The sequence below is a fragment of the Amblyraja radiata genome, chromosome X, assembly GCF_010909765.2.
Source record: "Amblyraja radiata isolate CabotCenter1 chromosome X, sAmbRad1.1.pri, whole genome shotgun sequence".
In the NCBI taxonomy this organism is placed as follows: Eukaryota; Metazoa; Chordata; class Chondrichthyes; order Rajiformes; family Rajidae; genus Amblyraja; species Amblyraja radiata.
In genome coordinates, this window is record NC_045999.1 from 1,544,549 (window position 1) to 1,681,671 (window position 137,123).

A 137,123-nucleotide genomic window follows, 5' to 3' on the forward strand; every position below is an offset into this window, starting at 1 on the left:
GTATTGTCCCCCCCCCCCCCCCCCCCCCCCCCCCCCCGCTGAAGAAAGGTCTCGACCCGAAACATCATGTTGTCCATTCCCTTCAGAAAGGCTGCCTGACCTGCTGAGTTCCTCCAGTACGTTGGGCTCTACGCAAGATTCCAGTATCTGCAGTATCTTTGTCGCCATTTTATCTTTGTTTATCGTGGCTTGGGTAAGGGATATCGGGCACCTCATTCTACAGACCATCGCGGAGTGTTAGTGTGCAGTTTGTATCACTCCGAGCCTCAAACACAAATTGATTAAGGGACTCAAGGAGTATGGGGTTAGTGCAAGGAAGTGGTGCTGAGAGAACGGATCAGCTGTTGTCTTGTAGAATGCTTGGAAACAAGAACCAGGGGCCAAATGGCCTCCAGTACGTTCCAGTGCTAAATGTGTTACAGATGCCATAACTAGTAGGTTCTAGACAGGCAGGGTTCAATTATTCTTGGACCAAATGTCTGTTGATACCTTCAGAAGCCACTGGTAAACTGCAGAGTGTGGAGAAGGTTTACGAGTGTGTTGCCAGGACTTGTCTGAGTTACAGGGAGAGGTGCGGGCAGGCTAGGACTTTATTTCTTGGAGGGCAGGATGAGACTTGATCTTATAGTGGTGTATAAGATAGAGGGGAATAGGTAGGGTGGATACATAGAGCATGTTACTCAGAGTAAGGGAATCAATAACCAGAAGACATTGGTTTAAGTTGAGAGGGGCAAGATTTAATGGGAACCTGATGGGGAAACTTTTTCTACACATAGGGTGGCGGGTGTATGGAACGAGCTGCCAGAGGAGGTAGTTGAGGCTGGGACTATAAACCTGGGGCTCACCTGGTTTAAGCTCTGCTCCAGAAGACTTAGCATGTGGACCAGACTGGTCTTTGCAAGTGGCACCAATAGGTAGCGACTCTTGCCTGGGTCTCAGTCGACTATTTCTGTGCATTTTCTACTAGTTTTTTTAGTTTAGAGATACAGCACGGAAACAGGCCCTTCGGCCTACCGGGTCCGCGCCAACCAGCGACCCCCGCACACTAACACTACCCTACACCCACTAGGGACAATTTTTACATTTACACCAAGCCAATTAACCAACAAACCTGCACGTCTTTGTAGTGTGGGAGGAAACCGAAGATCTCGGAGAAAACCCACGTGGGTCACGGGGAGAACGTACAAACTCTGTACAGACAGCGCCCGTAGTCGGATCGAACCCGGGTCTCCGGCGCTGCATTCGCTACAAGGCAGCAACTCTACCGCTATCCCTTAATAACAAGCCATAGATCCATTGAAGGTAGACAAAAGTGCTGGAGAAACTCAGCGGGTGAGGCAGCATCTATGGAGCGAAGGAAATAGGCAACGTTTCGGGTCAAGACCCGTCTTTAGACTCAAATCTGAAACGTCGCCTATTTCCTTCGCTCCATAGATACTGCCTCACCCGCTGAGTTTCTCCAGCATTTTTGTCTACCGTAGATCCGTTGAAGATATTTGGGCAGGTGGGAGAGTTTTGGAGCGATATGGGGAAAACGTGGGCAGGTGGGACTATTGTAGATGGGACATTTAGGTTGGCATGGGGCACCTGGGCCGAAGGGCCTGTTTCCGTGCTGCCTGACTCAACGATGGAACCCAAACAAGATGACAGAGAAAATGGTATCTTTTAAGATTAGCGAGGACGAGAAAAATGCAGTCAACCCACCTGAAGGAGTGGTGGGACCAGTTCAACTGGAATTCCACCAGTCTTTGTCAGCCTCATTGCTTGAGGGCCTCAAGGAGAAAAGGCAGAGAGAAAAGCGTCATGATACCACGAAACACGACACCTCCCATTGTCACATAAGGAACCTGTTACTATATCACCAAAAATCATAACCGATGTGGATCAGAAGGAGCAGGTACCAGACGGGGAGATAACCTGCCCCAGCTAACAATCCCGAAGTACTTCTTCAATCAACGTTCGAATTTGAGAAAGGATTAAGTATCGAAAGTTTATTTCAACGAGAGGTAATTCTGTGGTTATTTTCTATATTATTCTATCAGGCTAAAAGTCTTTTTGATGGTTATCTGTTTATAAATTTTGATATGCATACATGTGGCGAAGATCAGAATTGAATACCTGTTTAATTATCTGCATGGTATTTTTTAATTTGGGTATGTGTGGTCAGTGGAAAATGATTGTCAGAATTTAAGGGGTCCTAAAAGCAAATCTGTGTTCATTTAATTTATTGATATGAATGATTTGTGAACCAGTTTACTGTGTTGTTGTATTTATATGTTCAATATAATGGATCCCTATTGTGAAACTATTGCAGCCTTGAAACGCAAGGTATCTAGGTATAGAATATAAGAAAGAACAACTCCCAAATGAACTAAAGCAGGTCATAGCAATAAATTATCTTTGATCTGAGATGAAAAGGAATTTTGTTGTGAAGAAAATTAAGTTGAATTTCTAATGCAGTAATAACTTTTAAAAATTCAGGTCTATAACACCTGTTACAAATGCAGCCGAACATTCCCATTGAAGGGAGATTCAGTGCAGGTGTGAATTTCAATTCACAAACTTGTGATTGTAGTCTCGATCATCAAAAGCCAGCGCCGTCCACGGCATTTATGAGGAAAACTGTAATAGGTTATTTGGGAGTTACAGAAAATGCTGGAGTAACTCAGTGGGTCAGACAGTATCCCTGGAGAACATGGATAGGTGACGACATCTCGGGTCGGGGACCCTTCTGCAGACTGGCGGGGTGGGGGGTGGGGGAGGAACAGGACACCAGGTACTGTAGTAACTCAGTGTGAGATTTCGCAGTGGAGCAGAAATCCAAGGAGCTGAACTTAGTGTCTTTCTCAGCAATTGTAGATTCTGGTTTACAAAAAAATAGGACACAAAGTACTGAATCAGTCTGAAGAAGGGTCCCGACGCGAAACATCACCAATCCATGTTCTCCAGGGATGCTGCCTGACCTGCTGAGTTACTCCAGTATTTTGCATCTTTCCTTGGTAAAACAGCAACTACAGTTGCTTGTTTCTCCACATATTACAGTATTTGCCACAGAAATATCAGTGGAGTAAGGGTGTCGACCCGAGATGTCGCCTATCCGTTCTCCGCAGATGCTGCCTGACCCGCTGAGTTACTCCAGCATTCTGTGCCATTTAAAGTTTCACACATTCCCCTTTTCTTATCTCCCTAGAAGCATCATCTACTCAAAGTGTTAACCCTATTTCAATAGACAATAGACAATAGGAGCAGGAGTAGGAGCAGGAGTAGGTCATTCGGCCGTTCGAGCCAGCACCGCCATTCAATGTGATCATGGCTGATCATCCCCAATCAGTACCCGTTCCTGCCTTCTCCCCATATCCCCTGACTCCGCTATCTTCAAGAGCCCTATCTAGCTCTCTCTTGAAAGTATCCAGAGAACCTGCCTCCACCGCCCTCTGAGACAGAGAATTCCACAGACTCACAACTCTCTGTGAGAAAAAGTGTTTCCTTGTCTCTGTTCTAAATGGCTTACCCCTTATTCTTAAACTGTGGCCCCCGGTTCTGGACTCCCCCAACATCAGGAACATGTTTCCTGCCTCTAGCGTGTCCAAACCCTTATATGTTTCAATAAGATACCCTCTCATCCTTCTAAACTCCAGAGTGTACAAGCCCAGCCGCTCCATTCTCTCAGCATATGACAGTCCCGCCATCCCGGGAACTAACCTTGTAAACCTACGCTGCACTCCCTCAATAGCAAGAATGTCTTTCCTCAAATTAGGGGACCAAACCTGCACTCAATACTCCTTCCCCTCAGATGCTGGCTGACCTTCTAAGTATCTCCAGAACTATTCTAACTAAATTTGCGGCGTCTGCAATATTTTTGATTTGAGATGGTACAAAAATCACATGACAAAATTGGAATCAAGCCTTCCTTGCTCCCCAGACACTGTTTAAAGTTAAGGAGCCTCTGTGCCAACAGACCCTATTTCCGATGGTGTTCTGTATTAAATCAGTATGATCCACATCTTGGCCAGTTCTTACGTTTTGGGGCTAGGGGAAAGTTGACATTTCCCCCCAAGAAAACCACACTGAATTATCTGTCCATTCCATCAAGCTGCAATAAAAATCTTTAAATGTTGGATTTGGGATGTTAGCTACAGGGAGAGGTCAGGCAAACCTGGATTATTTTCTCTCAAACACCAGACGTTCAGGGTGGACTAATAGAAGTATGTAAAATCACGAGAGGCAGAGATCGGCTCGCAGTCAGAAACTGTTTCCCAGGGTGGAAATAGCAGACACTAGAGGGCACCAGGTGGGAGGGACAAAGTTTAAAGTGAGATGTGCGGGGAACCTTTTTTTTTACACAGAGGGTGGTGGGTGCCTGGAACGTGCTGCCAAGGGTGGTGGTGGTGGATGCAGATACGATAGTGGCGTTTAAGAGATTTTTGGATCGGCACATGGAAATGCAGGGAATGGTGGATGTGGATTGTGTGTAGACAGATAAGAATTGGCGTTGGCATCATGTTCGGCACAGACATTCAGATTCAGATTCAACTTTCATTGTCATTGTCCGTGTACAGTACAGAGACAACGAAATGCATTTAGCATCTCCCTGGAAGAGCGACATAGCATATGATTTGAATAAATATTTACATTAGCATATATACAGACATAGTGTTTTTCCTGTGGGAGGAGTGTCCGGGGGGGGGGGGGGGGGGGGGGTGATTGGCAGTCACCGAGGTACGTTGTTGAGTAGAGTGACAGCCGCCGGGAAGAAGCTGTTCCTGGACCTGCTGGTCCGGCAACGGAGAGACCTGTAGCGCCTCCCGTAGGAGGGTAAATAGTCCATGGTTGGGGTGAGAGCAGTCCTTGGCGATGCTGAGCGCCCTCCGCAGACAACGCTTGCTTTGGACAGACTCAATGGAGGGGAGCGAGGAACCGGTGATGCGTTGGGCAATTTTCACCACCCTCTGCAATGCCTTCCGGTCGGAGACAGAGCAGTTGCCATACCATACTGTGATGCAGTTGGTAAGGATGCTCTCGATGGTGCAGCGGTAGAAGTTCACCAGGATCGTGGGCCGAAGGGCCTGTTCCTGTGCTGTACTCTTCTGTGTTCTATCTTCTAAACACAGAAATATTTGATAATTCCAGCATTTGTTTTTTTTTCAATCAAACCACAAGTTGGTTTTACATTAGTTTCTTCCCAGCTGTTATCAGGCAACTGAACCATCCTACCACAACCAGAGAGCAGTATCTACCTCTTTGGTGACCCTCGGACTATCCCTGATCGGACTTTGCTGGCTTTACCTTGCACTAAATGTTATTCCCTTACACTGTGTATCGATACACTGTAGACGGCTCGATTGTAATCATGTTTTGCCTTTCTGCTGACTGGTTAGCACGCAACAAAAAGCTTTTCACTGTACCTCGGTACACGTGACAATAAATCCCGTGGGTTTTCTCCGAGATCTTCAGTTTCCCCCCCACACTCCAGAAACATAGAAACATAGAAAATAGGTGCAGAAGGAGGCCATTCGGCCCTACAAGCCAGCACCGCCATTCATTGTGATCATGGCTGATCGTCCCCGATCAATAACCCGTGCCTGCCTTCGCCCCATATCCCTTGACTCCACCAGCCCCTAGAGCTCTATCTAACTCTCTCTTAAATACATCCAGTGATTTGGCCTCCACTGCCCTCTGTGGCAGGGAATTCCACAAAATCACAACTCTCTGGGTGAAAAAGTATTTTCTCACCTCAGTCTTAAATGGCCTCCCCTTTATTCTAAGACTGTGGCCCCTGGTACTGGACTCGCCCAACATTGGGAACATTTTTCCTGCATCTAGCTTGTCCAGTCCTTATATAATTTTATATGCTTCTATAAGACTCCCCCTCATCCTTCTAAACTCCAGTGAATACAAGCCTAGTCTTTCCAACCTTTCCTCATATGACAGTCCCGCCATCCCAGGAATCAATCTCGTGAACCTACGCTGCACTGCCTCAATCACAAGGATGTCCTTCCTCAAATTAGGAGACCAAAACTGTACACAATACTCCAGATGTGGCCTCACCAGAGCCCTATACAACTGCAGAAGAACCTCTTTACTCCTGTACTGAAATCCTCTTGTTAAGAAGGCCAGGTCTGTATGTTAAATGGCTTGGTATAATTGTAAATTGTCCCTAGTGTGCGTAGGATAGTGTTAGTGTGCGGGGATCGCTGGTCAGTGCAGACCCGGTGGGCCGAAGGGCCTGTTTCTACACTGTCTCTCCAAACAGTTTTCATGCCCTCCAATATTAAGCATTGAAGAGAAATCAATGCTCAAGGCAGCAAAGCAGGAGGCATTTCTTCAGTCAGAGGGCGGTGAATCTGTGGAATTCATCGCCACAGACGGCTGTGGAGGCCAAGTCAATGGATATTTTTATGGTGGAGATTGTTCTTGATTAGTAAAGGTTTTCAAGATTCAAGAGAGTTTATTGTCGTGTGTCCCAAATTCTTGCTTTGCTTCAGCACAACAGAACATAGTAGGCATGAATACAGAATATAATGGGAGAAGGCAGGGGAGAGGGAAAGATAGATCAGCCATGATTGGATGACGGAGTAGACTTGATGGGCCGAATGGACTAATTCTGCTCCTGGAACGTATGACCTTATGAACAAAGGGAGCAACCATCAAGTGGAACCCCATCAATAGGCCATGAAGATGGGAATTACCACAAGGTGTAGCACACCCTTCCCCTGCATAGCAGGAGGGAATACAGTTGAGAAAGACCACCACCTATTTCTTCCCATCCCCTCCCACCTCCCCACAATGTTCCTCCCTTTGCCCTCACAACCTGTAACTCCTCAAACCTGTCTCACACCTATGGTTCTTATCTCTGACCTTTGTTCCAACCACCTGCCCCTCAAAAAATATCCTGCTGCGCTAATGCAAATATTTAGTGGTCAGTGCTCTCAAATGTAATTGTCGCTAAGGTGTAATTGATATGTTGATGAGCATTCCTGTTGTTGCTGCATGCTTACGATTGAAGGTAGACACAAAAAGCTGGTGTAACTCAGCGGGACAGGCAGCATCTCTGGAGGGAAGGAATGGGTGACGTTTCAGGTCGAGAGCATTCTTCAGACTGAGAGTCAGATGAGAGGGAGTCAGAGAGATAGGAGAGGTTTAGAAAAAAAAATAGGTGCAGGAGCAGGCCATTCAGCCCTTCGAGCCTGCACTGCCGTTCAATGTGATCATGGCTGAGTATCCTATGATCAACTCAGTATCCTGTACCTGCCTTCTCTCCATACCCCCTGATCCCTTTAGCCACAAGGGCCACATCTAACTCCCTCTTAAATATAGCCAATGAACTGTGGCCTCAACTACCTTCTGTGGCAGAGAATTCCACAGATTCACCACTCTCTGTGTGAAAAAAGTTTTTCTCATCTCGGTCCTTATCCTTAAACTGTGACCCCTTGTTCTGGACTTCCCCAACATCGGGAACAATCTTCCTACATCTAACCTGTCCAACCCCTTAAGAATTTTGTACGTTTCTATAAGATCCCCCCTCAATCTTCTAAATTTTAGTTTATGGGCCAAACATGCACAAGGTGGAACTAGTGTAGATGAGCATCTTGGTTAGCATGAGCATGTTGGGCCGAAGGGCCTGTTTCCATGCTGTGTGAGTCCATCAATCAAAAGATAAATTATCAAATGCTAAGAAACTGGAGAGAGATTGAATTGCAAATGCTGGAATTCTCAGCAAAACACAAAATACTGGAGGAACTCAACAGATCAGGGAATGGACAGACAACGTTTGGGTCGGGACTTTTCTTCAGCCTGATCGTGCCAGTTGTAAACAGACACTAGACACAAAATGCTGGAAAGAATTCAGCGGGTGAGGCAGCATCTATGGAGAAAAGCAGTAGGCGACGTTTCGGGTTGAGTAACAGGCATGTATACGAGTGCTTCAAAATTGAAAATAAGATTGGTTAGCATGGGCATGTTGGGCCGAAGGGCCTATTTCCATGCTGTGTGACTGTATGACTCCATCAATCAAAAGATAAATGATCAAATGCTAATAAGATTGTTTCTTTGCTTTTTTTCAGAATCTCGCTGAGTTACAGCGTGACTACGCCATGGGGCACCCTCATTATCTCTTGTTACTGTTAATTATAGGTACGTGAAACATTCTACACATCTCAGTAAATGTGCACGAAAGTCTATTAGACTTACCCTGCGGGTTATAATGAAACTAATGTAAGCTGATTGGGATAGAAACTGGGGTCTCATATAAGGATGATATAAAGGGAGCAAGTGGAAGAGTTGCTACATCACAGCGCCTGAGACCCACATTCAATTCTGACCTCGGGTGCTATCTGTAGGGTGTTTGCATGTTTTCTCCCGTGGCTTTCCTCCAGGTCCTATGGTTTCCTCCCACACCCCAAAGACGCTCGGGTTTGTAGGTTAACTGGCGTCAGTTAAATTGCCCCCTTGTATGTTGGGAGTGGGTGGGAGAGTGCGATAACATGGAACTAGTGCGATGGTCGGCGTGAACTCGATGGGCTGAAGGGTCTGTTTCCATGCTGTATCTCTAAACTGAACGACACTAAACTAAACCAATTCCCTGCAAATAGCTGGTCCAAACCTACTATATTCTGCACTCTTTCCATGTGCTCTCCCTAATGGATGAGTTTGGCCTGATTGTATATTAATGCAGTATGATCTGATTTGATTGGTAGCAAACATCAACAAAGCTTTTCATTGCACCTCAGTTCACGTGACATTAATAAATCTCACCAAATCTAATGGGCTGGGACGCGGGAATTGGGTGGTATCTTCATGTGTTGGAGGGAACTGCAGGCGATGGTTTAAACCGAAGATAGACACAAAATGCTGGAGTAACTCAGCGGGACAGGCAGCATCATCTCTGGAGAGAAGGAATGGGTGACGTTTCGGGTCGAGACCCTTCTTCAGACTGAAAGGAAATCCATTGTGCTTCATTCCCAAATCCCCCCCCCCCCCCCACTGTCCCCTTACGGACCCCAATATGACCTCTCTTCCACCGACAATGGATGTGGAGAGCTTCCACAGCCCGACAAGTCGACCACCCGCCTACACTCATCTTACTTTATTTAATCTCTAACATTTCCATTCGCTACACCATGGCTTCAGCCATTCACTTCCACAATTTAAAGTGGCCAATTAATTGACCAACTTGCACGGATTTGGATGTGGGGGTGAGGGGAGAGGGGGGGGGGGGGGGGAGAACGTGCAAACTCCACAGAGACAGCGGCCGAGGTCAAGATTGGACCCAGTCTACATGTATACTAAGGCAGTGATTTTCCTCACTATTCCACCATGCCAACTTTGTCCGTTAAGGGCACACCCGGTTTGGTAATGTCCTTCTTAATGGATGGGCATTTACATCATAAGCTCCTTACAAAAACCTTCCTCTGTTCAATCCCTACCATCAACCCAGCCAGTTGCTGATATAATCCAAATTCCTCACAATATTATGGTGTCTGCGCAGTCATTTAAGAGTGCAGGAGTAGTCGCGCAAAGCCACAAATATCCCACCAGAACCCATCCAACATGAGGGACACAAACTCCTGCCTACATCTGCACAGTTTTAGAGAAAACAGGCCCTTCGGCCCACCGAGTCTGTACCAGCCAGCGATCACCGCACACCAACACTATACTACACACACTAAGGGACAATTTACATTTACACCAAGCCAATTAACCTACAAACCTGTACGTCTTTGGAGTGTGGGAGGAAACCGAAGATCTCGGCGAAAACCCACGCTGGTCACGGGGATAAGGTACAAACTCTTCACAAATACTTCCCGAATTTGGGATCGAACCTGGCTCTCCGGCGCTGTAAAGGCTGTAAGGCAGCAACTCTACCGTTGCGCCACCGTGCCGGAAACAAGTGTCTAATGTAACTGCACCAAAGGCAGATATGCCAAAGAAACAGAGTTGCAGTAATGCAAGCCTGGTACCCAAGCTTTAAGGGGCTGTCCCACTGTACGAGCTAATTCAAGAGCTCACCTGAGTTTAAACTAAAAATTAAACTCGTGGGGGTAAGCACGTAGAATGTACGTAGCGGATATGTCGGAGCTCGGGACGTCTCTTAGCGGCTTGTAACGCTAACGGCAGGTACTCGGGAAACGCGGTAAGACTCGTGAAGATTTCTCAACACGTTGAAAAATGTCCACGAGAGCCCCGAGTACCGACGAGCGGCCATTACCATAAATCTCCGAGTTCGCATCAGAGGAAACTCAGGAGAACTCTTGAATTAGCTCGTACGGTGGGACAGCCCCTTAATGTGTGGCATACTGCTGGAGTCCAGAGTCCCAGTAGCACCTGAATAATACTCAGATATCTGTCTCAAAAGGAGATGAAGGTACGGAAACTGAACCTCAGGACACAAATAGAGGAGAAGTTGTGGGTCTTGGGATGATGCAAGCATTAATGTCAGAGGGAAGATTAAAATTAACTTCCAACAAGACAAAAATTACAATACTAATGTTGTTTTCTTCAATCAACATTGCACCAGCAGGTTCCACCACACTACAGGCAGCAGCACAAAATAATACATCTGGAGCAACAACAACTGATACAACAGAATCACCAACTACACCTGGACCAACAACAACTGATACAACAGAATCACCAACTACACCTGCACCAACAACAACTAATACAACAGAATCACCAACTACACCTGGATCAACAACTACAGGTGTAACTGCATCAGCAACTACACCTGGACCAACAACGACACCTGGACCAACAACTACAGGTGTAATTGAATCACCAACTACACCTGGGCCAACAACTACAGTTGTAACTGAAGCACCAACTACACCTGGACCAACAACTGCCAGTACAACAGAATCACCAACTACACCTGAACCAACAACTACAGGTGTACCAGAATCACCAACTACACCTGAAACAACAACCACAGGTACAACTACATCATCAACTACACCTGAACCAACAACAACTGTTACAACTGAATCACCAACTACACCTGGACCAACAACTACAGGTGTAACTGAATCACCAACTACACCTGGACCAACAACTGCCAGTACAACAGAATCACCAACTACACCTGAACCAACAACTACAGGTGTAACTGAATCACCAACTACACCTGAACCAACAACTACAGGTGTAACTGAATCACCAACTACACCTGGACCAACAACTGCCAGTACAACAGAATCACCAACTACACCTGAACCAACAACTACAGTTGTAACTGAATCACCAACTACACCTGAAACAACAACCACAGGTACAACTACGTCACAAACTACACATGGACTAACATCTACAGGTGTAACTGAACCACCAACTACACCTGGACCAACTACAGGTGTAACTGAATCACCAACTACACCTGAACCAACAACTACAGGTGTAACTGAATCACCAACTACACCTGGACCAACAACCTCCAGTACGACTGAATCAACTACAACCGCACAAACTCCGGGGGTAGTTAATGTCCAGCTCTCTTTCAGTATTGGTGGTGAATTTGATCCAAGATTAAGTAATCGAAATTCTCAAGAATTCCAATCCTTGGCTACCGATGTTATTAGAGGGGTAAGTTCCCTTATTCTCTGTTGATCTATTTATTAATCTCTCGTTGATCCTATTTCTTTTTATGAAATGATACGTTAGAACTGGTGATGGGGGATTTCAATATGCAGGTAGACTGGGAAAATCAGGTTGGTTCAAGACCCCAAGAGAGAGAGTTTGTAGAATGCCTCCGAGATGGATTCTTAGAGCAGCTTGTAATGGAGCCGACCAGAGAAAAGGCAATTCTAGATTTAGTGTTGTCCATTGAACCAGATTTGATAATAGAACTAGAGGTAAAGGAAATGCTTGGAGGTAGTGATCATAATATGATTAGTTTTAATCTGCAATTTGAGAAGGAGAAGGTTAAATCGGAAGTGTCAGTGATGCAGTTGAACAAAGGGGTCTATGAAGGCATGAGAGGGGAGCTGGCCAAGGTAGACTGGAAAGGGATCCTAGCAGGAATGACAGTGGAACAGGAATGGCAGGAATTTCTGGGCATAATGCGGAAGACGCAGGATCGTTTCATTCCAAAAAGGAAGAAAGATTCTAAGGGGAGTAGGAGGCAACTGTGGCTGACAAGTGAAGTTAGAGATAGAATAAAACTAAAAGAAAATATGTATAACACAGCAAAGAGTAGCCGGAAGCCAGAGGATTGGGAAACTTTCATAGGGCAACAGAAGGAAACAAAACGGGCAATACGGGCTGAATAGATGAAGTACGAGGGGAAGCTGGCCAGGAATATAAAGAAGGACAGTAAAAGCTTCTTTAGATATGTTAAGGGGAAAAGAATAGAAAAGTCAAATGTGGGTCCCATGTAGGCAGACACGGGTGAAATTATTATGGGGAATAAGGAAATGGCGGAAGAGTTCACTAAGGAAGACACAAACAATCTCCCAGAAGTACTGGAGGACAGAGGATCTAAGGGAGTAGAGGAACTGAAATAAAATTTCATTAGGCGTGAAATAGTATTGGGTAGGCTAATGGGACTGAAGGATGATAAATCCCCTGGGCCTGATTGTATGCATCCCAGGGTCCTCAGGGAGGTGGCTCTAGAAATAGTGGATGCATTGGTGATCATTTTCCCATGTTCATTAGATTCAGGATCAGTTCCTGTGGATTGGAGGATAGCTAATGTTATCCCACTTTTCAAGAACGGAGCGAGAGAGAAAACAGGGAATTATAGACCAGTTAGCCTGACTTCGGTGGGGGGAAAGATCCTGAAGTCAATTATTAAAGAGGTAATAATGGGGTATTTGGATAGCAGTAAAAGGATTAGTCCAAGTCAGCATGGATTTATGAAAGGAAAATCATGCTTGACTAATCTTCTGGAATTTTTTGAGGATGTGACAAGTAAAATGGATGAAGGGGAGACAGTGGATATGGTGTATCTAGACTTTCAGAAAGCCTTTGATAAGGTCCTGCATGGGAGACTGGTGACTAAAATTAGAGCACATGGTATTGGGGGTAGGGTGTTGACATGGATAAAAAATTGGTTGTCAGACAGAAAGCAAAGAGTAGGAGTGAACGGGTCCTTTTCAGATTGGCAGGCAGTGGCGAGTGGAGTGCCGCAAGGCTTGGTGTTGGGGCCGCAACTATTTACCATACCTTCCCTGCCCTGTTCCATGAGTCTGATACTTGTATAGGACTGAGCAAATGCTACAGTGATGAATGACACAAAGTGCAGGAGTAACACAGCAGGGCAGGCAGTCTCTCCAAAAGATATGACGAGGTGATGTTTCAGATCGGGACCCTTCTTTGGACTGATTGTCCCCACCCAAAATATCACCGATTCACATTCTGTACAAAATGGTGAGAATGCTGTCCATAGCTTCCCTGCGGGGTAGGAACACATTGGGTAAGACTCGGTGGTCAGAAGGCATGATGATATATAACATTATAAGATATTAGAATATTCACGGTCGAAGCAATGGAAGTGGCAGGGAAGTCAAGTCACATGTCTCTTTAATTCTCCTCCCTGCTCCCAATCTGATTTGCTTGCCCTTTGACAAAAGTTCAGTTTATTGTCACGTGTACCGAGGTACAGTGAAAAGCTTTTGTTGTGTGCTAACCAGTCAGCAGAAAGGCAATACATGATGGTCGGTGATATGGCCACTCAAAATGTTAGTGTGGTTAACATTTCATAGTTTTGCTGTTTATTTATTAAACGATTTCAAATTAATCTTCATATATGTATTTATTTTACAGCTTGAAATGGTGTTTGGAGGAGCCCCAAATTTTCGTCGAGCAGTTGTCAATAGTTTCAGGTAAGGAATAAACAGTTTGTATCTCTTGACCGTGGGCAGTCAATTAACTTAATATATTTTAACCTCCTCCTAAAGGGGATGCGAATAGAAAAAAATCTGGTCCACTGCATGGAACCGACTAATGACTGGAGTCCTGCCGTTAGAGCACAGAGGTTGATAAGAGAAAATATGCCCCAGAACAGAGTACAACAGAGGAACAGGACTTTCAGTCTGAAGAAGGGTCTCGACCAGAAACGTCACCCATTCCTTCTCTCCAGAGATGCTGCCTGTCCCGCTGAGTTACTCCCGCTTTTTGTGTCTATCTTCGGTTTAAGTTCCTTCCTACACACTAGAACAGGCCATTTTGCCCACTATGTTGTCCATCCTGGTATTCTGCTCTGGTATTTTATTTAATTCACATGTTTAATCGATAATGTTTCATTATTAATGTTTAATGTTTTATGTGTCATTCCTAACTGTTGTCACTTGCGGGCGGAGCACCAAGGCAAATTCCTTGTATGTGAATACTTGGCCAATAAACCTATTCATTCATTCATCCCAGTAAACCCAATTATCCCCTCATGGTATCCAGGGCCAGATTTAGATGAAGAGAGGCCCTAAGCTGTTCCACTTGAGAGCCCCCCCCCCCCAATTCCCCAACCCCACGACTAGAGGAAGATGGTCCACCTGATTGACACCGATTTGCAGCCGAGCGTGGCCAATGAGATAAGGGTCTGGAAAGCTGTGCTTTATTTATTTATTTATTGATTGCCACAGCTAGTGTCGAGTTATTGGCTTAACACACTATTATTCTGAAATGGAGGGCAAGGAAAATTACTGAAGGGTTGTTTAGAGACTACAGTGTGTTGTGACAGCATATGTCAGAAAGGCCTATGACAGTGTCAAAAGTATTATACACCTTGCAGGGCTCTCACTTAATTTTTTTTCTCTGTTGTCAGCCGGGCAACCTTGGCAGCTTTTTAAGTTGCCAAATGACAGTTTAGGTGGTCATTTAAGACGGTTTGCATGACGCGTGCGATAATGTGCTTGGCCAAAGTGCGTAGTAACCAATCGGAATTATGCTCAATGAAGCATTCACATATTATTTCTGCTTCAAATAAAGCCACAAACTAAACATATTCACCAATCAAGACATGATATATGCCACAATGACATGCAGCAAAATTATAATACAGTATCTCAACTCTTTTTACACGTTGCAATGAATGCAGTTTCTATTATTTCTTTCCACTTCGAAACAAAAATGTGGTTGGAATATTCAGCGTGTGATCAGCCTCGGTGAGACCAAGCGCAGGCTTGGCGATCACTTCACACAACACCTCCATTCAGTTTGCAATAACCAACCTGATCTCCCGGTGACTCAACACTTCAACTCCCCTTCCCATTCCGAATCCGACCTTTCTATCCTGGGCCTCCTCCTTGGCCAGAGTGAGGCCCACCGCATATTGGAGGAGCAGCACCTCATATTTGCTTGGGTAGTTTACACCCCAGCACTATGCACATTGGCTTCTCTAATTTCAGGTAGCCCCTTGCTTTCTCCCTCCTACCCCTCCCATTCCCAGCTCTCGCACAGCCCATGGTCTCCGCCTCTTCCTTTCTTTTTCATGTCACCCCCCCTTGCCACACTTGTCGTTTTAATTAAGTTCAAGACTATGGGGCTGTACATTGGCCATAAAGTTGCTGCCAAAAGTGCCAGAGACCCGGAATTGATCCTGAATATGGGTGCTGTCTGTATGGAGTTTGCTCCTTTTCCCTTTGATCACATGGGTTTTCTCCGGGTGCTCTTGTTTCCTTCCACATTCCAAAGGTATGCAGGAACCTATTTCAGACCCAACCCAAAACGTAATATTTTCCTTTTGTTCAGAGATTCTGTCTGACCTGTTGAGTTACTCCAGCTTTTTGTGTCTATCTTCAGTTTAAACCAACATCTGCAGTTCCTTCCTACACACACGATACTATACGATAGAACTTTATTAATCCCAGGAGGAAAATTGTGTGTGTGTGTGTGGGTATATATATTATACACACACACACACATATATATTTATATAGTTATATATTCATATATAAATATACACCGTTTTGTTTTCTCGTTTATAGCATTGTTTACAGAGTACTATGTTTACATATTCTGTTGTGCTGCTGCAAGTAAGGATTTCATTGTTCTAACTGGGACATGAGAGAATAAAACACTCTTGACTCACTCCGCTAATGTGTGGGATAGAACTAGTGTACGGGTGATCAGTGGTCGGCATGGACTCGGTGGGCTGAAGAGCCTGTTTCCACGCTGAATCTTTAAATTAAACTAAAGACACTAAAACCAGAGGGAGTCTAAAGAAGGGTCTCTACCCGAAACGTCACCCAATTTCTTCTATCCAGAGTTGCTGGCTGCTCCATGGAGTTCCCCCGCACAATTAAAGCATGGAATATTCTTCACCCTACCATAGGTACCAACCAGATGCAACTACATTTAAGGTACCTCTTTTTCCCCCCAAGAACCCTTTTTTGATTAAGTCCGTCAAGAGTCAAGAGAGTTTTATTGTCATGTGTCCCAGATAGGGCAATGAAATTCTTGCTTGCTGCAGCATAACAGAATATGTGAACATAATACAGAACAGGAGATAAAAGTTCAGTGTGTTTATATACTATAGGCCATATATATACACAATAAATAAACAGATAAAATGCAATAGGCTGTTATTGTTCAGCCCTCTACCACCTCCAGTTTAAATTCCATTTAGAATATTTATGGAGCACCAGGAAACCAGAAGCAAGAGTTACTCCAGGGAGTTACTAGATCCAGGGTCAGGGAGTGATTCTGCGTTGATTTGCAGCGCTGGCGGCGAGGCAGCGAGCGGACAGCAATGGCGGGCAAATCTCCCACTATTCAAAGCGAGGGAGAAAGTGCCCAGCACCGACCAGTTGCCGGGTTAGTGCGCATGCGCAGGACGGCCGATGATGTGAGGGCCGTGGTTGTGCGCATGTGCAGGGGGGGGGGAGGTGCAGGCCGCAGCAACGCGCATGTGCAAGGCGGCCGATGATGTGCGGGCCGTGGTTGTGCGCATGTGCGGGGGGGGGGGAGGTGCAGGCCGCAGCAACGCGCATGTGCAAGGCGGCCTGCCGTGCCGTGCAGTGCCGGCGGATGAGGAGCGAGCGGAGAGCGGAGACCCGGCGGCCCGGACACGGATAGCGGGGGGAGATGGAGACAGAGAGATATATAGAGAGAGGGGGGCTCGCCCAGAGTTGAACGGCAGGTGTCCTGCCTTGACCGGAGGCCCCCCCTAGATTTCGAGGCCCTAGGCTTCGGCCTATGAAGCCTAGTGGTAAATCCAGCTCTGCGAGGCCCCCCTAGACCTCGAGGCCCTAAACTGAACGTAAATCCGGCCCAGGCCCTGCGGTGCTGGCTCGAATGGCCGAATGGCCTCCTCCTGCACCTATTTCCTATGTTTCTAAGTTTCTATGTTTCTATGTGTCCTTTGAACTTTTGGCTTAAGATGGTTCTGGAACTGGATTTAGAAACAATGAACTGCAGATGCTGGTTAATACATAATAGCGTACAAGGTGCTGGAGTAACTCAACAGCATCTCTGGAGAACATGGATGGGTGATGTTTTGGGATGAGACCCTTCTACAGACTCTAAAGAAGGGTCTCGACCCAAAACATCACCCATATTTTTTCTCCACTTTTACTCCCAGCATTTTGTGTCTATCTTAGGGAAGGTTTAGAGGGATTTAGGCCCAACGCAGGCAAATGTGACTAGCCTAATTGGCCATCTTGGTCAGCATGGGCGGGTTGGGCCGAAGGGCCTGTTTCTGTGCTGTATGTCTATGGCCATCTATTACTAGTTCAATACTTGTTCCAAACTCCTGTCTAACCATCTGGAGTGACAGAGGAACTGAAGGAAATCCACATTTGGCAGGAATTGGTGTTGGGTAGACTGATGGGACTGAAGGCTGATAAATACCCAGGGCCTGAAGGTTTGTATCCCAGTGTACTTAAGGAAGTGGCTCTAGAAATTGTGGATGCATTGGTGATAATTTTCCAATGTTCTATAGATTCAGGATCAGTTCCTGTGGATTGGAGGGTAGCTAGTGTTATCCCACTTTTTAAGAAAGGCGGGAGAGAGAAAACAGGGAATTATAGACCAGTTAGCCTGACATTGGTGGTGGGGAAGATGCTGGAGTCAATTATAAAAGATGAGATAGCCGAACATTTGGATAGCAGTAACAGGATCGGTCCGAATCAGGATGGATTTACGAAGGGGAAATCATGCTTGACTAATCTTCTGGAATTTTTTGAAGATGTAACTAGGAAAATGGACAAGGGAGAGCCAGTGGATGTAGTGTACCTGGACTTTCAGAAAGCATTTGATAAGGTCCCACATAGGAGATTAGTGGGCAAAATTAGGGCACATGGTATTGGGGGTAGAGTGCTGACATGGATAGAAAATTGGTTGGCAGACAGGAAGCAAAGAGTAGGAGTGAACGGGTCCTTTTCAGAATGGCAGGCAGTGGCGAGTGGAGTGCCGCAAGGCTCGGTGTTGGGGCCGCAACTATTTACCATATATATTAATGATTTGGAAGAGTGAATTAGTAGCAACACTAGCAAGTTTGCGGAAGACACAAAGCTGGGTGGCAGTGTGAACTGTGAAGAGGATGCTATGAGAATGCAGGGTGACTTGGACAAGTTGGGGGAGTGGGCAGATGCCTGGCAGATGAAGTTTAATGCGGATAAATTTGAGGTTATCCACTCTGGTAGCAAAAACAGGACGGCAGATTACTATCTAAATGGCGTCAAGTTGGGAAAAGGGGAAGTACAACGGGATCTGGGGGTCCTTGTACCTCAGTCTATGTCATAGCTCTCAGAATGTGATATGAACTAAACTGGATATTATCAGGTGAATTTATCTCTTCTAGGAATGGATCCATTATCACAAATTGCACCCTAGAGTACGAAAACACCGCCACACCGCCCACTGAGTCCGCAGTGGTGAGCCTATTGGCGGATAATTTAGACAACGGCACAGATTTTGGAAACGCCACACTTATTCGATCGTCCATCAGTTCTGGTGGTAAGTGTTATAAATCATGCTGCAACTTTCACAACGCAAGAGCTACCTGATTGATTGTTGCAAAGACTGATGTACGTGGATAGGACAGGTGCGGAGGGATATGGACCAAACACAGGCAGGTGGGACTAGAGTAAATGAGGCATGTTGGCTGGTGTGGGCAAGTTGTGCCGAAGGGCCTGTTTCAACACTGTATCACTCTCTGACTAACTAGCAGGTTGAAGTTGGCTGATCAATGTTATTCATAATGGTGAAAGGGTCCGAAATAAAGATTCCATCGAGGAAATTTCTCCCACATTCCCCCTTAATGCTAATAATGTTCTCACCCTGTGAATGAATTAAAAATATCTTGCATTGTAATACGTTTAAGAAAGAACTGCAGATGCTGGTAAAATCAAAGGTAGACACAAAATGCTGGAGAAACTCAGCGGGTGAGGCAGCATCTGTGGAGAGAAGGAATTGGCAACGTTTCGGATCGAGACCCTTCTATTTTTGATGTTCTGTTATAGTAAGTCACAGGGTGATGGAGAGATTTAGTGCAGCCCACAGGCCCTTCGGCCCACAGAGTCCATGCTGACCAGCGATCACCCGCTCACACTAGCTCTATGGAGAGAGAGGGAAAGCAAGGGGTACTTGAAGTTGGAGAAGTCAATGTTCATACCGCCGGGGTGTAAGCTGCCCAAGCGAAATATGAGATGCTCTTCCTCCAATTTGCGCTGGGATGGAGGAGGCCCAGGACAGAAAGGCCAGTGTGGCAATGGGTGGGGGAGTTAAAGTGCTTCGTCGAAATGGCGTCCAAAAGATAAGTATCAGAATAATGAGGAAAATTAACATGACAAAATGGAGGGAATGCTGTCCATAGATTCCCTGGGGGATAGGAACACAGTGGGTCAGGCTCAGTAGTCGGAAGGCATAATTACACATATATATATGTGTATACGATATTAGAATATACTTAAAAATATAATGATATTAAGCTGCTTTACTAGATATTTATTTATCTATTTTATCTTCTCCAGGTACCACTTTGAACGATTTGGAGTCTACAACCACAGGTGTAACTGAATCACCAACTACACCTGGACCAACAACCACAGGTGTAACTGAATCACCAACTACACCTGGACCAACAACTACAGGTGTAACTGAATCACCAACTACACCTGAATTAACAACCACAGGTACAACAGAATCACCAACTACACCTGAACTGCCAACTTCCAGTACGACTGAATCACCAACTACACCTGGACCAACAACTACAGGTGTAACTGAATCACCAACTACACCTGGACCAACAACTACAGGTGTAACTGAATCACCAACTACACCTGAATTAACAACCACAGGTACAACAGAATCACCAACTACACCTGAACTGCCAACTTCCAGTACGACTGAATCACCAACTACACCTGGACCAACAACTACAGGTGTAACTGAATCACCAACTACACCTGGACCAACAACCACAGGTGTAACTGAATCACCAACTACACCTGAAACAACAACCACAGGTACAACTACGTCACAAACTACACCTGGACCAACAACTACAGGTGTAACTGAATCACCAACTACACCTGAATTAACAACCACAGGTACAACAGAATCACCAACTACACCTGGACCAACAACTACAGGTGTAACTGAATCACCAACTACACCTGAAACAACAACCACAGGTGTAACTGAATCACCAACTACACCTGGACCAACAACCTCCAGTACGACTGAATCAACTACAACCGCACAAACTCCGGGGGTAGTTAATGTCCCGCTCTCTTTCAGTATTGATGGTGAATTTAATCCAAGTTTAAGTAATCGAAATTCTCCCGCATTCCAATCCTTGGCTGCGGATATTATTAGAGGGGTAAGTTCCCTTATTCTCTGTTGATCTATTTATTAATCTCTCGTTGATCCTATTTCTTTTTATGAAATGATACGTTAGAACTGGTGATGGGGGATTTCAATAGACTGGGAAAATCAGGTTGGTTCAGGACCCCAAGAAAGAGAGTTTGTAGAATGCCTCCGAGATGGATTCTTAGAGCAGCTTGTAATGGAGTCGATCAGAGAAAAGGCAATTCTGGATTTAGTGTTGTCCAATGAACCAGATTTGATAATAGAACTAGAGGTAAAGGAACCGCTTGGAGGTAGTGATCATAATATGATTAGTTTTAATCTGCAATTTGAGAAGGAGAAGGTTAAATCGGAAGTGTCAATGATGCAGTTGAACAAAGGGGACTATGAAGGCATGAGAGAGGAGCTGGCCAAGGTAGACTGGAAAGGGATCCTAGCAGGAATGACAGTGGAACAGGAATGGCAGGAATTTCTGGGCATAATCCGGAAGACGCAGGGTTGTTTCATTCCAAAAAGGAAGAAAGATTCTAAGGGGAGTAGGAGGCAACCGTGGCTGACAAGTGAAGTTAGAGATAGAATAAAACTAAAAGAAAATATGTCTAACACAGCAAAGAGTAGCCGGAAGCCAGGGGATTGGGAAACTTTCATAGGGCAACAGAAGGAAACAAAACGGGCAATACGGGCTGAATAGATGAAGTACGAGGGGAAGCTGGCCAGGAATATAAAGAAGGACAGTAAAAGCTTCTTTAGATATGTTAAGGGGAAAAGAATAGAAAAGTCAAATGTGGGTCCCATGTAGGCAGACACGGGTGAAATTATTATGGGGAACAAGGAAATGGCGGAAGAGTTCACTAAGGAAGACACAAACAATCTCCCAGAAGTACTGGAGGACAGAGGATCTAAGGGAGTAGAGGAACTGAAATGAAATTTCATTAGGCGTGAAATAGTATTGGGTAGGCTAATGGGACTGAAGGATGATAAATCCCCTGGGCCTGATGGTCTGCATCCCAGGGTCCTCAGGGAGGTGGCTCTAGAAATAGTGGATGCATTGGTGATCATTTTCCCATGTTCATTAGATTCAGGATCAGTTCCTTTGGATTGGAGGATAGCTAATGTTATCCCACTTTTCAAGAACGGAGCGAGAGAGAAAACGGGGAATTACAGACCAGTTAGCCTGACTTCGGTGGGGGGAAAGATGCTGGTCAATTATTAAAGAGGTAATAATGGGGTATTTGGATAGCAGTAAAAGGATTAGTCCAAGTCAACATGGATTTATGAAAGGAAAATCATGCTTGGCTAATCTTCTGGAATCTTTTGAGGATGTGACAAGTAAAATGGATGAAGGGGAGACAGTGGATATGGTGTATCTAGACTTTCAGAAAGCCTTTGATAATGTCCTGCACGGGAGACTGGTGACTAAAATTAGAGCACATGGTATTGGGGGTAGGGTGTTGACATGGATAAAATATTGGTTGTCAGACAGAAAGCAAAGAGTAGGAGTGAACGGGTCCTTTTCAGATTGGCAGGCAGTGGCGAGTGGAGTGCCGCAAGGCTTGGTGTTGGTGCCGCAACTATTTACCATACCTTCCCTGCCCTGTTCCATGAGTCTGATACTTGTATAGGACTGAGCAAATGCTACAGTGATGAATGACACAAAGTGCAGGAGTAACACAGCAGGGCAGGCAGTCTCTCCAAAAGATATGACGAGGTGATGTTTCAGATCGGGACCCTTCTTTGGACTGATTGTCCCCACCCAAAATATCACCGATTCACATTCTGTACAAAATGGTAAGAATGCTGTCCATAGCTTCCCTGCGGGGTAGGAACACATTGTGGAAGGCACATTGGGGAAGGCATCATAATATATAAAATTATAAGATATTAGAATATTCACGGTTGAAGCAATGGAAGTGGCAGGGAAGTCAAGTCACATGTCTCTTTAATTCTCCTCCCTGCTCCCAATCTGATTTGCTTGCCCTTTGACAAAAGTTCAGTTTATTGTCACGTGTACCGAGGTACAGTGAAAAGCTTTTGTTGTGTGCTAACCAGTCAGCAGAAAGGCAATACATGATGGTCGGTGATATGGCCACTCAAAATGTTAGTGTGGTTAACATTTCATAGTTTTGCTGTTTATTTATTAAACAATTTCAAATTAATCTTCATATATGTATTTATTTTAAAGCTTGAAATGGTGTTTGGAGGAACCCCAAATTTTCGTCGAGCAGTTGTCAATAGTTTCAGGTAAGGAATAAACAGTTTGTATCTCTTGACCGTGGGCAGTCAATTAACTTAATATATTTTAACCTCCTCCTAAAGGGGGTGCGAATAGAAAAAAATCTGGTCCACTGCATGGAACCGACTAATGACTGGAGACAATGACTAGTGACTGTACATTGGCCATAAAGTTGCTGCCAAAAGTGCCAGAGATCCGGAATTGATCCTGAATATGGGTGCTGTCTGTATGGAGTTTGCTCCTTTTCCCTTTGATCACATGGGTTTTCTCCGGGTGCTCTTGTTTCCTTCCACATTCCAAAGGTATGCAGGAACCTATTTCAGACCCAACCCAAAACGTTATATTTTCCTTTTGTCCAGAGATTCTGTCTGACCTGTTGAGTTACTCCAGCTTTTTGTGCCTATCTTCAGTTTAAACCAGCATCTGCAGTTCCTTCCTACACACACGATACTATACGATAGAACTTTATTAATCCCAGGAGGAAAATTGTGTGTGTGGGAATATATATTATACACACACACACACACACACATATATATTTATATAGTTATATATTCATATATAAATATACACCGTTTTGTTTTCTCGTTTATAACATTGTTTACAGAGTACTATGTTTACATATTCTGTTGTGCTGCTGCAAGTAAGGATTTCATTGTTCTAACTGGGACATGAGAGAATAAAACACTCTTGACTCTTGACTTACTCCGCTAATGTGTGGGAAAGAACTAGTGTACGGGTGATCAGTGGTCGGCGTGGACTCGGTGGGCTGAAGAGCCTGTTTCCATGCTGAATCTTTAAATTAAACTAAAGACACTAAAACCAGAGGGAGTCTAAAGAAGGGTCTCTACCCGAAACGTCACCCAATTTCTTCTATCCAGAGTTGCTGGCTGCTCCATGGAGTTCCCCCGCACAATTAAAGCATGGAATATTCTTCACCCTACCATAGGTACCAACCAGACGCAACTAAATTTAAGGTACCTCTTTTTCCCCCCAAGAACCCTTTTTTGATTAAGTCCAAGTCAAGAATCAAGAGAGTTTTATTGTCATGTGTCCCAGATAGGACATTGAAATTCTTGCTTGCTGCAGCATAACAGAATATGTGAACATAATACAGAACAGGAGATAAAAGTTCAGTGTGTTTACATACCATAGGCCATATATATACACAATAAATAAACAGATAAAATGCAATAGGCTGTTATTGTTCAGCCCTCTACCACCTCCAGTTTAAATTCCATTTAGAATATTTATGGAGCACCAGGAAACCAGAAGCAAGAGTTACTCCAGGGAGTTACTAGATCCAGGGTTAGGGAGTGATTCTGCGTTGATTTGCAGCGCTGGCGGCGAGGCAGCGAGCGGACAGCAATGGCGGGCAAATCTCCCACTATTCAAAGCGAGGGAGAAAGTGCCCAGCGCCGACCAGTTGCCGGGTTAGTGCGCATGCGCAGGGCGGCCGATGATGTGAGGGCCGTGGTTGTGCGCATGTGCACGGGGGGGGAGGTGCAGGCTGCAGCAACGCGCATGTGCAAGGCGGCCGATGATGTGCGGGCCGTGGTTGTGCGCATGTGCAGGGGGGGGAGGTGCAGGCCGCAGCAACGCGCATGTGCAAGGCGGCCTGCCGTGCAGTGCCGGCGGATGAGGAGCGAGCGGAGAGCGGAGACCCGGCGGCCCGGACACGGATAGCGGGGGGAGATGGAGACATAGAGATATATAGAGAGAGGGGGGCTCGCCCAGAGTTGAACGGCAGGTGTCCTGCCTTGACCGGAGGCCCCCCCTAGATTTCGAGGCCCTAGGCTTCGGCCTATGAAGCCTAGTGGTAAATCCAGCTCTGCGAGGCCCCCCTAGACCTCGAGGCCCTAAAATGAACGTAAATCCGGCCCAGGCCCTGCGGTGCTGGCTCGAATGGCCGAATGGCCTCCTCCTGCACCTATTTTCTATGTTTCTAAGTTTCTATGTTTCTATGTGTTCTTTGAACTTTTGGCTTAAGATGGTTCTGGAACTGGATTTAGAAACAAGGAACTGCAGATGCTGGTTAATACATAATAGCGTACAAAGTGCTGGAGTAACTCAACAGCATCTCTGGAGAACATGGATGGGTGATGTTTTGGGATGAGACCCTTCTACAGACTCTAAAGAAGGGTCTCGACCCAAAACATCACCCATCTTTTTCCTCCACTTTTACTCCCAGCATTTTGTGTCTATCTTAGGGAAGGTTTAGAGGGATATGGGCCCAACACAGGCAAATGTGACTAGCCTAATTGGCCATCTTGGTCAGCATGGGCGGGTTGGGCCGAAGGGCCTGTTTCTGTGCTGTATGTCTATGGCCATCTATTACTAGTTCAATACTTGTTCCAAACTCCTGTCTAACCATCTGGGGTGACAGAGGAACTGAAGGAAATCCACACTAGGCAGGAAATGGTGTTGGATAGACTGATGGGACTGAAGGCTGATAAATCCCCAGGGCCTGATGGCCTGCATCCCAGGGTACTTAAGGAAGTGGCTCTAGAAATTGTGGATGCATTGGTGATAATTTTTCAATGTTCTATAGATTCAGGATCAGTTCCTGTGGATTGGAGGGTAGCTAGTGTTATCCCACTTTTTAAGAAAGGCGGGAGAGAGAAAACAGGGAATTATAGACCAGTTAGCCTGACATTGGTGGTGGGGAAGATGCTGGAGTCACTTATAAAAGATGAGATAGCCGAACATTTGGATTGCAGTAACAGGATCGGTCCGAATCAGCATGGATTTACGAAGGGGAAATCATGCTTGACTAATCTTCTGGAATTTTTTGAAGATGTAACTAGGAAAACGGACAAGGGAGAGCCAGTGGATGTAGGGTACCTGGACTTTCAGAAAGCATTTGATAAGGTCCCACATAGGAGATTAGTGGGCAAAATTAGGGCACATGGTATTGGGGGTAGAGTGCTGACATGGATAGAAAATTGGTTGGCAGACAGGAAGCAAAGAGTAGGAGTGAACAGGTCCTTTTCAGAATGGCAGGCAGTGGCGAGTGGAGTGCCGCAAGGCTCGGTGTTGGGGCCGCAACTATTTACCATATATATTAATGATTTGGAAGAGTGAATTAGTAGCAACACTAGCAAGTTTGCGGAAGACACAAAGCTGGGTGGCAGTGTGAACTGTGAAGAGGATGCTATGAGAATGCAGGGTGACTTGGACAAGTTGGGGGAGTGGGCAGATGCCTGGCAGATGAAGTTTAATGCGGATAAATTTGAGGTTATCCACTCTGGTAGCAAAAACAGGAAGGCAGATTACTATCTAAATGGCGTCAAGTTGGGAAAAGGGGAAGTACAACGGGATCTGGGGGTCCTTGTACCTCAGTCTATGTCATAGCTCTCAGAATGTGATATGAACTAAACTGGATATTATCAGGTGAATTTATCTCTTCTAGGAATGGATCCATTATCACAAATTGCACCCTAGAGTACGAAAACACCACCACACCGCCCACTGAGTCCGCGGTGGTGAGCCTATTGGCGAATAATTTAGACAACGGCACAGATTTTGGAAACGCCACACTTATTCGATCGTCCATCAGTTCTGGTGGTAAGTGTTATAAATCATGCTGCAACTTTCACAACGCAAGAGCTACCTGATTGATTGTTGCAAAGACTGATGTACGTGGATAGGACAGCTGCGGAGGGATATGGACCAAACACAGGCAGGTGGGACTAGAGTAAATGGGGCATGTTGGCTGGTGTGGGCAAGTTGTGCCGAAGGGCCTGTTTCAACACTGTATCACTCTCTGACTAACTAGCAGGTTGAAGTTGGCTGATCAATGTTATTCATAATGGTGAAAGGGTCCGAAATAAAGATTCCATCGAGGAAATTTCTCCCACATTCCCCCTTAATGCTAATAATGTTCTCACCCTGTGAATGAATTAAAAATATCTTGCATTGTAATACGTTTAAGAAAGAACTGCAGATGCTGGTAAAATCAAAGGTAGACACAAAATGCTGGAGAAACTCAGCGGGTGAGGCAGCATCTGTGGAGAGAAGGAATTGGCAACGTTTCGGGTCGAGACCCTTCTATTTTTGATGTTCTGTTATAGTAAGTCACAGGGTGATGGAGAGATTTAGTGCAGCCCACAGGCCCTTCGGCCCACAGAGTCCATGCTGACCAGCGATCACCCGCTCACACTAGCTCTATGGAGAGAGAGGGAAAGCAAGGGGTACTTGAAGTTAGAGAAGTCAATGTTCATACCGCCGGGGTGTAAGCTGCCCAAGCGAAATATGAGATGCTCTTCCTCCAATTTGCGCTGGGATGGAGGAGGCCCAGGACAGAAAGGCCAGTGTGGCAATGGGTGGGGGAGTTAAAGTGCTTCGTCGAAATGGCGTCCAAAAGATAAGTATCAGAATAATGAGGAAAATTAACATGACAAAATGGAGGGAATGCTGTCCATAGATTCCCTGGGGGATACGAACACAGTGGGTCAGGCTCAGTAGTCGGAAGGCATAATTATATATATATATGTGTATACGATATTAGAATATACATAAAAATATAATGATATAATGATATTAAGCTGCTTTACTAGATATTTATTTATCTATTTTATCTTCTCCAGGTACCACTTTCAACGATTTGGAGTCTACAACTACAGGTGTAACTGAATCACCAACTACACCTGGACCAACAACCACAGGTGTAACTGAATCACCAACTACACCTGGACCAACAACTACAGGTGTAACTGAATCACCAACTACACCTGAATTAACAACCACAGGTACAACAGAATCACCAACTACACCTGAACTGCCAACTTCCAGTATGACTGAATCACCAACTACACCTGGACCAACAACTACAGGTGTAACTGAATCACCAACTACACCTGAAACAACAACTACAGGTGTAACTGAATCACCAACTATACCTGAAACAACAACCACAGGGACAACTACGTCACAAACTACACCTGGACCAACAACTACAGGTGTAACTGAATCACCAACTACACCTGGACCAACAAGTACAGGTGTAACTGAATCACCAACTACACCTGAAACAACAACTACAGGTACAACAGAATCACCAACTACACCTGAACTGCCAACTTCCAGTACGACTGAATCACCAACTACACCTGGACCAACAACTACAGGTGTAACTGAATCACCAACTACACCTGAAACAACAACCACAGGTACAACTATGTCACAAACTACACCTGGACCAACAACTACAGGTGTAACTGAATCACCAACTACACCTGGACCAACAACTACAGGTGTAACTGAATCACCAACTACACCTGGACCAACAACTACAGGTGTAACTGAATCACCAACTACACCTGGACCAACAACTACAGGTACAACTGAATCACCAACTACACCTGGACCAACAACTACAGGTACAACTGAATCACCAACAACACCTGAATCAACAACCACAGGTACAACAGAATCACCAACTACACCTGAACTGCCAACTTCCAGTACGACTGAACCACCAACTACACCTGGACCAACAACCTCCAGTACGACTGAATCAACTACAACCGCACAAACTCCGGGGGTAGTTAATGTCCCGCTCTCTTTCAGTATTGGTGGTGAATTTGATCCAAGTTTAAGTAATCGAAATTCTCCCGCATTCCAATCCTTGGCTACGGATATTATTAGAGGGGTAAGTTCCCTTATTCTCTGTTGATCTATTTATTAATCTCTCGTTGATCCTATTTCTTTTTATGAAATGATACGTTAGAACTGGTGATGGGGGATTTCAATATGCAGGTAGACTGGGAAAATCAGGTTGGTTCAGGACCCCAAGAAAGAGAGTTTGTAGAATGCCTCCAAGATGGATTCTTAGAGCAGCTTGTAATGGAGCCGACCAGAGAAAAGGCAATTCTAGATTTAGTGTTGTCCATTGAACCAGATTTGATAATAGAACTAGAGGTAAAGGAACCGCTTGGAGGTAGTGATCATAATATGATTAGTTTTAATCTGCAATTTGAGAAGGAGAAGGTTAAATCGGAAGTGTCAGTGATGCAGTTGAACAAAGGGGACTATGAAGGCATGAGAGAGGAGCTGGCCAATGTAGACTGGAAAGGGATCCTAGCAGGAATGACGGTGGAACAGGAATGGCAGGAATTTCTAGGCATAATCCGGAAGACGCAAGATCGTTTCATTCCAAAAAGGAAGAAAGATTCTAAGGGGAGTAGGAGGCAACCGTGGCTGACAAGTGAAGTTAGAGATAGAATAAAACTAAAAGAAAAGATGTCTAACACAGCAAAGAGTAGCCGGAAGCCAGAGGATTGGGAAACTTTCATAGGGCAACAGAAGGAAACAAAACGGGCAATACGGGCTGAAAAGATGAAGTACGAGTGGAAGCTGGCCAGGAATATAAAGAAGGACATTAAAAGCTGTTAAGAGAAAAAGAATAGCAGTCAAATGTGGGTCCCATGTAGGCTGACATGGGTGAAATTATTATGGGGAATAAGGAAATGGCAGAAGAGTTGAACAGGTACTTCGGATCTGTCTTCACTAAGGAAGACACATACAATCTCCCAGAAGTACTGGAGGACAGAGGATCTAAGGGGGTAGAGGAACTGAAAGAAATTTTCATTTGGCGTGATATAGTATTGGGTAGGCTAATGGGACTGAAGGATGATAAATCCCCTGGGCCTGATTGTATGCATCCCAGGGTCCTCAGGGAGGTGGCTCTAGAAATAGTGGATGCATTGGTGATCATTTTCCAATGTTCAATAGATTCAGGATCAGTTCCTGTGGATTAGAGGATAGCTAATGTTATCCCACTTTTCAAGAACGGAGCAAGAGAGAAAACGGGGAATTACAGACCAGTTAGCCTGACTTCGGTGGGGGGAAAGATGCTGGAGTCAATTGTTAAATAGGTAATAATGGGGTATTTGGATAGCAGTAAAAGGATTAGTCCAAGTCGGCTAAGATTTATGAAAGGAAAATCATGCTTGACTAATCTTCTGGAATTTTTTGAGGATGTGACAAGTAAAATGGATGAAGGGGTGCCAGTGGATATGGTGTATCTAGACTTTCAGAAAGCCTTTGATAAGGTCCTGCACGGGAGACTGGTGACTAAAATTAGAGCACATGGTATTGGGGGTAGGGTGTTGACATGGATAAAAAATTGGTTGGCAGACGGGAAGCAAGGAGTATGAGTGAACGGCTCCTTTTCAGAATGGCAGGCAGTGGCGAGTGGAGTGCCGCAAGGCTCGGTTTTGGGGCCGCAACTGTTTACCATATATATTAATTATTTGGAAGATGGAATTAGGAGCAACACTAGCAAGTTTGCAGATGACAGAAATCTGGGTGTCAGTGTGAACTGTGAAGAGGATATTAGGAGGTTGCAGGGTGACCTGGACAGGTTGAGTGAGTGGGCAGATGCGTGGCAGATGCAGTATAATATAGATAAATGTGAGGTTATCCACTTTGGCGGCAAAACCAAGGGGGCAGATTATTATCTCAATGGGGTTAGGTTAGGCAAGGGGGAGGTGCAGCGAGACCTGGGCGTCCTTGTACACCGGTCACTGAAAGTTGGCGTGCAGGTACAGGAGGCAGTGAAGAAAGCTAATGGAATGTTGGCCTTCATAACAAGAGGATTTCAGTATAGGAGTAAAGAGGTTCTTCTGCAGTTGTATAGGGCTCTGGTAAGACCACATGTGGACACAAATGGCCTACTCCTGCATCTATTTTCGATGTTTCTATGTAACTTTATTTATCCCAGGAGGTTAAATTGATCTGCCAACAGTTATAAAACCCACAAAATACATGAAACGTGAAATTAAAGTGATGAGTGGAAAGGATTGGGGATGGGGGAGGGGAGGGGGAAGGGGGGGGAGGGGGGGTGAATGGGAGTCAGTCTCAGTCTACCCCAAGACAGAAGGGGGAGGAGTTGTACAGTTTGATAGCCAAAGGGAAGAAAGATCTCCTGTGGAGTTCTGTGCTGCATCTTGGTGAACCAGTCTGGTGCTGAAGGTGCTCCTCAGGTTGACCAGTGAGTCTTGGAGGGGGGTGGAGGGAGCTGTATCCCATCCAGAATGAGCTGGCAGAGGAGGTCGTTGACAGGTTTTGGAGCGTTCTTTTCCTTTTTAAGGAATACTGCCTAAGTTTTACAGTAGATGTTCTTAATGGCATGTTTTAATTTATTGCTTTAAGTATAAGATTGGCACTTCAACAATAAAGTGCAGGATAACGTTACATCTCTGAATTGCTGAGGAGATTCGCTGAGTGGATTTTATTATCTTAAGCCACGTTGTCAGAGACAGAGCCATTTCAATCTTTCAAAAGAGAAATGCTCTGAAGACTCGGTGGTCAGAAGGCATGATGATATATAACATTATAAGATATTAGAATATTCACGGTCGAAGCAATGGAAGTGGCAGGGAAGTCAAGTCACATGTCTCTTTAATTCTCCTCCCTGCTCCCAATCTGATTTGCTTGCCCTTTGACAAAAGTTCAGTTTATTGTCACGTGTACCGAGGTACAGTGAAAAGCTTTTGTTGTGTGCTAACCAGTCAGCAGAAAGGCAATACATGATGGTCGGTGATATGGCCACTCAAAATGTTAGTGTGGTTAACATTTCATAGTTTTGCTGTTTATTTATTAAACAATTTCAAATTAATCTTCATATATGTATTTATTTTAAAGCTTGAAATGTTGTTTCGAGGAACCCCAAATTTTCGTCGAGCAGTTGTCAATAGTTTCAGGTAAGGACAAAACAGTTTGTATCTCTTGACCGTGGGCAGTCAATTAACTTAATATATTTTAACCTCCTCCTAAAGGGGGTGCGAATAGAAAAAAATCTGGTCCACTGCATGGAACCGACTAATGACTGGAGTCCTGCCGTTAGAGCACAGAGGTTGATAAGAGAAAATATGCCCCAGAACAGAGTACAACAGAGGAACAGGACTTTCAGTCTGAAGAAGGGTCTCGACCCGAAACGTCACCCATTCCTTCTCTCCAGAGATGCTGCCTGTCCCGCTGAGTTACTCCCGCTTTTTGTGTCTATCTTCGGTTTAAGTTCCTTCCTACACACTAGAACAGGCCATTTTGCCCACTATGTTGTCCATCCTGGTATTCTGCTCTGGTATTTTATTTAATTCACATGTTTAATCGATAATGTTTTATTATTAATGTTTAATGATTTATGTGTCATTCCTAACTGTCACTGTATGTCACCAAGGCAAATTCCTTGTATGTGAATACTTCGCCAATAAACTTATTCATTCATTCATCCTAGTAAACCCAATTATCTCCACATGGTATCTATCCATCTATTCCCAGCCTGTACATGTCTCTGTCTTAATGCCTCTAACATTGCTGTCGTATTTACTGTACTTCCACCACCGCCCATGTAGTATGTTCCAGGCACCCACCACTCTCTATGTAAAAATCCTGCTTTAAACTCCTCCACCCCCCCTTCTCATCTTAAAGCTCTGCCCTCTAGTATTTGTCATTACTGGGGGGAAATATATATTGTCGACCCTATCTACGCCTCTCAGAATTTTATAAACCTCTATCAGATCTCCCCTCGGCCTCTGATGCCCCACAGATAACAATCCAAGTGTGTCTAACCTCTTCTTATAGCTATTACTCCTTAATCCAGGCATTGTTCCATTTACAACCCAGCGGGATGAATATAGACAAAATGTGTAGGAAGGAGCTGGAGATACATAGACACAAGAAGCTGGAGTAACATGTTCCCAATGTTGGGCGAGTCCAGAACCAGGGGCCACAGTCTTAGAATAAAGGGGAGGTCATTTAAGACTGAGGTGAGAAAAAACTTTTTCACCCAGAGAGTTGTGAATTTATGGAATTCCCTGCCACAGAGGGCAGTGGAGGCCAAATCACTGGATGGATTTAAGAGAGAGGTAGATAGAGCTCTAGGGGCGAGTGGAGTCAAGGGATATGGGGAGAAGGCAGGCACGGGTTATTGGTAGGGGACGATCAGCCATGATCGCAATGAATGGCGGTGCTGGCTCGAATGGCCTCCTCTTGCACCTATTTTCTATGTTTCTATGTGTCCTTTGAACTTTTGGCTTAAGATGGTTCTGGATCTGGATTTAGAAACAAGGAACTGCAGATGCTGGTTAATACATAATAGCGTACAAAGTGCTGGAGTAACTCAACAGCATCTCTGGAGAACATGGATGGGTGATGTTTTGGGATGAGACCCTTCTACAGACTCTAAAGAAGGGTCTCGACCCAAAACATCACCCATCTTTTTCCTCCACTTTTACTCCAGCATTTTGTGTCTATCTTAGGGAAGGTTTAGAGGGATATGGGCCCAACGCAGGCAAATGTGACTAGCCTAATTGGCCATCTTGGTCAGCATGGGTGGGTTGGGCCGAAGGGCCTGTTTCTGTGCTGTATGTCTATGGCCATCTATTACTAGTTCAATACTTGTTCCAAACTCCTGTCTAACCATCTGGGGTGACAGAGGAATTGAAGGAAATCCACACTAGGCAGGAAATGGTGTTGGATAGACTGATGGGACTGAAGGCTGATAAATCCCCAGGGCCTGATGGCCTGCATCCCAGGGTACTTAAGGAAGTGGCTCTAGAAATTGTGGATGCATTGGTGATAATTTTTCAATGTTCTATAGACTCAGGATCAGTTCCTGTGGATTGGAGGGTAGCTAGTGTTATCCCACTTTTTAAGAAAGGCGGGAGAGAGAAAACAGGGAATTATAGACCAGTTAGCCTGACATTGGTGGTGGGGAAGTTGCTGGAGTCAATTATAAAAGATGAGATAGCCGAACATTTGGATAGCAGTAACAGGATCGGTCCAAATCAGCATGGATTTACGAAGGGGAAATCATGGTTGACTAATCTTCTGGAGTTTTTTGAAGATGTAACTAGGAAAATGGACAAGGGAGAGCCAGTGGATGTAGTGTACCTGGACTTTCAGAAAGCATTTGATAAGGTCCCACATAGGAGATTAGTGGGCAAAATTAGGGCACATGGTATTGGGGGTAGAGTGCTGACATGGATAGAAAATTGGTTGGCAGACAGGAAGCAAAGAGTAGGAGTGAACGGGTCCTTTTCAGAATGGCAGGCAGTGGCGAGTGGAGTGCCGCAAGGCTCGGTGTTGGGGCCGCAACTGTTTACCATATATATTAATGATTTGGAAGAGTGAATTAGTAGCAACACTAGCAAGTTTTGCAGATGACACAAAGCTGGGTGGTAGTGTGAACTGTGAAGAGGATGCTATGAGAATGCAGGGTGACTTGGACAAGTTGGGGGAGTGGGCAGATGCCTGGCAGATGAAGTTTAATGCGGATAAATTTGAGGTTATCCACTCTGGTAGCAAAAACAGGAAGGCAGATTACTATCTAAATGGCGTCAAGTTGGGAAAAGGGGAAGTACAACGGGATCTGGGGGTCCTTGTACCTCAGTCTATGTCATAGCTCTCAGAATGTGATATGAACTAAACTGGATATTATCAGGTGAATTTATCTCTTCTAGGAATGGATCCATTATCACAAATTGCACCCTACAGTACGAAAACACCACCACACCGCCCACTGAGTCCGAAGTGGTGAGACAATTGGCGGATAATTTAGACAACGGCACAGAGTTAGGAAACGTCACACTTATTCGATCGTCCATCAGTTCTGGTGGTAAGTGTTATAAATCATGCTGCAACTTTCACAACGCAAGAGCTACCTGATTGATTGTTGCAAAGACTGATGTACGTGGATAGGACAGGTGCGGAGGGATATGGACCAAACACAGGCAGGTGGGACTAGAGTAAAAGAGGCATGTATGCCGGTGTGGGCAAGTTGTGCCGAAGGGCCTGTTTCAACACTGTATCACTCTCTGACTAACTAGCAGGTTGAAGTTGGCTGATCAATGTTATTCATAATGGTGAAAGGGTCCGAAATAAAGATTCCATCGAGGAAATTTCTCCCACATTCCCCCTTAATGCTAATAATGTTCTCACCCTGTGAATGAATTAAAAATATCTTGCATTGTAATACGTTTAAGAAAGAACTGCAGATGCTGGTAAAATCAAAGGTAGACACAAAATGCTGGAGAAACTCAGCGGGTGAGGCAGTATCTGTGGAGAGAAGGAATTGGCAACGTTTCGGGTCGAGACCCTTCTATTTTTCATGTTCTGTTATAGTAAGTCACAGGGTGATGGAGAGATTTAGTTGAGCCCACAGGCCCTTCGGCCCACAGAGTCCATGCTGACCAGCGATCACCCGCTCACACTAGCTCTATGGAGAGAGAGGGAAAGCAAGGGGTACTTGAAGTTAGAGAAGTCAATGTTCATACATTTAGCTGCCCAAGCTAAATATGAGATGCTGTTCCTCCAATTTGCGCTCGGATGGAGGAGGCCCAGGACAGAAAGGCCAGTGTGGCAATGGGTGGGGGAGTTAAAGTGCTTCGTCGAAATGGCGTCCAAAAGATAATTATCAGAATAATGAGCAAAATTAACATGACAAAATGGAGGGAATGTTGTCCATAGATTCCCTGGGGGATAGGAACACAGTGGGTCAGGCTCAGTAGTCGGAAGACATAATAATATATATATGATATTAGAATATACATAAAAATATAATAATATTAAGCTGCTTTACTGGATATTTATTTATCTATTTTATCTTCTCCAGGTACCACTTTGAACGATTTGGAGTCTACAACTACAGGTGTAACTGAATCACCAACTACACCTGGACCAACAACTACAGGTGTAACTGAATCACCAACTACACCTGGACCAACAACTACAGGTGTAACTGAATCACCAACTACACCTGGACCAACAACTACAGGTGTAACTGAATCACCAACTACACCTGGACCAACAACTACAGGTGTAACTGAATCACCAACTACACCTGGACCAACAACTACAGGTGTAACTGAATCACCAACTACACCTGGACCAACAACTACAGGTACAACAGAATCACCAACTACACCTGAACTGCCAACTTCCAGTACGACTGAATCACCAACTACACCTGGACCAACAACTACAGGTGTAACTGAATCACCAACTACACCTGAAACAACAACCACAGGTACAACTACGTCACAAACTACACCTGGACCAACAACTACAGGTGTAACTGAATCACCAACTACACCTGGACCAACAACTACAGGTACAACTGAATCACCAACAACACCTGAATCAACAACCACAGGTACAACAGAATCACCAACTACACCTGAACTGCCAACTTCCAGTACGACTGAATCACCAACTACACCTGGACCAACAACTACAGGTGTAACTGAATCACCAACTACACCTGAAACAACAACCACAGGTACAACTACGTCACAAACTACACCTGGACCAACAACCACAGGTGTAACTGAATCACCAACTACACCTGAATTAACAACCACAGGTACAACAGAATCACAAACTACACCTGGACCAACAACTACAGGTGTAACTGAATCACCAACTACACCTGGACCAACAACTACAGGTGTAACTGAATCACCAACTACACCTGAAACAACAACCACAGGTGTAACTGAATCACAAACTACACCTGGACCAACAACTACAGGTGTAACTGAATCACCAACTACACCTGGACCAACAACCTCCAGTACGACTGAATCAACTACAACCGCACAAACTCCGGGGGCATTTAATGTCCCGCTCTCTTTCAGTATTGATGGTGAATTTAATCCAAGATTAAGTAATCGAAATTCTACCGAATTCCGATCCTTGGCTATGGATATTATTAGAGGGGTAAGTTCCCTTATTCTCTGTTGATCTATTTATTAATCTCTCGTCGATCCTATTTCTTTTTATGAAATGATACGTTAGAACTGGTGATGGGGGATTTCAATATGCAGGTAGACTGGGAAAATCAGGTTGGTTCAGGACCCCAAGAAAGAGAGTTTGTAGAATGCCTCCGAGATGGATTCTTAGAGCAGCTTGTAATGGAGCCGACCAGAGAAAAGGCAATTCTAGATTTAGTGTTGTCCATTGAACCAGATTTGATAATAGAACTAGAGGTAAAGGAACCGCTTGGAGGTAGTGATCATAATATGATTAGTTTTAATCTGCAATTTGAGAAGGAGAAGGTTAAATCGGAAGTGTCAGTGATGCAGTTGAACAAAGGGGACTATGAAGGCATGAGAGAGGAGCTGGCCAATGTAGACTGGAAAGGGATCCTAGCAGGAATGACGGTGGAACAGGAACGGCAGGAATTTCTAGGCATAATCCGGAAGACGCAAGATCGTTTCATTCCAAAAAGGAAGAAAGATTCTAAGGGGAGTAGGAGGCAACCGTGGCTGACAAGTGAAGTTAGAGATAGAATAAAACTAAAAGAAAAGATGTCTAACACAGCAAAGAGTAGCCGGAAGCCAGAGGATTGGGAAACTTTCATAGGGCAACAGAAGGAAACAAAACGGGCAATACGGGCTGAAAAGATGAAGTACGAGTGGAAACTGGCCAGGAATATAAAGAAGGACATTAAAAGCTGTTAAGAGAAAAAGAATAGCAGTCAAATGTGGGTCCCATGTAGGCTGACACGGGTGAAATTATTATGGGGAATAAGGAAATGGCAGAAGAGTTGAACAGGTACTTCGGATCTGTCTTCACTAAGGAAGACACATACAATCTCCCAGAAGTACTGGAGGACAGAGGATCTAAGGGGGTAGAGGAACTGAAAGAAATTTTCATTTGGCATGAAATAGTATTGGGTAGGCTAATGGGACTGAAGGATGATAAATCCCCTGGGCCTGATTGTATGCATCCCAGGGTCCTCAGGGAGGTGGCTCTAGAAATAGTGGATGCATTGGTGATCATTTTCCAATGTTCAATAGATTCAGGATCAGTTCCTGTGGATTAGAGGATAGCTAATGTTATCCCACTTTTCAAGAACGGAGCAAGAGAGAAAACGGGGAATTACAGACCAGTTAGCCTGACTTCGGTGGGGGGAAAGATGCTGGAGTCAATTGTTAAATAGGTAATAATGGGGTATTTGGATAGCAGTAAAAGGATTAGTCCAAGTCGGCTAAGATTTATGAAAGGAAAATCATGCTTGACTAATCTTCTGGAATTTTTTGAGGATGTGACAAGTAAAATGGATGAAGGGGTGCCAGTGGATATGGTGTATCTAGACTTTCAGAAAGCCTTTGATAAGGTCCTGCACGGGAGACTGGTGACTAAAATTAGAGCACATGGTATTGGGGGTAGGGTGTTGACATGGATAAAAAATTGGTTGGTAGACGGGAAGCAAGGAGTATGAGTGAACGGCTCCTTTTCAGAATGGCAGGCAGTGGCGAGTGGAGTGCCGCAAGGCTCGGTTTTGGGGCCGCAACTGTTTACCATATATATTAATTATTTGGAAGATGGAATTAGGAGCAACACTAGCAAGTTTGCAGATGACAGAAATCTGGGTGTCAGTGTGAACTGTGAAGAGGATATTAGGAGGTTGCAGGGTGACCTGGACAGGTTGAGTGAGTGGGCAGATGCGTGGCAGATGCAGTATAATATAGATAAATGTGAGGTTATCCACTTTGGCGGCAAAACCAAGGGGGCAGATTATTATCTCAATGGGGTTAGGTTAGGCAAGGGGGAGGTGCAGCAAGACCTGGGTGTCCTTGTACACCGGTCACTGAAAGTTGGCGTGCAGGTACAGGAGGCAGTGAAGAAAGCTAATGGAATGTTGGCCTTCATAACAAGAGGATTTCAGTATAGGAGTAAAGAGGTTCTTCTGCAGTTGTATAGGGCTCTGGTAAGACCACATGTGGACACAAATGGCCTACTCCTGCATCTATTTTCAATGTTTCTATGTAACTTTATTTATCCCAGGAGGTTAAATTGATCTGCCAACAGTTATAAAACCCACAAAATACATGAAACGTGAAATTAAAGTGATGAGTGGAAAGGATTGGGGATGGGGGAGGGGAGGGGGAAGGGGGGGTGAATGGGAGTCAGTCTCAGTCTACCCCACGACAGAAGGGGGAGGAGTTGTACAGTTTGATAGCCAAAGGGAAGAAAGATCTCCTGTGGAGTTCTGTGCTGCATCTTGGTGAACCAGTCTGGGGCTGAAGGTGCTCCTCAGGTTGACCAGTGAGTCTTGGAGGGGGGTGGAGGGAGCTGTATCCCATCCAGAATGAGCTGGCAGAGGAGGTCGTTGACAGGTTTTGGAGCGTTCTTTTCCTTTTTAAGGAATACTGCCTAAGTTTTACAGTAGATGTTCTTAATGGCATGTTTTAATTTAGTGCTTTAAGTATAAGATTGGCACTTCAACAATAAAGTGCAGGATAACGTTACATCTCTGAATTGCTGAGGAGATTCGCTGAGTGGATTTTATTATCTTAAGCCACGTTGTCAGAGACAGAGCCATTTCAATCTTTCAAAAGAGAAATGCTCTGAAGACTCGGTGGTCAGAAGGCATGATGATATATAACATTATAAGATATTAGAATATTCACGGTCGAAGCAATGGAAGTGGCAGGGAAGTCAAGTCACATGTCTCTTTAATTCTCCTCCCTGCTCCCAATCTGATTTGCTTGCCCTTTGACAAAAGTTCAGTTTATTGTCACGTGTACCGAGGTACAGTGAAAAGCTTTTGTTGTGTGCTAACCAGTCAGCAGAAAGGCAATACATGATGGTCGGTGATATGGCCACTCAAAATGTTAGTGTGGTTAACATTTCATAGTTTTGCTGTTTATTTATTAAACAATTTCAAATTAATCTTCATATATGTATTTATTTTAAAGCTTGAAATGTTGTTTCGAGGAACCCCAAATTTTCGTCGAGCAGTTGTCAATAGTTTCAGGTAAGGACAAAACAGTTTGTATCTCTTGACCGTGGGCAGTCAATTAACTTAATATATTTTAACCTCCTCCTAAAGGGGGTGCGAATAGAAAAAAATCTGGTCCACTGCATGGAACCGACTAATGACTGGAGTCCTGCCGTTAGAGCACAGAGGTTGATAAGAGAAAATATGCCCCAGAACAGAGTACAACAGAGGAACAGGACTTTCAGTCTGAAGAAGGGTCTCGACCCGAAACGTCACCCATTCCTTCTCTCCAGAGATGCTGCCTGTCCCGCTGAGTTACTCCCGCTTTTTGTGTCTATCTTCGGTTTAAGTTCCTTCCTACACACTAGAACAGGCCATTTTGCCCACTATGTTGTCCATCCTGGTATTCTGCTCTGGTATTTTATTTAATTCACATGTTTAATCGATAATGTTTTATTATTAATGTTTAATGATTTATGTGTCATTCCTAACTGTCACTGTATGTCACCAAGGCAAATTCCTTGTATGTGAATACTTCGCCAATAAACTTATTCATTCATTCATCCTAGTAAACCCAATTATCTCCACATGGTATCTATCCATCTATTCCCAGCCTGTACATGTCTCTGTCTTAATGCCTCTAACATTGCTGTCGTATTTACTGTACTTCCACCACCGCCCATGTAGTATGTTCCAGGCACCCACCACTCTCTATGTAAAAATCCTGCTTTAAACTCCTCCACCCCCCCTTCTCATCTTAAAGCTCTGCCCTCTAGTATTTGTCATTACTGGGGGGAAATATATATTGTCGACCCTATCTACGCCTCTCAGAATTTTATAAACCTCTATCAGATCTCCCCTCGGCCTCTGATGCCCCACAGATAACAATCCAAGTGTGTCTAACCTCTTCTTATAGCTATTACTCCTTAATCCAGGCATTGTTCCATTTACAACCCAGCGGGATGAATATAGACAAAATGTGTAGGAAGGAGCTGGAGATACATAGACACAAGAAGCTGGAGTAACATGTTCCCAATGTTGGGCGAGTCCAGAACCAGGGGCCACAGTCTTAGAATAAAGGGGAGGTCATTTAAGACTGAGGTGAGAAAAAACTTTTTCACCCAGAGAGTTGTGAATTTATGGAATTCCCTGCCACAGAGGGCAGTGGAGGCCAAATCACTGGATGGATTTAAGAGAGAGGTAGATAGAGCTCTAGGGGCGAGTGGAGTCAAGGGATATGGGGAGAAGGCAGGCACGGGTTATTGGTAGGGGACGATCAGCCATGATCGCAATGAATGGCGGTGCTGGCTCGAATGGCCTCCTCTTGCACCTATTTTCTATGTTTCTATGTGTCCTGTGAACGTTTGGCTTAAGATGGTTCTGGATCTGGATTTAGAAACAAGGAACTGCAGATGCTGGTTAATACATAATAGCGTACAAAGTGCTGGAGTAACTCAACAGCATCTCTGGAGAACATGGATGGGTGATGTTTTGGGATGAGACCCTTCTACAGACTCTAAAGAAGGGTCTCGACCCAAAACATCACCCATCTTTTTCCTCCACTTTTACTCCAGCATTTTGTGTCTATCTTAGGGAAGGTTTAGAGGGATATGGGCCCAACGCAGGCAAATGTGACTAGCCTAATTGGCCATCTTGGTCAGCATGGGTGGGTTGGGCCGAAGGGCCTGTTTCTGTGCTGTATGTCTGTGGCCATCTATTACTAGTTCAATACTTGTTCCAAACTCCTGTCTAACCATCTGGGGTGACAGAGGAATTGAAGGAAATCCACACTAGGCAGGAAATGGTGTTGGATAGACTGATGGGACTGAAGGCTGATAAATCCCCAGGGCCTGATGGCCTGCATCCCAGGGTACTTAAGGAAGTGGCTCTAGAAATTGTGGATGCATTGGTGATAATTTTTCAATGTTCTATAGACTCAGGATCAGTTCCTGTGGATTGGAGGGTAGCTAGTGTTATCCCACTTTTTAAGAAAGGCGGGAGAGAGAAAACAGGGAATTATAGACCAGTTAGCCTGACATTGGTGGTGGGGAAGATGCTGGAGTCAATTATAAAAGATGAGATAGCCGAACATTTGGATAGCAGTAACAGGATCGGTCCAAATCAGCATGGATTTACGAAGGGGAAATCATGGTTGACTAATCTTCTGGAGTTTTTTGAAGATGTAACTAGGAAAATGGACAAGGGAGAGCCAGTGGATGTAGTGTACCTGGACTTTCAGAAAGCATTTGATAAGGTCCCACATAGGAGATTAGTGGGCAAAATTAGGGCACATGGTATTGGGGGTAGAGTGCTGACATGGATAGAAAATTGGTTGGCAGACAGGAAGCAAAGAGTAGGAGTGAACGGGTCCTTTTCAGAATGGCAGGCAGTGGCAAGTGGAGTGCCGCAAGGCTCGGTGTTGGGGCCGCAACTGTTTACCATATATATTAATGATTTGGAAGAGTGAATTAGTAGCAACACTAGCAAGTTTTGCAGATGACACAAAGCTGGGTGGTAGTGTGAACTGTGAAGAGGATGCTATGAGAATGCAGGGTGACTTGGACAAGTTGGGGGAGTGGGCAGATGCCTGGCAGATGAAGTTTAATGCGGATAAATTTGAGGTTATCCACTCTGGTAGCAAAAACAGGAAGGCAGATTACTATCTAAATGGCGTCAAGTTGGGAAAAGGGGAAGTACAATGGGATCTGGGGGTCCTTGTACCTCAGTCTATGTCATAGCTCTCAGAATGTGATATGAACTAAACTGGATATTATCAGGTGAATTTATCTCTTCTAGGAATGGATCCATTATCACAAATTGCACCCTAGAGTTTGTAAACACCACCACACCGCCCACTGAGTCCGAAGTGGTGAGACAATTGGTGAATAATTTAGACAACGGCACAGAGTTAGGAAACGTCACACTTTTTCCAACAACCATCCGTTCTGGTGGTAAGTGTTATAAATCATGCTGCAACTTTCACAACGCAAGAGCTACCTGATTGATTGTTGCAAAGACTGATGTATGTGGATAGGACAGGTGTGGAGGGATATGGACCAAACACAGGCAGGTGGGACTAGAGTAAATGGGGCATGTTGGCCGGTGTGGGCAAGTTGGGCCGAAGGGCCTGTTTCAACACTATCACTCTCTGACTAACTAGCAGGTTGAAGTTGGCTGATCAATGTTATTCATAATGGTGAAAGGGTCCGAAATAAAGATTCCATCGAGGAAATTTCTCCCACATTCCCCCTTAATGCTAATAATGTTCTCACCCTGTGAATGAATTAAAAATATCTTGCATTGTAATACGTTTAAGAAAGAACTGCAGATGCTGGTAAAATCAAAGGTAGACACAAAATGCTGGAGAAACTCAGCGGGTGAGGCAGTATCTGTGGAGAGAAGGAATTGGCAACGTTTCGGGTCGAGACCCTTCTATTTTTGATGTTCTGTTATAGTAAGTCACAGGGTGATGGAGAGATTTAGTGCAGCCCACAGGCCCTTCGGCCCACAGAGTCCATGCTGACCAGCGATCACCCGCTCACACTAGCTCTATGGAGAGAGAGGGAAAGCAAGGGGTACTTGAAGTTAGAGAAGTCAATGTTCATACATTTAGCTGCCCAAGCTAAATATGAGATGCTGTTCCTCCAATTTGCGCTCGGATGGAGGAGGCCCAGGACAGAAAGGCCAGTGTGGCAATGGGTGGGGGAGTTAAAATGCTTCGTCGAAATGGCGTCCAAAAGATAATTATCAGAATAATGAGCAAAATTAACATGACAAAATGGAGGGAATGTTGTCCATAGATTCCCTGGGGGATAGGAACACAGTGGGTCAGGCTCAGTAGTCGGAAGACATAATAATATATATATATGATATTAGAATATACATAAAAATATAATAATATTAAGCTGCTTTACTGGATATTTATTTATCTATTTTATCTTCTCCAGGTACCACTTTGAACGATTTGGAGTCTACAACTACAGGTGTAACTGAATCACCAACTACACCTGGACCAACAACTACAGGTGTAACTGAATCACCAACTACACCTGGACCAACAACTACAGGTGTAACTGAATCACCAACTACACCTGGACCAACAACTACAGGTGTAACTGAATCACCAACTACACCTGGACCAACAACTACAGGTGTAACTGAATCACCAACTACACCTGGACCAACAACTACAGGTGTAACTGAATCACCAACTACACCTGGACCAACAACTACAGGTACAACAGAATCACCAACTACACCTGAACTGCCAACTTCCAGTACGACTGAATCACCAACTACACCTGGACCAACAACTACAGGTGTAACTGAATCACCAACTACACCTGAAACAACAACCACAGGTACAACTACGTCACAAACTACACCTGGACCAACAACTACAGGTGTAACTGAATCACCAACTACACCTGGACCAACAACTACAGGTGTAACTGAATCACCAACTACACCTGGACCAACAACTACAGGTGTAACTGAATCACCAACTACACCTGGACCAACAACTACAGGTACAACTGAATCACCAACTACACCTGGACCAACAACTACAGGTACAACTGAATCACCAACTACACCTGGACCAACAACTACAGGTACAACTGAATCACCAACAACACCTGAATCAACAACCACAGGTACAACAGAATCACCAACTACACCTGAACTGCCAACTTCCAGTACGACTGAATCACCAACTACACCTGGACCAACAACTACAGGTGTAACTGAATCACCAACTACACCTGAAACAACAACCACAGGTACAACTACGTCACAAACTACACCTGGACCAACAACTACAGGTGTAACTGAATCACCAACTACACCTGAAACAACAACCACAGGTACAACTACGTCACAAACTACACCTGGACCAACAACTACAGGTGTAACTGAATCACCAACTACACCTGAAACAACAACCACAGGTACAACTACGTCACAAACTACACCTGGACCAACAACCACAGGTGTAACTGAATCACCAACTACACCTGGACCAACAACTACAGGTGTAACTGAATCACCAACTACACCTGGACCAACAACTACAGGTGTAACTGAATCACCAACTACACCTGGACCAACAACTACAGGTGTAACTGAATCACAAACTACACCTGGACCAACAACTACAGGTGTAACTGAATCACCAACTACACCTGAAACAACAACCACAGGTACAACTACGTCACAAACTACACCTGGACCAACAACCACAGGTGTAACTGAATCACCAACTACACCTGGACCAACAACTACAGGTGTAACTGAATCACCAACTACACCTGAATCAACAACCACAGGTACAACCGAATCACAAACTACACCTGGACCAACAACTACAGGTGTAACTGAATCACCAACTACACCTGAAACAACAACCACAGGTGTAACTGAATCACAAACTACACCTGGACCAACAACTACAGGTGTAACTGAATCACCAACTACACCTGGACCAACAACCTCCAGTACGACTGAATCAACTACAACCGCACAAACTCCGGGGGCATTTAATGTCCCGCTCTCTTTCAGTATTGATGGTGAATTTAATCCAAGATTAAGTAATCGAAATTCTACCGAATTCCGATCCTTGGCTATGGATATTATTAGAGGGGTAAGTTCCCTTATTCTCTGTTGATCTATTTATTAATCTCTCGTTGATCCTATTTCTTTTTATGAAATGATACGTTAGAACTGGTGATGGGGGATTTCAATATGCAGGTAGACTGGGAAAATCAGGTTGGTTCAGGACCCCAAGAAAGAGAGTTTGTAGAATGCCTCCGAGATGGATTCTTAGAGCAGCTTGTAATGGAGCCGACCAGAGAAAAGGCAATTCTAGATTTAGTGTTGTCCATTGAACCAGATTTGATAATAGAACTAGAGGTAAAGGAACCGCTTGGAGGTAGTGATCATAATATGATTAGTTTTAATCTGCAATTTGAGAAGGAGAAGGTTAAATCGGAAGTGTCAGTGATGCAGTTGAACAAAGGGGACTATGAAGGCATGAGAGAGGAGCTGGCCAATGTAGACTGGAAAGGGATCCTAGCAGGAATGACGGTGGAACAGGAACGGCAGGAATTTCTAGGCATAATCCGGAAGACGCAAGATCGTTTCATTCCAAAAAGGAAGAAAGATTCTAAGGGGAGTAGGAGGCAACCGTGGCTGACAAGTGAAGTTAGAGATAGAATAAAACTAAAAGAAAAGATGTCTAACACAGCAAAGAGTAGCCGGAAGCCAGAGGATTGGGAAACTTTCATAGGGCAACAGAAGGAAACAAAACGGGCAATACGGGCTGAAAAGATGAAGTACGAGTGGAAGCTGGCCAGGAATATAAAGAAGGACATTAAAAGCTGTTAAGAGAAAAAGAATAGCAGTCAAATGTGGGTCCCATGTAGGCTGACACGGGTGAAATTATTATGGGGAATAAGGAAATGGCAGAAGAGTTGAACAGGTACTTCGGATCTGTCTTCACTAAGGAAGACACATACAATCTCCCAGAAGTACTGGAGGACAGAGGATCTAAGGGGGTAGAGGAACTGAAAGAAATTTTCATTTGGCGTGAAATAGTATTGGGTAGGCTAATGGGACTGAAGGATGATAAATCCCCTGGGCCTGATTGTATGCATCCCAGGGTCCTCAGGGAGGTGGCTCTAGAAATAGTGGATGCATTGGTGATCATTTTCCAATGTTCAATAGATTCAGGATCAGTTCCTGTGGATTAGAGGATAGCTAATGTTATCCCACTTTTCAAGAACGGAGCAAGAGAGAAAACGGGGAATTACAGACTTCGGTGGGGGGAAAGATGCTGGAGTCAATTGTTAAATAGGTAATAATGGGGTATTTGGATAGCAGTAAAAGGATTAGTCCAAGTCGGCTAAGATTTATGAAAGGAAAATCATGCTTGACTAATCTTCTGGAATTTTTTGAGGATGTGACAAGTAAAATGGATGAAGGGGTGCCAGTGGATATGGTGTATCTAGACTTTCAGAAAGCTTTTGATAAGGTCCTGCACGGGAGACTGGTGACTAACATTAGAGCACATGGTATTGGGGGTAGGGTGTTGACATGGATAAAAAATTGGTTGGCAGACGGGAAGCAAGGAGTATGAGTGAACGGCTCCTTTTCAGAATGGCAGGCAGTGGCGAGTGGAGTGCCGCAAGGCTCGGTGTTGGGGCCGCAACTGTTTACCATATATATTAATTATTTGGAAGAGGGAATTAGGAGCAACACTAGCAAGTTTGCAGATGACAGAAATCTGGGTGTCAGTGTGAACTGTGAAGAGGATGTTAGGAGGTTGCAGGGTGACCTGGACAGGTTGAGTGAGTGGGCAGATGCGTGGCAGATGCAGTATAATATAGATAAATGTGAGGTTATCCACTTTGGCGGCAAAACCAAGGGGGCAGATTATTATCTCAATGGGGTTAGGTTAGGCAAGGGGGAGGTGCAGCAAGACCTGGGCGTCCTTGTACACCGGTCACTGAAAGTTGGCGTGCAGGCACAGGAGGCAGTGAAGAAAGCTAATGGAATGTTGGCCTTCATAACAAGAGGATTTCAGTATAGGAGTAAAGAGGTTCTTCTGCAGTTGTATAGGGCTCTGGTAAGACCACATGTGGACACAAATGGCCTACTCCTGCATCTATTTTCGATGTTTCTATGTAACTTTATTTATCCCAGGAGGTTAAATTGATCTGCCAACAGTTATAAAACCCACAAAATACATGAAACGTGAAATTAAAGTGATGAGTGGAAAGGATTGGGGAGGGGGGGGGGGGGGGGGAGGGGGGGGTGAATGGGAGTCAGTCTCAGTCTACCCCACGACAGAAGGGGGAGGAGTTGTACAGTTTGATAGCCAAAGGGAAGAAAGATCTCCTGTGGAGTTCTGTGCTGCATCTTGGTGAACCAGTCTGGTGCTGAAGGTGCTCCTCAGGTTGACCAGTGAGTCTTGGAGGGGGGTGGAGGGAGCTGTATCCCATCCAGAATGAGCTGGCAGAGGAGGTCGTTGACAGGTTTTGGAGCGTTCTTTTCCTTTTTAAGGAATACTGTCTAAGTTTTACAGTAGATGTTCTTAATGGCATGTTTTAATTTAGTGCTTTAAGTATAAGATTGGCACTTCAACAATAAAGTGCAGGATAACGTTACATCTCTGAATCGCTGAGGAGATTCGCTGAGTAGATTTTATTATCTTAAGCCACGTTGTCAGAGACAGAGCCATTTCAATCTTTCAAAAGAGAAATGCTCTGAAGACTCGGTGGTCAGAAGGCATGATGATATATAACATTATAAGATATTAGAATATTCACGGTCGAAGCAATGGAAGTGACGGGGAAGTCAAGTCACATGTCTCTTTAATTCTCCTCCCTGCTCCCAATCTGATTTGCTTGCCCTTTGACAAAAGTTCAGTTTATTGTCACGTGTACCGAGGTACAGTGAAAAGCTTTTATTGTGTGCTAACCAGTCAGCAGAAAGGCAATACATGATGGTCGGTGATATGGCCACTCAAAATGTTAGTGTGGTTAACATTTCATAGTTTTGCTGTTTATTTATTAAACGATTTCAAATTAATCTTCATATATGTATTTATTTTACAGCTTAATAGTGTGTTTAGAAGAACCCCAAATTTTAATGGAGCATCTGTCATTCGTTTCAGGTAAGAAATAAACAGTTTGTATCTCTTGACCGTGGGCAGTCAATTAACTTAATATAATTTAACCTCCTCCTAAAGGGGGCGCTAATAGAAAAAAATCTGGTCCACTGCATGGAACCGACTAATGACTGGAGTCCTGCCGTTAGAGCACAGAGGTTGATAAGAGAAAATATGCCCCAGAACAGAGTACAACATAGGAACAGGACTTTCAGTCTGAAGAAGGGTCTCGACCCGAAACGTCACCCATTCCTTCTCTCCAGAGATGCTGCCTGTCCCGCTGAGTTACTCCCGCTTTTTGTGTCTATCTTCGGTTTAACTTCCTTCCTACACACTAGAACAGGCCATTTTGCCCACTATGTTGTCCATCCTGGTATTCTGCTCTGGTATTTTATTTAATTCACATGTTTAATCGATAATGTTTTATTATTAATGTTTAATGATTTATGTGTCATTCCTAACTGTAACTGTATGTCACCAAGGCAAATTCCTTGTATGTGAATACTTCGCCAACAAACTTATTCATTCATTCATCCTAGTAAACCCAATTATCTCCACATGGTATCTATCCATCTATTCCCAGCCTGTACATGTCTCTGTCTTAATGCCTCTAACATTGCTGTCATATTTACTGTACTTCCACCACCGCCCATGTAGTATGTTCCAGGCACCCACCACTCTCTATGTAAAAATCCTGCTTTAAACTCCTCCACCCCCCCTTCTCATCTTAAAGCTCTGCCCTCTAGTATTTGTCATTACTGGGGGGAAATATATATTGTCGACCCTATCTACGCCTCTCAGAATTTTATAAACCTCTGTCAGATCTCCCCTCGGCCTCTGCTGCCCCACAGATAACAATCCAAGTGTGTCTAACCTCTTCTTATAGCTATTACTCCTTAATCCAGGCATTGTTCCATTTACAACCCAGCGGGATGAATATAGACAAAATGTGTAGGAAGGAGCTGGAGATACATAGACACAAGAAGCTGGAGTAACATGTTCCCAATGTTGGGCGAGTCCAGAACCAGGGGCCACAGTCTTAGAATAAAGGGGAGGTCATTTAAGACTGAGGTGAGAAAAAACTTTTTCACCCAGAGAGTTGTGAATTTATGGAATTCCCTGCCACAGAGGGCAGTGGAGGCCAAATCACTGGATGGATTTAAGAGAGAGGTAGATAGAGCTCTAGGGGCTAGTGGAGTCAAGGGATATGGGGAGAAGGCAGGCACGGGTTATTGGTAGGGGACGATCAGCCATGATCGCAATGAATGGCGGTGCTGGCTCGAATGGCCTCCTCTTGCACCTATTTTCTATGTTTCTATGTGTCCTTTGAACTTTTGGCTTAAGATGGTTCTGGATCTGGATTTAGAAACAAGGAACTGCAGATGCTGGTTAATACATAATAGCGTACAAAGTGCTGGAGTAACTCAACAGCATCTCTGGAGAACATGGATGGGTGATGTTTTGGGATGAGACCCTTCTACAGACTCTAAAGAAGGGTCTCGACCCAAAACATCACCCATCTTTTTCCTCCACTTTTACTCCAGCATTTTGTGTCTATCTTAGGGAAGGTTTAGAGGGATATGGGCCCAACGCAGGCAAATGTGACTAGCCTAATTGGCCATCTTGGTCAGCATGGGTGGGTTGGGCCGAAGGGCCTGTTTCTGTGCTGTATGTCTATGGTCATCTATTACTAGTTCAATACTTGTTCCAAACTCCTGTCTAACCATCTGGGGTGACAGAGGAATTGAAGGAAATCCACACTAGGCAGGAAATGGTGTTGGATAGACTGATGGGACTGAAGGCTGATAAATCCCCAGGGCCTGATGGCCTGCATCCCAGGGTACTTAAGGAAGTGGCTCTAGAAATTGTGGATGCATTGGTGATAATTTTTCAATGTTCTATAGACTCAGGATCAGTTCCTGTGGATTGGAGGGTAGCTAGTGTTATCCCACTTTTTAAGAAAGGCGGGAGAGAGAAAACAGGGAATTATAGACCAGTTAGCCTGACATTGGTGGTGGGGAAGATGCTGGAGTCAATTATAAAAGATGAGATAGCCGAACATTTGGATAGCAGTAACAGGATCGGTCCAAATCAGCATGGATTTACGAAGGGGAAATCATGGTTGACTAATCTTCTGGAGTTTTTTGAAGATGTAACTAGGAAAATGGACAAGGGAGAGCCAGTGGATGTAGTGTACCTGGACTTTCAGAAAGCATTTGATAAGGTCCCACATAGGAGATTAGTGGGCAAAATTAGGGCACATGGTATTGGGGGTAGAGTGCTGACATGGATAGAAAATTGGTTGGCAGACAGGAAGCAAAGAGTAGGAGTGAACGGGTCCTTTTCAGAATGGCAGGCAGTGGCAAGTGGAGTGCCGCAAGGCTCGGTGTTGGGGCCGCAACTGTTTACCATATATATTAATGATTTGGAAGAGTGAATTAGTAGCAACACTAGCAAGTTTTGCAGATGACACAAAGCTGGGTGGTAGTGTGAACTGTGAAGAGGATGCTATGAGAATGCAGGGTGACTTGGACAAGTTGGGGGAGTGGGCAGATGCCTGGCAGATGAAGTTTAATGCGGATAAATTTGAGGTTATCCACTCTGGTAGCAAAAAACAGGAAGGCAGATTACTATCTAAATGGCGTCAAGTTGGGAAAAGGGGAAGTACAATGGGATCTGGGGGTCCTTGTACCTCAGTCTATGTCATAGCTCTCAGAATGTGATATGAACTAAACTGGATATTATCAGGTGAATTTATCTCTTCTAGGAATGGATCCATTATCACAAATTGCACCCTAGAGTTTGTAAACACCACCACACCGCCCACTGAGTCCGAAGTGGTGAGACAATTGGTGAATAATTTAGACAACGGCACAGAGTTAGGAAACGTCACACTTTTTCCAACAACCATCCGTTCTGGTGGTAAGTGTTATAAATCATGCTGCAACTTTCACAACGCAAGAGCTACCTGATTGATTGTTGCAAAGACTGATGTATGTGGATAGGACAGGTGTGGAGGGATATGGACCAAACACAGGCAGGTGGGACTAGAGTAAATGGGGCATGTTGGCCGGTGTGGGCAAGTTGGGCCGAAGGGCCTGTTTCAACACTATCACTCTCTGACTAACTAGCAGGTTGAAGTTGGCTGATCAATGTTATTCATAATGGTGAAAGGGTCCGAAATAAAGATTCCATCGAGGAAATTTCTCCCACATTCCCCCTTAATGCTAATAATGTTCTCACCCTGTGAATGAATTAAAAATATCTTGCATTGTAATACGTTTAAGAAAGAACTGCAGATGCTGGTAAAATCAAAGGTAGACACAAAATGCTGGAGAAACTCAGCGGGTGAGGCAGTATCTGTGGAGAGAAGGAATTGGCAACGTTTCGGGTCGAGACCCTTCTATTTTTGATGTTCTGTTATAGTAAGTCACAGGGTGATGGAGAGATTTAGTGCAGCCCACAGGCCCTTCGGCCCACAGAGTCCATGCTGACCAGCGATCACCCGCTCACACTAGCTCTATGGAGAGAGAGGGAAAGCAAGGGGTACTTGAAGTTAGAGAAGTCAATGTTCATACATTTAGCTGCCCAAGCTAAATATGAGATGCTGTTCCTCCAATTTGCGCTCGGATGGAGGAGGCCCAGGACAGAAAGGCCAGTGTGGCAATGGGTGGGGGAGTTAAAATGCTTCGTCGAAATGGCGTCCAAAAGATAATTATCAGAATAATGAGCAAAATTAACATGACAAAATGGAGGGAATGTTGTCCATAGATTCCCTGGGGGATAGGAACACAGTGGGTCAGGCTCAGTAGTCGGAAGACATAATAATATATATATGATATTAGAATATACATAAAAATATAATAATATTAAGCTGCTTTACTGGATATTTATTTATCTATTTTATCTTCTCCAGGTACCACTTTGAACGATTTGGAGTCTACAACTACAGGTGTAACTGAATCACCAACTACACCTGGACCAACAACTACAGGTGTAACTGAATCACCAACTACACCTGGACCAACAACTACAGGTGTAACTGAATCACCAACTACACCTGGACCAACAACTACAGGTGTAACTGAATCACCAACTACACCTGGACCAACAACTACAGGTGTAACTGAATCACCAACTACACCTGGACCAACAACTACAGGTGTAACTGAATCACCAACTACACCTGGACCAACAACTACAGGTACAACAGAATCACCAACTACACCTGAACTGCCAACTTCCAGTACGACTGAATCACCAACTACACCTGGACCAACAACTACAGGTGTAACTGAATCACCAACTACACCTGAAACAACAACCACAGGTACAACTACGTCACAAACTACACCTGGACCAACAACTACAGGTGTAACTGAATCACCAACTACACCTGGACCAACAACTACAGGTGTAACTGAATCACCAACTACACCTGGACCAACAACTACAGGTGTAACTGAATCACCAACTACACCTGGACCAACAACTACAGGTACAACTGAATCACCAACTACACCTGGACCAACAACTACAGGTACAACTGAATCACCAACTACACCTGGACCAACAACTACAGGTACAACTGAATCACCAACAACACCTGAATCAACAACCACAGGTACAACAGAATCACCAACTACACCTGAACTGCCAACTTCCAGTACGACTGAATCACCAACTACACCTGGACCAACAACTACAGGTGTAACTGAATCACCAACTACACCTGAAACAACAACCACAGGTACAACTACGTCACAAACTACACCTGGACCAACAACCACAGGTGTAACTGAATCACCAACTACACCTGGACCAACAACTACAGGTGTAACTGAATCACCAACTACACCTGAATTAACAACCACAGGTACAACAGAATCACAAACTACACCTGGACCAACAACTACAGGTGTAACTGAATCACCAACTACACCTGAAACAACAACCACAGGTGTAACTGAATCACAAACTACACCTGGACCAACAACTACAGGTGTAACTGAATCACCAACTACACCTGGACCAACAACCTCCAGTACGACTGAATCAACTACAACCGCACAAACTCCGGGGGCATTTAATGTCCCGCTCTCTTTCAGTATTGATGGTGAATTTAATCCAAGATTAAGTAATCGAAATTCTACCGAATTCCGATCCTTGGCTATGGATATTATTAGAGGGGTAAGTTCCCTTATTCTCTGTTGATCTATTTATTAATCTCTCGTTGATCCTATTTCTTTTTATGAAATGATACGTTAGAACTGGTGATGGGGGATTTCAATATGCAGGTAGACTGGGAAAATCAGGTTGGTTCAGGACCCCAAGAAAGAGAGTTTGTAGAATGCCTCCGAGATGGATTCTTAGAGCAGCTTGTAATGGAGCCGACCAGAGAAAAGGCAATTCTAGATTTAGTGTTGTCCATTGAACCAGATTTGATAATAGAACTAGAGGTAAAGGAACCGCTTGGAGGTAGTGATCATAATATGATTAGTTTTAATCTGCAATTTGAGAAGGAGAAGGTTAAATCGGAAGTGTCAGTGATGCAGTTGAACAAAGGGGACTATGAAGGCATGAGAGAGGAGCTGGCCAATGTAGACTGGAAAGGGATCCTAGCAGGAATGACGGTGGAACAGGAACGGCAGGAATTTCTAGGCATAATCCGGAAGACGCAAGATCGTTTCATTCCAAAAAGGAAGAAAGATTCTAAGGGGAGTAGGAGGCAACCGTGGCTGACAAGTGAAGTTAGAGATAGAATAAAACTAAAAGAAAAGATGTCTAACACAGCAAAGAGTAGCCGGAAGCCAGAGGATTGGGAAACTTTCATAGGGCAACAGAAGGAAACAAAACGGGCAATACGGGCTGAAAAGATGAAGTACGAGTGGAAGCTGGCCAGGAATATAAAGAAGGACATTAAAAGCTGTTAAGAGAAAAAGAATAGCAGTCAAATGTGGGTCCCATGTAGGCTGACACGGGTGAAATTATTATGGGGAATAAGGAAATGGCAGAAGAGTTGAACAGGTACTTCGGATCTGTCTTCACTAAGGAAGACACATACAATCTCCCAGAAGTACTGGAGGACAGAGGATCTAAGGGGGTAGAGGAACTGAAAGAAATTTTCATTTGGCGTGAAATAGTATTGGGTAGGCTAATGGGACTGAAGGATGATAAATCCCCTGGGCCTGATTGTATGCATCCCAGGGTCCTCAGGGAGGTGGCTCTAGAAATAGTGGATGCATTGGTGATCATTTTCCAATGTTCAATAGATTCAGGATCAGTTCCTGTGGATTAGAGGATAGCTAATGTTATCCCACTTTTCAAGAACGGAGCAAGAGAGAAAACGGGGAATTACAGACCAGTTAGCCTGACTTCGGTGGGGGGAAAGATGCTGGAGTCAATTGTTAAATAGGTAATAATGGGGTATTTGGATAGCAGTAAAAGGATTAGTCCAAGTCGGCTAAGATTTATGAAAGGAAAATCATGCTTGACTAATCTTCTGGAATTTTTTGAGGATGTGACAAGTAAAATGGATGAAGGGGTGCCAGTGGATATGGTGTATCTAGACTTTCAGAAAGCTTTTGATAAGGTCCTGCACGGGAGACTGGTGACTAACATTAGAGCACATGGTATTGGGGGTAGGGTGTTGACATGGATAAAAAATTGGTTGGCAGACGGGAAGCAAGGAGTATGAGTGAACGGCTCCTTTTCAGAATGGCAGGCAGTGGCGAGTGGAGTGCCGCAAGGCTCGGTGTTGGGGCCGCAACTGTTTACCATATATATTAATTATTTGGAAGAGGGAATTAGGAGCAACACTAGCAAGTTTGTAGATGACAGAAATCTGGGTGTCAGTGTGAACTGTGAAGAGGATGTTAGGAGGTTGCAGGGTGACCTGGACAGGTTGAGTGAGTGGGCAGATGCGTGGCAGATGCAGTATAATATAGATAAATGTGAGGTTATCCACTTTGGCGGCAAAACCAAGGGGGCAGATTATTATCTCAATGGGGTTAGGTTAGGCAAGGGGGAGGTGCAGCAAGACCTGGGCGTCCTTGTACACCGGTCACTGAAAGTTGGCGTGCAGGCACAGGAGGCAGTGAAGAAAGCTAATGGAATGTTGGCCTTCATAACAAGAGGATTTCAGTATAGGAGTAAAGAGGTTCTTCTGCAGTTGTATAGGGCTCTGGTAAGACCACATGTGGACACAAATGGCCTACTCCTGCATCTATTTTCGATGTTTCTATGTAACTTTATTTATCCCAGGAGGTTAAATTGATCTGCCAACAGTTATAAAACCCACAAAATACATGAAACGTGAAATTAAAGTGATGAGTGGAAAGGATTGGGGATGGGGGAGGGGAGGGGGAAGGGGGGGTGAATGGGAGTCAGTCTCAGTCTACCCCACGACAGAAGGGGGAGGAGTTGTACAGTTTGATAGCCAAAGGGAAGAAAGATCTCCTGTGGAGTTCTGTGCTGCATCTTGGTGAACCAGTCTGGTGCTGAAGGTGCTCCTCAGGTTGACCAGTGAGTCTTGGAGGGGGGTGGAGGGAGCTGTATCCCATCCAGAATGAGCTGGCAGAGGAGGTCGTTGACAGGTTTTGGAGCGTTCTTTTCCTTTTTAAGGAATACTGTCTAAGTTTTACAGTAGATGTTCTTAATGGCATGTTTTAATTTAGTGCTTTAAGTATAAGATTGGCACTTCAACAATAAAGTGCAGGATAACGTTACATCTCTGAATCGCTGAGGAGATTCGCTGAGTAGATTTTATTATCTTAAGCCACGTTGTCAGAGACAGAGCCATTTCAATCTTTCAAAAGAGAAATGCTCTGAAGACTCGGTGGTCAGAAGGCATGATGATATATAACATTATAAGATATTAGAATATTCACGGTCGAAGCAATGGAAGTGACGGGGAAGTCAAGTCACATGTCTCTTTAATTCTCCTCCCTGCTCCCAATCTGATTTGCTTGCCCTTTGACAAAAGTTCAGTTTATTGTCACGTGTACCGAGGTACAGTGAAAAGCTTTTATTGTGTGCTAACCAGTCAGCAGAAAGGCAATACATGATGGTCGGTGATATGGCCACTCAAAATGTTAGTGTGGTTAACATTTCATAGTTTTGCTGTTTATTTATTAAACGATTTCAAATTAATCTTCATATATGTATTTATTTTACAGCTTAATAGTGTGTTTAGAAGAACCCCAAATTTTAATGGAGCATCTGTCATTCGTTTCAGGTAAGAAATAAACAGTTTGTATCTCTTGACCGTGGGCAGTCAATTAACTTAATATAATTTAACCTCCTCCTAAAGGGGGCGCTAATAGAAAAAAATCTGGTCCACTGCATGGAACCGACTAATGACTGGAGTCCTGCCGTTAGAGCACAGAGGTTGATAAGAGAAAATATGCCCCAGAACAGAGTACAACATAGGAACAGGACTTTCAGTCTGAAGAAGGGTCTCGACCCGAAACGTCACCCATTCCTTCTCTCCAGAGATGCTGCCTGTCCCGCTGAGTTACTCCCGCTTTTTGTGTCTATCTTCGGTTTAACTTCCTTCCTACACACTAGAACAGGCCATTTTGCCCACTATGTTGTCCATCCTGGTATTCTGCTCTGGTATTTTATTTAATTCACATGTTTAATCGATAATGTTTTATTATTAATGTTTAATGATTTATGTGTCATTCCTAACTGTAACTGTATGTCACCAAGGCAAATTCCTTGTATGTGAATACTTCGCCAATAAACTTATTCATTCATTCATCCTAGTAAACCCAATTATCTCCACATGGTATCTATCCATCTATTCCCAGCCTGTACATGTCTCTGTCTTAATGCCTCTAACATTGCTGTCGTATTTACTGTACTTCCACCACCACCCATGTGGTATGTTCCAGGCACCCACCACTCTCTATGTAAAAATCCTGCTTTAAACTCCTCCACCCCCCGTTCTCATCTTAAAGCTCTGCCCTCTAGTATTTGTCATTACTGGGGGGAAATATATATTGTCGACCCTATCTACGCCTCTCAGAATTTTATAAACCTCTGTCAGATCTCCCCTCGGCCTCTGCTGCCCCACAGATAACAATCCAAGTGTGTCTAACCTCTTCTTATAGCTATTACTCCTTAATCCAGGCATTGTTCCATTTACAACCCAGCGGGATGAATATAGACAAAATGTGTAGGAAGGAGCTGGAGATACATAGACACAAGAAGCTGGAGTAACATGTTCCCAATGTTGGGCGAGTCCAGAACCAGGGGCCACAGTCTTAGAATAAAGGGGAGGTCATTTAAGACTGAGGTGAGAAAAAACTTTTTCACCCAGAGAGTTGTGAATTTATGGAATTCCCTGCCACAGAGGGCAGTGGAGGCCAAATCACTGGATGGATTTAAGAGAGAGGTTGATAGAGCTCTAGGGGCGAGTGGAGTCAAGGGATATGGGGAGAAGGCAGGCACGGGTTATTGGTAGGGGACGATCAGCCATGATCGCAATGAATGGCGGTGCTGGCTCGAATGGCCGAATGGCCTTCTCTTGCACCTATTTTCTATGTTTCTATGTGTCCTTTGAACTTTTGGCTTAAGATGGTTCTGGATCTGGATTTAGAAACAAGGAACTGCAGATGCTGGTTAATACATAATAGCGTACAAAGTGCTGGAGTAACTCAACAGCATCTCTGGAGAACATGGATGGGTGATGTTTTGGGATGAGACCCTTCTACAGACTCTAAAGAAGGGTCTCGACCCAAAACATCACCCATCTTTTTTCTCCACTTTTACTCCAGCATTTTGTGTCTATCTTAGGGAAGGTTTAGAGGGATATGGGCCCAACGCAGGCAAATGTGACTAGCCTAATTGGCCATCTTGGTCAGCATGGGTGGGTTGGGCCGAAGGGCCTGTTTCTGTGCTGTATGTCTATGGTCATCTATTACTAGTTCAATACTTGTTCCAAACTCCTGTCTAACCATCTGGGGTGACAGAGGAATTGAAGGAAATCCACATTAGGCAGGAAATGGTGTTGGATAGACTGATGGGACTGAAGGCTGATAAATCCCCAGGGCCTGATGGCCTGCATCCCAGGGTACTTAAGGAAGTGGCTCTAGAAATTGTGGATGCATTGATGATAATTTTTCAATGTTCTATAGACTCAGGATCAGTTCCTGTGGATTGGAGGGTAGCTAGTGTTATCCCACTTTTTAAGAAAGGCGGGAGAGAGAAAACAGGGAATTATAGACCAGTTAGCCTGACATTGGTGGTGGGGAAGATGCTGGAGTCAATTATAAAAGATGAGATAGCCGAACATTTGGATAGCAGTAACAGGATCGGTCCGAATCAGCATGGATTTACGAAGGGGAAATCATGGTTGACTAATCTTCTGGAATTTTTTGAAGATGTAACTAGGAAAATGGACAAGGGAGAGCCAATGGATGTAGTGTACCTGGACTTTCAGAAAGCATTTGATAAGGTCCCACATAGGAGATTAGTGGGCAAAATTAGGGCACATGGTATTGGGGGTAGAGTGCTGACATGGATAGAAAATTGGTTGGCAGACAGGAAGCAAAGAGTAGGAGTGAACGGGTCCTTTTCAGAATGGCAGGCAGTGGCGAGTGGAGTGCCGCAAGGCTCGGTGTTGGGGCCGCAACTGTTTACCATATATATTAATGATTTGGAAGAGTGAATTAGTAGCAACACTAGCAAGTTTTGCAGATGACACAAAGCTGGGTGGCAGTGTGAACTGTGAAGAGGATGCTATGAGAATGCAGGGTGACTTGGACAAGTTGGGGGAGTGGGCAGATGCCTGGCAGATGAAGTTTAATGCGGATAAATTTGAGGTTATCCACTCTGGTAGCAAAAACAGGAAGGCAGATTACTATCTAAATGGCGTCAAGTTGGGAAAAGGGGAAGTACAACGGGATCTGGGGGTCCTTGTACCTCAGTCTATGTCATTGCTCTCAGAATGTGATATGAACTAAACTGGATATTATCAGGTGAATTTATCTCTTCTAGGAATGGATCCATTATCACAAATTGCACCCTACAGTACGAAAACACCACCACACCGCTCACTGAGTCCGCGGTGGTGATCCTATTGGCGAATAATTTAGAAAACGGCACAGAGTTAGGAAACGTCACACTTATTCGATCGTCCATCCGTTCTGGTGGTAAGTGTTATAAATCATGCTGCAACTTTCACAACGCAAGAGCTACCTGATTGATTGTTGCAAAGACTGATGCACGTGGATAGGACAGGTGCGTAGGGATATGGACCAAACACAGGCAGGTGGGACTAGAGTAAATGGGGCATGTTGGCTGGTGTGGGCAAGTTGGGCCGAAGGGCCTGTTTCAACACTGTATCACTCTCTGACTAACTAGCAGGTTGAAGTTGGCTGATCAATGTTATTCATAATGGTGAAAGGGTCCGAAATAAAGATTCCATCGAGGAAATTTCTCCCACATTCCCCCTTAATGCTAATAATGTTCTCACCCTGTGAATGAATTAAAAATATCTTGCATTGGACTACGTTTAAGAAAGAACTGCAGATGCTGGTAAAATCAAAGGTAGACACAAAATGCTGGAGAAACCCAGCGGGTGAGGCAGCATCTGTGGAGAGAAGGAATTGGCAACGTTTCGGGTCGAGACCCTTCTATTTTTGATGTTCTGTTATAGTAAGTCACAGGGTGATGGAGAGATTTAGTGCAGCCCACAGGCCCTTCGGCCCACAGAGTCCATACTGACCAGGGAGTTAAAGTGCTTCGTCGAAATGGCGTCCAAAAGATAAGTATCAGAATAATGAGCAAAATTAACATGACAAAATGGAGGGAATGTTGTCCATAGATTTCCTAGGGGATAGGAACACAGTGGGTCAGGCTCAGTAGTCGGAAAGGCATAATTATATATATATATGATATTAGAATATACATAAAAATATAATAATATTAAGCTGCTTTACTAGATATTTATTTTATCTTCTCCAGGTACCACTTTGAACAATTTGGAGTCTACAACTACAGGTGTAACTGAATCACCAACAACTGCTGGGCCAACAACTACAGGTACAACTACGTCACAAAATACACCTGGACCAACAACTACAGATGTAACTGAATCACCAACTACACCTGGACCAACAACTACAGGTGTAACTGAATCACCAACTACACCTGGACCAACAACTACAGGTACGACTGAATCACCAACTACACCTGGACCAACAACCACAGGTGTAACTGAATCACCAACTACACCTGGACCAACAACTACAGGTGTAACTGAATCACCAACTACACCTGGACCAACAACTACAGGTACGACTGAATCACCAACTACACCTGGACCAACAACCACAGGTGTAACTGAATCACCAACTACACCTGGACCAACAACTACAGGTGTAACTGAATCACCAACTACACCTGGACCAACAACTACAGGTGTAACTGAATCACCAACTACACCTGGACCAACAACTACAGGTACGACTGAATCACCAACTACACCTGGACCAACAACTACAGGTGTAACTGAATCACCAACTACACCTGGACCATCAGCTGCAGGTGTAACTGAATCACCAACTACACCTGGACCAACAACTACAGGTACGACTGAATCACCAACTACACCTGGACCAACAACTACAGGTGTAACTGAATCACCAACTACACCTGGACCAACAACTACAGGTACGACTGAATCACCAACTACACCTGGACCAACAACCACAGGTGTAACTGAATCACCAACTACACCTGGACCAACAACTACAGGTGTAACTGAATCACCAACTACACCTGGACCAACAACTACAGGTACGACTGAATCACCAACTACACCTGGACCAACAACTACAGGTACAACTGAATCACCAACTACACCTGGACCAACAACTACAGGTGTAACTGAATCACCAACTACACCTGGACCAACAACTACAGGTGTAACTGAATCACCAACTACACCTGGACCAACAACTACAGGTGTAACTGAATCACCAACTACACCTGAAACAACAACTACAAGTGTAACTGAATCACCAACTACACCTGGACCAACAACTACAGGTGTAACTGAATCACCAACTACACCTGGACCAATAACCTCCAGTACGACTGAATCAACTACAACCGCACAAACTCCGGGTGGAAATAATGTCCCGCTCTCTTTCAGCACTGTTGGTAATTTTACAGCAAGTTTAAGAAATCGAAGTTCTCGCGAATTCCGATCCTTGTCTTCCGATATTATTAGAGGGGTAAGTTCCCTTATTCTCTGTTGATCTATTTATTAATCTCTCGTTGATCCTATTTCTTTTTATGAAATGATACGTTAGAACTGGTGATGGGGGATTTCAATATGCAGGTAGACTGGGAAAATCAGGTTGGTTCAGGACCCCAAGAAAGAGAGTTTGTAGAATGCCTCCGAGATGGATTCTTAGAGCAGCTTGTAATGGAGCCGACCAGAGAAAAGGCAATTCTAGATTTAGTGTTGTCCATTGAACCAGATTTGATAATAGAACTAGAGGCAAAGGAACCGTTTGGAGGTAGTGATCATAATATGATTAGTTTTAATCTGCAATTTGAGAAGGAGAAGGTTAAATCGGAAGTGTCAGTGATGCAGTTGAACAAAGGGGACTATGAAGGCATGAGAGAGGAGCTGGCCAAGGTAGACTGGAAAGGGATCCTAGCAGGAATGACGGTGGAACAGCAATGGCAGGAATTTCTGGACATAATCTGGAAGACGCAGGATCGTTTCATTCCAAAAAGGAAGAAAGATTCTAAGGGGAGTAGGAGGCAACCGTGGCTGACAAGTGAAGTTAGAGATAGAATAAAACTAAAAGAAAAGATGTATAACACAGCAAAGAGTAGCCGGAAGCCAGAGGATTGGGAAACTTTCATAGGGCAACAGAAGGAAACAAAACGGGCAATACGGGCTGAAAAGATGAAGTACGAGGGGAAGCTGGCCAGGAATATAAAGAAGGACAGTAAAAGCTTCTTTAGATATGTTATGAGAAAAAGAATAGCAGTCAAATGTGGGTCCCATGTAGGCTGACACGGGTGAAATTATTATGGGGAACAAGGAAATGGCAGAAGAGTTCACTAAGGAAGACACAAACAATCTCCCAGAAGTACTGGAGGACAGAGGATCTAAGGGAGTAGAGGAACTGAAATAAATTTTCATTAGGCGTGAAATAGTATTGTGTAGGCTAATGGGACTGAAGGATGATAAATCCCCTGGGCCTGATGGTCTGCATCCCAGGGTCCTCAGGGATGTGGCTCTAGAAATAGTGGATGCATTGGTGATCATTTTCCAATGTTCAATAGATTCAGGATCATTTCTTGTGGATTAGAGGATAGCTAATGTTATCCCACTTTTCAAGAATGGAGGGAGAGAGAAAACAGGGAATTACAGACCAGTTAGCCTGACTTCGGTGGGGGGAAAGATGCTGGAGTCAATTGTTAAAGAGGTAATAATGGGGTATTTGGATAGCAGTAAAAGGATTAGTCCAAGTCAGCATGGATTTATGAAAGGAAAATCATGCTTGACTAATCTTCTAGAATTTTTTGAGGATGTGACAAGTAAAATGGATGAAGGAGAGATAGTGGATATGGTGTATCTAGACTGGCGAGTGGAATGCCGCAAGGCTCAGTGTTGGGGCCGCAACTGTTTATCATATATATTAATGATTTGGAAGAGGGAATTAGGAAGTTTGAGGATGACACAAAGCTGGGTGGCAATGTGAACTGTGAAGAGGATGTTAGGAGGTTGCAGGGTGACCTGGACAGGTTGAGTGAGTGGGCAGATGCGTGGCAGATGCAGTATAATATAAATAAATGTGAGGTTATCCACTTTGGCGGCAAAACCAAGGGGGCAGATTATTATCTCAATGGGGTTAGGTTAGGTAAGGGGGAGGTGCAGCGAGACCTGGGTGGGAGTCAGTCTCGGTCTACCCCATGATAGAAGGGGGAGGAGTTGTACAGTTTGATAGCCAAAGGGAAGAAAGATCTCCTGTGGAGTTCTGTGCTGCATCTTGGTGGAACCAGTCTGGTGCTGAAGGTGCTCCTCAGGTTGACCAGTGAGTCTTGGAGGGGGGTGGAGGGAGCTGTATCCCATCCAGAATGCGCTGGCAGAGGAGGTCGTTGACAGGTTTTGGAGCGTTCTTTTCCTTTTTAAGGAATACTGTCTAAGTTTTACAGTAGATGTTCTTAATGGCATGTTTTAATTTAGTGCTTTAAGTATAAGATTGGCACTTCAACAATAAAATGCAGGATAACATTAATAATAATAATAATAATAATAATACATTTTATTTATGGGCGCCTTTCAAGAGTCTCAAGGACACCTTACAAAAATTTAGCAGGTAGCGGATAAACATGTAAGGGGAATGAAATAAATAGTAGAGACATGACTAGTACACAAATTAAAGACATTACATCTCTGAATCGCTGAGGAGATTCGCTGAGTAGATTTTATTAACTTAAGCCACGTTGTCAGAGACCGAAAGCTCTGTACAGTTTGGGGAAAATATTGTAAAAGGGAACTAGTTAAGAGTGGCTGAATGATGCTGACCGGTTTGCCCTACTGGTTGCTAGCATTGGCCAGTTGGGCTGAATGGTCTCCTTCCCTGCCTTTATGTTCCATGAGTCTGGTACTTGTACCAGATATGATATTAGAACATTCACGGTCGAAGGAATGGAAGTGGCGGGGAAGACCTGTCTCTTTAATTCTACTCCCTGCTCCCACTCTGATTTGCTTGCCCTTTGACAAAAGTTAAGTTCACGTGCACCGAGGTACAGTGAATAGCTTTTGTCATGTGCTAAAGGGCCTGTCCCACTGTACGAGGTAATTCAAGAGCTCTCCCGAGATTTAAAAAAAAAATCAAACTCGTGGTAAGTACGTAGCGGGTACGTCGGAGCTCGTGGATATCCCGTAGTGGCTCCTAACGCTAACGGCAGGTACTCGGGAAACGCGGTAAACTCGTGAAGATTTTTCAGCACTGTGATACATGTCCACGAGAGCCCCGAGTACCTACGAACGGCTATTACCGTAATTCTCCGAGTTCGAATCAGGGGAAAATTGGGAGAATTCTTGAATTAGCTCGTACAGTGGGACAGACCCTTAACCAGTCAGCAGAAAGGCAATACATGATGGTCGGTGATATGGCCACTCAAAATGTTAGTGTGGTTAACATTTCATAGTTTTGCTGTTTATTTATTAAACGATTTCAAATTAATCTTCATATATGTATTTATTTTACAGCTTAATAGTGTGTTTAGAAGAACCCTAAATTTTAATGGAGCATCTGTCATTCGTTTCAGGTAAGAAATAAACAGTTTGTATCTCTTGACCGTGGGCAGTCAATTAACTTAATATATTTTAACCTCCTCCTAAAGGGGGCGCTAATAGAAAAAAATCTGGTCCACTGCATGGAACCGACTAATGACTGGAGTCCTGCCGTTAGAGCACAGAGGTTGATAAGAGAAAATATGCCCCAGAACAGAGTACAACATAGGAACAGGACTTTCAGTCTGAAGAAGGGTCTCGACCCGAAACGTCACCCATTCCTTCTCTCCAGAGATGCTGCCTGTCCCGCTGAGTTACTCCAGCTTTTTGTGTCTATCTTCGGTTTAAGTTCCTTCCTACACACTAGAACAGGCCATTTTGCCCACTATGTTGTCCATCCTGGTATTCTGCTCTGGTATTTTATTTAATTCACATGTTTAATCGATAATGTTTTATTATTAATGTTTTATGTGTCTTTCCTAACTGTCACTGTATGTCATGTTGTCACTTGCGGGCGGAGCACCAAGGCAAATTCCTTGTATGTGAATACTTGGCCAATAAACCTATTCATTCATTCATCCTAGTAAACCCAATTATCTCCACATGGTATCTATCCATCTATTCCCAGCCTGTACATGTCTCTGTCTTAATGCCTCTAACATTGCTGTCTTATTTACTGTACTTCCACCACCACCCATGTAGTATGTTCCAGGCACCCACCACTCTCTCTGTAAAAATCCTGCCTCTCATATCTGCTTTAAACTCCCCCCCCCCCCCCCTTCTCATCTTAAAGCTCTGCCCTCTTGTATTTGTCATTACTGGGGGAAAATATATATTGTCGACCCTATCTACGCCTCTCAGAATTTTATAAACCTCTATCAGATCTCCCCTCGGCCTCTGATGCCCCACAGATAACAATCCAAGTGTGTCTAACCTCTTCTTATAGCTATTACTCCTTAATCCAGGCATTGTTCCATTTACAACCCAGCGGGATGAATATAGACAAAATGTGTAGGAAGGAGCTGGAGATACATAGACACAAGAAGCTGGAGTAACATGTTCCCAATGTTGGGCGAGTCCAGAACCAGGGGCCACAGTCTTAGAATAAAGGGGAGGTCATTTAAGACTGAGGTGAGAAAAAACTTTTTCACCCAGTGAGTTGTGAATTTATGGAATTCCCTGCCACAGAGGGCAGTGGAGGCCAAATCACTGGATGGATTTAAGAGAGAGTTAGATAGAGCTCTAGGGGCTAGTGGAGTCGAGGGATATGGGGAGAAGGCAGGCACAGGTTATTGGTAGGGGACGATCAGCCATGATCGCAATGAATGGCGGTGCTGGCTCGAAAGGTCGAACCTCCTGCACCTATTTTCTATGTTTCTATGTGTCCTTTGAACTTTTGGCTTAAGATGGTTCTGGATCTGGATTTAGAAACAAGGAACTGCAGATGCTGGTTAATACATAAAAGCGTACAAAGTGCTGGAGTAACTCAACAGCATCTCTGGAGAACATGGATGGGTGATGTTTCGGGATGAGACCCTTCTACAGACTCTAAAGAAGGGTCTCGACCCGAAATATCACCCATATTTTTTTCTCCCCCTTTACTCCAGCATTTTGTGTCTATCTTAGGGAAAGTTTAGAGAGATATGGGCCCAACGCAGGCAAATGTGACTAGCCTAATTGGCCATCTTGGTCAGCATGGGTGGGTTGGGCCGAAGGGCCTGTTTCTGTGCTGTATGTCTGTGGCCATCTATTACTAGTTCAATACTTGTTCCAAACTCCTGTCTAAACATAGGTCTCAATATGTGATATGAAATAAAGTGGATACTGCAGCTCATGTATTACCAGGTAAATTTATCTCTTCTAGGAGTGGATCCATTATCGCAGATTGCAACATAGCGTTTGTAAACACCACCACACCGCCCAGTCGGTCCGCAGTGGTGAGACAATTGCTGAATAATTTAGACAACGGCACAGAGTTAGGAAACGTCACACTTTTTCCAACAACCATCCGTTCTGGTGGTAAGTGTTATAAATCATGCTGCAACTTTCACAACACAAGAGCTACCTGATTGATTGTTGCAAAGACTGATGTATGTGGATAGGACAGGTGTGGAGGGATATGGACCAAACACAGGCAGGTGGGACTAGAGTAAATGGGGCATGTTTGCCGGTGTGGGCAAGTTGGGCCGAAGGGCCTGTTTCAACACTATCACTCTCTGACTAACTAGCAGGTTGAAGTTGGCTGATCAATGTTATTCATAATGATGAAAGGGTCCGAAATAAAGATTCCATCGAGGAAATTTCTCCCACATTCCCCCTTAATGCTAATAATGTTCTCACCCTGTGAATGAATTAAAAATATCTTGCATTGTAATACGTTTAAGAAAGAACTGCAGATGCTGGTAAAATCAAAGGTAGACACAAAATGCTGGAGAAACTCAGCGGGTGAGGCAGCATCTGTGGAGAGAAGGAATTGGCAACGTTTCGGGTCGAGACCCTTCTATTTTTGATGTTCTGTCATAGTAAGTCACAGGGTGATGGAGAGATTTAGTGCAGCCCACAGGCCCTTCGGCCCACAGCGCTGGGATGGAGGAGGCCCAGGACAGAAAGGCCAGTGTGGCAATGGGTGGGGGAGTTAAAGTGCTTCGTCGAAATGGCGTCCAAAAGATAAGTATCAGAATAATGAGCAAAATTAACATGACAAAATGGAGGGAATGCTGTCCATAGGTTCCCTGGGGGATAGGAACACAGTGGGTCAGGCTCAGTAGTCGGAAGGCATAATAATATATATATATGATATTAGAATATACATAAAAATATAATGATATTAAGTTGCTTTAATAGATATTTATTTATCTATTTTTTTCTTCTCCAGCTATTACTGTGAACAGTTTGGAGCCTATTTCTTTGAATATTTCCTATGTGATAGAAGATAGGGCTTTCACCACCGACCTCAGCAGCATGAGTTCCACTGCGTTTAGAGATCTCCGCTCTTCAGTGATTAATTGGGTATGTCGCAGCGCACCGCTCGTACATGTCTGTCTACTTTGTCAAATGCAGGTTCACACGACTGAGACCAAGTGTAACGTTTATAACACTCACCCTTTTTGTTTCTTTTCACCAAACAGCTTAATCCAGTGTTGACTTCCGTGTTTAGTCCAAGTACCATGTCCACTTATACTGTCACTTTTAGGTAAGTCTTCTGAACCCTGACCCTTGTACATGGGGAGGGGAGGGGGGGGAGGGGTAGGGTAGGGGAGGGGAGGGGGGGGTAGGGGGGTTAGTCTCACCATAATGTCACAGTGCTGCCTCTTGAGCAATACCATCGAACACCACCGAACAGGATCAGGCCCTTCAGCCCACAAAGCCCGTGCCGTCCATGGTGCCAAGTTAAACTAATCTCCTGTGATTCACATCCCACCATTCCCTGCACATCCACATGTGTATCTAAGAAGGGTGTAGACCCAAAACGTCACCTATTCCTTCTCTCCAGAGATGCTGCCTGTCCCGCTGAGTTACTCCAGCATTTTGTGTCTATCCTCTAGACCTTGACGTTTCCACCCTGGGGAAAACGTTCTGACTATCTACCCCGTCTACGCCTCTCATAATGTTTATATACTTTCTACAGATACCCCCCCCCCCCCCCCCCCGAACTCAACCTCTGTGGTACTGGAAAAAAAAGACAATAGACAATAGGTGCAGGAGTAGGCCCTTTGGCCCTTCGAGCCAGCACCGCCATTCAATGTGATCATGGCTGATCATCCACAATCAGTACCCCGTTCCTGCCTTCTCCCCATATCCCCTGACTCTGCTATTTTTAAGAGCCCTATCTAGCTCTCTTGAAAGCATCCAGAGAACCTGCCTCCACCGCCCTCTGAGGTAGAGTATTCCACAGACTCACCACTCTCTGAGAAAAAGCGTTTCCTCGTCTCCGTTCTAAATGGCTTACTCCTTAATCTTAAACTGTGTGTGGCCCCTGGTTCTGGACTCCCCCAATATCGGAAACATGTTTCCTGCCTCTAGTGTGTCCAAGCCCTTAACAATCTTATATGTTTCAAATAATCCAGGTTTGTTCAAAATCTCCTTATAGTTAATAGCATTCAATCCAGGGGGCAGTCTGGAAAACCTGCACCCTCTCAAAGCCTCCACATCCTTCCTGTAATGGGGCATCTGGAGTTGCACCCAATAATCCAGATACGGATATACCAAAGTCCTTGCAACATGACTTCTCAACTCTTAAAATCAATACCCTGTCTATATCTAGGACAGAGATAGATAGATTCTTGAGTAGTAGGGGTGTGGGGGGTTACGGGGAGAAGGCTGGAGAATGGGATCCAGAGGGAGAGATACTTCAGCCATGATTGAATAGCAGATTAGACTTGATGGGCCGAATGGCCTAATTCTGCTGCTATCACTTAGCGCCTTATGATACAAGAATGTCAGCGGAAAGTCAATGATTCAGCTCTTATGACAAACGTCTGAATTGTGTGGCTGTGTTTATTTTTTTAGCAATAATTCAACAATGGTGCAAGTATCTACAAACGTTCAGATCAACACCACCGCCATTGCGAATCCGCAAATGCTGCTTGACTTACTCATTCGAAATGTCAGTGACTCGGGATTTGACATCATCATCTCCAGTATTATCGTGAACGGTAAGTCTCCTGGTGAACGGCTGTTACCCTCGGCACATTGTGGTTCTTGGTTTCCTGGTCCTCCAAAAACATTCCAAAACGGAACTTAAACCGGAGGTGGCGGAGGGTGGACTTAAGCAAAGAAGGGTTCTTGGAGACGAGGAGCTGACTTAAATGTAGTTGCGTCTGGCTGGGTAACTATGGTAGGGTGAAGACTATGAAGACTCAATGTCCCGCCTTGTGTAAATAAATGGTTTAAAGTTGACTGATCAGAGTTGTCCAACATCAGCCGACTGGGGCAGTGTTCTGAACTATGGATCAATAGTCAATGATAAACTAGCATCTGCAGTTCCATCCTACACAGTGGTCACATGGTTGCATAGAATTCACTAAAGTGTTGCCATATCTATGCACAATACCTGATTCATTTCATGTGATATGAGCAGAATTAGGCCATTCGGCCCATCAAGTCTATTCCGCCATTCAATCATCTCTCCCTCCTAACCCCATTCTCCTGCCTTCTCCCCATAACCCCTGTCACCCGTACTAATGATTTGTAAATTGTTCGGAACAAGTCCACTAAGACGCGCATGCAAGAGGCGCCAGGTTTTGGTGCCTTTTCCAAAGTCCAGTCCACGGTCTAGGTCTCCTGGAGCGGTGGCCGATCTAGGGGAGCCCCAGGCTTCTGCAGGGCCTCCAGCTGTCGTCTTCGTCTGGATCGACCAGCGTACTGTCGTCCCGCTCCTTGCCCGGTCACCGCCGTGACCCGGGAGAGCCTCCCGCAGCCGACCTTGAGAACGCAGAAGGCCAGACCCCGGATCACTCTCCTACCGGCCTCGCTCCTCATCTGGTCTCTGGCCTTTGGGGGATGAGCAGGGACAGGCTTGACTGCTTCCCCGCACAGCACAAGGCCTGCCGGGTCCTTGATTGTTGCCGTTTCGCCCAACAGTCCGGGCAAAGAGCTGTATCGGGAAATTCACCAGGATGTTGTGAATCTTGTTGTGAATCTGTGGAATTCTCTGCCACAGAAGGCAGTGGAGGCCAATTCACCGGATGTTTTCAAGCGAGAGTTAGCTCTTAGGGCTGAAGGAATCAAAGGATATGGGGAGAAAGCAGGAACGATGTACTGATTTAGGATGTTCAGCCATGATCATATTGAATGGCGGTGCTGGCTCGAAGGGCCGAATGGCCTCCTCCTGCACCTATTTTCTATGTTTCTATGATATGTGCCAAAGCAGGCAGGTAAGCCTAGTGTAGATGGGGCATGTTGGTCGGCGTGGGCAAGTTGGGCCGAGGGGCCTGTTTCTGTGCTGTGTCACTCTATGATGGACGTGTGGACTTGACACTTGACTTCTGAAGAAGGGTCTCGGCCTATTCCTTGTCTCCAGAGACGCTGCCTGTCCCGCTGAGCTACTCCGGCTTCTTGTGCGTACCTTCAGTGTGGACTTGACATCTCGTTGTTCCTCCTCCCACAGATGTGATCGTTGTCGCTGACAGATTCCCACTGCCACTTCGCTTCACCAATATAAACTTCACAACCGACCTCAACATGAGAGGAAGTGACAGGTTCAGAAACCTCAGCGCCATCATAACCATCGTGGTAGGTACTCCATTTGGACCGAGGTGCTGTGTGAGGATACAGCTAACTTTCTAGAGCTGTGAGATATTTTATGAATGATGTTTCTGGTTGTGGTTTGGCGCTAAGCTTATTTAAGATGGTTTATTGCACGTCCAATTCTGCGAGGTAAAAACTATCACAAAAACGTGGAATTCTTCTTCTTATTGAGTCCACACACAGGCTTAGAGGTTGATCAGCCAGAGCTGCACAAATTTCTCTGCATCTGCACACAATGGTGTCTGGCTTGTCGCTTCTTGTGCGTGGCAGTGGATCCACGATCGACGTGAACGCTCTTCCCTTGACCCCAACGTGGAATTAAAACGTTGATATATTCCTCTCCCCCTCCCCCCTCCCCCCTTCCCCTGCTCCCCATGAAACCTGGCTGGCTTTGCACCAGCCCCCCCCCCCCCCCCACAAATGCACCACAATGGACACACAATTCACAACCCCCTCGTTTAACAATTCGCAAGTCTCTATCCTTTTAGACTCGCACCGGTCTTTTCACCTCTGGTATTTATCTAACAATCTGCCTGTCAGGTAGCCTCGCCTGAGTTCACCTATGACTGGCCATTCCTCTGGAGTCCAGCTCCTACCCCCTCTCTACCCCAGCTTTCTTTCCCCCCCCCCCCCACCCCCACAATCGGTCTGAAGAAGGGTCCTGACTCAAAACGTCACCTATCCATGTTCTCCAGAGATGCTGCCTGACCTGCTGAGTTACTCCAGCACTTTGTGTCTTTCTTCGGTGTACACCAGCATCTGCAGTTGCTTGTGATCACAGTAAAACTTCTACCCTTGGGACACTGACAGGAGGTGATATTATAACCATTTTATTGGTGGATCCCATGTTATTTTCTTTGTTTGCCTCCGCCTATTTTACTTAATGAGAAACAAAAAGATTGTTGTTGTTGCCACCACTGTAATGGAACATGGATCAGTACTGCACAAGAACAGGCCCTTCTGCCCGTCATGTCTGTGCCGTACATGAGGCCAAGATCAACGAAACATGATGCATATCCCTCCATTCCCTGCATATTCACTCCTTTTTATGTCTGAAATGGTGATAGAATGGTGACCTTCTGTTGAATGTGAAGTGCAAGACTGTTTTATTCGCTCACAGCTCCCCGCCGTGGCTTTGCTTGTGTTAAAACATGTGCTTTTGTGTTCTAGGTGACCGATACCTTCAGAAATAATCCCAACTTCACCGATATCGTAGTTGATGGATTTGCGTAAGTACCATGCTCCTCCGTCACTCAATTAAAGTGTGGTTCAGGTGCTTAAGAAGGAAGTGCAGATGCGGGAAAAATCGAAGGTAGATAAAAATGCTGGGGAAACTCAGTGGGTGAGGCAGCATCTATGAAACCTCACCTGCTGGAAGAAGGGTCTCGACACGAAACGTCACCCGTTCCTTCTCTCCAGAGATGCTGCCCGTCCTGCTGAGTTACTCCAGCATTTTGTATCTGTCTTTACGGGCGTCAGAAGTTACGGGGAGAAAGCAGGAGAATGGGGTTAGGAGGGGGAGATAGATCAGCCACGATTGAATGGCTGAATAGACTTTTTTTTTAAATATTTTATTTTATTAGAAGTAAGTACAATCATATGGCACCAAAGTGCCTAATATATATTTTCATAATACATTTTATGTACAGCTTCTTATTTTTTTGTTGTTATAATAAAGAAGAACAAGAATAAGAAAAATAAATTAGATAGTAAAGGATAGAAAGGCGTGAGATATATAGTGTGTGAAAAAGAAGAAAAAAGAAGAATGAATGAAGAAAGTTGTAGAAAAGAAAATAAGAAAAAGAGAATAAGACACAAAGCAAAGAAGTAAGGAGATCATTGTTTAGAACCTTCACCATCCCTCGTCCAGTCCTGAAACAGTTAGCTTTTACAATTGTGTTGCACCATATGATTCCAAAAAGACGACAAATGGAGACCAACTCGTTATGAATTGGTCCGATTTATCTATTAGGAGGGCTGAATAGACTTGATGGGCTGAATGGCCTAATTCTGCTTCAATCACCGATGACCTTCCTACATTCCTTCCTATCTCTGTTCGCCACCATTCCTTGTTATTTGGAAGATGAATTTTAATTGGCTTCCTAAAGCTTTTGTTCCTGTTATGGGCAGCCAGGGTAGAGTGGACAAAATGTACCTGGATAGGCCTATATCCCAGGACGAATGGGTGGTGGGAGAGAGGGGGCGTGTTCTAAGGCTATGATCTCCGGTCCTAGACTCTCCCACTAGTGGAAACATCCTCTCCACATCCACTCTATCCAGGGCTTTCACTATTCTGTATGTTTTAATGAGGCCCACCCCTCATTCTTCTGAACTCCAGCAAGTACAGGCCCAGTGCCGACAAACGCTTCATTGATTTAACGCTGAATATTAATTGATTTGTATTGATATTGAACAATTCGATGTCATGTCAACGCTTATTTTTGGTTCTGTTTCTATCGATGTAGGAGTGGGTCAGTTTTGAGCGACACGACTATCACCGCGAAAACAGGCACTATAACGGCAGCCGCTGCAGCCCAAATACTGGCCAATAACACTGATGCGTTTACCAGGATGGGTCTACTCTTGGATGTCAACGCCCTTACCAACACAAGTACGTTGCTATTCGTGCTACTGAGCGAGTGCAGCGTAGGTTCATTCCCGGGACGGCGGGACTGACAAATGATGAAATATTTTTTTTCCACACAGAGAGTGATGAATCTCTGGAATTCTCTACCACAGAAGGCAGTTGAGGCCAGTTCATTGGCTATATTTAAGAGGGAGTTAGTTGTGGCCCTTGTGGCTAAAGGGATCAGGGGGTATGGAGAGAAGGCAGGTACAGGATACTGAGTTGGATGATCAGCCATGATCATATTGAATGGCAGTGCAGGCTCGAAGGGCCGAATGGCCTACTCCTGCACCTATTTTCTATGTCTGTTTCTAGAATGGATCAACTGGGCTTGTATTCACTGGAATTTCGAAGGATGAGAGGGAATCTTATAGAAACATATAACATTCTTAAGGGATTGGACAGGTTAGATGCAGGAAAATATTCCCGGTGTTGGGGAAGTCCAGAACCAGGGGATCACAGTTTAAGAATAAGGGGGCGGCCATTTAGGACTGAGATGGGGAAAAAACCTTTTCACCCAGAGAATTGTGAATCTGTGGAATTCTCCGCCACAGAAGGCAGTGGAGGCCGATTCATTGGATGTTTTTAAGTGAGAGTTAGATCTAGCTCTTAAGGCTAATGGAATCAAAGGATATGTGGAGAAAGCAGGAACGGGGTACTGATTTTGGATGATCAGCCATGATCATATTGAATGGCGGTGCTGGCTCGAAGGGCCGAATGGCCTACTCCTGCACCTATTGCCTATGTTTCTCGGTTTTTATGTTTCTATGTTATAATTCTTCAGAGAAGAAAACATCTCTGGCATGCGCTGTTTAAGCTGCAGGACTGTAGATCAACTAGCTGAATGGGGTAACACACTTACTGCTTGCTCTGCCTACTTGTCCCGATTTTGAAACTGATGTATGAGATTCTTTGGATGGGAGAAGCAATGGAAGTGGCTGAGAAGTCAAGCCACCTGTCTCTTTAATTCTCCTCCCTGCTCCCATTTGCTTGCCTTTTGACAAAAGCTCAGTTTAGTTTATTAAACATAGAAACATAGAAAATAGGTGCAGGAGGAAGCCATTCGGCCCTTCGTGCCAGCACCGCCATTCATTGTGATCATGGCTGATCGTCCCCAATCAATAACCCGTGCCTGCCTTCTCCCCATATCCCTTGATTCCACTAGCCCCTAGAGCTCTATCTTAACTCTCTCTTAAATCCATCCAGTGATTTGGCCTCCACTACCCCCTGTGGCAGGGAATTCCATAAATTCACAACTCTCTGGGTGAAAAAGTTTTTTCTCACCTCAGTCTTAAATGACCTTCCCTTTATTCTAAGTGACCTCCCCTTTATTCTATTGTCAACGTGTACCGAGGTACAGTGAAAAGCTTTTGTCGCAGCGGAAATACAATACACGATTACAATCGAACCGTCTGCAGTGTACAGATACATGATAAGGGAATAACGTTTAGTGCAAGGTAAAGCCAGTGAAGTCCAATCAAAGATATAGTCCGAGGGTCACCAATGAGGTAGATAGTAGATCAGGACCACTCTCTGGTTGTGGTAGGATGGGTCAGTTGTCTGATAACAGCTGGGAAGAAACTCCTTGAATCTGGAGATGTGCGTATGCACGCTCACACCCTCCAGAATCGGGGACAGTTTTTTTATCAGGCAACTGGAAGCCGGAGATGAAAAAAAAACTGAAGATATTTCTCATTCTTTTGTCTCACAACTTGTCTTTTAATCTCTGGCCTTTGTCCACCTATCTGCCTATCAACTCCCCCCTCCCCCCCCCTTGTTCTGACCATCCTCCCTTCCCACCCCCCCTCGTAAAATCACTCTGAAGAAAGGTCCCCATCCAAAATAGCACTGATCCTCGTGTTTTCCAGGGATACTGTGTGGAAACAGGCCCTTCGGCCCATCGGGTCCACGCCGGCCAATGATCACCCGCCCGCACACTAGTTCTAGCCCACACCCCGGGCACAATTAACCTACAAACCCGCACGACTTTGGAGTGTGGGAGGAAACCGGAGCACCCGGAGAAAACCCACACGGTCACGGGGAGAACGTGCAAACTCCGTACTGACAGCACCCGTAGTCAGGATCGAACCTGGGTCTCTGGCGCTGCACCACCGCGCCGCCCAAACTGTAGCTCCAGCACTTTGCGTCTTTTCTTTTTCCTTTGTAAACAAGCACCTGCTTCCTTTGCTTCTGTGCGCCTGCCAAATGCCTGACCTCGTGTTACATGAGATGTTTTGTGTCGTTCGCAGCGACTACTATGGCAACAATCACGACGGGAAGGACTACCACGGTTACCATGACAACCACGCCAACCACGCCAACCACGCCCGCCACGACCGGTCGGACGGTCAACCAGACTCCACCACGACCGTTCCCAGGTTTTGCTGTTGCCATCATCGTCTTGTGTATCCTCGCGCTCCTCGCCATGCCCCTCGTTATTTTCCTGGTGAGTTCACACACCGGCCAACGGCCAAAACCGTAATCACCGCGCCTCTTTAATCATCAACTAAACACCGTTTTTTTTTTAATTAACAAAAATAATTTTAATCAACTACTCACAGAAATACAGTGCAAACTTACAAACAAACCCACTGCCACAATCAAAGCAATTATTCTTAAATATGAAATCACTCCCCCTCCTCATTGAGGACACATCCCACCCCCACCCCCCGCGGTGCCCAGCGGTTCCGGAAATCCCCCAGGGCGCCCGTGGACAGCACGTAGTCCCTTTCTAGCACCACCCGGGTGCTGACGTAACCCTGGAGAACATAGCACGGTGGCGCAGCGGTAGAGTTGCTGCCTCACAGCGCCAGAGACCCGCGCTGGGTTCGATCCTGGTTCTGCACGGAGTTTGTGACCCCATGGGTTTCTCCAGGTGCTGCGGCGTCCACCCACACTCCAAAGATGTGCGGGTTTGGAGATTAATTGGCTTCTGTAAACATTTTTTACGTTGTCCCTAGTGTGTAGGATAGTGCTAGTGTCCATGTTTATACGTGGTCAGCGCGGACTCGGTGGGCCGAAGAGCTTGTTTCCACGCTGCATCTCTAAAAATAAGGTCTTTAGACTAGTTAGTTTATTGTCACGTGTACCGAGGTACAGTGAAAAGCTTTTGTTGCGTGCTAACCAGTCAGCGGAAAGACAATACATGATTACAATCGAGCCGTCCACAGTGTACAGATTCAGGATAAAGTCGAGATAGACACAAAATGTTGGAGTAACTCAGTGGGACAGGCAGCAACTCTGGATGGAATGGGTGACGTTTCGGGTCGAGACCCTTCTTCAGACTGATGTCAGGGGAGAGGGAGATACATAGATAAGGAAGTGTAAGGTGTGAACATAGGACAAAGGGGATGGAGATCAAGAGAGATGTAGAATAGATCATTGTTAGCTGGGAGAAGGTGACAACTAAGCAAACAGAGATAAAATGTATCGGAGACACGTTTAGTCGGAGACAGTCAGACAGGGAGGAGAACTGGGAAGGGGGGAGGGATGGAGAGAGAGAAACAGAGAGAAAGCAAGGGGCTACTTGAAGTTAGGGAAGTCAATGTTCATACCGCTGGGGTGCAAGCTGCCCAAGCGAAATATGAGGCGCTGTTCTTCCAATTTGCGCTGGGCCTCACTCTGACAGTGGAGGAGGCCCAGGATAGAAAGGTCGGTGTTGGAATGGGAGGGGGAGTTGAAGTGTTTAGTAACCGGTATAGCAAATGTTGAAACAGGGCCAAACCTAGTTTAGAGTAAAAAAAGAGAAACAAGAGAAAAGGGGAATGAGAGAACCTGGATAAAGTCTAATATGCCTCCTCTTGGGTTTTTTTTCTGCAGTGTGTCAGGAGCGGTTATTGTTCCAAAATGGCAAATGCCTTCCAGTTGGAATCCCCTGATAATTTAGACCTGCGACTTCCAATGTTTGGGGTAAGTACCATCCCAACACAACATGCCAGCGCCAGAATGGCAAAGTGCCCTACTGTAACTTAAGCTGCCCGACATTCCTTTGTACCTAAGAGGCACAGTGCCGCAGCGGGTAGAGCTGCTGCCTCACAGTTCCACAAACATGTGTTCGATCCTGTCCCGCACTCCAATTTTTCCAGTTCAGTTTAGTTTATTGTCACGTGTACCGAGATACAGTGAAAAGCTAACCAGTCAGCGGAAAGACAATACATGATTACAATTGATCGGTCCACAGTTTACAGACACATGGTCAGGGAATAACGTTTAGTGTAAGGTAAAGCCTGCAAAATCCGATCAAGGATAGTCTGAGGGTCACCAAAGAGGTAGATAGTAGACAATAGACAACAAGTGCAGGAGTAGGCCATATGGCCCTTCGAGCCAGCACCGCCATTCAATGTGATCATGGCTGATCATCCCCAATCAGTACCCCGTTCCTGCCTTCTCCCCATATCCCCTGACTCCGCTATTTTTAAGAGCCCTATCTAGCTCTCTCTTGAAAGCATCCAGAGAACCTGCCTCCACCGCCCTCTGATGCAGAGAATTCCACAGACTCACCACTCTCTGTGAGAAAAAGTGTTTCCTCGTCACCGTTCTAAATGACTTACTCCTTATTCTTAAACTGTGGCCCCTGGTTCTGGACTCCCCCAACATCGGGAACATGTTTCCTGCCTCTAGCGCGTCCAAGCCCTTAACAATCTTATATGTTTCAATGAGATACCCTCTCATCCTTCTAAACTCCAGAGTGTACAAGCCCAGCTGCTCCATAGTAGTTCAGCACTGCACTCTGGTTCCTATTAAATCTTGCGCTTGCAAGATCAACCTATGGTTCCTGATCCCCCTACTCTGAGTAAAAGACTGCATTCATCCCCATCAATTTCCCTTCGTGATTTTATACACTGTAAAATCACCCTTCAGCCTCCTGTGCTCCAAGAGGAATAAAGTCCTAGCCTGCCCAATCTCTGGCCCCTCGAGTCCTGGCAACACCCTCGTAAATCTTCTCTGAACTCTCTCCAGCAGAATGTATTGATGGCTGCTGTATAATGTTGCTTCTTCTGTTCCCACGTTAGGGGCGCTCGTACAACTTCAACTGACGAGACACCAGAGAGACCAGAACTTTGGATTCAGAGGGAAAAGTTGACATGGATTTTGAAGAATACACAAGAGGAATATTGACCAGAGTACTTTTCTAACAACCCAACCAAATCAATGCACGTGTAACCTAATGGACCAAGGTATCATCATGCTAACTCTTTCAAATCAAATCTATAAAGTGGTAGTTACCAGGTTTTCCTTTATAATGAAAAATATACATATTGTCATGTTGTATGGATGTGGCTGTATCCAGAATTTGTTTTTGATGGGAGGTTTGTATTAAATTTATATATGTTTGTAAAGTATCTTCTCTGAACTAGTATATCACACACGTTGGCCCAAATCAGCTTCCTGCCAAATTGTTGATAGTCTCGTGGCGTGGGAAAGCTCACTGGCTTGCAGGCATCTCCAAAGCTATGCCATGGACAAACGTTGACCTGCACTGAATGAATGGAATTTTATTTGAGTGCAAGTGTACACTGGCATCTGCTGTTTTATTTACTGGAAGGCTAAGTGAAACAAGCATGAAGATAAACAGGGTAGCGAGCATCGAGATGAAATGAGAATCAGGAGTTTGTGCACTTCAGTGAGTGGTGGTGGGATTTACTGCTTATGTCCTTGGCAAAGAGCCAAAACGCATACTGTGACCGGCAGTAAGTCTGCCCACCACCAAATTTACCGTCACCAGTTTTGCTGGGGGTTTGCTAGGTGTTGCCCCAGTACTGGTTAGTTTTCAGGTAACACAGAAGCTAAAGGGCAACTTGAGATCAGAAACACAACCGAGCTGTCTCAGATGTGTACGGGTGGATGGAAGTTGTACATAGCCCTGGCTTGCAACCTCATTGTCTTGGTGCTAAAGATAGACAAATAAATGCCAAAATAACTCAGCGGGACAAGCAGCATCTCTGGAGAGAAGGAATTGATCGAAACACTTCTTCAGACTGCTGTTGCTTCTTGCTGAGAGACTCGATGGTGGACATCTCAGCATACAGGATGGAAGCCACGTCAATGTCGTTAATCAGAGGCAGATCTTGAGCTCTGATGCTGGGTACTTGTTTTAATGAGAATCTTCACTACATGGGACATACTGTAGAACACTGTTTACGTAGCTTTACAAAACACATCTTCACCTTGATCCTCAAAACTGCCCGTCAGCACCTGTGTGTAGGGGAAATATTATTTATAAGGATGCACTGTCCTGCTGTAACATTGTGTGAGCCAGTGGCAACGACAGCAAGAACAGGACGCTGGGATGCAATTGTAGAATGCGATCACATTCTTCTGCTATGATCCACTGCAGGGGACTCTGTCCATTCGTGCAGCGAAGAGTTTGAAACATTGTATGTCAGAGTCCACGTGCCCGTCACCTCCACAACAGGACCTCAAGGCTCAGATAACCAAGGTGGACATGCCAATGATACGAGGCACATACACCATTAACCTGCAGCTTGTCAGAGGTTATGGGGAGAAGGCAGGGGAATGGGGGGTTCGGAGGGAGAGATAGATCAGCCATGATTGAATGGCGGCGTAGTATTGATGGGCCGAACGGCCTAATTCTACTCCTATCACGTATGACCTTATGACTTTTTAATAAAAATCATTCGCGCTGTAGCGATGAATATTTAGTTTACATTATAGATTGTAGACATGTAAGGATTTAACTTATGTTTTATAATTTTGCATCTTTTCACTACATTCCACTAACTGTATCGGACAATGCAGCTCAAACTAAGGCATGTTGTCAATGGAAGCATAAAGCAAATCGCCCTTGCCTTGTTTGCGATGCTGATTTTATTGAATCTCACTGTTAAAGCCAGAAGGATTCCAGACTGTTTTGATTTGTAAACCTTGTGTCCGGGGCTGGATCAGAGCTCTCAGCCTGCGTGCAAGAGTGCGTGATTTGTAACCACTACATTACATAAGCTGTTCACCTCTGGTTGCAAATGTATACTGATCCCTCGCGTTTAAAAGGGAGCTTGAAGTTAGTTTTGTAACCGGAAGACTTCTTGAAAAATAAAAAACATCTCAAAACCTGCACTTTACGAGTTAAATCCTCCTGTAGCCAGAACCAATTCTCAGGAATAGATTGATGACAGGAGTGGCTGATATTATTCCTGTCGGGCAAGTCAACTTCACTTGAAAACACACAAAACAGCCTTGGGTCCGATCCCTAAAGAATCCCACCGGAACTATTGCCCAGAGGTAGCTATAGTTAAAATTCAACCTCTCCTTTATCAGAGCTGTCATCTACATGAGAACATATTTACATTGATTTCACCATGACATTAATTCGCCCAAACCTCACGGGAGAAGAATGTGAATACAACATTCTGGCAACTTCACGCTACTCAAACAGTGGTGGAAATTCCCCTGTGTGTCTTAGACAATATTTATACCCCCTCTCAGGCTTGTGTTATCTGATCGTGGCCAGGGCAACTGCTGCTCACTATTTCATGGGTTCCCAATTGCTTTGAAGTTTCCTGAAGGGGAAGTAAAAGCCACTAAAATAACATGACCTTTTTCACGAAGGCAGTCCCAGTGCACATCACCACTCCTATTGTTTCTAAGTACAGAATGTAAGAACAAGGAACTGTAGATGCTGGTTTACCCAAGAGGAAACAAAGTGCTGAGTAACTCAGCGGGTCAGGCAGCATCTCTGGAGGACATGGATAGGTGATGTTTTGGGTCAGGTGCCTTGTTGGAATGTCACCTATCCATGTTCTAGGGTCTATACAAGGTGGAAACAGGCCTTTCGGCCCAACTTGCCCACGCCGACCAACATGTCCCATCTACACTTCTCCAGAGATGCTGCCTGACCCGCTGAGTTACTCCAGTTCTTTGGTTCCTGTAACTACATTGGGAATATAGTGTCGTAAGCTACCTTACCTTGCAGGGATGCTACATTTTAATCAATTTTAAGGGATTATTTATTGACTATTCTTACTGTTAAGCACTAAAATAACTTAATCGTGCCAAGTTTTCTTTACAAAAATGCTCGAGTGCAATGGATGGAGCATGTTGATGGTTGGAACACACATAATGCAAAGATATATTTTTCTGAGCTTGTATTCTTTGTTGTTGCAAATGTATTATAATATTAAATAAATATTACTTACAAATCAGAACAATTCTTTGGTTCTTATTTTTGCGTCATTTAAACAAACGTGATCAAGTTATGTAATATTGACTTCTCTAAAACGGGTCCTTTTCACAATGGCAGGCAGTGACTAGTGGGGTACCGCAAGGCTCAGTGCTGGGACCCCAGCTATTTACAATATATATTGATCTGGATGAGGGAATTGAAGGCAATATCTCCAAGTTTGCGGATGACACTAAGCTGGGGGGCAGTGTTAGCTGTGAGGAGGATGCTAGGAGACTGCAAGGTGACTTGGATAGGCTGGGTGAGTGGGCAAATGTTTGGCAGATGCAGTATAATGCTTTCCCTCTCTCTCCATACATCCCCTTCTCCGACCAGTCTGACTGTCTCCTTGATTATGTTTTATCTCTGTATGCCTCGTTGTCACCTTCCCCAAGCTAACAATGATCTATTCTACATATTCCTAGATCTACGTCCCCTTTGATGTCTCGTTTTCACACCTTTCCCTTCCTTATCTCTGTGCCTCCCTCTCCTCTGACTCTCAGTCTGATGAAGGGTCTCGACCCAAAACGTCACCCATTCCTTCTATCCAGAGATGCTGCCTGAACTGTTGAGTCACTCCAGTGTTTTGTGTCTTTCTTCCAAATCTTCCCAGAGCCAGCCCAGTTGTTGACTGGCCATTATAATTCAGCCAAAACCCAACTCGTTTATGTGTGTGTGGCTTTGTCTCTGAAGATCAGATGTTAGCCAGCCAACGTCAACAATTGGTTTGGGTTGGGCCTTCAGGAGGGAGGTCAGGCTAACATCCCAGTTCTATACAAAGCCCTACCTTTCATGTTTTGGCTCCACAGTGCTCAGGCTGATTCTCTCATGAATCACAGATCTCCCTTCAGCTTTAGACACCACCTGGGTTCAAACAAAGGGTGGTTTTGATACTAGACAGAAACTTAACAAAACCAGGGTCGTTGATGCTACCTGATCAGGTCAGAGGCAAGATGTCCACTGAAGAAGCCCGGGACCGTTGGGGAGGCCCGGGACCGTTGGAGACAGTGGAGGAGGGTCAGGGCGGTGAGTACTTAAATCGGGCGCGGGGCTTGTTTTCACAGAGGAAGCAGCTGATTGGGTGCAACCTCAGGTTAGCATTTCTGCTTTCTGGTTAAAGGTACAGTGCTTTAGTAAAGGTACAGTGAGCCAAGGGTACAGTGGGCTAAAGGTATAGTGGGCTAAAGGTACAGTGGGCTAAAGGTACAGTGCTTTTTGTTTATATAATAAAGGTGCAGTTTAAAGGGCAAGAGGGAGCAGCTGTTTGTGTCAGATACCTGCTGATTTCTCCCAGCAGTTTCTTTTGTATTATACTGGTATCGGATCCAGGGTAAGGCGAGAGAGTGACAGTCAGAGCAGTGTACTGTTCTGGATGTCAGATGTGGGAGGTCATGGTGTCGGATGGCCCTCCAGACGTCCACATCTGCACCAGGTGCAGAGAGATGGGGCTCCTAAGGGACCGTGTTAGGTTCCTGGAGCAGCAGCTCGATGACCTCTGTCTGGTCAGGGAGAGTGACGAGGTCATAGAGGGGAGTTATAGGGAGGTGGTCACTCCAAAACCACGGGAGAGAGACATGTGGGTCACGCTAAGAAAGGGCAAGGGGCAGAGGCAGGGACGAGTGAGTACTCCAATGTCGGTACACCTTGCAAATAAGTACTCCTGTTTGAGTACGGATGAGGATGACAGCCTACCCGGGGGTAGCAACAGCGGACGGGCCTCCAGCACAGAGACCGGCCCTGTTGCTCCGAAAGGTAGGGAAAAAAAGAAGAGGACAATAGTAATTGGGGACTCTATTGTTAGGGGGTCAGATAGGCGTTTCTGTGGACGCAGTCGGGAGACCAGGATGGTGGCCTGCCTCCCTGGTGCCAAGGTCTCGGACGTGTCTCAACGCATCCAAGATATCCTGAAATCAGAGGGAGAGGAGCCTGAGGTCGTGGTACATATTGGTACAAATGACATAGGTAAAAAAAGTGAAGAGGTCCTGAAGGGAGGATTTAGGGAGTTGGGAGGAGAGTTAAGGAAAAGGACCAAAAAGGTAACAATCTCAGGATTACTGCCTGTACCACGCGACAGTGAGAGTAGGAATGGAGCGAGGTGGAGGATAAAGGCGTGGCTGAAAGACTGGTGCAGAGAGCAGGGATTCAAGTTTCTGGATCATTGGGACTTCTTTTGGGGAAGGTGGGACCTGTACAGAAAGGATGGGTTGCACTTGAACCCGAGGGGGACCAATATCCTGGCGGGGAAATTTGCAAAGGTCACTGGGGAGACTTTAAACTAGAATGGTTGGGGCGAGGGACTCAAATAGAGAAAGCTAGTAGACAGAATGGGAGGCAGGAAGCAGAAAAGGGAAGCACTCGGACACAAGAGGAGAAAGAAAAAAAAGGAAATAAACAGAGAAGAAGAGACGGGGGGTTTCTTAAATGTGCATATTTTAATGCTAGGAGCATTGTAAGAAAGGTGGATGAGCTTAGAGTCTGGATAGACACCTGGAAGTATGATGTTGTGGCGATCAGTGAAACATGGTTGCAGGAGGGCTGTGATTGGAAACTAAATATTCCAGGATTTCGTTGCTTCAGGTGTGATAGAATTGGAGGGGCAAGAGGTGGAGGTGTTGCATTGCTAGTCAGGGAAGATATTACAGCAGTGCTTTAGCAGGATAGATTGGAGGGCTCATCTAGGGAGGCTATTTGGGTGGAACTGAGAAGTGGGAAAGGTGTAGCAACACTTGTAGGGGTGTATTATAGACCGCCAAATGGGGAACGAGAATTGGAAGAGCAAATATGTAAGGAGATAGCAGATATTAGTAGTAAGCACAAGGTAGTGATTGTGGGAGATTTCAACTTTCCACACATAGACTGGGAAACACATTCTGTAAATGGGCTGGATGGTTTGGAGTTTGTAAAGTGTGCAGGATAGTTTTTTGCAGCAATACATAGAGGTACCTACTAGAGGAGGGGCAGTGCTGGACCTCCTGTTAGGAAATGAGACGGGACAGGTGGCGGAGGTATGCGTTGGGGAGCACTTCGGGTCCAGTGATCACAATACCATTAATTTCAATATAATTATGGAGAAGGTCAGAACTGGACCTAGGGTTGAGATTTTTGATTGGAGAAAGGCTAACTTTGATGAGATGCGAGATGATTTAAAAGGAGTGGACTGGGACATTTTGTTTTATCGGAAAGTTGTAGAAGAGAAATGGTGGACATTTAAAGGGGAAATTTTAAGAGTACAGAATCTTTATGTTCCTGTTCGGTTGAAAGGAAACAGTAAAAATTGGAAAGAGCCCTGGTTTTCAAGGGAAATTGGACATCTTGTTCAGAAAAAGAGGGAGATCTACAATAATTATAGGCAGCATTGAAAAAGCTACTTTTATAACTTCTAAACCAGGTTTGCTTCTTAATAAACAGACACCACACAAACTGTTTGGTAGACCAGTTCAAAACTTTACTTAACATCGGCCGATGGAAGGGAGCGAGAACTCCAGTCAAGTGACCATTACAGACACTTGACCGTCCTCCGTTCACCTCACTGAACAACAGAATTACATTGCCTTAAATAGGGTTTTTTTTGTCCCCTTAGCACATTTCAGACATTAGTCATGGTCAGAGGTACAGGGAAAGGTTTCCACAGAATGCATCACATCAAAGGCCTTTTGTTTACATGTTACAAGATAACATTGGCCATTTGGTTTACGACATTTTATCTTTCCACTTCCCTGTTCCTCTCTCGTCCTTCATAAACATTGGCTATTTGGATAATGCCATTTTATCTTCCCAGAGATCACCCTAGATCTTTCGCTGCTTCCTTGCTGTCATTTGGTCCTTCATAAACATTGGCCATTTGGTTTATGGCATCTTACTTCAAAGATGTGACTAGCTGTTTCTTTCTCTGTCACTTCCTCACTTGGGAGACAATGTTATAGGATTTATTATCCCACACACCCGCAACCTGAGGCAAGCCTAATTTGAGACTAAATATAAGCTGTAAGCTAGCCCAGAAGCAAATTTAATATCTTCTTATATTTTAACTAAAATTCAGCTTCATCATTCCATCCTTTTATCAAATTTTTGATAACAACTACAGTCCTTGCTGAGTACATACGAAAGACCATAAGCATCTCATCAGACAAATTAATAGTACACTAGTAACACAATTATTTCATAGTGGACAATCGTTCCACAAGTCCCTCCAAACATTTTAAATGGCCACCAACCTCCCCCGGACGTGACACTAAGATACTACCATAGGACAGGAAAAGGATCATTAAAATCGCTCAGCCTTTATTCGGCTTCGCTTGGAATTCCCCGTGTGCTGGTGTAACTGGTTCATGCTTCTCTTGTGTGGCACTGCATTTGCAACATAACAATGCCTGTCACAAATATACTGTTTCCTAAAAATACACCAGTGCCTTGGTTGTGGCAAAAACAGGTAGATTTAACTGGCCTTTGCAGACCTCTTACTGTCTGTAGTCAGGATATCTTTGCTGTGCTTGTCATGTTTGACTTCAATCTTGTTTAAAAGGAGGTGTGTACCATCCTTTAAATGTGGGTTAGTCCACAAGCTTGCCATTCTGAAGAAAGTTCAGTCCATGTGGGCTGGGCCACCCCAGAATAAAGGGAGCCTCAATAGCCCATCGTCCTTGTTTCCACAAACTGTTCACAGTCAATCAAATGTATCCAGCGACGATGATCTTCAATCTTTACAGCAGTTCATGTTGTTAGCAACACTTGGTTGTTCTTTTCAATACAGTCTCAATTTTTTCTTGTCCCAGCACCATCATCGTATAACTTTTATGGCCTTGGTCACTGGTTTCCAGCAAAAACTCCTCCAACCTGGGAATGTAGATCTGGCAAGACATGGGTTAATTGCCGACCATACATAATTAGTTAATTGCCCAGGGCCTGTAGGTGGCTTCCCCCCACTCTCCAGGGGGTGGACACATCAGCTTTTCCTGTATCAATAAAAAGTTGTAAATCTTGTTCCCAGCTGAGTTTCTCCAGCACTTTTGTCTTCCTTTGATCCTCCAGTATCTCCAGTTCCTTCCTAACACTTCCCTGTGAATTTATTCTTTAATCCGATTATATCCGAAGAGGCTCTCCCCACCTAAATATTCAATTCTCCAAATATGTTCTCTTCCCCAATCTACTTCCCTCAAACCCCCTTTTGTAAGTCATAAGACAATTTTTCATCTACCTAATTTCCCTCACACAGCACATGCTTCAACATCTTTTTGTTTGCTTGAAAACAGTAATCTTGCTTCATTTGCATTTTAAAAGACAACCTCTGTTATCATATCAAAACAATCTTTCCCACTCAGAATCAGTAATCAATAATACATTTTCTTTTTCTCTGTAATTTTGACATTTCCAATCTCATTTAACACTTTAATCGGGAAGAGTCTTTTTTTTTAAACTTGGTTCAAAAGATTTATAATCAACCAACACATTTTATCATTCGAGTATAGCTCCGCCCCCCATTCATGCCTGTTTCTTAACGGAGCACACCATAAACTGTCTGTCCCATTTGCATTTTAAAGGACAAACTTCTTAAAGCGACACACAACTTTGCTCATTGCTTCGAATTTCACACATTCCACATAAAAAACATTGTTTTACAAGCAGTACATATACAAAAACATTGTTTTACCAGCAGTATATAATATTTCATCTTCAAAGACAACTCTTTGTAATTTACTTTCCCTTTTTCTGACAAGACTTCTGTTTACCAAAATCCTGGTTACCTAACCCTAATTGGACATTGATCCAGATCATGATTAGTCAGACTCCCCTTGACTTTTCAGTCTCCCTAGCTCTTTCCTCATTTCTCCATCAAATTTCCCTTCATCCCCAATTCTTTTATAACATAGTTGCCTGTCAGAAAAAGGATTTACCTCCGGGGTAATTTTGTTTTGCAATCCCCATTGACTCTTTCCACCATCCCAGATGCCTGTGGGTGGTGTACACAGTGAAATTGCAGTCGAATATTACAATGTGCACATATTTCCTTATTAATAGTGGTTAAAATGAGGACCATTGTCTGAGCTTATGACATTAGGTAGGCCAAACCTGGGAATAACTTCTCTTAACAACAATGTTACCATAGTTTCAGCAGTATTATTAGTGGTTGGTAGAGCTTCACTCCACCTGCTAAATAAATCTAAAATCACTAAGCAATATTTATAACACTGGGCCCTTGGCATTTCAATAAAATCAATCTGTATGCATTCAAACGATCGTGATGGCATTGGCGTCACCGCTGAGGGTATCTTAATTGATTTGCCTGGATTACTTTGTTGGCAAATTTTACATTCAGAGGCCTGCCACCACATTTCCTTTGTTATCCTATCATTCCCTCCTTACCAGCATGGGTAAGACGAGTAAAAATGTATCGAATACACCAACTTGTCCAAGCGGGGTGTGCTGAATCAATGGCACAGCCCTCTTGTTTCCACAGTTATATTATATATAAGAGGCGTCCCTCTGTAATGTACATACCTCCTTCATGTTTGGCAGGACCGTTCTATTTGCTAGCATCTGTTTACGTGCTGTCACTACGCTCTTGGATGTACAGGCTGCCCTGTTTGGATACACTATCGGCAACGCATTGTCTTTTGCTATAGGGTCCCCAGCACCAGTGTGTGCAGCACATTTAATAATGACCAGCTGTTCTGGTAGCATCAATGCCTTAAACAAATTACGCACAGAAAGGCATTCCCGTGCTCCCAATCCTGGGGAGCTTTGTAAGGTCAGAACTTCAAGGTATAGGGATGTTACTGACGGAACTGTCCCAGGTAAAGATGCCATTGCTACTGGTAGGGCATAGGGAGGTGGACATCTCCCAAGATTACCTAACTCCTCATCTTCATTACCAAATAGGGTCGTCGTGCCAGACATGAAGTCTCCTCCAGAGGATTTACCAGTACTGGGTTTATTTTTACTAACCATCACCTGTTTCTCACCTCCTGTTTGTCTTTTAATTCTATTCTCTTGTTCCTCTGCCCACTGGCATTCTAGTTGCAATACGTTCCATCCTTTCCTAGTGCTTTCCTTGTTTCTTAACTCTATCCCCTTCTTACATACAGCATCCATCCAACTTCAAACTCTATACTCTCCTCATGCTTCTTCACTGCTTCTGCGTCCCATGTTTTAATTCCTTTCTTCCATTTCTTTCCTGCCTTCCTTTCCCATATAAATGTCTCTACATTCCATCTTCCCCCTACTGGCCAGGCTTCATCCCCTAACCGTTTGGTCAACTTGTAACTTAACATTCTAAATTTCTTATTATACCTAGGATTCAAATAACACATATGTTGGACTGTTATCCAGAGCATTCCCCATAGATAGATAGAAAGAAAGAGAAAGAGAAAACAGACTTCTTAATTCCGAATCGTTCCAAATATATCAACCAGGCCGACTCGCTACTCGAGACCCCAGTTTCTCAATTTGGCTGACTTTTTAACTCTTTAATATACGACCCAAGTGTCTCAACGAGGCCGACTCGCTAACCAAGACCCCCGTTTCTCAACCTGGCAGACGTTTTATCCCTTAAAATAAGCCCCAAGTGTCTCAACGAAGCAGACCCGCTATCCAAGACCCCCGTTTCTCAACCTGGCAGACTTCTTAACTCTTTAATATACAACGCCACTTATTTCTCAATCCGACAACTCTTCGGATGTCTCAATAAGCCAGACGCAAACCTCAACCCCCGTATCTCAACCCGACAAATCACGGATGTCTCAACGAGGCCGATGAGCCCTTAGTAGAGATAGATAAAAAACAGAAAACAAAGAGAGATAGAAAGAGAAACCGCTCAAGTCCTTCTTAAAAATATACACAAGCCCTTCTTAAAAATACATGCACAATTCTGTCTTAAAAATACATACACAATCCCTTCTTAAAAAAAAACATATAAAGCCCAACTGGTCTTACCTTTGTCTGTTTCTAAGAACCTCGGCAGGGAACCAATTCAACGTCTGATGAAGGATCACAGATGTTCCTGGGAGTTCCTAGGGAGTCGGTCTTACAAGGGGGCCGATAGAGCTCAGTTATCTCCCTTCCAATCCCGGCAACCTCTGCAACCTCTTGCACAGTCAGCTGTTGATGTGGTCCCAGCGAGGCCTGCATAACTACGCCAATGAAAAAGCTACTTTTATAACTTCTAAACCAGGTTCGCTTCTTAATAAACAGACACCACACAAACTGTTTGGTAGACCAGTTCAAAACTTTACTTAACATCGGCCGATGGAAGGGAGCGAGAACTCCAGTCAAGTGACCATTACAGACACTTGACGTTCCTCCGTTCACCTCACTGAACAACAGAATTACATTGCCTTAAATAGGGTTTTTTTTGTCCCCTTAGCACATTTCAGACATTAGTCATGGTCAGAGGTACAGGGAAAGGTTTCCACAGAATGCATCACATCAAAGGCCTTTTGTTTACATGTTACAAGATAACATTGGCCATTTGGTTTACGACATTTTATCTTTCCACTTCCCTGTTCCTCTCTCGTCCTTCATAAACATTGGCTATTTGGATAATGCCATTTTATCTTCCCAGAGATCACCCTAGATCTTTCGCTGCTTCCTTGCTGTCATTTGGTCCCTCATAAACATTGGCCATTTGGTTTATGGCATCTTACTTCAAAGATGTGACTAGCTGTTTCTTTCTCTGTCACTTCCACACTTGGGAGACAATGTTATAGGATTTATTATCCCACACACCCGCAACCTGAGGCAAGCCTAATTTGAGACTAAATATAAGCTGTAAGCTAGCCCAGAAGCAAATTTAATATCTTCTTATATTTTAACTAAAATTCAGCTTCATCATTATGAAGTAAATGAGGTGCTTGTGGAGTATAAGGAATGTAAAAAGAATCTTAAGAAAGAAATTAGAAAAGCTAAAAGAAGATATGAGGTTGCTTTGGCAAGTAAGGTGAAAGTAAATCCAAAGGGTTTCTACAGCTATATTAATAGCAAAAGTATAACGAGGGATAAAATTGGTCCATTGGAGAAACAGAGTGGGCAGCTATCTGCAGAGCCAAAAGAGATGGGGGAGATATTGAACAATTTCTTTTCTTCGGTATTCACCAAGGAGAAGGATATTGAATTATGTGAGGTAAGGGAAACGAGTAGAGTAGTTATGGATACTATGAGTTTCGAAGTAAAAGAAGTACTGACACTTTTGAAAAATATAAAAGTGGATAAGTCTCCAGGTCCTGACAGGATATTCCCTAGGACATTGAGGGAAGTTAGTGTAGAAATAGCCGGGGCTATGACAGAAATATTTCAAATGTCATTAGAAACGAGAATAGTCCCCGAGGATTGACGTACTGCGCATGTTGTTCCATTGTTTAAAAAGGGTTCTAAGAGTAAACCTAGCAATTATAGACCTGTTAGTTTGACTTCAGTGGTGGGCAAATTAATGGAAAAGATACTTAGAGATAATATATATAAGCATCTGGATAAACAGGGTCTGATTAGGAACAGTCAACATGGATTTGTGCCTGGAAGGTCATGTTTGACTAATCTTCTTGAATTTTTTGAAGAGGTTACTAGGGAAATTGACGAGGGTAAAGCAGTGGATGTTGTCTATATGGACTTTAGTAAGGCCTTTGACAAGGTTCCTCATGGAAGGTTGGTTAAGAAGGTTAAACTGTTGGGTATAAATGCAGGAATAGCAAGATGGATTCAGCAGTGGCTGAATGGGAGAAGCCAGAGGGTAATGGTGGGATGGTTGTTTGTCGGGTTGGAGGCAGGTGACTAGTGGGGTGCCTCAGGGATCTGTGTTGGGTCCTTTGTTGTTTGTCATGTACATCAATGATCTGGATGAAGGGGTGGTAAATTGGATTAGTAAGTATGCAGATGATACCAAGATAGGGGGTGTTGTGGATAATGAAGAGGATTTCCAAAGTCTACAGAGTGATTTAGGCCATTTGGAAAAATGGGCTGAAAGATGGCAGATGGAGTTTAATGCTGATAAATGTGAGGTGTTACACCTTGGCAGGACAAATCAAAATAGGACGTACATGATAAATGGTAGGGAATTGAAGAATCCAGTTGAACAGAGGGATCTGGGAATAACCGTGCATAGTTCCTTGAAGGTGGAATCTCATATAGATAGGGTGGTAAAGAAAGCTTTTGGTATGCTAGCCTTTATAAATCAGAGCATTGAGTATAGAAGCTGGGATGTAATGTTAAAATTGTACAAGCATTGGTGAGACCAAATCTGGAGTATGGTGTACAATTTTGGTCGCCCAATTATAGGAAGGATGTCAACAAAATAGAGAGAGTACAGAGGAGATTTACTAGAATGTTGCCTGGGTTTCAACAACTAAGTTACAGAGATAGGTTGAATAAGTTAGGTCTTTATTCTCTGGAGCGCAGAAGGTTAAGGGGGGACTTGATAGAGGTCTTTAAAATGATGAGAGGGATAGACAGAGTTGACGTGATCAAGCTTTTCCCTTTGAGAATAGGGAAGATTCAAACAAGAGGACATGACTTCAGAATTAAGGGACAGAAGTTTAGGGGTAACATGAGGGGGAACTTCTTTACTCAGAGAGTGGTAGCGGTGTGGAATGAGCTTCCAGTGGAAGTGGTGGAGGCAGGTTCGTTGGTATCATTTAAAAATAAATTGGATAGGCATATGGATGAGAAGGGAATGGAGGGTTATGGTATGAGTGCAGGCAGGTGGGACTAAGGGAAAAAAGTTGTTCGGCACGGACTTGTAGGGCCGAGATGGCCTGTTTCCGTGCTGTAATTGTTATATGGTTATATGGTTATAAGAATGATCCGGCTATGACACCCCAAAGACTTTCTGCAAGGCAGCAGAGTGATGGAGGACTCTCATTTGACCATAAGCCCATGATATAGGAGCACATTAGGCCATTTGGCCCATCGAGTCTACTCCACCATCCAATCATGGCTGATCTATCTCTCTGCCTTCTCCCTGTAACCTTTGACACCCTTACTAATCTAGAACAATAGACAATAGGTGCAGGAGTAGGCCATTCAGCCCTTCGAGCCAACACCGCCATTCAATGTGATCATGGCTGATCATCCACAATCAGAACCCCGTTCCTGCCTTCCCCCCACACCCCTTGATTCCTCTATCCCGAAGAGCTCTATCTAACTCACCAAACACCCTACAATAGATGCTGCACCCAGTCTGAATGCAGTGTGAATATTTAAACCACGTTGAAAGGAATGCAAGACATCTCCATCTGTTCACACCCTGGAAGATTAATGGACCCTGTGTGGCAGCACCTGATAGCATGATATACCTGATTAGCATGATATTCTAATTATTTAGCGTGCAGAAAGGCATTTAACACTTGGGGGAAAAAATGACCTGTCAATTTGGTGTTGTCTGCGATTCCTCCTAATGGATAAATCAGACCAATTCATAACGAGTTGGTCTCCATTTGTCGTCTTTTTGGAATCATATGGTGCAACACAATTGTAAAAAATAACTTTCAGGACTGGACGAGGGTTGGTCAAGATTATAAACAATGATCTCCTTACTTTAAAAAAAAAAAAGATTTTTTAAATTTTATTTTTCTCAACTTCCTTCACTCATTTGTCTTTTTTCTTTTTCTTCACACACTATATATCTCATGTCTTTCTATCCTTTACTATCTAACTTATTTTTCTTATTCTAATCTTTCTTTAATATAACAACAACAAAAAAAAGAAGCTGTACATAAAATGTATTATGAAGATATATATTAGGCACTTTGGTGCCATATGAGTGTACTTCTAATAAAATAAAATAAAATAAAAATTGGTGTTGTCAGTGTAAGGGTGACAATGCACAAATGGGGCGATATCGAGGGTCCAACAACTGTGGCACACAGACCCAGACAATGCAACACCTACTGCAATGCCCATTGCTGGATAATCCATGTACTACTGCAGACCTTGTACTTAACACTCCACTAGTGCAACGATGTGTACAGCAGTGGTGAGCCACTATATAGCACAAGGACATGGAAGAAGAAGAAGAAGAAGTGCAAATATCTCATTTGGAATAAACCTACCATGTTATTTATTTAAGAAGGAACTGCAGATGCTGGAATAATCGAAGGTAGACAAAAATGCTGGAGAAACTCAGCGGGTGCAGCAGCATCTATGGAGCGAAGGAATGGGTGACGTTTCGGTCGAGAGACCAATTGATCAAAGAGATGATTAATGGCCTTCTCACCTTGCCACATTTTCACCATAATCTCACAGCACCTGACATTAGTTCCGAGTGTACATAAAAATGCTGGAGAAACTCAGCGGGTGCAGCAGCATCTATGGACCCAAGGGAATAGGCAACATTTCGGGACGAAACCCTTCTTCAGAGTATTGTGTTCATTTCATGGGCACCGTTTTACAGGAAAGATGTTGTCAAGCTGGAAAGGGTACAGAGAAGATTTACGAGGATGTTGCCAGGACTAGAGGGTCTGAGCTCTAGGCAGAGGTTGAGTAGGCTGGGATTCTATTCCTTGGAGCGCAGGAGCATGAGGGGTGATCTTATAGAGGTGTACAAAATCATGAGAAGAATAGATTGGGTAGATGCACAGTGGGTAAGAGGGAACTGCAGATGCTGGGGCCGAAGATTGACACAAAAAGCTGGAGTAACTCAGCGGGACAAACAGCATCTATGGAGCGAAGGAAATAGGCAACGTTTTGGGCCGAGACCCTTCTTCAGACTGGTGATGCACAGAGTCTCTTGCCCAGAGTAGGTGAATCGAGAACCAGAGGACATAGGTTCAAGATGATTGGGAAAAGATTTAATAGGAATCCAAGGGGTGATGTTTTCACACAAAGGGTGGTGGGTGTATGGAACGAGCTGCTAGAGGAGGTAGGTGAGGCTGGGACTATCCAAACATTTAAGGAACAGTTGGACAGGTACATGGATAGGACAGGTTTGGAGCGATATGGACCAAATGCTGGCATGTGGGACTAGTGTAGCTGGGGCATGTTGGCCGGTGTGGATAAGTCCAAAAGTCAGAAGTGGTTAATTGTCATATCTGCCAACGCCGCAAAATGCATTCTTAAAGCAGCATAAACACAATACACATAGATAATATATCATGAAAAAAATCAATATATCAACAATCCCAATAGCAGTACAAAAATAGCCCAAAGTCCTTAGATCAACCTCAGCTGCCAATAGTTCACAGTTGAAGTTAGTACAGTGTAGATGCTTGTAAGAATAAGGGGTCGGCCATTTAGGACTGAGATGAGGAAAAACTTTTTCACCCAGAGAGTTGTGAATCTGTGGAATTCTCTGCCACAGAAGGCAGTGGAGGCCGATTCACTGGATGTTTTCAAGAGAGTTAGATTTAGCTCTTAGGGCTAACGGAATCAAGGGATATGGGGAAAAATCCACAACGGGCTACTGATTTTGGATGATCAGCCATGATCATATTGAATGGCGGTGCTGGCTCAAACATCGGGAACATTTTTCCTGCATCTAGCCTGTCCAATCCCTTAAGAATTTTACACGTTTCTATAAGATCCTCGAACACTAACAATGCCTAACATTCTGTAATCTCCTTTGTTCCTGAGAGTTTGAGTTGCTGAACCAGTCAATATGCTCTCGATCATACACCTGTCTGAAGAAGGGTCCCGACCAGAAACGCTGTCTGGCCCGCTGAGTTCCTCCAGCACTTTGTGTTTTTCTCCAGTTTCCAGCATCTGCAGTTTGTTGTGTCTACCTGAGCCTTTGTGGGCCGAGCAGGTGTGAGTGATCGACAGGAGATAATGACGAATCAATCTTGAGCTGCCATGGTAAATATTAATGTGTGGGTTGTTGTGAAATTATATTCATGAGGCATGAAGGAAAGCAAGTCAAGACAAACATTTAAATAATTGCATGTAATATGGACACCCTGTGTTGCAGTTCTTGCTATAACTTTGATAAAGATTGTTGGTTGATGGTTAAATAAGGATCTGGTCTGAAGAAGGGTCTCGACCCAAAACGTCACCCATTCCTTCTCTCCAGAGACGTTGCCTGTCCCGCTGAGTTACTCCAGTGTTTTGTGTCTATCTTTGGTTTAAACCCGCATCTGCCAGTTCTTTCCTACACGTATCGTATTTCATTTGTTTTTCAATTGACAAATCTGCCCAAACCTGTTTGAGGCTTTGATTGGGGAGATAAAATTTAATGAAATTGAGTTTTAGTTGAGAGATACTGATCCCTCCGCTAGTCCACCATTGATCACCGATTCACACTAAACAGTTGTAGAGTCCTACGGTGTGGAAATAGGCCCTTCGGCCCAACTAGCCTCTGCTGACCAAGATCTACACTAATCCCATCTGTCTGCATTTGGCCCATATCTCTCTAAACCTACCATATCCATGTACCTGTCTAAATGTTTCTTAAACATTGGGATAGTCCTTGCCTCAACTACCTCCTCTGGCAGCTCGTTCCATACACCCACCACCCTCTGAGTGAAAAAGTTACCCCTCAGATTGCCATTAAATCTTTCTCCCCTCACCTTAAACCCCCTAATCTGGTTCTCAATTCCCCTACTCTGGACAAAAGACTTGTTTACCCAATCTATTCCTCTCATGATTTTGTCCACCTCTATAAGATCACTCCTCATCCTCCTGAGCTCCAAGGAATAAAGTCCTAGTCTGCTCAACCTCTCCTTATAGCTCAGTTCCTTTGGTCCTGGCAACATCCTAGACAATCTTCTCTGAACCCTTTCAAGCTTGACAATGTCTTTCCTATAACATGGAGACCAAAACTAAACACATTCTTCTAAACATGGCCCCAACAAAATCTTGTATAATGGTAACCTAACCTCCCAACTTCTATACTCAATATGACGAAGGCCAAAGTGCCAAACCACTTCTTGACCACACTATCCAACTGTGATGCAACTTTCAAGAAACTATGCTCCTGTACTCCCAGATCTATGCTATCCCACATTCTCAGCCACTCCCTATACACTAGGGGACATTTGTAGAGGGCCAATTAGCCTACAAACCCGCAAGGATGTGGGATGTGGGAGGAAACCGGAGCAACCGGGAAAACCCCACGCTGTTACAGGGAGAACGTGCACATTCCACACAGACAGCACCCGAGGTCAGGATCGAACCTGGGTCTCTGATGAAATTCTTACTTGCAGCAGCACAACAGGCCTGCAAACACCATACTCATGGATAACAGATAATAATCAAAAAGATATTCAATAAACTAATAATAACACATACTAGTACCAAAAAGCCCAAAGTGCTAATATGATACATAGCTTGTAGTTTAGCTAGTGTTGTAGAAACATAGAAAATAGGTGCAGGAGTAGGGCATTCGGCCCTTTGAGCCTGCACCGCCATTCAATATGATCATGGCTGATCATCCAACTCAGTATCCTGTACCTGCCTTCTCTCCATACCTCCTGATCCCTTTAGCCACAAGGGCCACATCTAACTCCCTCTTAAATATAGCCCATGAATTGGCCTCAACTACTTTCTGTGGCAGAGAATTCCAGAGATTCACCACTCTCTGTGTGAAAAAAAAAGTTCTCATCTCGGTCCTAAAAGACTTCTCCATTATCCTTAAACTGTGACCCCTTGTTCTGGACTTCCCCAACATCGGGAACAATCTTCCTGCATCTAGCCTGTCCAACCCCTTAAGGACAGGGGTAAGTTTCTATAAGATCCCCCCTCAATCTTCTAAATTCTAGCGAGTACAAGCCGAGTCTATCCAGTCTTTCTTCGTATGAAAGTCCTGACATCCCAGGAATCAGTCTGGTGAACCTTCTCTGTTGTGTGGTGTTCAAGAGCCTGTTAGTTGTTGGGAAGAAACTGGAGAATTTGATTCAGTTCCTAATACAAATTCAATGCGTAGTAATTCTTTTACCACCAAAAAAAACATCATTGTGGAATGTTGTACTGCAACATACTCCTGTCATAAGAATTATTGCAACATACTTAACGTCTGAAGAAGGGTCTCGACACGAAACATCACCTATTCATGTTCTCCAGAGATGTTGCCTAGCCTGCTGAGTTACTCCAACACAATGGTCTTTTGTGTATTAACCAAAAACCTTAGTTTCTTTAGTTAAGGCAGATACAAAAAGCTGGAGTAACTCAGTGGGACAGGCAGCATCTCTGGAGAGAAGGAATGGGTGATGTTTCGTGTCGAGACCCTTCTTCAGACTGATGTCAGGGGAGTGGGCAGGACAGAGATAGAATGCAGCTGGAGACAGTAAAACTGGTGGGAGAACTGGGAGGGAGGAGGAGATGGAGTGGGAAGCAAGGGCTATCTGAAGTTAGAGAAGTCAATGTTCATACCGCTGGGGTGTAAACTGCCCAAGCGAAATATGAGATGCTGTTCCTCCAATTTGCGGTGGGCCTCACTCTGACAGTGGAGGAGGCCCAGGACAGAAAGGTCAGATTGGGAATGGGAGGGGGAGTTAAAGTGTTTGGCAACCGGGAGATCAGGTAGGTTAAGGCAGACTTAGCGGAGGTGACCCGAAACGTCATCTATCCCCTCTCCGCAGAGATGCTGCCTATCCCGCTGAGTTACTCCAGCTTTTTGTGTCTATCTTAGATATGGAAAAGCTGACCATCTATTCTATGCCGTTTTACAATTTTATAAACCTCTGATAGCCTCCGAGACTCAGGAGAAAACAATCTGAATTTGTCTACCACCTCATTCTTGCCGAGACTCTCCAATCTCAGAATAAACATTACGAGTTTGGGAGGTGCTGTTGAAAATATTGTCTTCAACTTTAATTATGTTGGTCTGCATCAGGCCTGAACTTGTCACTGCTGTGAAGCTGCCTGAGTTTGTGGGTGACTTAATTGTAAGTTTGCTTGCTCCATTTTGCCTGACCCTTTCCAGCAGGACATCAAAACACTTGTAGAAAATTTGGAAAGGGTGAGATTTTGCTGAAAGAAGGGATTTCCGATGCTCTAGGCTTTTTTTTTGTGAGCGTACTAACAGCGGGGATACATATCCTGAGTGAAAGCAATCAGCCCTTGTGCAGAGATGAATGATGCTGATAAAGCAATGGAGAACATCCAACTATTCCGCAACTAAAAAGCATGCCTGTGCCAACCATACCTCCATGGCCGAGCCTATTCGGTGAAGCATGAAATGATCAACATCAGATATTTGGCAACTAAATGCCTCTGTTGGTTTAAGCTGACTGCAACATTTGGAAGGGTTTCGACAGACTAGTAGGCAGAAGGAACTGCAGATGCTGATTTACAAAGTGCTGGAGTAACTCAACGGTTTCAGGTAGCATACTTGCTAGAATTTAGAAGATTGAGGGGGGATCTTATAGAAACTTACAAAATTCTTAAGGGGTTGGACAGGCTAGATGCAGGAAGATTGTTCCCGATGTTGGGGAAGTCCAGAACAAGGGGTCACAGTTTAAGGATAAGGGGGAAATCTTTTAGGACCGAGATGAGGAAAACATTTTTTTTCCACACACAGAGAGTGGTGAATCTGTGGAACTCTCTGCCACAGAAGGTAGTTGAGGCCAGTTCATTGGCTATATTTAAGAGGGAGTTAGATGTGGCCCTTGTGGCTAAAGGGATCAGGGGGTATGGAGAGAAGGCAGGTACAGGATACTGAGTTGGATGATCAGCCATGATCATATTGAATGGCGGTGCAGACTCGAAGGGCCGAATGGCCTACTCCTGCACCTATTTTCTATGTTTCTATGTTTCTATCTCTGGAAGACATGGATGGGTAACGTTTCCGGACGGGATTCTTCTTCAGGCTGGTTACAGTTGGGGGTTGGGGGAGAGAAAGCTGGAAAAGATGTGGGGGCAGGTCAAAGCCTGGCAAGTGATAGGTAGATAGACACAAAATGCAGGAGTGCTTCAGACTTTGAAGAAGAGTCTCGACCTGAAACGTGATCCATTCCTTCTATCCGGAGATGCTGCCTGTCCCGTTGAGTAACTCCAGCATTTTGTGTCTATCTTCGGTGTAAACCAGCACCTGCAGTTCCTTCCTACACAAGTGATAGGTAGATAGAGGTGGGGGGTGATTGACAGATGGGTGGAATAGTAAGAACAAGGAAGTGTACAGTGTGATCTTGCAAATCTGAGGTTGTTTTGCCTTGAAGCCAGTTTTAAACACAAAGAATGGACACAATAGCATTCAAAGTGTACTTCAAAAGATTATTAATAGACGATACACAACTATGCGCCTAATTGCCTGTGGGGCTGCAGCATAAAGTACTTTCATTGTACTTGCAATTGTGCAGGTAACAATTAACTTGAAGCACGTCTTGTGTGAGCTATTTAGCATTGATTTGTTGCCATTTAGTTTAGTTTAGAGATACAACGTGGAAACAGGCCCTTCGGCTCACCGAGTCCGCGCCGACCAGTGATCCCCGCACACTAACACTATCCTACACACACTAGGGACAATTTACAATTTTACCCAGCCACCGTGCCATATCTCACGACACATTTCCTTTTGTTCTGCCTCTGTCATTTGGCTGATTCCTGGGATGTCAGGACTTTTATATGAAGAAAGACTGGATAGACTTGGCTTGTACTCGCTAGAATTTAGAAGATTGAGGGGGGATCTTATAGAAACTTACAAAATTCTTAAGGGGTTGGACAGGCTAGATGCAGGAAGATTATTCCCGATGTTGGGGAAGTCCAGAACAAGGAGTCACACAGTTTAAGGATAAGGGGGAAATCTTTTAGGACCGAGATGAGAAAAACATTTTTCACACAGAGAGTGGTGAATCTGTGGAATTCTCTGCCACAGATGGTAGTTGAGGCCAGTTCATTGGCTATATTTAAGAGGGAGTTAGATGTGGCCCTTGTGGCTAAAGGGATCAGGGGGTATGGAGAGAAGGCAGGTACAGGATACTGAGTTGGATGATCAGCCATGATCATATTGAATGGCGGTGCAGGCTCGAAGGGCCGATTGGCCTACTCCTGCACCTATTTTCTATGTTTCTATGTTTAGTTTAGAGATACAGCATGGAAAGAGGCCCTTGGGCCCATTGCGTCCCGTGACGAACATCGATCACACTTACACACTATTTCTACATTGTCACACTATGCTCAGGCATTATTGGAGGCTATTCAGCAAATTGAGTTAGGTTTAAGAAATGAGAAATAGATTAAAAACATCTATATGCGTAGGAAGGAACTGCAGATGCTGGTTTACACCGAAGATAGACACAAAATGCTGGAGTAACTCTGTGGGATAGGCTGTATCGCTAGAGAGAAGGATGGGTGACGTTTCGGGTCGAGACCCTTCTTCAGACTCAAAATATCGACGTTTCGTTTCCATTGACAAGGTAGACATCTCACTGCTTCTTAATTGTCACCTGCGCAATGAAAATACTTTATGTTGCAGCACCACAGACAAATAGGCGCATAGCTGTGTATCAAGTCTATTCATAATCTGTTGGAGTACACTTTGAATGCTATTGTGTCCATTCTTTGTGCTTAAATCTGGCTTCAAAGCAAAACAACCTCAGATTTGCAAACACACAGCGTAGATCACCGTACACTTCCTTGTTCTTACTATTCCACCCATCTGCCAATCACCCCCCACCCCCTATCCACCTATCACTTGTGTAGGAAGGAACTGCAGATGCTGGTTTACACCGAAGATAGACACCAAATGCTGGAGTAACTCTGCGGGACAGGCAGCATCTCTGGAGAGAAGGAACAGGTGACGTTTCGGGTCGAGACTGAAAATAGCGACTTTTCATTTCCATTGACAATGGTAGACATCTCCACTGCTTCTTAAATGTTGTGGGTTAATGGACTGGAAAGTTAGAATAAAAGATTGTGAGATCTCTGGCAGCGTCTCATATTTCTCTTGGGCAGCTTACACCCCAGCGGTATGAACATTGACTTCTCTAACTTCAAGTAACCCTTGCTTTCCCTCTCTCTCTCCATCCCTCCCCTATCCGGATTCTCCGACCAGTCTGACTGTTTTCCTGATTACATTTTATCTTTGGTTACCTCGTTGTCAGCTTCCCCTCAGCTAACAATGATCCACTCTACATTGTCCCTGACCTTTGTCCTCTTTGATGTCTCCTTTTCACACCTTGCCCGTCCATATCTTCCCTGACTCTCAGTTTGAAGAAGGGTCTCGACCGGAAATGTCGCCCATTCCTTCTCTCCGGAAATGCTGCCTGTCCCGCTGAGTTACTCCAGCATTTTGTGTCTATCTTCATGAACAATTGCATTTTTGAAATGACTGGAATATTTGCGAACCCCGTCAGCCTGAAACTGCGGGGCTAAATCAGATGCTGCACAACATGAATCTTGCCTGACAAGACCAACAACAAATTCTCGTTGCACAAGAATGTCAGAAGTTGACAGACAACTCTTTTCAACTTGATAAGTGGAGTCATTGTTCAAGGAACAGTGCCACGGTTGAGAACCCGTGGTGAAGATCTACAGGAAGATCTACTGGCCATTCGGCCCAGCGATCTATGCTAGCAACCTTGCTCCTCCTTGTCCCATTTATCAACATATGCATATTTGGGGGTTTTTTCCAAATGCTCTTCAAACTTTTCCAATTCTTCACTCTCTGATCCTCATTGCCCTTTTTATCAACTGGCTGCCGTGGCCAATGCTGTAGCTGGTTAAGCAGCAGCCATATTAAAGCATGCCTCAAGTCACATCTAGGGCAGAGCAGGCGAAGATGAGAGAACTGGTGGAAGGACAATATTCCAGCTCGTGGTGTGTGATCAGTGGCGTTTCACAGGGATCTGTGTTGTGACCTCTACAGCACCGGCCAACATGTCCCTGCTACACTAGTCCCACCTGCCTATCCCTCCACACCTGTCCTATCCATGTACCTGTCTGTCTGTTTCCTAAATGCTGGGATAGTCCCTGCCACAACTACCTCCTCTGGCAGCTCGTTCCATACACCCACCACCCTTTGTGTGAAAAAGTTACCCCTCAGATTCCTATTGAATTTTTTCCCCTTCACCATAAACCTATCTCCTCTGGTTCTTGATGACTCTACTCTGGGCAAGAGACTCTGCGCATCTACCTGATCTATTCCCCTCATGAATTGGACATAAACATAGATGGGATGTTTTGCAAGTTTGCAGATGACACAATGATTGCTGGGGTCAGGGGCCGGGGGGGAGGGTGGGGTAATACATAGCAGGATATAGATCAGCTACAGATTGTATGGAGAAATAGCAAAGGGAGTTTAATCCAAGAAAATGTGAGATGTTGGATTTTGGGAGGTTGAATGTAAAGGGAAAATATACATGTAATGGCAAGAAGCTTAAAAGCATTGGTGCACAGAAGGATCTTGGGATCCAAGCCCATAACTCTTATGAAATGGCAACCTAAGTAGATGGAATAATGACAAAGGCATATGGTATGTTCTCCTTCATTGGTCAGGTCATTGAGTACTGAAGTCAGGAGGTCGTGATGCAGCTTTTAGGCCACATTTGGAGTATTGGGTCCAGGTGTGGTCTCCCCATTACAGGAAGGATGTGGAGGCTTTGGAAAGGGTGCAGAGTAGGGTTACCAAAATAATGCCTCGATTGGCAGACATTAGCTACAGGGCGAGGTTGGACACTTGGATTGTTTTCTCTGGAACGCCAAGAGGTTGCGGGGAGACCTGATACAAGTATATAAAATTATGAGAGGCAAAGAACAAGGACACTTATTGTCACATACACCAATTAGTGAAATTTGAGTTGCCAATTGCAGCACACCAATAAAAATAAGACACAACATTAAAGAATTTAACAATAAACATAAAAACATCCCCCCACACAATGGTTCCCACTGTGAGGGAAGGCAGCAAAGTCCAGTCCTCTTCCTCTTGTTCTCCCGTGGTCGAGGCCTATTGAGGCCTCCGCAGCCGCCGCAACGTGGCCCGATGTTTCAGGCCCTCTCGCCGGATGATGGAGCTCCGGTGTCGGGAGAACGCGCTCAGCGGCTTGGAGCATCTGGAACGGCCGCTTCCTCCCCGGAGATCGCGGCTCCCGAAGTCCACAGGCCACGCTGGTCGGAGCTCCAACACTGGCGATCTCGGCGAAAGATCCCAGGCTCCGCGGTGTTTAAAATCAGCGCCTCAATGTAGGAGTCGGCGGTCTCAGCGCTCCGGAGCTTACCACACGGCTGAGGTTCTGGCCGGTCTCCGACAGGAAATGCCGCTCCAGTCCCATTGGTAGGCCGCGAGGAAGGGGCGAAGATGCGGCTCGGAGTAAAGCCGCGTCTCCGACCAGGTAGGGACTGAGAAATACAGTTAACCGGATGCAGGGAGGGCAGCCATACTCGACAGCGCTCGTAGACAGTCAGAAACTATTCCCTAGGATGAAAAGATCAAATACTCCAGCACATAACTTTACGGTGAGAGGGAGATATGCGGGGCAAGTTATTATTATTTTTTTAAATTTTAGTTATTTTATTATATTAATTTTATTATTATAGTTCCTGCAACACGCTGCCGTTGGTGGAGACAGACACAATGGTGGCATTTAAGGGATTTTTGGACAGGAACATGGATATGCAGGGAAAGGAGAGATATGGATTTGGTCTTGACATCAATGTTCAGCACACACTATGTGGGCTGAAGGGCCTCTTTGTGACATTCGACATGATACCTTCAGTCAATGAAATTGCAGCGAGATAGAATGGAATTATTATCGACAAGCAGCACCAGAGACCCGGGTTCCATCCCGACTACGGGTGCTGTCTGTACGGAGTTTGTACGTTCTCCCCGTGACCTGCGTGGGTTTTCTCCGAGATCTTCGGTTTCCTCCCACACTCCAAAGACGTGCAGGTTTGTAGGTAGGTGAGTGAATGCGTGAGTGAGTGCGTGTGATTAGTGTTAGTGTGTAGGGATCGCTGGTCGGTGCGGACTTAGTGGGCTGAAGGGCCTGTTTCCTCTCTGTACTAAAGTAAAAACTACACTAAAAAGGAGAGGAAATGGAATCATGACGTTTACTTTGAGCATTGCCTGAAAGAGGGACACCACACAACTCCGAACGAGACCTCGCTATTTCAAGGGACGACGTGTGTGCATCCAGCACGCATTGGTAGAGTGCGCGTGGACAGGATGTTTCCTCTAGTGGGAGAGACTAGAACCAGAGGGCACAGCATCAAAATACAAGTACGCACCTTTAGAATGGAGATGTGGAATCTCTTTAGCCAGAGGGTGGTGAATCTGTGGAATTCACTGCCACAGACGGCTGTGAAGGACAAGACATGGGTTTCTATTTGAGGTGGAGATTGATCGGTTATCGATAAGAGAAGATCATCAAAAGGTTATGTGAAGAAGGCAGGAGAATGGGGTTGAGAGGGAGAAACAGATCAGAACCCTGGTGGACAACCCACATGGATGGATCCAAATGCTGCTCTGATATCTTAGCTGGGGAAAGCAGACAAACATTGACATCAAGTGAGACTTGAGGTGGGTAGTTTGAATGTCAGCCCAGACCCACTTCTGCCACTGGGCTTTATGGCATCATCAACTTGAAGGGCAATTAAGATCAGGCAATAACAACTGGCCCTGGCAGCAAAGGCAGATTCTTGGAGATTAATTTAAATGCTGGGGAATTTTTTGAAATTTCTCCAGTGTCTCTTTCACATTTAAACCCAAACTGGTTTTGGGTTCAGCAGGTTTGACATTCCTTTATCCAACTATGTCTCTTTGGATGCAAATCCAGAACTAGGCGTGCAGGAAGGAACTGCAGATACAGGTTTACACCAAAGATAGACACAAAGTGCTGGAGCAACTCAGCAGGACAGCAAGTATCTCTGGATAGAAGGAATGGGTGATGTTTTGGGTCAAGACCCATCTTCCGACTGAGAGTTGGGGAGAGGGAGACAGAGATATGGAAGGTTAAGATGTGAAGAGGAGACAAAGGGGACTAGATGCCTGAAGAAGGGTCTCAGCCCAAAACGTCCCCCAGAGATGCTGCCTGTCACGCTGAGTTACTCCAGCTATTTGTGTCTATCTTCCTTAGTCTTCCCAAAATATGGACAGAGCAGGAATCACACTGTACTTGCTGACATTTAAGAAAAAGTTAGACGAGTTAGACATGGATAGGACAGGTTTGGAGGAAAATGGGCCACACGGGGACTAGTGTGGATGGGACCGGTTGATACGGTGTGGGCATGTTGGGCTGAAGGGCCTGTTCCCACACTGTCTCTCTTTCAAGTGTTGGAAGGAATCTCGCATTAGGGAACCATCTGTGAGAACGGGAGAGAGAAACAAAGTTGGAAACTCTGGGGACGGCCAGCAACTTTGCAGAGAAGGTATTTCAGATTAACGAAGGTAGACAAAAATGCTGGAGAAACTCAGCGGGTGAGGCAGCGTCTATGGAGTGAAGGGAAAGGATTTAGGCGACGTTTCGCGTCGAGACCCTTCTTCAGACTTAACGAAAGGTCAGCGATATCAAATTGGCATTCTGCAGGAACGGCCCGACCTGCCGAGCATTTGCTTGCGGGCAATATATTAAAGGAGGAAATACCATCGGGCTCAAGTGGCACACCGCTTGCCAAGATCAATTGTCAGGGGAGGTTTAGCTCAACTACACCTTGGGGAGTGTAAACACAGGCAGTTTCTCAAGAGTTGGTTATGCAATTGTGTTTGAAAGCATGCAATTACAGGTGGCGCTGAAATGTCCAAGGAATGTACACCACAACACCAACATCTGAAAAACACAGTGGTGTCTGGAAACCAGAGTAGCAAAGGTGCCCATGTTAACTTGGCCCCAGTCTTCTTTAAATGCAATCAACATGCAGAAAGGTAGCAAGAAAGTCAAAAATGATGGAATCTTTATGTTTAAAACGTTTGAGTCGCTGGCCAGAGGGCGAGATGCCCAACACTGGGCCCCAACCCTGGGCCCCAACACTGGGCCCCCAACACTGGGCCCCCAACACTGGGCCCCCAACACTGGGCCCCCAACACTGGGCCCCCAACACTGGGCCCCCAACACTGGGCCCCATCAGATAAAGACTGGATAAAGGGTGCAGCGGGTAGAGCTGCTGCCTCACAGTTCCATTGACCCAGGTTCAATCCTGACTACAGGCGCTGTCTGTATGGAGTTTGTACGTTCTCCAGGTGACCAGAGTGGGGTTTCCCTCCCCCAAGATCTTCGGATTCCTCCCGCACTCTAAAGACGCAGGTTTGTAGGTTAATTGGATTTGGTATAAATGTAAATAGTCCCTAGTGTGTGTAGGGTAGTGTTAATGTGCGGGGATCGCTGGTCGGTGCGGACTCGGTGGGCCGAAGGGCCTGTTTTCATGCTCCTTCAGAATGAGGGCCGAACCCTCCAGAGATGCTGCCTGTCCCGCTGAGTCACTCCAGCTGGTGTCAAACACCACCATAGCTTCATCTGCAGTTTGGAAATCCCCCTAAAACCCATGTCAAAATCCTCTCATCCAAATAGCAGCAGCAGGTTTCTTCTTCCAAGCCTGTTTCAATCACCTCTTGAATATTGATCAAAATATTAACAAATGCCCCCAAAAAACCCATGAGTGTTTGTCTATATAAGCAAGTACATAATATCAACATATTAAACCAAATTTAATAGTAAGTTCAAACACCAAGTGGGAGTGAAACTCTACAGAGTGAAAGGGGAAGAAGGCATTTGCACTTCATTTTATTACAGCTATTAAACTAATGAGACAAAATTGAAATGGCAAATATCTTCCTCTATTTACAATGGCAACCATTTGAAAATAGATTGCTACAGAGATTTATGAAGCACCAACAAACATTGAGCGAGAAAGAGTTTATCCTAAAGGATTAACTATACAGGGTAGATACCAAGGAACTTGGACTGTAGTTTGGCCTGGACACCAACTCCAGTTCCTCAAATTTATCTTCCATGTGAAGGGGAGAAAACAGGCTTTGTTCATTCTTTGACCTCCCCAGATTTTGCTTGAAGGGGTTCAAGACTCAAATGAATAATTGGCATAGGTTTCATTGAGTATATACCTTTCAGGCTTTATCTGTTTAAGAAAGAACACATCAAAAACACTGGGCCCCAACACTGGGCCCCATCAGATAAAGACTGGATAAAGGGTGCAGCGGGTAGAGCTGCTGCCTCACAGTTCCATTGACCCAGGTTCAATCCTGACTACAGGCGCTGTCTGGATGGAGTTTGTACGTTCTCCAGGTGACCAGAGTGGGGTTTCCCTCCCCCAAGATCTTCGGATTCCTCCCGCACTCTAAAGACGCAGGTTTGTAGGTTAATTGGATTTGGTATAAATGTAAATAGTCCCTAGTGTGTGTAGGATAGTGTTAATGTGCGGGGATCGCTGGTCGGTGCAGACTCGGTGGGCCGAAGGGCCTGTTTTCATGCTCTATCTCGAAACTAAACTGGCGTTAATGGTAGATGTAGAGGTGGGGAGGGAGGGATTTTGCAAAGCTGGTGGATGCTGAAGATAAACATGTTCCTTTTATTGTCACAAGCGATAGAAGCAGAATTAAGCCATTCGGCCCATCAAGTCTATTCCACCATTCAATCATGGCTGATCTCTCCCTCCTAATCCCCTCCTGCATTCTTCACAACTCCCAACAACTGCACCAATCACAAATCTATCTATCTCAGCCTTAAAAATAACCATTGACTTGGTCTCCACAGCATATTAAATCCAGAGAATAATTTTAAATTGGAAGTGTTGGTTGGCTAGCAGGGATTCTGTTCTCTTTCTCACCTCTTTGCCCTCCCCCATCCAGCATCTCCACCCTCCCAACTTCTTCCCCCCAAAATATACTCAGTCTCAAACCAAAACAGCACCTACCCACGAACTCCAGAGATGTTGGCTGACCCATTGAGTTACTCCAGCAGTGCAACACAGAGTCAGAGTGATACAGCGTGGAAACAGGCCCTTCTGCCCAACTTGCCCATACCGGTCAACATGTCCCAGCTACACTAGTCCCACCTGCTGGCGTTTGGTCCATATCCCTCCACACCTGTCCTATCCATGTACCTGTCTAAATGCTTCTTAAATGTTGGGATAGTCCCAGCCTCAACTACCTCCTCTGGCAGCTTGTTCCATACACCCACCAGCCTTTGTGTGAAAAAGTTACCCCTCAGAGTCATATTAAATCTTTTCCCCTTCACCTTGAACCAATGTCCTCTGGTCCTCGATTCACCTTTTCTCGGCATCTACCCGATCTATTCCTCATCGAGTTGGACATAAGGTAGATTACTTGTTTTGCAAGTTTGCAGAAGACACTTGCTGGTAGAAACTCAGCGTGTGAGGCAGCATCTATGGAGCGAAGGAATTGGTGACGTTTTGGGTCGAGACCCCTTGATTGCTGGGGTAAGGGAAGAGATGGTGGGAAGATCCCACCAAGGGAAATACACGCACCAAATTTGTGACCAAACTAAAGCCTCATTTAAAAATGAAACCTTCAGGACAAATTCCTACCATTTTGAAATAGACGTATTGTCCAGATGACATCCAAAATGTCTCTTTTACAAAAACAAGTCATTCTACATTCTTACGAGTAGTAGCCTTAATGAGTAATATTAAAACTCAAATCAAAACATGTTTTAAAAATTTAGTCACCTCACAGGGCACCTTGTGCAACATGGATTTGGGACACATCTAATTCACTGTTGTAATAAAAATGATTAATATCTCGGCTTGCATTCACAATGAACAAAACAAATGCAAAACTCAAAACCAAAGATCTCAAATTTCAGAAGTTTACATTTTATTAAAATATTTTAAAATTATCTTATGGATATCCAACTATGCATAGGAAAATGTTTTTTAAACCAAGTCTTCAAACAAATATTGAACTGCAGACTATCTTTTACACATGAAATCGACACCATAACTTCAGGAGAACAAGGTTATTGAATAAAGAACAGCAATGGAAACAAACAGCTTAGTCAAAGTAGCAAGCAAATATTACAACAATTAAAACAACGACTGCAATTCTATCCACCCACTCTTAATGAGATCATGTGGTCATCAATATGAATCCCATTAATGTCTCCATGTGGGTTAGATGTTAAATATCATCTACACTGGTAGATTTTCTTGTATATTCCTCACAAGGACTCCACTAGTATTAAGGGGCTGTCCCACTGTACGAGCTAATTCAAGAGCTCTCCCGAGTTAAAAACACAAACACAAACTCGTGTTAAGCACTTAGAATGTACATCGGAGCTCAGGGACGTCTCTTAGCAGCTCGTAACGCAAACAGCAGGTACTCGGGAAACGCGGTAAGCTCGTGAAGATTTTTCAACGTTGAAAAATGTCCACGACAGTCTCGAGTACCTGCGAGCGGCTATTACTGTAATTCTTCGAGTTTGATTCAGGGGAAACTCGGGAGAACTCTAGAATTAGCTCGTACAGTGGGACAGCCCCTTTAGACCAGTGCACAGATGCATGTCGGAAAAGAGCTTTACCTCGGTGGTTGAAAGGTGCAATCCTAGACCCAAGTAACTGGCCAAAATTACAAGGAAATGCAACAGTTCTCATTTACCTAGATCATTCCCTTAGTGTTTTAAAATGTTGGTTTAAGCATATGCAAAGTTTAACACCGACAGCTTGTTCAATAGAGGGAAAAAATATATTGGATGAGAGCATCAGAAAAATGACATATAGATGGTGTTCAGGTACAACCAGTCAGAAATCCCAGCTTATAGTTGTGCAGAAAAACCTAGAAATGTTGCCAAACGTGATACAATGGAAGTAAAAAAAGTTAATTGTGAAAAATGCTAGCAATGTCTAGGGCAAGGCCATCTTTCCTTGCAGTGAAAGGTGGTATAAACGTCCAAATATAACATACTGCAACATGCAATATCTGGAGTAACAAGAATGAAGGATAAACAACTTTCAAAGCCTGGGCATGGATCCATTCATCATTTGGTTTTAGCTGGATGTAAATGCTGATTTGGCCTCTGATTACAATGTGTTTAGCCTACATTTAACTTTAATACCAGCTCCAAATACAAACTCATCACCATAGCTTGTGTAAGAAGGAACTGCAGATGCTGCTTTAAATCAAAGATGACACACAAAAAGCTGGAGTAACTCAGCGGGAGTTTGGCCCTCCTTCAGAATGAGGGCCGAACCCTCCAGAGATGCTGCCTGTCCCGCTGAGTCACTCCAGCTGGTGTCAAACACCACCATAGCTTCATCTGCAGTTTGGAAATCCCCCTAAAACTCACGTCAAAATCCTCTCATCCAAATAGCAGCGGCAGGTTTCTTCTTCCAAGCCTGTTTCAATCACCTCTTGAATATTGATCAAAATATTAACAAATGCCCCCAAAAAAACCATGAGTGTTTGTCTATATAAGCAAGTACATAATATAAATATATTAAACCAAATTTAATAGTAAGTTCAAGCATCAAGTGGGAGTAAAACTCTACGGAGTGAAAGGGGAAGAAGGCATTTTCACTTCATTTTATTACAGCTATTAAACTAATGAGACAAAATTGAAATGGCAAATATCTTCCTCTATTTACAATGGCAACCATTTGAAAATAGATTGCTACAGAGATTTATGAAGCACCAACAAACATTGAGCGAGAAAGAGTTTATCCTAAAGGATTAACTATAAAGGGTAGATACCAAGGAACTTGGACTGTAGTTTGGCCTGGACACCAACTCCAGTTCCTCAAATTTATCTTCCATGTGAAGGGGAGAAAACAGGCTTTGTTCATTCTTTGACCTCCCCAGATTTTGCTTGAAGGGCTTCAAGAGTCAAATGAATAATTGGCATAGGTTTCATTGAGTATATACCTTTCAGGCTTTATCTGTTTAAGAAAGAACACATCAAAAACACAAGCCATGTATTAAAAAATAAATGCATAGCAGAAATGTATAAAAGTCTTCAATCATAGCCAGGTATCTATGATGTATCTATACACTGTAAATGGCTCGATTGTAATCATGTATTGTCTTTCCGCTGACTGGTTAGCACGCAACAAAAGCTTTTCAGTGTACCTCAGTACACGTGACAATAAACTAAACTACACTAGGTGCTGCTTTTGTTTCAACCAATCCATCCACCAAGGGGGCAAACAGCCTCTATGGTTACCTCAGCCAGGGGTAGTATCAGAAATGGCAGAGTGATTAAGGGAAAAAATAAAAAATAAAACACAATTTGGAAAAATATTAATGCTTGTATCTGGCAGTTTGACATTCTGGAATTACTAAATCATTTTCTAACGTACACAAAAATGCTGGAGAATTTCAGCGGGTGAGGCAGCATCTATGGAGCGAAGAAATAGGTGACATTTCGGGTCGAGACCCTTCTTCAGAAATGAAGAAGTCTGAAGAAGGGTCTCGGACCCAAAACACCACCTATTCCTTTGCTCCATAGATGCTGCCTCACCCGCTGAGTTTCTTCAACATTTTTTTATCTACCTTCGATTTTTTTCTCCAGCATCTGCAGTTCCTTCTTAAACAAATCATTTTCTAATGCACTCTGACATCTGGTGGTGATGTTGAGGCTTGAACGTTGATTGATAGTTACACTATCACAATGAATGATTGTCCTTTCAATACAGTGATCAGCATTACTAGCTACGTACATTACTTAATCAACATGACAGTGGTTCACTTCAAGTTGAGGCTGGGAAACTCAGAACTGCAGATGTTATTTAATATAAACAAGGGCACTCATTGTGTTTGTAGAAACAAGGAACTGCATAAACTGGATTACACAATAGGGCACAAAGTGCTGGAGTAACACAGGTGACGATGCAACTCTGGAGAACATGGGTAGGTGATGCTTCAGCCTGAAGGGTCCCTGTCCCACAAGGGCAGCAGGGTGGCAGGCTAAGTAGAGTTGCTGCCTCACAGCGCCAGAGACCCGGGTTCCATCCCGACTACGGGTGCTGTCTGTATGGAGTTCGTACGTTCTCCCTGTGATCGCATGGGTTTTCTGAGATCTTCAGTTTCCTCCCAAACCTATTAGCTTGGTATAAATGTAAACTGTCCCTAGTGTGTAGGATAGTGTTAATGTGCGGGGATCGCTGGTTGGTGCGGACTTGATGGGCCTGTTTCCGCGCTGTATCTCAAAACTAAACCAGTCTTTCATGTTCTCCTGAAATGCCTTGTCTAGCCTAGATTTGTTTTTTAGTTTAGAGATACTGCGTGTAAACAGGCCAGTCGGCCCACCGAGTATGCACCGACCAGCGATCCCCGCACACTAACACTGTCCTACACACACTAGGGACAATTTACACATACACCAAGCCAATTAACTTACAAACCTGCACGTCTTGATTGTGGGAGGAAACCGAAGATCTCGGAGAAAACCCACGCAGTCACAGGAAGAACGTACAAACTCCATACAGACAGCACCCGTAGTCAGGATCGAACGCGGGTCTCTGGTGCTGCAAGCGCCGTAAGGCAGCAGCTCTAACGCTGCGCCACGGTGGCTGCCCCGTTTTCTAGACAGCCACTGGAAAACCTATGTGGTCACAGGGTGAACGTGCGAACTCCACACAGACAGCAGCCAGAGTCAGGATTGAACCTGGGTTTCTGGCGCTATGAGGCAGTAACACCACAGCTCTGCCGCCCAAGCAGTTTAGCTGATTGATGATGGCACCATGTAGAGAGGGAAAAAAAAAATCTTGTTCATACAAGGTGCATGCTACTGTGCACCTCACAGTCAGGATTGAACCCAGGCCTCTGGGACTATGAAGCAACTCTACTGCTGTGCCATTGTGCTGCCTGTAACTCATCGACAGGAGATGTGGTCACCCCAGGCAAGTGTAGCATTCAGTCGCCCACTGACTTGGAGATTACGATGGGGTGCAAGGAATCGATGCAAGGCAGAAACCGAGCAGTGCAGTCGACAAGGCACTGCAGCTCCAAGTTGGATGAAGGGAGATCTTGAGGGACCTTCCAAGTGTGAAGTCCCCATGTACGTGCCACCTGTCACGTGGCCAACCATCCATCACACAGTTTGGCTACACAGTGACAGCCACCCTGCAAAACAATGCGAATGATAGCCAAGGAACTCAAAAAAACTTGCTGTTCAGGTTTAATTAGTCTCTGCACCTGGGGCAAGTTTGGCATCTGTTGTAAATGAAGGCATGGAAGAGATTAGATTTCTCAAAAACACCGACTGTTGGATAGCCAGTTCAACGAGTCTCCAATCCCTTAAACAATGCACCCATTAAAAGTCAGGTTGGATAAAGTTTCATTGACATCCACTTAGTTCTCACCAAAGACCTGCTCTATGATCTTTGGTTCTCAAGTGGGGAAGTGTCCCCCAGAGCTCACCTCTGGCAGCGGCAAGTGGAGGCTCGTGTTCTGTTCCAAATCCCATTGCTGGTGAAGAAATCCTTCCTGGCACCTCGCCCAGAAACTGTACTTCCAGCACTACAGCAAGGAACAAAAAGTGCCAAATGTCAACATTACGGACAGCGACCCTTTGAGATGTCAAAGTTTGTTAAAAAAAAAAAAAATAATAATTAAAAAAAAAAAAAAAAAATGTCCTTCCTGCTCCACATTTAACACCTTCACTCTATTCGATCCAACTATAATCCCGAAAGGCGTACCTTGCCCATTCTCTGACAAACTAACATTAAGCATCTCTGGAGAGAAGGGTCTCGACCGGAAACATCACCCACTCCTGCCAAAAAACATCACCTTCCTCTCTACACTAATGCTGCCCAACCTACTGGGATTCCTCTCTCTCTCCTCCGCTTTTTTCCCCGCAACCATTTAGTGAAAAACCAGTAAACAGAAAGGATTGCAGATGCCGGAATCTTGTGTAGAACACCCAGTGCAGGAGTAACTCAATGGGCCAGGGCACATCTCTGGAGGACATGGATAGACAACATTGAGTTGGGACTATCTTCCGTCTAAATGATCCAGACCCAAAATGTCACCTGGTTGTCTCAGCACCTCCAGAGATGCTGCCCGACCTGCTGAGTTACTCCAACTGAACATCCCTCGGTCTAGGCATAAGCTCAGGGGTGACCACACCTTTGCGGTTGCAGCTCCTAGACTGTGGAACAACATCCATCAGTTCTTCCCACCAGAACCGCCCCCTCCATCGACTCCTTTAAGTCGAGACTTAAAACTCATCTCTACTCCCAAGCCTTTCTTGATGTCCTCTGAGCGAGGGCTATATGTAGGTAGTGATGTTTGTATTTAATCTATGAACCAACGTTGAATAACGTTAGTACCTCCACCAATGTAAAGCACTTTGGTCAACGAGAAATAAAAATGACTTGACTACCAACTTGGTTCTAACTACACAAGGACTCTAGTAACAGAATGCATTTGTCATCCTTCTGTACAAACACCAGCCAAATTTGATTTTCATTGAAGACACATTCTGGAGAAGGCAGCACAGTCATTCGGTATTCACACAACTCACACCAAACAAAGTCAGAGCAAGAGCAGCACTTTGTAGATAAAATATTCTTGCATTAAATATTTACTCTTGGTACACTTGATAATAGCTAACTAAGGGTAGGGATAGGTCATACCCATGACTTGCAAAAGTCACAAAAATAACCAAATTCATTGCTGACACAAAATCCGACTCTGGACAGTCAAAGCTGCCACAGCCAGACATAAAAATCCATGAGTAGTAGCTCTACTCAATAACCAAAAATCTGTAGCCTCCCTTTGCTCTGGTATTTTATATAATTCACATGTTTAATCAATAATGTTTAATTATTAATGTTCAATGTTTTATGTGTCATTCCTAACTGCCACTGTATGTCATGTTGTCACTTGTGGGCGGAGCACCAAGACAAATTCCTTGTATGTGAATACTTGACTAATAAACTTATTCATTCATTGATTCATTAAAATGCTGGAGTAACTCAGCGGGACAGGCAGCATCTCTGGAACGAAGGAATGGAAGATGTTTTGGGTAGAGAATGTTCTTCATAGAAACATAGGAAAATAGGTGCAGGAGTAGGCCATTCAGCCCTTCGAGCCAGCACCGCCATTTAATGTGACCATTTAAAATCAGTACCCCGTTCCTGCTTTCTCCCCATATCCCTTTATCCCCAAGAGCTAAATCTAACTCTTGAAACCATCCAGTGAATTGGCCTCCACTGCCTTCTGTGGCAGAGAATTCCACAGATTCACAACTCTCTGGGTGAAAATGTGTTTTCTTATCTCAGTCCTAAATGGACTGCCCCTTATTCTTAAACTGTGACCCCTGGTTCTGGAGTCCAACATAGAAAAACATGTTTGCTGCAGACATTTTTCCTCCAGACAGTCAAGGGAGAGACGTGGAGGGGGCAAGGTGTGAAAAGGACAGATCAAAGGAGAAGGTTCATTGTCGGCAGAGGGGGGCATTAAATGCCGTTCAGTTTTACTCACCAGGAAAGCCACCACAGGGAGGGAGATGACTGCCAGGCCACACAGCAAGATCAGGGCAATCCCAAACCCAGGGAAGTGGATGGGTTGGTATGGTCGCTCCAGTCTTGCATCTGAAACAAGAGGATTTTCAAACATTTAACAAGTTGCCTGCCGGCTTGGAGCAAAACATCATCACAATAATGGAAACAAGGAACTACGGATGTCGGGTCTCCGGTGTCGTTGGACCCAACATCATGGAGCCGGTGGCAGCTTCCGGCCGTGACCAACCCGAGGGCTCCAGTCGCGGAGCCTGCGGACCTGACATCGCGGAGCTGGCCGTCTTCGGAGTGAGAGGAGCTGTGGTGGCGACCCGACTTCGGAGCTTCGGAGGCTCCGGCCGCAGACCTGGTGGACAGGAACATCGGGAGCTCGCAGGTCCCTGGTGGGAGACCGCTTTTCGGAGCTCCCGCAACGGCAACTTCTCCCGCTGGAATCGCGGGGTTTAAAGGACTAGGAGCGGGGCCTAACATCGCCCAGCGCGGCTTAAATGGCCACGGGACTTACCATCGCCCGCCGGGGGCTTTAACATCGGGAGCCCCAGTCGCCTCAACGCTGCAGTTGGACTGCTGGACCGCGGGAGAAGAACAAAGAAGAGATAAGACTTTGCCTTCCATCACAGTGAGGATGTGTTGGAGATTCACTGCGATAGATGTTTGTGTAAATTGTGTTAAGTGTGTGTCTTGGGTTGTTTTGTAATGCAAGACTGTAGAAAATGCAATTTTGTTCAAACCAAGCTGTTTGACTGACAATAAAAGGCATTCTATTCTATTCTTCTATACAGGGACTGAAGGAGAGTCTCAACGAGAAATGCCACATTCCTTTTCCCCCAGAGATGCTGCCTGACCCAGCGAGTTATTCCAGCTTTGTGTCTAATTACAGATGCTGGTTCAGCAAAATATAATACTGGGTCAACTCGAATCAGGCAGTGTCTCATTCCACTTGTGTAGCTTACAATCCAATGGTATGAACATTGAATTCTACAATTTCAGCTAACACACCCTGTTACCCACCCATCCTGACCCCTTGCACTGATATCTGGCTTTCATTTCACTCCCTGTCAACCAACATCGTTTTGTCTCCCTATCTCTGGCCCTTGTCCACCCTCTGCAGATCAAACTACAGTCTCCTGCCCCCCCCCCCCCCCCACTCACCTGTATCAACAGTAGACAAAAAAATGCTGGAGAAACTCAGTGGGTGAGGCAGCATCTGTGGAGAAAAGGAGTAGGTGCCGTTTCCGGTCGAGACCCTTCTTCAGACAGTCACCTACTCCTTTTCTCCATAGATGCTGCCTCACCCGCATTTTTTGTCTACTTTTGATTTTTCCAGCATCTAGAAACATAGAAACAAGGTGCAGGAGTAGGCCATTCGGCCCTTCGAGCCTGCACCGCCATTCAATATGATCATGGCTGATCATCCAACTCAGTATCCCGTACCTGCCTTCTCTCCATACCCTCTGATCCCCTTAGCCACAAGGGCCACATCTAACTCCCTCTTAAATATAGCCAATGAACTGTGGCCTCAACTACCTTCTGTGGCAGAGAATTCCAGAGATTCACCACTCTCTGTGTGAAAAAAGTTCTTCTCATCTCGGTTTTAAAGGATTTCCCCCTTATCCTTAAGCTGTGACCCCTTGTCCTGGACTTCCCCAACATCGGGAGCAATCTTCCTGCATCTAGCCTGTCCAACCCCTTAAGAATTTTGTAAGTGCAGTGCCTTCTTAAACATCTGTATCAACCTATCACTTGCCAGACTACCCTTCGCCACCTCCAAGATAAGGGAACTTTAAATGACACATATCAATTATTCATACCCCTCCACAGAAGATATTTAGATCTGCTCGCATAGTAACCAGTTGCGGGCAAAATAGGAAGTATGCAACAAACCTGTGAACCACTAGGAGGCAGTGGTGCACCACTGTCGGAACCATAGACAAACTACAAGTGACAACCTTAAGGACACATCTTACTACAAAGCTTGCAACTTCAAAACCTCTTAGTGGACAACACAAATGTGCACTTACATAGAAGGCTGACCAGCAAGCAGTCCAATACAACCACATCTTGCAAGCTCACGTTTTCTCCAAAGTACTTTCTACATCTCTTGTTTAAGAAGGAACTGCAGATGCTGGAAAAATCGAAGGTAGACAAAAACGCTGGAGAAACTCAGCGGGCGAGGCAGCATCTATGGAGCGAAGGAATGGGTGACTTTTCGGGTCTCGACCGAAACATCATCTTTTCCTTCGCCTCAACCGCTGAGATTCTCCAGCATTTTTGTCTACTTTCAACTCCTCCTGTTTCCTTCCCCCCCCCCCCGGACTTGCAGTCTGAAGAGTCTCGAGCCGAAACGTCACCTAATCCTTTTCACCAAATATGCTACCTGACCCGCTGAGGTACTCCAGCTTTGTGTACCACTGGTTTTGACTGGATAGAATCAGCTGGTAAGCAATTTAGGACGATTCACCCCATCATGGATGTGTACAAAACCATAAGACATGACGAGAATTAGGCCATTCGGCCCATCAAGTCTATTCCAGCACTCAATCATGGCTGACCTATTTTTCCCCTCTCCACCCTGGATTTTCCTGCCTTTCCCCTGTAATCTTTGGTGTCCTTCTTAATCAAGAACTTCCCAATTTCCACCTTAAAAATACCCATTGACTTGGCCTCCATAACCTTCTGTGGCAGTGAATTCCACAGACTCGCCACACACTGGCTAAAGAAATTCCTGCTCATCTCCATTCTAAAGATATGTCCTTTATTCTGAGGCTGTGCCCTCTGGTCCTAGACTCCCATTACTGGGAATAAATATCCTTTCCATGCCGATTGGAAATGTGCATAAACCAGACTCAAGTACAATTCGCATGCATGAGAAAGGACTGCAATTTGGTTGAAACAGGGGCTAATTAGTTTTATTTTAAAATTGAGGACTCGTCAGCACATGAAGCTGCTGCAGTATAAAACAAGTCAGCATATTGTTGTTCGGGGCCCCAGCCAGCCAACCAGTAAACTACACATCAGGCTTGTATCCGCTCCGAGGCACCTCATTTCAGCTGTCGAGATGAGGCCTCGGGGGAGGGGGGAGGAGGGGGGGTGGGGACTGACAGCCAACTCCCAACTGTTGAGGCAGAAAGCCACAATAGCCCACAATTGTCACGGGGCAGCCCATTGTTCAGTTAATTAACACAACAAAGTCCCAGGGGAAGTGGTGGTGGTGGGGGGGAGAGGGCGAGGCTGAAGGAGAGAAACGCTTTGTGTTTTGGAGACACAGCGTGGAAACAGGCCCTTCAGCCCGCGCCAACCAACGATCGCCCATACACCAGTTCTATCCTCCATTCCACGGACAATTTACAGAAGCCAATTAACCAACAATCCTGCATGTCTTTGAAGTATTGGGGGAAACTGAATTTGACAGTCACAGGGAGAACGTACAAACTCTAGTCAGGATCGACTCCGGGTCTCTGGCACCGAGAGGCAGCAACTCTACAGCTGTGCCATTGCGCACCTCATTTCATCCAGTCCATTATGAATGAGAAGCATTTTAGGTGTTGCGAATACTGCACAACATAGACCCTCTTAGTCCCATCGAACCCATGCTGATCAAGTAAACATCCTCACTAATCAAAAACAAAGACAGCATCGGAGTAACTAGACAGGTCAGGCTGCATCTCTGGAGAATATGGAGGGGTGACGATGAGAGACTGGACCCTTCTTAAGACAGATAGGGGGGGGGGGCGCAAGAAGCTGGAAGGGGGAGGGGAGGGCAACACCCAAGGGCGAGGTTTACCCATAAGCTGTTACCACCCCAATCGTGAAATGCTGCCCCACCCACACAGTCACTCCAGTACTGCTGTTTTTAAATTTTAAAATGATAAATATAAACCAACGTCTTTAGTTCCGCATTTCAATTCTTGCAATGCAGAGATCTTTAAATCGCACAAGTGCAAATCTTGCAAAATCATGAAACCCAACTCATGAAAGGACTCTCTGTCACACCCAGACATTCAGGTTGGTTCAAAGCATCCTCTGACACCTGCCAACAAAGACACGGATGGAATATGCCCGTGGCCAAGATTCCTTCATATTGTGAAGTTAGTGTGTGACAGAGCACGGCATAAACATTTGTCTGCACTTCTCCCAAAAGTCATTCCCAATCCTCAGGGAACTGTTCTCAACCAAATCCCCAAACACAGACTAGACTGAATTAGCTGCCAGGTCCACTGGGATTCATTAGCGTGGGTAACGCCAACTTCAGCAGCAAGCAAGAGAATCACCCGCCCAGAAAATTACTACTCGTAAATGAGCCAAACCATGCAACTTCTGCAGAGTTAGTCATTTGGGAGATGAGTTTTAACAGCAACGAGATAGATCTCCATTATTTCAGCAGGGACAACAGATTGCAATAGCTTGTGTAGGAGGGAACGGCAGATGCTGGTTTAAACCGAAGATTTGCAAAATGCTGGAGTAACTCAGCGGGACAGACAGCATCTCTGGAGAAGTCGAATGGGTGACGTTTCAACTTGAACTTAGAATAAAGGGGAGGTCGCTTAGAATAAAGGGAAGGTCATTTTAGACAGAGGTGAGAAAAATGTTTCACCCAGAGAGTTGTGAATTTATGGAATTCCCTGCCACAGAGGCCAGTGGAGGCCAAGTCACTGGATGGATTTAAGAGAGAGTTAGATAGAGCTCTAGGGGCTAGTGCAGTCAAGGGATATGGGGGGAAAGCAGGCACGGGTTATTGATAGGGGACGATCAGCCACGATCATGATGAATAGCGGTGCTGGCTTGAAGGGCCGAATGGCCTCCTCCTGCACCTATTTTCTATATTTCTATGTTTAACTAGATCCCAATTGGAAGGTGATACTAGATTACACCCAGTGTTCTGGTTCTGTAAGCACACACCTGTATAAACCTGTAGGGACATTTGGCCGGTAAAGCCATAGACATTGAATTGGCCATTGCTTGACCAGACCATATGGCAAGGGTCTGAAGATGGGTCTCGACCCGAAACGTCACCCGTTCCTTCTCTCCATAGATGCTGCCTCACCCGCTGAGTTTCTCCAGCATTTTTGTCTACCTTTGATTTTCCAGCATCTGCAGTTCTTCCTCAAACAGAACATATGGCAATGTTACATGCAACGGTTGCTAATTTAGGCCTCTGCAAATATCATTTTTCTCCCTCAGGGATTCGCAAGAGAATTATTTACACGTATAATCCAGCCCAGGCTCATCCGCAATAACTGGCATATGTAATTACTAGAGGCTCGACGGCCAAGATAACTAACTCCACCATTCATCTTGGCAACTAATGTCAAAAAGCTCGTGCCATTTGATTTACAATACGTTAGATTTATGTATAGGATATAGAGACTTTGTTTAATTCATGGCATTCTGTCATTCGCTCTTCGATGCTTTTTAGCCAACTCTGTTCACGGGCAACACAATGATAGAGTTGCTGCCTTACAGTGCCAGAGACCCGAGTTCAATCCAGACTATGGGTGCTGTCTGCACCGAGTTTGCACGTTCTCCGTGTGGGTACCCCCCCCCCCCCCTCCCGAGATCTTCAGTTTCCTCCCACACTCAAAAGACGTACAGGTTTGTAGGTTGCTTAAGAAGGAACTGCAGATGCTGGAAAATCGAAGGTAGACAAAAGTGCTGGAGAAACTCAGCGGGTGCAGCAGCATCTATGGAGCGAAGGAAATAGGCAACGTTTCGGGTCGAAACTCTGAAGGAAATAGGCAACGTTTCGGGTCGAAACTCTGAAGGAAATAGGCAACGTTTCGGGTCGAAACCCTGAAGGAAATATGCAACGTTTCGGGTCGAAACCCTGAAGGAAATAGGCAACGTTTCGGGTCGAAACCCTGAAGGAAATAGGCAACGTTTCGGGTCGAAACCCTGAAGGAAATAGGCAACGTTTCGGGTCGAAACCCTGAAGGAAATAGGCAACGTTTCGGGACGAAACCCAGAAGGGTTTCGACCCGAAACGTTGCCTATTTCCTTCGCTCCATAGATGCTGCTGCACCCGCTGAGTTTCTCCAGCACTTTTGTCTACCTCAAGTTTGTAGGTTAATTGGCTTGGTATAAGTGTAAATTGTCCCTAGTGTGTGTGTGTGTGTGTGTGTGTGTGTGTGTGTGTGTGTGTGTGTGTGTGTGTGTGTGTGTGTGTGTGTGTGTGTGTGTGTGTGTGTGTGTGTGTGTGTGTGGAGTAGTGTTAATGTGTGGGGATCACTGGTCGGTGCAGACTCGATGGGCCGAAGGGCCCGTTTCCGCGCTGGATCTCTAAGCATCACTTTAGATGAACTTACCTCCAACTGTGAAGGAGTAGGCGTCTACCTTTATATCCGTGCCCGTCAGAAAACCATTCCCGTCAACCGAGTTGAAGAAGATATCCAACACCTCACGGCTTGCAGGAGCAGCGTTCAGGAACATCAGGTCACAGGTGGAGATGACCGAGCCGTGCCTTCTGGAGTTAGTGGGACAATTAGAAACAACTTTCTCCTCATCATCAGATACTCCCATTACCCCTCCCACTCTTCACAAGGACAGTCTCCCACATATCCCCCGACTCCGCTATCTTTAAGAACCCCATCTAACTCGCTCTTGAAACCATCCAAAGAACCAGCAGAGAATGCCACAGACATATCCAAATCCTCTTGAGCAAGTCATTTGCAGATATTTTAACCAATTAACAACATAATCGATAGACCAGGAGGACTTAAATTTGAGACCACCAAGATTTTAAATGCAAAGAGATTGTGGGACAGATTCAACAAGTGCGCAGGAGAACTTTGAACTAAAACTTACCCAAAATGGCCCACCACAGCTTGCACAAAGTTGCTGTATCTTGGCTTCAGAATCGCCTGCAACTGAAACGGATAATTTAAATACATTAAGCATTTCCAAATGCAGAAATATGGAACTGCAGACACTACTTTAGAAAAAAATTGAGAACCAAGTGCTGGAGTAACTCAGCGGGTTAGGCATCTTCTCTGGAGAAGGTCGGTAGGTGATGTTTTGGGTAGGGACCCTTCATCATCCTAATTGCCCGAAGGATCTCTACACGAAACCTCACCTATCCATGTTCTCCATAGATGCTGCCTGACCTGCTAAGTTACTCCAGTAATTTTTAAATAAAGATTTCAAAGTTATTTCTTTGCCAATCCAGTACTTATCCAGTTATCTTTGGAAATCCATTAAATATGCTTTCTCTACACCTCTGGAAGGTGCCTATAGTGAAAGGCCTGGAGAGCGTGGATGCGGAGAGGATGTTTCCACTAGTGGGAGAGTCTACCACCAGAGGCCACAGCCTCAGAACTGAATGAAATTCTTTGCCACTTAATCGGCTGTGGAGCAGTCAATGGATATTTTTAAGGCAGAGATAGATTCTTGATTAGTACAGGTGTTGGGGGTTATGGGGAAAAGACAGGAGAATGGGGTTAGGAGGGAGAGATAGATCAGCCAATATTGAATGGCGGAGTAGACTGGATGGGCTGAATGGCCCAATTCTGCTCCTATAACTCATGATGACCTTACAAGTGGGAGTCTTGCTGAATATTAGAAGCATTGCACTATTAGTTTAAGTGCTACCCTGTACAACACTTCATGAATCGGGAAGGATGCACATCTTTACTCTGCTATGCCTGGGATCATTCTAAAGGAGTCTATAATTTTAGCCCAGATATTGCAACTGGACTACTCCACTACTAAAACCCTGCTCAAACCCAAGCATAAAGTACATGTCATTAACAGGAACTCAGCTAATTGCAACAAACTGTAGGTGAACTGGGCAGGGTTTGGACTTCCTGAGGAAGTGAAAGACTCGAGATTAAAACCATGGTGCGGTTTTGTTCTTAAAACAGTTTGAAGTGCTGTTATGCAACATGGCGACTCATTTACACAATATTCCATTTGGAAACTATGATTAAATCAAGCCCCATACATCTTGCATAACCAATAGTCTTGCAAAACTACCGTTCAATAAAGGGCGATAAGGAGAGTGGTGCAAATGGCCACATCAAGATCATAGCAGGGTAACACTAGAAAAGGGCCAATGACCAGTCTTGCAATAACCGCTGCTGATGTTGGAACTTACTGCTCTGGTCACATCCCCGCCGAGACTGCAAAAATACGCAGACCGGGAATCTCGGAGCGTGGTGTTGTACTCGTGGCTCTCGACCGCAAAAGAAATCGGAAGGACTCCCAAGGTCATAGCGGATCCTAAAATTTAAAAAAAGGTAATTGTGCATTTTAATCTCCATCATCAAAAGAAGAAAAGTCACCCAGAGTAACACAACATTGCAAGCTTTGTAGGACTGTGGGGTCTTTGTAGCGGATCAGACATTAACATTAACAGAAGGTTCATCATTACTGCTTCCAAAGAAACCCACAGTGCTATTCTCCATTTGGAGAGCATCATTTTCTTCACAGACAGCACAAGAGCTGGTAGAGCTGCTATCTCAGTGCCAGAAACCCAGGTTCAATCCTAACTAAGAACTCCATCGAATGCAAGGTAGAGCTGAAGAAACTCAGGTGTGGCAGCATCTATGGAGCGAAGGGAATAGGCAATGTTTCGGGCCGAAACCCTTCTTCAGACTAATAGCCCTGTCCCACGATACGAGTTCATTCCAAGAGCTCTCCCGAGTTTGCCCCGATTCGAACTTGGAGATTTACGGTAATGGCCGCTCGTCGCTACTCAGGGCTCTCGTGGACATTTTTCATCATGTTGAAAAATCTTCACGAGCCTTCCCGAGCTTACCTGCCGTTAGCGAATCTTCCCGAGTACCTGCCGTTAGCGTTACGAGCCGCTAAGAGACGTCCCCGAGCTCCGACGTACCCGCTACGTACATTCTCTGTGCTTACCACAAGTTCGATTTTTTTTTCTTCTTTAAAAACTCGGGAGAGCTCTTGGAATGAACTCGTACAGTGGGACAGGACTTTGATGCAGGGTGTTGGGGGAGGGAAGAAGAAACGAAGAGGAGCCAGAGGGCTGAGGGAATAGAATTCCATAGAATGCAAATGGCCAAACAATTGTGAGCAGTGGTGACATTGGACCCAGTAATGGAACCGATACAAGACTCAAACCACCACTCATTTGTGGTGAAGAAGGATAAGTGCTGGAGTAACTCAGTGGGTCTAGCAGCATCACTGGAGACCATGGATAGGGGCTGTTGTGGTTAGTCTACAACACACAAAACCCTACATGTCCGCAGTATGGGTGCAAGGGGAAATAAAAAGGGCGACTCACCATTTAGCCTCAAGGACCTCAGATCCACGGACCGATTCACAAGGTCGTTAAGTAGCATCAACACCTCAGCATTGTCCACATGTACGGGCGTAGAGAGAAGAGCGGTCCCTTGAATATTCACATCTCCTTGGATGGATCTGTAAACACAATTAACAAATATACAAAGCCCCAACATGGACTACAAGCTTAGAAAGTACCCCGGATCAATCCTTGTTCCAGGCGTAACGTGGCCCCATCCCCGAACTCTACCTCTGCTACATTGACGACTGCATTGGTGCTACCTCCTGCACCCATGCAGAACTTACTGACTTCATCCATTTCACCACTAACTTCCAATCGGCAATTTTGGTCTACCCCAAGATAAATCTAATGTATGATCCTGTAGGTGCAGTGAAAGATGCAACGTTTGGAAGGCATCCTCCATGCAGTAAAAGCTGCTAAAGCAGATCAGAGCAGACCACTCATTCCACTGATGGCAAGGCACCCGACTCCAATCCTTTACCCTCCCCACAGGGCAAACGTCATAAGACATCCATGCAACATTGCCTCTCCCTTTTGCACAAATTGCCATCAGTAGCCAAGCTACTGTAGTTGACACCTTGCACCTTATGCTGAGAATACAACAGATGCGGTTTCAGCTAAACATCAAGAACTGGCCATCTGATAGTCTCCACTATGATAGATATACTCACATGACTCTTCCGATATTAAACTCTCGCACAAAATACTTTTCTTCCAGCGTTGCTACAACCTTGTAAAAAACAAAGACAAAATGTAAGATTTGAGAAAGTTGCCACCCTTACAAATAGTCACACATAAACACACATTAGTGCAGACGTTATAGGGACTGGGAGATCATTACAACTTGCTTCATCTAGACACCCCGTACAGGACAATTGGCATCAGGGATTTACAATGTTCGTGAGGAGGGACAAATATTCCACAGCAACAGAACAAGGAGACTTTAAAAGACAGAAGCAGCGGTAGAGTTGCTGCCTTACAGCGAATGCAGCTCCAGAGACCAGGGTTCGATCCCGACTATGGGTGCTGTCTGTACAGAAATTGTACATTTTCCCCGTGAATTTTCTCCAAGATCTTCGGTTCCCTCCCAAACTCCAAAGACGTACAGGTTTGTAAGTTAATTGGCTTGGTAAATGTAAAAATTGTCCCTAGTGTGTAGGATAGTGTTAATATGCATGCATGCACGGATCGCTGGTCGGCACGGACCTGGTAGGCCGAAGGGCCTGTTTCCACGCTGTATCTCTAAACTAGCATTAGGATCGGAAATTTCTTCCAAAATCCATTAAAAAGTTAAAACATGGAGTATCAAGTTCAATGGACACAAGATGCTGGAGTAACTCAGCGGGCCAAGCAGCATCTCTGGAGAAAAGGAATAGGTGACGTTTCAGGTCAGGACCTTTCTTCAGACCGAGGGGAGAGGGAGATGGAGATAGGGATGGGCAAGGTGTGAAAACAGATCTAAGCAGACAATAAGGAAATGTAGGTAGACAAAAAATGCTGGAGAAACTTAGCAGGTGAGGCAGTTTTTATGGAGAGAAGGAATAGGCAGCGATTCGGGTCAAGACCCTTCTTCAGACTGATGGGTCTCAACCCGAAACGTCACCAGCTCCTTCCATCCAGAGATGCTGCCTGTCCCACTGAGTTTCTCCAGCATTTTGTGTCTATCTTCGATTGATCCAGCATCTGCGGTTCTTTCGTAAACACAATAAGGAAATATAGAATGGTTAATTGTTAGCCGAGGGGGAGGTGACAATCAGTAAAATGTAATCAGGACAAATGGAACTAGGATGGGGAAGGGACAGAGAGGGAAAGTAAAGATTACTTGAAGTCAATCAATAATCAAGTCAATTTTTTTTCAGAGAAGACTTGATCCTCTACTTTCATAACCATATAACAATTACAGCACGGAAACAGGCCATCTCGGCCCTTCTAGTACGTGCCGAACACTTATTCTCCCCTAGTCCCATCTACCTGCACTCAGACCATAACCCTCCATTCCTTTCCCGTCCATATACCTATCCAATTTATTTTTAAATGATAAAATCGAACCTGCCTCCACCACTTCCACTGGAAGCTCATTCCACACAGCTACCACTCTCTGAGTAAAGAGGTTCCCCCTCATGTTACCCCTAAACTTCTGTCCCTTAATTCTCAAATAATATTAAATGCATTCCGGAATTTATGCATTCTGAGTATTGTTCAACTAATATTCTGCAGTGGTTTGTTGGCCATTAAAACAATATTCAAAATCCATTGAAAACAAGAGCGGCCTAAATTAAGTGACAAAGATCCTACATACCGACAGAAGACACCCCTACACACAAGGACTACTAGAGAAGACGTACCCAACTGCTCAAACGTTGAAGCAGATCAGGGAGGAACATTGGCTCGTCGGTCCACGGGCCAAATCCAACACTCAAGGCTGTAAACTCGATGAGCAGGGCCTCGGGCTGGAGATTTGAGAGGCTGTAGCCTGAAATTAGAATGATAAACCATGAAGAGTGGCTCAATCTGCCAAAGACTCGAGACTAGACAGGTTGAAGGGACATCTGAACAGGTACGTGGACAGGAAAGGGTTAGAGAGGCATGGGGCATACACAAACTAGGGGGACTAGTATAGATGGGGCACCTTGGTTGTCATGGCAATTAGCCCTCATTTCCGAGAATGACTATAGCTAATCAAATGATCGTCTCATTCCTGGTTATTTATCTTGATAAGGCAAAGACTACAGCAGCTTAAAGTGATTTAAAATTAATATTGTAAATCACAGATCCAATTTCTAAAGAGCAACTACACTGAGATTTAACTGCCCACATTTATTAACCCAATATTGTGGAATGTCAAGAACTGCTATTTCTAAAGACATGCTTGAAAGGATCTGCCAATGAGTACCTCAAAGAACATTTCCTCCCTACCCCAGCCATTAAAACTCTGCATCAATGCGTAGGAAGGAACAGCAGACGCTGATTTACACCGAAGATAGACACAAAATGCTGGAGTAACTCAGCAGGACAGGCAGCATCTCTGGGTGGAAGGAATGGGTGACGTTTCAGGTTGGGACCATTCTTCGGACATGTCAGGGAAGGTTAGAAACCCCCATTCACCCAAATGGCAGCCAGAACTACTACTAAAGGGCCCTGCACATAGATCACGTCAATGGATCCTTAGTCTTGCAACACAATCGATTGAAACCGTTCACCCTTCAGAGTCCAGGCTGCTCATCAATCACCTGTTCACACTATTTCTAAGTTAACCCACATCCACTCAGCTTGAATTGAGTTCAAAGTCAATAGCACTGGTCCAGGGGAGACAATCACCATTTGGTGTCATTCAAAACAAGCCACTCAATTGCCTCAAGCTCAGTAGAACAGAGTCTGGACTTGATTTCTCCTTGGTATCACTACAGGTGGAGCTGGTAAGAATCTAACATTCCAGCAAACTTTTTTTTTTAAAAGGCCAAGTTACCAGGAATAAATATACAAAACCAGTATTGTAAATGGCACTTCAATAAACTTGCTCACTATCCCTGAAGTTTAAAATGCCTGTTCCGCACCTCATCTCCCCACAATTTGTCAAACTCTTCCCCCCCCTCCTGTATCCACCTATCACTCACCAGCTTTGTCCTGCCCCTCCTCTCTTCTAGCTTTATTTAGCCCCCCCCCATTCACCTGATGGGTTCTAACCTATCCATGATCTCCAGAGATGCTGCCTGACCCGCTGAGTTACTCCAGCACTCTGTGAAACGTCACCTAGCCATGTTCTCCACAGATGCTGCCTGACCCGCTGAGTTACTCCAGCACTCTGTGAAACGTCACCTATCCATGTTCTTCACAGATGCTGCCTGACCCGCTGAGTTACTCCAGCACTTCTGTACATATGCACTAGCTGCAAACTAAGTAAGTAAGTCTATTGGCCAAATATTCACATACAAGGAATTTGCCTTGGTGCTCCACTCACTAGCAGAAACTATGTGGATTTGTTCTTCAAATGGTGTTTCGAGGGCATTGATATCAAGTCCCAAGAAACGCAGCACTATACACAGTTCAAGTTCAGTTTATTCCTCACATAAGCACAAGATGTGCAGTGAAATGAAAAGTGGCAATGCTCGCGAATTGTGCAAAAAACAAACAAACAAACAGAATGGAACAGAATCACACATTCACATATTGTGGGAGGAAAGAAAAAGGAAAAAAAAACAGCAATTTAAAAAAAAAACCAGTAGAATGGTACAGTAAAATTAGTCCCTGGTGAGACAGGAAGTTGACCTTAAGCATTCAAGTACTCACCATTGCAAGCAACAGAGCTGGCATCCATCACCAATTCACTGGGACTGTGATCTTGACGGTACACATGCGTAAGAACAGTCCGAACAATGTCAGAGCTAGAGGGCACATCAGCCTTGACCTGAAACACCACTTCACATTCTACTCTAACCGACCCATTCCTGCGTCAGAAGAACATTGAGAGAAGGATGGAGTTAAAATATGTTACAACATACAACATGTTACGCGCATGCTGTAGAAGATGCCTCCGATATACAAGCAGCTGTGGAGACCACATCGGCACTACTGCCTACAGTATTGCTCTTCAGGATTCATTGAAGCAGATCATGTGTTTACAAGTAACAGTACCTGGGCTGCCCGAGCCAAGGTTGCTCAGACTACATTTACCTCATCATGTGTTTACAAGAGTCAAGAGGAGACTCATTCAAAATATTCAAGCTCCCAGGTCTTGAATGGATAAGCCGAATGTACTGCGTTTGATCTAGAATTGGGTCAGATTAAAAAATGATGCCATCCATTTAAGACAAACTAGGCAAGGTTTTTGTTGTAGGAAGGAACTGCAGAGGCGGGCTCGAACCGAAGATAGACACCAAATGCTGGAGTAACTCTGAGGGACAGGGAGCATCTCTGGAGAGAAGGAATGCGTGACGTATTGGGTCGAGACCCTTCTTCAAGTTACCCGTTTACTTTAGAGATACAGCATGGAAACAGTCCACCTGGCCCACTGAGTTCCTCCAGCACTTTTTTTTTGCTCCAGAATTCAACAGCGTTTTGTGTCTCGATATTACTGCTTCACCCTTCACCAAGTCGTGTTAAATTATTTACCCAGATATCGTAGCTGAATTCCAGAATTCTGATCCATCCATAGATAGATACAAGACGCTGGAGTAACTCAGACAGGACAGGCAGCATCTCTGGAGAGAAGGAATGGGTGACGTTTCGGGTCGAGACCCTTCTTCAGACTCATTGGATCCGATGATGACACTTTGTCAATTGTACCTAGCTAGGTGTAGTGAAATCCTTTGTTTTTTCACACAAAGTACACAATAGAGTCACGACAAAGTGACAAAAAGTACCCGTCCCTGCTTTGCACAACTATTCCAGTGATAGGCCCTGGTCTTTTTCTTGCTTTCAGTTCCTCCTCCCTACAATCAGTCTGAAGGAAAGTCCCAAAACATCAGCTATCCAATTTCTCCTGTGATGCTGCCTGCATACGGAGTTCCTCCAGCATTCGAACTGAACTGAACACTTGTCACGTAACAAGTCAATGAAATTTTTAGCTTGCATAAACAAGGTATGCAAATAGCCGCTCATAAAGGGAGCTTACAAAGCACCCCCCGCCAGGTCCCCCCCCCCCCCCCCCACCTCCATTGACCATTTTGCACCCAACTTTGGTGCAAACCAGCATCTGCAGTTCTCTCTCCCCCCCCCCCCCCACGTACAGTATTTAAACAATAAGATATTCTAGGAGTGTTAAGAAACCAGAATAAAATATTTTTTACACTTGCCTGAAACCAAGAATCTCGATTCCAAGAAAGTTGTCCCTGTAGCGAGCATGGAAGATGGCTCTTAGCTAAAATAAAACAGTCCAGTTATACAAAAATAACCATGGAAAGTGGACAGAAACCATTTAAAACACAATAATTCAGATTCTGGCTGCTTGGGTAATAATGACACATCAAAATTAGCTTCACAGAATCAGTTGCCATTAAATGCATCTTTGACCACAAGGCACAGGAGCAGAATTAGGCTATTCGGCCCATTGGATCTGTTCCGCCATGATCTATTTTTGCCTCAATCCCATTCTCCTCACAACCCAAAGTCTAGGCCTCCACAGCCATCTATGGCAATGAACTCCACAGATTCACCACCCTCCGGCTAAATAAATTCCTCCTCATCTCCATACCAAGAAGTAAGACAGCTATGGCTATTTGGATTCTTGCACACTTTTATAGCTCCAAATATATTGGCTCATTGACAATATTTTACACATTAAACTCATTTAATAAAAATAAAAATCTCATCTGAACAGCTTAAGAAACTGGCCCCGAATCAGAAGTTAAAAACTTAGTTTAACCAAAGCCAATTCAAGTCTCCACTATTATCAAGTAGCTTACATATTAAACTCATTCAATAACAAATAACCCCATTTTAACTTGAGATCAGGAATACTTACAGTTCTGACCACAACAGCCTCCAGCTCTTTGTAATCTTCAGAAGACCTGTCTCTCAAAGAACGCGAATAGCTTTGATTTAGGATTGCAAACTGCAGTAGAAGAGGAGCCTGGATTCCTGGGGAACTCTGTGCCGTCTGGGAATACAATGATGCCGTTTCACTCAACTCAAATGCAAAGGCGCTGGTGCCCGGGTTCGTTCCAATAGCAGTCGCCTTTGTGAAAGGCTGTGAAGTTCTTGGGCTCAACGTGATGCTAGCTGGTGAACGTGTAGAAGGATCGTCGTGGCTGGTGGTGGTGTTCGGCGTAGTGAAGAGTTTCTCCGAGGGAAACGGCTTCCAGATGGGAGGAGATGACAAAGTCTCGGAGGACAGAGGGCTGGTGTGGGTCAAAGAAACAGAGACATGCCGTGCAGAACCAGGCATCTCAGTGGAAGTAGCTTTTATCCAAGTAGTTTGCTGTGTATGTGGTGATACCATGAATGTCCCTACTCTGGTGTTACCAACCAGCCAAACATCTAGACTCCAGCTGGTTACAGACTGAGCACTGGAGTAGTCCGACACATCAGATTGCCTATGTGTGGAATCACTAGAAACAGCTGTAGAGTACGTATCAGAAACATCTGGAGTTTGACTTGTGGCCACCGCCACATCCAAAAAATTATTGCTGACAAAAGCTGTGGAAGATGCAGAATTATCTGGAGTCAAGTGAATGAAGGATGAAGGAGCAGTCGAGTATTCAGAAACATCTGGCAGTACTGAAGGTGATGATGACATGGAATATGTGGAAACATCTGGGTTGTGACTGCGGTCAGACACATCTGGCGACTGCTCACTGTAAACAGAGGCAGATGTTGAGTAAGTGTCAGAAACACCAAATTCCTGCACAAGGGAAACCGATGAAGCCACTGTATGTTCAGGAGCATCTGACGGCCAGTTTGTAACCAGTGCATCTGATGTGGGGATATCAGAAGCCAAGGTGGATACACAAGGCGTTGCAGAGCAGGGGTCAGATACAGCTGTGCTCCCGCTAGCAATCGGCAATGCAAATGTGGAGTATTCAGAATGATCTACAGCCCGGTTAGTCGTGGAGTAGTCCACAATATCAGACAGCTGCTGTGCTGAAACAGAGGAGAACGCATCGCTTGGAGACCAGCTGGTAGAGTACGTGTCAGTCACGCTCAGAGTTGGGTCGCTGTAAACCGGTTCAGCTGTTGAGTGGGCGGTGGTAGCGTCTGGAACATGTGCAATGGAAACATATGAAGCAGCTGGGTACTCAGAGGCATCTGAGAACCAGTCGGCTGAAACAGATGCAGTCACGGAATATGTAGAAGTCTCTAGAGACTGACTAGCTGGCAACGGGGGCGATGGGCCCAGTGCATCAGTAATGGAGACCGACAGGGCGGTGGAATATTCAGACACATCTGGCAACCACTGCCCTGAAGCTGGTGGAACCGTGGTGGAAGCAACTGGATCAACTGGAGTCTGACTGGTGAACAGGTACGGCACATCTGGATCTGCGGCAATGGAAACAGATGTGGTGTACCCTGCCTCGGAAAGGGCCAACAAGGTGGAGGAGAGTGACCGATCCGTGGAATATGCATTGGTCATATCTGTTGAGAGAGATGCCACAGAGGACATGGAAACATCTGCAGCTCCATGGAAGGAAGGTGATGCAGCTGTGGAGTTTGCTTCACCAACATCTGGGGCTGGTGTTATGGAAGCAAATGAAACATCTGAGCTAGTGTCAGATACGTCTGGAGAGCAGCTGACGGAAACTGAAGTGGTCGGTTCACCCTCAGGAGCATCTTGCCAGCTCTCAGAGCTGCTGGATGGCCCAGCGTTCTCAATGGACGTGGAATCAGAAAGCTCCTCAAATGTCGAGTCCCAGCTGAGTGCACCAGTCCTCAAATGCAATGTAGAGGCCGTCTCTGAACCAAGTGAACTGAGCACTGCTGTAGATGGTAGAGATTGTGGACTGCTTTCAATGGATTCAAATGGTGTCAAGCCCCTAGTGACCATCCCATCGACTGGAGATTCAGCGAGAGTCTCCATTGCATCAGAACGACTCGTACTGTTTGGAGGAGGTGTATTTTGCAAGTTGTCTTTCCTACCCAGTGTCAGTGTTCCCTCCGAGTTAAATGCCGGCTGCGATGCAAATTGGAACAAAGAGGTGGTCACCTCGTGATCAGATCTCCCACTGACAGTGGAAGACGGTGGTCGGATGTGTCGGGTAGAAGTGAAGTCTAAAGCATCGGCCCTTGGACTTGTCCAGTGACTGTACACAGTGTCTGCCAGGGTTGTAGGTACTCTTAACCCAATGACGACATCTGTACGTTTGCTCAGAGCAAGCCAGCTTCCTTCACCATCAAGACCAGGACTCGTTGCAGAAGGGCGACTCGGTTCATTAGCAAAGCCCTCGGCTGTGGTTAGGGACTCGCCAGGGAGTTGCAATGAAAACCCAGTCTCCGATTTGCTCGGTAGAACGGTAGATTCGACAGACGGCCAATCTGCTGAGGATGCTCTTGGAAGACTCAAGCTCGAAACCAAGGTCTCCTGTGATGAAGCAGCAGGCACATCAGTTGGATCCTCTCCCTGTGTCACCCTGTCAATCTTCACTGGTGCGCCATGGAGGCTCCCTAAAGACAGGACAGATTATTAAGGGTTTGGACACTTAACATGCTCCCGATGTTGGGGGAGTCCTGAACCAGGGGCCACAGTTTAAGAATAAGGAGTAAGCCATTTAGAACAGAGATTAAGAAACACTTTTTCACAGAGAGTTGTGAGTCTGTGGAATTCTCTGCCTCAGAGGGCGGTGGAGGCAGGTTCTCTGGATACTTTCAAGAGAGAGCTAGATAGGGCTCTTAAAAATAGCAGAGTCAGGGGATATGGGGAGAAGGCAGGAACGGGGTACTGATTGTGGATGATTAGCCATGATCACATTGAATGGCGGTGCTGGCTCGAAGGGTCGAATGGCCTAAACCTATTGTCTATTGACAAGAGCAAGTTACAATTTCTGAAATTAATGAAAGTTCTCTTTTTGAAAGGAAACAGAGGTTGCCTTTTAAAGTCACAAATGATAGGAGCAGAATTAGACTATTCGGCCCATCAAGTCTACTCCGCCATTCAATCATGGCCGATCCATCTCTCCCTCCTAACCCCATTCTCCTGCCTCCTCTCCATAACCCCTGGTACCCGTACTAATCAAGAATCTATCTATCTCTGCCTTAAAAATATCCATTGACTTGGCCTCCAGTCTTCTGTGGCAAAGAATTCCACAGATTCACCACCCGCTACTTAACGTTGGGGGGGGGGGGGGGGGGGGTAGAGTTGCTGCCTTACAGCACCGGAGATCCAGGTTTAAGCCCTGCCCCACGGTACGGGTTCATTCCAAGAGCTCTCCCGAGTTTAAAAAAAATAAATCAAACTCGTGGTAAGCACGGAGAATGAACGTAGTGGGTACGTCGGAGCTCGGGGACGTCTCTTAGCGGCTCGTACTCGGGAAGACTCGCTAACGGCAGGAAAGCTCGGGAAGACTCGTGAAGATTTTTCCACATGTTGAAAAATTTCCCCGAGAGCCCCGAGTACCGACGAGTGGCCATTGCCGTAAATCTCCTAGTTCGAATCAGGGCAAACTCGGGGGAGCTCTTGGAATGAACTCGTTCCGTGGGACAGGGCTTTTAGAATTCGACTACAGATGCTGTCTGTACGGAGTGTGTATGCTCTCCCTGTGACCACATGGGTTTTCTCTGGGTGCTCTGGTATCCTCCTACATTCCATTTATGTATCTCTAAATTATACTAAGGTCAAGCAGCATCTCTGGAGGACATAGATAGACAATGTTTCATATTAGGATGCTTCTTCAGACTCTTGAGATCAAGTTGGGTATCAGGACTGCCTAGTAGGCAGCCAATAAGATAGTTGATTAAAATGTGTACTATTAGGAACCTATTGCCCGCCCCCTCGACATTTCACATCTAGCTATTCAACCTACATTGGCTACAGTTCACGCAGAAATAGTGTGGTGGAGTCAGTCATAATGCACAAAAACTGTGCCTTTGGCCCAACTTACCTACGCTGATAATATGTCCCATCTACACCAGCCCCACCTGCTTGCATTTGGCCCATATCACTCCAAACTTATCCAATTCAGATATTTTTTCAATGTCACCAGTTTCCAGACACCCCAGGCATGCACGATACCCCACATGTATTTATCCTATCACGATAGGCGAGAATTTTGTTTGGGTTACTTTAAGATCATCTCTCATTCTCCCAAACCCAAGACAGTCGGTTCAATCTGCTTCATTCCATTCTCCATCCCCCTGGGAGCCATATGATGAACCTTTATTGACAAAAGCTGGAGTAACTCAGCGGGACAGGCAGCAACTCTGGAGAGAAGGAATGGGTGACGTTTCTGGTCTCAGACCTTTATGTTCCCTTTACAACATTGATATCCTTCCAGTAAGGAGGCCAGATCTCTACACAATGTACTGCATGAAAGTCAGTACATTGACAAGGTCAGCAAGGTACCGACATTGGCTTTAAACAATAGGTGCAGTAGGCCATTTGGCCCTTCGAGCCAGCACAGTCATTCAATGTGATCATGGCTGATCATCCCCAATCAGTACCTCATTCCTGCCTTCTCCCCATATCCCCTGACTCCACTATTTTTAAGAGCCCTATCTAGCTCCCTCTTGAAAGCATCCAGGGAACCTGCCTCCACTGAGGCAGAGAATTCCACAGATTCACCACTCTGTGAGAAAAGTAACAGGATAAAGTGCACAAACAGGCCATGATAGGAAACAGCGGGCTCAGCAGTATTACACTGCCTTGATAATCTGAAGATCAGAGGAATGACCTTACTGTCGACTCACCTGTACCATCTCTAAATTTAAAGCACATGGCCATCCCTGAAGAATGGCTTCTCCAGGCTGCCTCAAACAGTGGTAAAATGCTTACCTAGAATCATAAATACAGGAAGTAGAGAATTCATTTTGGAATAATGCTTGCCACCTCACTTGCTGCATTCAGTTCGGGTTCACTCGATGCAAACCATTCTCTGAAGACCTGTTGGGAGGGAAAAGGTGGTTTATTGAAACAATGGAAGATCAAAAAGATAGGCACAAAATACTGGAGTAACTCAGTAGAACAGGCAGCATCTCTGGGGCTGCTGGTTTAAATCCAAGGTCGATGCAAAATGCTGGAGTAACTCAGCGGGACGGGCAGCATCTCTGGGGAGAAGGAATGGGTGATGTTTCAGGTCGAGACCCTTCTTCAGACCATGGGTGTAAGAGGGGGGGGGGGGGGGAGGGTTGTTGGGGGCTAGGGCACCAAGGGCCAGAACCAGCAGAGAAGCCGACTAATGGAACCGGAGTATCGACAAAAGTGAACTGCAACCTATGATCAAAC

At 44.8% G+C, this 137,123-nt stretch overlaps 1 protein-coding gene and 4 long non-coding RNA genes across 11 annotated transcripts; 3 read left to right on the forward strand and 2 right to left on the reverse strand.

Annotated features, from left to right (window-relative positions):
* Nucleotides 1–1,858: 1,858 nt before the first annotated feature.
* LOC116968264 (mucin-2-like) lies at nt 1,859–79,050 on the forward strand. 2 transcript variants are annotated; one of them, XM_033014965.1, is made up of 34 exons: nt 1,859–2,006; nt 8,064–8,133; nt 10,520–10,582; nt 10,955–11,098; nt 11,309–11,389; nt 20,403–20,444; nt 20,487–20,528; nt 20,571–20,758; nt 22,928–22,986; nt 26,391–26,545; nt 27,568–27,603; nt 27,940–27,981; nt 28,276–28,631; nt 31,628–31,686; nt 34,447–34,601; nt 35,598–35,675; nt 36,012–36,137; nt 36,222–36,263; nt 36,348–36,431; nt 44,243–44,368; nt 52,880–53,215; nt 61,147–61,288; nt 61,511–61,628; nt 64,634–64,692; nt 66,522–66,676; nt 67,533–67,666; nt 67,786–67,850; nt 69,167–69,315; nt 70,770–70,891; nt 72,077–72,135; nt 73,372–73,517; nt 75,782–75,978; nt 77,352–77,441; nt 78,545–79,050. In XM_033014965.1, exons 2-34 carry the CDS (start codon nt 8,094–8,096, stop codon nt 78,566–78,568), a joined length of 3,714 nt encoding a protein of 1,237 aa, XP_032870856.1. In that variant the 5' UTR covers nt 1,859–2,006; nt 8,064–8,093; the 3' UTR covers nt 78,569–79,050. The 2 variants fall into 2 exon arrangements, 1 of the variants encoding a protein (XP_032870856.1); XR_004410434.1 differs by lacking the exons at nt 1,859–2,006; nt 8,064–8,133; nt 10,520–10,582; ... (28 more) ...; nt 77,352–77,441; nt 78,545–79,050 and adding exons at nt 10,675–10,702; nt 27,982–28,051 and having other exon boundaries at nt 10,763–11,098.
* Nucleotides 10,895–43,965, reverse strand: LOC116968265. Of its 6 annotated transcripts, XR_004410440.1 has the most exons (6): nt 36,540–36,554; nt 36,204–36,287; nt 36,036–36,161; nt 35,868–35,909; nt 28,342–28,425; nt 10,943–10,996 (listed from the first exon to the last, which is right to left on the reverse strand). It is a non-coding gene; the product is annotated as an uncharacterized LOC116968265 (long non-coding RNA). The 6 variants fall into 6 exon arrangements; XR_004410439.1 differs by lacking the exons at nt 36,204–36,287; nt 36,540–36,554 and adding an exon at nt 43,931–43,965; XR_004410436.1 differs by lacking the exon at nt 36,204–36,287 and having other exon boundaries at nt 36,498–36,553.
* Nucleotides 51,288–52,610, forward strand: LOC116968268. Its single transcript, XR_004410442.1, has 3 exons — nt 51,288–51,303; nt 52,298–52,375; nt 52,544–52,610. It is a non-coding gene; the product is annotated as an uncharacterized LOC116968268 (long non-coding RNA).
* LOC116968267 lies at nt 59,355–60,562 on the forward strand. The gene is made up of 2 exons (XR_004410441.1): nt 59,355–59,540; nt 60,355–60,562. It is a non-coding gene; the product is annotated as an uncharacterized LOC116968267 (long non-coding RNA).
* A 46,195-nt stretch (nt 79,051–125,245) lies between the features above and the next one.
* LOC116968294 lies at nt 125,246–127,720 on the reverse strand. Its single transcript, XR_004410451.1, has 3 exons — nt 127,600–127,720; nt 125,926–125,984; nt 125,246–125,370 (listed from the first exon to the last, which is right to left on the reverse strand). It is a non-coding gene; the product is annotated as an uncharacterized LOC116968294 (long non-coding RNA).
* Nucleotides 127,721–137,123: the final 9,403 nt, after the last annotated feature.

Coding starts and splice junctions, on each gene's coding strand:
- LOC116968264 (XM_033014965.1), top strand. CDS start 8,094: ATGGGGCACCCTCATTATCTCTTGTTACTGTTAATTATAG. Junction 11,390..20,402: donor ACCTGAACCAACAACTACAG/GTGTAACTGAAT, acceptor CAACAACCACAG/GTACAACTACGTCACAAACT. Junction 36,264..36,347: donor ACCTGAAACAACAACCACAG/GTACAACTACGT, acceptor TAACAACCACAG/GTACAACAGAATCACAAACT.